This window comes from Meriones unguiculatus, chromosome 9 (assembly GCF_030254825.1).
Source record: "Meriones unguiculatus strain TT.TT164.6M chromosome 9, Bangor_MerUng_6.1, whole genome shotgun sequence".
Classification (NCBI taxonomy): domain Eukaryota; kingdom Metazoa; phylum Chordata; class Mammalia; order Rodentia; family Muridae; genus Meriones; species Meriones unguiculatus.
Genome location: NC_083357.1, coordinates 32,656,558 through 32,800,276, shown reverse-complemented (window position 1 = coordinate 32,800,276; position 143,719 = coordinate 32,656,558). Strand labels below are relative to the sequence as shown.

The window sequence follows — 143,719 nt, the reverse complement described above, 5'->3', positions numbered from 1 at the left end:
CAGAAGGAAGACTTGAAAAGAGGGTGAATATGAGAGGGCCATGTGCCTGCTTTCTAGAATACTCCAGGGAGGGCAGGATAACCTAAGGGAGTTTGTAAAATTCCCAGTCTGGAGCAAGCTTGCCCTGCTTCCCCTGAACCCCACATGGAAGGCACCTAAGACCCTATTCAGTGCTTCAGTGCCCCACACCCCCAGGCACAGACTGTGACACAGCGACCTGGGACAATCCAAATATAGTGACAGCTAATGGCCAGTGACCCAGTGACCCAGTGACCCACCTATACTTGGCTACAATACTGCCCCAGGCAAAGAGAAAACGGTTTAGATGTAGGTCCCAGCGTTCTAGAATAAAAGCTTCAACTAGATATTAGTAGTTTGAAGATGATGCTATGTGTCTTTAATATCAGAGTTGTCCTCACCATCTCCCATACACACACACAATAATTAATTAAAAAAAGTTTAGTGACAACAAGTTGGATACAAGGGAAGGGAAGAAGTCTTTAATTACCTGTGTTTGCATGTTGGTCCCTGTTTACTCTATAGTAGTAACAAGTGTCATGTGCAAACTCCTACTCCCTAGTAAAATGCCAGAGTCAAAAAGGGGCAAATTGTCTCTGTTACAAAACTAAGGACCTGAATCTCAAAATAAGTAAGCCTCACTGAAATCCAGTACTGGGGAGATATATTCTGCTAGACTGAGTTTTCAATTGAGATGAAAGAGTGACTCAAATAACAGTGTGTTAAGGAAGACTTTTTGTTTGTTTTTTTGTGACTGAGTCTCATTATGCCACCCAGTCTCGCCTTAAAGTCACAGATCTCAGCCTGCCTGTGCCTTGGGAGTGCTGGGATTAAAGGCCTGAGCCACCAAACCTGGCGTCAAGAGTAAGATTTGCCTGGGTCGTGCTGCATTGGCTTTGGAGACCCTGGTTTCCCTCACTGCTTGTGACATCCCAAGCATTAAACGATTAAAGCTGAGACATGAAGAAAAGTGGCAGGCTGGTCATGTGTGCCTGTAATGCCATCACTCAAAAGGCTGGAGCAGGAGTCATGAGTTCAGGATCTGCCCAGGCTACACATCAAGATCCTGTATCCAAAAAATGTAAAATATGTAAACATGTGTACAGACAACTGACCCTGTTAGTTTCTGATTTCTCCCTGGTCTGGAAAGCTGAGGGGAAAATACAACGATTCAACCAGAGTTTCACTTTTCACATTCTACCATCTGAGGAAGATGCTAACAAGCCCTGTATCTGAAGGAAAGAGAAAAAGGGGTGGGAAACTAGGAGTCTGGACAAGAGCACTGCACTGTAACTAACTCAAAGCTGTCTGAACTTTTAGCCAGATCTGGTTTGTGTTTGTCTTCTCGGACTGTGCTGGTTAGTCTTGTCTAGTCGACACAAGCTAGGATCATCTGGGAGGAGAAAGCCTCAACTGAGAAAATGCCTCCATTCCTTTGTTCTGTAGCTGTATCTGTGGGGCCTGTTCTTGAGTAATGGCTGATATAGAAAGGCCCAACTGAGGTGGTTGGGATAGGTGTTCCTGAGGAGTGTAAGAAAGCGGGTGGGCCTGGCCTGGTGTGCATACCTTAACTTAATCACAGCACTCCAACATTACGAGGCAGAGGCAAGTGCATCTCTAGGAGTTTAAATCCAGCCTGGTCTATACATTGAGTTCCAGGCCAGCCAAGGCCACATAGTAAAACCCTATGTTGTAGGTAATTAATACTTATTATTGATTTAACTTTTAGTTAAGCAGCAGTTATTCCTAAACCAGATGTATACCCAAATCACCACAGAGACTAGGAACTATTTAATTAACCTAGAGCACAATGCTGGTCAATTGTTACTCCATTCTAAACCTCCAAGCCTGTAAAGCTTCCTACCATTCAGATTTTACCCATTATACTTGCTTTTAGTCATATCTTAGGTCTGGTTCATCTTTCCTTCCGGTTCCAAGTCCTGCCCTGCCAATCTCCTCTCTCCCACTCCTTCCACTCACTTCCTTCTCTGCCCCTCCAGAGCATGATGTCCCACCCTATTCTCTCCATTGCACAGCACTGGCTGGTCATCTAATTGAAAATACAGAGAACAAACAAATAGTGGCATGTTTACACAAACTTGAGACAGGCGATGCTTAGAATAAACACAATGCAATGTCTGGATTGAAACCAAATCAGCATTTGAATAAACAAGGGTAAATTGTATACATTCCAAAAGAACATTATATCAACAGCCTAGCTCAGAGAAAGAGAAGACTAAGCAAGCCATAGGGAGCAAGCCAGTAAGCAGTGCTCCTCCATGGCTTCTTCATTAGTTGCTGTCTCTAGGCTCCTGCCTTGAGTTCCTGTCCTGACTTTTCTAGATTGTGGCCCAAAAGTTACAAAATGAAATAAACCCTTTCCTCCCCAGCTGCTTTTGGTTATGGTGTTTTATCACAGCAATAAAAAGCAAACGAGGACACCAGGTTTCACTGACCGTTTAAAATGCAAATTAGGGGCCAGGAACATGGTTTGGTGCACAACGGTTGCCTGTCACCTCTCCTAATGCCTTGAGCCCTAATCTCCCTAGGACCCATGTGACTGAAATGAGAGGATGGACTCCCACAAGTTGTCCTCTGACCAACACACCTAAACACACAAACACAAAAAGAAAAATGCAATTAAGTTAGATTCCTCTAGAAAGTTGTTTCTACTTCCTCCCTCCTTTTTTCCCTCCCTTCTTCTTCCCTTTCTCCTGTCCTTCTTTCCCAGCAACAAAGGTGCATATTATCACATTTATCACAGAGTCAGTTGGAACACATGGGGCCTGAAAATTACAGCAACATGGCAGAGCCATGTTCCCTATCCAAACTTTAAGATTAAAATACTGTTCAATTTGTGTGTTAGATTTGTCACTTATTTGTTTCTGTCTTTGTCTTCTAGAATGTCTTCATTGTATTGTTTTGTTTGAAGGGCAGACCTCTCTTTTTAATACACTCACTGAGTAATGAAAAAGAGGAACTGTCTTCTGGTGTTTTCTTAGAAAGCAGATCAAGAAGCAACAAAAGCAATTCTCCCAAGCCTGAGCAAGGCAGTCCATAACTGCATGACCCCTTCTTTGGATTTACATATGGGATAAATTGCAGATGTGTCTGCCTATAGAAAATCCCACATTTTACCTTTCCACGTGTCTATCTTGATGTCCACACCAGCATTTTATTATCAGCTATGACTCTGAAGTTAGACGTTGTTTTGCTTAAATTGAATGGTGTTAATTTACTAATCAGTATAAACAAGAAAAAAGCCATTTCTTCCAAGACCTCGTCTCTTGGAACCCTGACAGTATTTCAGGATCTCCTATGTGATAATTGTCTTCTGAAAGAAAACACAGGGAAGGTTTGCCTAGCTACTTCAGTTTCACCCAAGGACACCAGCTCTCCCTCCTAGACCTTGAGCTAACGTTACATTTGTTGGTTAGAGAATCTAATGCTGAGATGAGAAGTGCTCAGGGGTGGAGCACTTCATCACGACTGAGGCCTGGGTTCAATCACCCTTAACAAAGAGGCAGGTTGGGTTACATGGGACCCTGTAACAAAAACAACAATAACAGCACACACACACACACAACAGAAGAATGGATAAGTAAAAAATGTGATATGTGTGTAATATAATTTATTATATATTACATATACATATATATAGTTATTTTGTTTTAAAAACAAAAAAAAAAAATCCCAGTTGTTTTATTTTACTACTAAAGACTCAGGAGCCATATATTGGGATGAAAACCTACTAGCTCAGAGATGCAGAGAAAACTCCCAGCTGATCTTCCTACCAGCACAAGAAAAAGCCTTTCTATTCAGCTTGTGTCCCAGAAGGGAAAAGCCAAAAGCCCTTTCTTCTACACGACGTATTAAATTCCCTTCAACTCAAAGTCCCTCCTTTCTGTTTAATCCCAGTCAGCTAGTTACTTGCTCCACCTCTTCACCTAGGGTTAACTTTATTTAATACTGTTTACAGAATGCTCTTGGATTAAAAGTGTACGCTAGGGCTGAGCCACACCCCAACCACCTGTTTACAAGAAACAGAAAGGTCTTGGAATAAAAGTGTGTGCTGAGCCATTCCACAACTAGAAACAGGTTTTACAGTTCACAATCTAAGGGTTTGTCATTCCTCATCTGGCAGTAGCCTGGGCTGTCATACTGGGCTATCCCTGTCCTGGGGGTGGGCACAGTCGTCTACTGTATTTCCTGTCACCAGGCTGCAGGAAAGGAAACAGACATGTAAGTTTCTACAGCAAGCCGATCCAGTCGATGTTTGCTTCCGGGTGGGAATAAGGGACTCGCCAGGATCAAAGGTTTCATTTCTCTCAGGATTGATTAGTTCAGGGGAGGTGGAAACGAAGTTTCCCAGTGGCTGTTACAGTCAGCACTTTTAGAACGAGATTGCTGGTACCAGATGGCAGTGGGAACTCGGGCGTTCCAAAAGCCTTCGATGATACCGCAAGTTACAGCCCTTCAGTTAAACCAGGGGTACTGGCAAAAGCCCAGTAGGCTGGAAGGCACGTCTGGTGAGACGCAGTTCCTCGGGAGGAAGGTCAACCGCTGCAGAGGCAGTTCCACTGGTGAACAGCAGAAGCTGGAGTCAGCTAGCAGCGCAAAGCTGACTGACCAGCAGTCAGGCCCTAGGTGATCCCGAAGCTTGCAGCTGCCTTCAGCATGTGGATGACTTCCAAGCTCTGGAGTTCACTGGTAAATTTCCAGGGAGCAGGGGAGCTCATCCTTCCCCAAAATAAATGACAGTTCTCAGTCATGATGAAGGAATGGAGTGAGAGAGTTTATTTCACCAATCAGGGACTTAAAACCCTTGGGCAGTTGAAGGAATTTTGAGGGTGAATGTGTTTGAGTTGCTGGGGTTAGGGATGCCAGGGATACTGATTTACATGTCAAAAACCAAAACCAGCCCCATCATAAAAGGGGAAAAGCAGTACTTAATTATTCTACTGGGTGGGGAAGAACTCCAGGTACAGTTAAAGGTCATTAGTTGAAAGCCGAGACACCAAAGACATCTTGCTAGCATAGGGTGTGTCTCCAGAATCCCCAGGTGCTTGCTGAATGAGTTTCTTATCATGAAAGGGTTGGGTTTGTTATCTCCCTGAGGGCTATGTGAAGCCCCTTAGGAAATCTGGGCTCCCTAGATCAGGTGGAGAGGGAACCTCACTGATAGAGGGAGTCCATGCCTTACACATAAGGACAGGTCACAACCACCTAACTCCAGCTCCAGAGCATCAGACACCCTTTTCTGGCTCAGCAGCATGCCATACACTTCACATACAGATAAGTTTTTAAAATATCTAAAAGTAACATGTATGTATATATGACATGAAAGTAGAAAAGAAAGTGTCTAGGAGAACATCAGAGACTAACAGGATGAGAAAGGGGTGTGCTCAATGTGTAATATGTATGAATCTTTGTGTTTTTTTGTTTTTGAGACAGGCTTTTGCTGTGTAACCCTGGATGTCCTAAAACTCACTTTTGTAGAATATGCTGGCTTCAAACTCAAAGATCTGCCTGCCTCTGCCTCCTGAGTGCTGGGATTAAACTCCTGAATGAATTTTTTAGTGATGAAAGAGGGAGGAAGGAGGGGCTGGAGAGCTAGCTCAGAGTTCTGAAGAACTCTGGCTTCTCTTCCGGATGACTGGGTTTGACTTCTAGCATCCACTGTCAGCTGCCTATATTTCCAGATCTAGGGAAGTCAACACCTTCTTTCAGCCTCAGAGACAACAAGCACATATTTGGTGCACAGACATACATACAGGCAAAACACTCAGAAAATTTAAAATAAAGAAAAAGAAAGGAAAGGAAGGATAGGGAATAAGGGAGACACAGAGTAATTGAAGAAGGTCTAATTCTGACAGAATACAGGCGCAGCATTAGACAGACCCAAAGGTCTGACCCTGTAGCCTTCATTTTAGTTCATTCCAGATGGCTCTCCACCTTCCCATCCAAACATCCCTTACATATCAGACAATATTGAAGATAACATTTTAAAGATAAACTATCTGTGGGCTGGATAAGTATAAAGATTTAATTAAGGGCAGGCCTGCTGGCTTATGCCTGTAAGCCCAGCCACTTGGGAGGCAAAAACAAGAGGATCAAAAGTTGAAGGCCAACCTCAGCTACATGTTGAATTCAAAGTCAGTCTGGGAGATATAATTACACATTTTATAACATGAAAACAACTAAAAAGAGTTGGTGGGCAACAGAAAAGGATAAGTAAGGAAGGTGTACTAGACAGGGTTCTCTAGAGTCACAGAACTTACAGAATGAACACATACACACAGAGAAACAGAGAGAATTTATTAGAATGACTTACAGGCTACAGTTCAACTAATCCAACAATAGCCAGTTGTGAATAGAAAGTCTAAGAATCCAGTGGTTGCTCAGTTCTATGAAGCTGTGTGTCTCAGCAGGTCTTCTGTATGTGCTGGAATCCCAAAGAAGTAAGCTCCAATGCCAGGCAGAAAATCTCTCACAGGTGTGCCCTCCATTTTTGGATTGCAGTTCATTCCAGATATAGCCAAGTTAACAACCAAGAATAACCATCACAGTAGAGAAAAGAAAGTGGGGGGAGGGAGGAGGGGAGAGGAGGAAAGCACAACTTATGGCAGGACAGAGTGCTGTCAGCTTGAGAGCCTGGATCCTATCAGACTGAATACAACCACTTCCTGCAATAAACATTACCCCATGGGCTTGTTGCAGAATTTAAATGAGATGGTGCAGCTAGCACCTGTGGGTTCTCAGTGCTTGGGTGTTCTCAGAAAATGGCCTTCTGGTTAGCCTTCACCCATCAGCCAGGACAGCTCTCCGTGCTGTCATTTTTCACGGGTAATATTTTGCTTTCACATTTTCATAGCAGTCCCTGATGCTTTCATTCAAAAAAGGAAGGCCTCAGGAGTTTTCCATCTGTGGCAGATCAACTGGGCAAAAGGTCGGCGTACTCAGGCCCTCCTAGGAATTTATCTAATTATGCCTCCAAGATATTTGCTTTGGGAATATAAAATAAAAACCACCCTGAAGTCGGGAGGTGGTGCACACCTTTAACCTCAGCACTTGGGAAGCAGGAGCAGGACAGCCTGCTTTAGAGTGAGTTCCAGGACAGCCAAGGCTACACAGAGAAACCCTGACTTGAAAAATGAAACAAAAACACCAAGACTCTAGTACTTTCTTTGTGAGCAAAGAGCCCCTGACTCAACTGTTCCTGTCCACACAGCATCATGATGGATGGTGGCTTGGGACACTCAGAGGAATTCCAGGGATGGAGTCCCTCAGAGATGGAACACACCTCTCTGCTAACATTCTCAGTGGGGTCAGGGGTATGATAACTACCGTGTATCACTGTCTACATGGGACAGTGTCGTGTATCTCTGTTGCCCTAAGTAATTATTAACAGCACTTTTTTTCTTTTAATTGTCAAGTTTAGCTAATAAATTACTCCTCTTAATCATAATGAAATGTAATGAACACACAAAAAATTACCAGAAGTGAAGGGACAAAGCAGCCTGACTCATGGACTCTCTCCTGACCTGTCACTCTCCTTTCCTGCACCTTCCTGAAAGGAGCAAAACCCCCTACATTGATTTGATCCCTTCCCCACCCTGCTGCCTCACTTCCTGCCAAGGCCTTGGTCACAGTGCTTGTGACCGTCTCTTTCTTTCTCCCTGCCCACACCCTGTCTCCTCTAGCTCACACCTGGACAGGTAATCTCCACAGCCTCGACTGGTCTTCCCACATCCACTCTTCTTTTCCTTCCTGACCCACCTTCACCCTAGCCCAGATGACTCAAAGCTGCTACCTCAGTGGCACCCCACCCCTGATATCTGAGGCCTTGGCTGGCTTTCTGCTCTGTAAAGACAGAATCCAAAGGTGCCTTGGAAGCTCAGGTTCTGTCTTCTCAGTTAGGTCCATCTCCCTGTCTGCATGGCACCGGTGATGCTCCTAGCAGCCAGCATCCCCTCCGTGGGGCCGTGCTGATAGAGGCTGGAGTCTGGCAGCCTGAGCTCCAGGCCTGTCTGAATACCTCAGTGTAATTACTGCGTGCAGCTTTTTATGTCTGACCCCCCAGCTAATAGCTGTCCAAACTACCAAGGCTGCACTGTACTGCAGCAACCACACAGGAGGAGAGGGCAGGCTCTCCCTGGCTCCTCCATAAAGAATGAAAGAACATTTCCCCCGTCTTTCCTCCTCCCTCTCCAGGGAGAAGAGAGAAGGTAGCCGGGCTTTCAACGCCCAAAAGCTGGTTTACAATTAAAATGGGAGAGTCAGCAGCCTGCCTGCATTTCTTCCTTGAAGAAGCCAATCCATATGCTGGACTCTTTTGTTTTGGGAGATTGAAAACTGATAGCTCAGAACAGCTTTTATTTGGCCTACGAAATATTTTACATGCACATTAGTCGCAATTTTCAAAATACAGATCTCCTATGGAAATCTAAATTTTGACATTGTGATGAATAATCCTGGTCATTTCCTTGATTGGTTAACATCCAAGCTTGTGGGTGCTCCCGGTGGTCTTAATCAGATCCTTCGAATAAGGAAAGCCCACCCTAAACCTCAGCCACACCTTCTGGCGGCAGCCCGCAGAGAAGAACAAAGAGGAAGGAAGCTTTGCTCACTGGCGCATCCATCTGTCTTGCTGCTGAAGTGTTTCTGTGCCTGTGTGTTCAGGAATCCAATGTACACTGAAAAGCAGCGGCTCTCAGGAATCCTCCAGGATTCTGGCACCAGAGTGAGACAGCCAACCTCTGGACTGAACACTGACCAGTTCTCACCTCTCCACAGGAGACAGCCATTGCAGAGCAACTCGGACCACAGCCTGTGGTGACCTAATAAATCCTGATACATATACTTTTTCATTCTATCAGTTTTGTTTCTTTAGAGAACCGTGACTGATATGGACATGCCCCAGAAAACCTCAATTAAACTCTAGACCCACACTTTCGCATGGCTACAAGTGGCAGGATCAAAGAGGAGGTGGTCAAGTACTTTCCATTTTCCACAGCCCCACCACTCCCTAAAGAGACCCACCTTCTGCACAGTTACAAACCTGCCTGTCCTAAGCCCCTAAATTACAAACATCACACTGGAATCAGAGACAGGAGGTCACCCTGCCTCAGTAGAAGCATGCATCACTGACCCCGTTCTGGGGGGAGATGGAGAGATAGGCAGGTCGTAGGGGGTTGTTATCCAGACAGTCCATCCCAGGATGACACTCCAGGTTCAGGGAAAGACCCTGTTTCAAAAAAAAAAAAAAAAAAAAAAAAAAGTGAGGAGGGGCTGGGGAGACGGCGAAGTGGAAAAAAGCCCTGGGTATGCTCCCAAAGACACAGGTTCTATCCGCAGCACCCAGATGGTGCTTCACAAGTGTCTCTAACTTCTGTTCCAGGGGATCTGATGCCCTCTTCTAGCCCCTGTGAACAACAGGCATGCAGGTGGCACACAGGTATACATGAAGACAAAACAAAAATAAATAAAGTATTAAGGAAGCAATTAAGAAAGACATCTAATGCGAACCTTCGCCTCCACAGAAGCTTGCCTGGCCAAGCACATCAACACGGACACTCATTAAACAAACCAGCAAATGTAAACACATTCGTAAAAGAACTAAAGTGAGGGCCCGGTAAGATGGCTCAGTGCGTAGACCTGTTTGCCACACAAGCCTGGTGACCTCGGCTCAATGCCCAGAACGCATGGTAGAAAGAGAAAACTGACTCTTGCAGCTTGTCCTCCAATCCCAACAAGGGTGTCTTGGCAATCAAATGCCCACATTCACATGCAAATACACACACACAGTGTATAAAATAATAGAAACAAATTTTAGAATGTTTTAAAACCAAATATGTTGAGTTTCTATTTCACCTTAGTCAGAATGGCTGTCATTGGGGTGTGGGGGTGAGGGGGGAAGGGTAGGGGACAAAAGCCAGCCTGGTGGTACCTTTCTGCAATCCTGACATTGGGGAGACCTAGGCAGGGGGACTGCTGCTAGGACAGCCAGTATGAGACCTTGTCTTTAAAAATAGATAGATGAACGCATAAATAAATCTAAAGAAAGAGAAAGGGGCAGGGAGGAAGGGGAGGGGAAGTGAGGAAAAGGATGGAGTGGGGGTAGGGATGCTGGCAAGCATGTAGGGTAAAGAAACACTCATGTACTGCTGATGGGAATGTAAGCTGGTGTTGCCAGTGTGGACAACAGTATATGGTTCCTTAAAAACTACAAAGGAGGTCCTGGAGAGATGGCAGCATAGATGGGTGTGTGCCCTCTTCTGGTATGCAGGGGTACATGGAGTCAGAGCACTCATAAATCTTTTTTAACATTTTTAAAAACCTACAAAGGAAACATACAACCCAGCTACAAGTCTTGTACACATATTCCAAAAAAAAATCAAAGGCGAATACTCCAGGGACTGTACACCACGTTTTTATCGTACTGTTTGTCATACGTGCTACATCCACCGTGGAGCTTCATCCGTCTGGAAAGAAGAACGAAATTATGTCATCTGCGGGAAAAGCGATGGAGCTCGTTTCCACCCTGTTAAGCAAAATAAGCTAGACTTAAAAAGGCAAATGCATTTCTCTCCTGCGTGGAATCTATACTTTATATACTCAAATATGTGCAATATGTAGACGGGGGCGTGGTGGCTCAAACGAGGTGTACGCCATAGTCTCAGGCATTTGAATACATGCTCTGAAACTGGTGCTGCTGTCTGGAGGGGCTTAGGGCTGTTGGCCTAGTTGGAGGAGGTGTGTCAGTGGAAGCTGGCTTTGAGAGTCTAAAGGCTGATGGCATTCCCAGTTTACTCTCTCTGCCTCCTGCTTGCAGTTCCAGATGTGAGCCCTCAGCTTCCTGCTCTTTCTGCCATGCTGTCGCCCCTCTGGAACAATAAGCCTAAATGAACTCTTTTTTTTTTTTTTTTTTTTTTTTTCCTGTAAGGTGCAGGGAGGAACCGAGAGAATAATGGGAGCAGAAACAAAGAAAAGTATGTATGTTCTCATGCAAAACCTAGATGTAATGATATATGTGGCCTATGAAAACAGTGGGCTGTCTGCAGGGGGAAGGGACCAGTGGAGGGGTACAAATGGGAGAACTAAGTACAATTCATGTATGCAATGTCATGAGCAAGCCCAGCATGTGGGCCAGTCTGGGCTACAGATGAATTCAGGGCTAACCTGGACAAATTAGAGAGACTTTCTCAAACAGAAATGAGAGTTGCCCTGCCATCAAGCCTAGGACCCCCAGATAGAAGGAGAAAACTGACTCCTGCAATTTTGCTCTGACCCCCACATGCTGTGGAGCATACATGTCCATTCCCTCAACCCCACAACACACAAAATAAGAATTTTAAGTGTAAAGAGAACTGGGATACCATTCAGCAGTGGAGCACTTGCCTAGCATGCATGAGGATCCATGTCCAATTCCCAGTACAACAGAAAGAGAGCCTGTTACACACAGACACACACATGTGGGACCTGACTTGCTCTCATGAGCTCTTGGCATCACCATGAGAACACATTCAGGCTTGCCCCTCTGTTTAGACATGGATGGCAAACAAGTGCATCGAACTGAGTCTTTCTGCCTAAGCCCAGCCTTATCAAGCCAACCCGGTCAGCCTAGAGGTCCAGGAGAATAAAGCACCACGAGCTCCAATGCAAGCTTGTCACACAGTGGGTAGTGTGTGTGTGTGTGTGTGTGTGTGTGTGTGTGTGTGTAATTGATCAATACAGAAGAAGCTATCTTCTGTAGTAGAAAAACTTTCTTCAGTAATGAAGCATATATAAATTTTCTGTTTCAATAAAGGTACCCATGTGATCAATGCTAACTTCATAAACTCCATTCTTCAATAGGAAGAGTAGAAAGTCATATTTTTTTAAAGCAAGTTAGAACAGATGATATTGGGTTTTTGTTTGTTTGTTTGTTTGTTTTTGTCTTCTGAGAGCTCTCACTGTGTAAACCAGACTGGCTTCAAACTCACAGATTAAAAGCATGTGCCTCCAGGCCCAGCTAGTACGTATGATATGGTATTGACAGCTTCAGAAAGTACAATTATCTTAGCTATTTTCTATTGCTGAGGAGACACCATAACCGAAGCAACGTATAAAGTGAAACGTTTAATTGGGAGCTTGCTTACAGTTCTTGAGGGCTAGTCTGCTATCATCATCACAAGGAACATGGAGGCAGGCCTGGTGCTGGAGAAGGAACGAGAGCTTTATGATGTGCCCAACGAGTACACATTAAGTGTCTAGTATCAGGGGAGCAAGCATCAGCAGCTCTTTATGTGAGACCAAAGGGAAGCTGCCAGCTGTATCCTTTCCCAGGAACCCCAGGACTTGGGCCAGCAAGATAGCGTAGTGAGTAAAGTGCTCTCTGAGCAAGCCATATGGCACAAGTTCAATCCCCAGAGGCCACATAAAGATAGCTGAAAAGTATTGATTTCACAGTTGTCCTCAGACTGCACACATGTGCATTTCACAGGAGCATGCGTGTGCATGCACGCGCACATACACACACACACACACACACACACACACACACACAGAACCCTGCAGTAGCCAACCAGATGAGTGAGTAAACCCACCCAGGAAGCTAGAAAATAATTCAGTGGTTTTGCTCTGATTATTTGTACCTTCCTTGAGTGCAGGGTGAGAGGCCAGTACCCTCACCAGGCTTGGTCTCAGTTCCATTTCATTCAAGGAGTCACTACAGCATCAACGTAAAACAGTCAATACACAGCCTGTTTCAAAGAACCAAAGAACTGGCCAGGCTTTCTAGAATCTTACAACTCCAAGTGTAGTCCTGGTCATGCACTATGGGTCAAATGGCATCCATCTCCCTGCAGAGTTCAACAAAACAGAATCTCAGGCAGACATTCAACTCCAGACCCAGAATCTACACTGCTTACTGTGGAGCTAGGGAGCCAGGCTCCTGGGACAAAGGCCACCAGATGTGATGACCTGAGTGTCATCTCCAGAGTGAACAGAGAAAGGTGGCCTCCACATGTTGCTCTCTGACCTCCACACACACCTACCACGGCACATGTGCAAGCACCTATTCGTACTCACACAATAATCACAGTAAAAGTTTTGTTTGTTGTAGTAAAATAATGAAACCCTCAACCTTAGCCATTTGGGAGTGTCTTAGAGTAAGATTTGGTGTTTTCACGTTGAGTTGTGGTCCTCACCACCATCCAACCACAGAACTCACAATAAACTCCACACACAATAAACACATCACGCCCTCCCCCCATTCTTCCTTCCTCATTATTTCTGTTTTGTCTCATGTGTGTTCTGGGGACCCAACCCAGAGCCCTATTCAGGATAGGGGAAGGCTACCACTGAGCTATACTACCAGGCCTTTATAAATTTTTCTAACAGTGTCCCAAGACAGTCGTAGTGACCCTAACGTCATATTCCTGGTCCCTCCTGAGTTTCTGGGGCTGTGGGCATGTGCCTCCACGCCCTACTCCAAGCTCCCTCTGTCTGTATAGGTTTGACTTTTCCCAGTATGCTGTATAAGCAGAATCACAATGTTTGTGCTTGTATGACTGCTTCATTTCAGTTACCAATGTCCTCAAAGGTTATTAATGCTGCAACAAAATCTGGGGTTTTTTTTTTCCTTTTTCTTTTCTTTTTTTTTTTTTGTGTGTGTGTGTGTGTTTGTTTGTTTATCCTTACAGAAAATTAAACCCAGAATTCCCTGTATGTTGGAAAAGTGCCTCACCACTTCATTGTACCCCAGGCCTCTGAAGTCTTGCTTTGCGACAGGATCTTCTGAAGTTGCCTAGGATAGCCATAAACTTAGATGCAGCCCAGCCAGCCAGCCTTAAACTTTCACTCTACCTACCCCAGCTTCCGGCTCCACCTTCCCCAACCTCCCCAAAGCTGAGATTACAATCGTGAACAAGCATGTCCAGCCCAGACTACACAGTGGAGGGTCTTCCTTGTACGCTGCAAATGAGAGCACAGCTTTGGTAGTTCTGTGGGTGCTGATGGGGGAGGAAGGAAGCCTAAGAGTCAGTCCCAGCAGGGAGGCAGGCTTTGCTCATGCCTCTGAAGTCCTCTGCTTGGGGCTCATGTCTTGGGGCTAGTCCTTGCACACGGATGGCTAAGCTGGCCTAAGCATGAGCAAAGCCTGCAGGAAAGACGCTTGAAAAGCATAACCTGTGAGTCACTCAGCAGCACTGACCAGCAGAGTCAATGGCTGGACTGTGTGTCTGCGAGCTCACTCAGAGTCACACCGATTCAGTAACCCATGTACTCACTGCACACTAGCCGCCTGTCCAATTGTTATCAAGTAGTAACTCTTTACCCTTGTGAAGCCACTAGGAATGGGAAACTGATGTCTCTGAGGTATACGGGAGGGTTTTATGACCAGAGAATGATAGAGGGAAAACTTGAACCCAAAGAAGGCAATGCCAAGCTCTTCAATACTATACTTTCTAACAGCTGCTTGACCAAAGTTTCTGCTAAAATTTAACTAAAGGGTATCATGTGTGTTGGTATGGGGAAGGACCTACTTTTGATCTTGGTTTCATGTGTGTGTGTGATAGCAGAACATAAGAAACTTTGTAGGAAGCCCCTCTGTCTGGTGGACAGAAGGAAACAGGCTTTGTATGTGATATTCAGAGTTTAGATGAACTGGTTTCCCTGGGGAACCTCTCCTCCCTTTGCAGGCTCCTCCCACCCCTACCCCAGCCTTCTCCAAAGACCCTTCCCTCTTTCGTGAGTTTCAATTGTTCTCTGGCCTCAAGGCATGAGTTCCAGTTCACATTGTATCCTGGTGAAAATGTCATCCCTTGATATCAAATTCCATCTGGAAAGATGAGTCACAGTGGTTGAAATCCCAGAGCCCAGCTCAGAGTTCAAGGTCACTGTCAGAGCGCTCCGCAATTCAACACACCCCGGCAGCAGCACTGTCTGCCCACAGCAGTCAAGCACCGTGCCAATTCTCATTCCTAATTCCACACCATCTTTTCTGAGGTTTGAAGCCACCCCTCACTCCTCCATTCCAACAGGAATCTCAGATCTCTGTCTTGTACTTTTCTGGCTGTCCTTGTCTGAGCCCAAGCCCATCTCCCCAGTCTCCAGCCCCCCAACCCCATTTCTATAAACACTGGCAAGCAGCCTCTCTGAACCACACAGGCTTACTTTGGGTTCTGCTCTTCCACTCCATCCATATGTCTCAGATGGATTTGTATAGGTACAGTAGAAATACCTTTCTTCCTTCAGGAATCTCACACTTACAGGAAAGGTGCAGGGAGCACCCACAGAGTGCTTTGCTCCTGAACCACCTGAGAGCTGCAGACCCACCAATGCCTGGAAATTCTAGACCACATTTCCTTCAAATGAGGACAAACTTTTGTTTCTTTGTTTCTCCTTTTCAACGATTTATTTATTATTTATGCAGCATCTGCCTGCATGTGTGCCTGCACACCAGAAGAGGGCACCAGACCTTACTATAACTACCATGTGGTTGCTGGGAATTGAACTCAGGACCTTTGGAAGAACAGCCAGTGCTCTTAACCTCTGAGACATCTCTCCAGCCCCATTTTTAGTTTTCTTCAAGACAAGGTTTCTCTCTGTGTAGCCTTGGCTATTCTGGACTCACTTTATGGACCAGGCTGGCCTCAAACTCACAGAGATCTACCTGCCTCTGTCTCCCAAAGTGCCGGAATTACAGGCATGCACCACTGCCCTTGGCTCAATGACAACCTTCTTTGTGCACAATATGGCCATTTAAACTGTCAGCATGGATACATATATCACCACAATCCACAGGGTCCACTCGGTGCTGCCAGCCTCCCCATAGCTTCATATCCGCAAAAACAGAACTGCTCTGCAAGAAGGCTCACGCTTGCTTATCTTCTCTTCCTGCTCCTTTAGCCGGGAACAGCTCCTCATTCTTTTGCCTAGATTTTTGTGTTCTTGATGCTTTTGAAGACTACAGAGGAGAATGCCATGCCACGATGTGTGATTCAGTTTCCCTTGATGAGATTCGCCTCCAGTGAATCTTGATGAGATGCCTCCAGTAGCAATATTGGAGCTATGGTGCTGGGTTCTGCTCATTACAGCTTCCTGTGTGGCACACAATGTGGCACTGCTCCCTGGCCTCAGGGTCAGAAGGCCTCTGCTCTCTACAGTGACTCTTTCCTTTCCATAAGCATTTAGAAAAAACAAACAAAACAAAACCCTGAGCCTGTGTAAATGCCTCATTTCTCATCACTTTCAGTCATAACCATGAGTCTCTCATCTGTGATGGTTAATCTTGGCTGTCAATTTGGATGAATCTAGAGTCAGCTAAAAGGTGAGTTGCTGGGCACACTTATGACAATTTTCTTGACCAGGTCTATTGAAATGGCTGTACCTTGCAGTTGTGGTCCAGAGATAGATAGATAGATAGATAGATAGATAGATAGATAGATAGACAGACAGACAGACAGACAGGTAGGCAGATAGAGAGGAGAGAGAGAGATTTCAAGGGATGACTTTGCTTTTTTTGCCTGTTTGCCCAATCCCCTTGTTGGTGAGTTCATCTACATGTTGGTGAGTACATTTGTGCTATTGCTGTCAGCACTGTAGCTGCTACATTCCCTCATTGACATTAGAACCTAGTGTCTCTGAGCTTCCAATGTGAACTAAAGACCGGTGGCTCTCTAGGAATCCTTCAGGCCTTCAGCACCAGGATGGGAAAGCTGAGGTACTCAGCAAACAACAGTTCTCAGCCTCTCCAATATTAACAAAGATGTTTGAATACCCAGACTATCTATGATGTAAGCCGACTTACTAAATCTTCGTGTGTGTGTGTGTGTGTATACATATATGTGTGTGTATATATTTTTTAAGACTTATTTATTTTATTGTGTAGACAATGTTCTGCCTGCAGGTACACCTAAACGCCAGAAGAGGGCACCAGATCACATTATAGCTGGTTGTGAGCCACCATGTGGTTGCTGGGAATTGAACTCGGGACCTCTGGAGCCATCTCTCCAGCCCCCAGATATATATATGTATGTATTCTTTTATGTCTGTTTCTCTAGAGAACCATGACTAATACATCATCTTCTTTAACATGTTGTGAATAATCTGTTACAATCAATACTTTCCTGTTCTCATTGGCATCTCCACTAGTCCACTAAATTGCTGCTTTAGTGAGGTTTCAAGCAGAACATGATGGTACATACCTCCAATCCTAGCACTTAGGATGGTGAGGCAGGAGGATTGCTGTAAGTTTGGGGCTTATCTTGAGCTACGCAGCAAACCACATTTCTAGCCACAGAAATTTATGTTTCTCCAAACCTTGGGCTTCTTATTCAGGAGACCGTAGTTATCTGTGCCAATAGGTGACTTGATCATGAAGCAGTGGCTTTCATAACATGAAAGCATTTTTCATAGCTGGGTAGTGGCGACATACACCTTTCATCCCAGAACTTGGGAGGCAGAGGCAGGCAGATCTCAGTGTCTGAAGCCAGACTGGTCTACAGGGTGAGTTCCAGAGACAGCCAGGGTTAGGTTTCATAGAAACCCTGTCTAAAAAAAAAAAAGAAAGAAAGAAAGAAAGAAAGAAAAGAAAAGACACAGAAAGGAAAGAAAGAAAAGAAAAGAGACCATAGCAGAAGACCATAGCACAGTCTTATACCATCTCTGACAGCTGCAGGCCAGCAGGCATCTCCACCCAGTGTGCTGATACTTCTGTGGTTCCTAGTTACATCACATATTAAAGTATAGACTCACTGCAAACTAATCACAAGGTGACCTTCACATCTTGGAAACGGGCATGACAAAGGCCAGAAAAGCAATATCTACCTTGCAGTAAGACAATACAGAGAGGCCACCTGCAGAAAAACAAAACTAACAGAAAACAGACCATGTGAAAAGGCAGGAACAAGAAACAGCACTTAAAATTTGATAAGACTCTCAAGTATTTTATGGGGGAGGAACGACTTTTTTAATACATGAAATAAAAGTCAAACATGAAGAAAAAAATGTCAAAGGTGAAATGAAGGCTCCCATACTGCTGCTTGTGTGTTATGAGATTGGGTCTCACTGTATGTCCCAGGATGGCTTTGAACTTCCGATCCTTCTACAACAACCTAAGTGGATGGGATCTGCAGGCATATACCATTGTGCCTGACAGATACTATACAAGTTAACAGGAAACAGAACAGAATTCTTAACATTCTTGCTTCTTAGAATTAGCCCATGGCTAAAATTAGAATGCATTTTGGTTTTGTTTTGTTTTTTGTTCTTTTGAAACAAGATCTCACTGTGATCTTGTTGTCCTGGAACTCTATGTAAACCAGGCTGGCCTTGAACTCACAAAAATCCACCTGCTTCTGCCTTCTGAGTGCTGGGATTTAAGGCATGCACTACCACACCCAGTTTATAGTCTCAGTCTTGTTAGAAGGTAAAATTATGTTCAATTTTTTGGTGACCTTTTATTCTAGGATAAAATGGTCAACTTGAGTCCCTGCCTAAAGCATCAGTGCTTCATGCCTAGAACCCCAGGACTTGAGCTACTGAGGCACGAAGAGTACTGAGTTCAAGGCTAGCCTGAGCTACATACTGAGATCCAGGCCAATCTACGATGAAGAGCTTTCCTCAAAAACCCCAAAATAACAGTAACACAGTCCCAGTTTCCAAAGTGGGCCCTCTTTAAAAGTTTTGCTTGTGCTAACTGTAGGTCATGACCTCTCTAGTACGTAAATCGGGAAGCCTGTAACCACTGACCAAGCAAGACTGAGCCCCTGACCAGCCATGACTGTGGACACCTTTCTTCCCAGCTCTTGAGAGCCTCTGTTCCCTTGGTGCCCTTATTTGTATGCCATCTTTCATCCTTTGAGTATCTCTTTCTCTACCCCTTGTCTCCCCCACCCTCAAGCTTGTGTTTACTCTCTCTCTCTCTCTCTCTCTCTCTCAGTGTGTGTGTCTGTGTGTCTGTATATATGTGTGTTTTGTTGGAAATGAATCCAGGACCTCCTCACGTATGCTGGGCGAGTGCACCACCCCTAAGCAACAGCGCTAACGCTTTTCCAAGGCTAAAGATTTAACCCAAGGCTTCATACATTCTGTTACTGAGAAACACGACCAACTCGACCCTGTGCACGGTCTGATCTCACTTCCCCACTTGCTGGCTTCAGAGTGCTCTCAAGAGTCAAGGAAGTCCATGCATGAGAACAATAGCTAAGCTGCGCGGACGATGTGTCAAGAGTTTGCCACTGACTCTCCCAGACTTGTAAAGATGGGGGCGAGTATTATTTTGTACTGTCCAGAGGAGCAAACAGACTCCAGGAGGGGTCATTTCTGCCATTTCTTCTCTTTGGAGAGGTCCAGATCTGATTCCAATAGTCCAAGCACTTATCCACTAACATCCCTGAATTTAAAATTGAGTACGGAATGGTGTGCTATAATCCACGCATCATTAGTGTTATGCTTTCCTAGCTCGCTCCATCTCAGAAAGCCATGAAATAGTAGATGTTATTTAAAGAGAAATGTCACAGGGCTGGGGCCGTAGCTCAGTTGGTAGAGTCTCACCTAGCATGCCCAGCATCCTGGGTTTGATTCCCCAAACTATATAAACTTGGTGTGGTAGCACACAGCTTTAATCCCAGCAAGCAGGAGAATTAAGAGTTCAAAGTTATCCTTGGTTGCAGAGGGATCTTGAGGCCAGCCTGAAGTAGGCTCTATGACTCTGTCTCAAAAAAGAAAAGGGTGAAAAAGAACTGAGGTTCTCCCCCCTCCCCTTGTGTATGTGTGTGTGTGTGTGTGTGTGTGTGTGTGTCTGTGTCTGTGTGTTTGCTTAGAGTCCAAAATATGTTGACCCCAATATGCTCCACTACTGGCACCCAGTGGCACTTACAGGCATTGCTTAATCCCACTCAGATCCCACTCCTGTGGAAGAGAGAAAAAGGAGCAGCTGTGGTGGCCATGCCTGTGACACAGCACTGTTGAGACTGCACATGGAGAGTGGCGCTTGAGGCTGGCCTCGGCTGGAGAATGAGACCTGTCTCAGAAAACAAAGAACAACAAAAAGTAAACTCACACAGCTCAGCCCCTTATCTCTGCTAATATCCCTTGGCCCTTACTGTCCGAGGACCGGGTTAGGTGGCACTAATAAAGCCCTTGAAGTTTGCTTTCCGACAAGTAATGGAAATTGGGGTATCAGTGAGGTTTTAGAATTTAATGCTTAAAAATGCAAAACAGGTTGCTAAATGGCTCCATAGAAGAGGATGAGGCATTCATCCAGTTCTCAGAAGAAAGAAGATATATTAGTCAGGGTTCTCTAGAGCAGTGGTTCTCAACCTGTGGGTCAAAACGATCAAAATTATAGTTATGAAGTAGCAAAAAAAAAAAAATAGTTTTCTGGTTGGGGGTCACCACAATGTAAGAAACTTCATTAAAGGGTCACAGCATTAGGATGGTTGAGAATCACTGATAGAGATGAACAGAACCAAGAGGATGAAAACACACACACACACACACACACACACACACACGTGCTTTCTAAAATGTCCCAACCAGAAGCTGGTGACAGAGCTCAATTGTTAGGTGCTCATCACCAACAATTCCTGCACTACATAAAGGGCTGATCACTTGTAATCCCAGAACTCAGGAGGTAAGGATAGGGGGATTAGAAATTCTAGATCATCTCCAGCTACATCTCCCATTTGAGGCCAGCCTACATGAGTCCTAGGCTAAAATTCCAACCAAGCACTGTGAGACAGGGGTACAGTCACTTCTAGTTCCTCTAGAGGGTTTGTCAGGGGTCCTCCCACACCAGGACCTCCACTACAGTCCCCACCCTCCAAACCTGCGAGTAATGAGGGGCTGCTCATAGGTAAGTTAACCATTGCAAGGATTACAGCACACAGCTGTCCCCCGCCCTTTCTCTTTGGCTCCAAAAAAACTGGAGCATCGCTCCCTCAGGTTGCTAAAATAAAGTGTAGCAAACACCTGCTTCTTAAATCCAATCTCAGCTCTTTCTAAAAAGCTGCTGCATCCAGTGAGATAGTCGTGGAAAATACATGATTTTCATTATTGTGACGTGCGAACAGATATGTCTAACTGCCTCTGTCCACTGGCGTATAAAGATGTGGACCAGATGTGCTTTTAAAAGTCTTGTTAACATATAATATAGGCTAAACATACTAAAATCTATACTCCTAAAGAAGCTAACCAACAAGGAAGACTGTAGGGAAGATGTTCAATCTTCATTCAGAAGGGCAAATAGGATAGACATCGGAAGCAGAATACAGGGAACAGGACAGGAGCCTACCACAGAGGGCCTATGAAAGGCTCTACTGATCAAAGTATTGAAGTAGAGACTGAGACTCATAGCCAAACTTTGGGTAGAGTGCAGGGAATCTTACGAAAGAAGGGGGAGACAGAAAGACTTGCGGGGACAGGAGTTCCAAAAGGAGACCAACAGTGTCAAAAAAAAAAACAAAACTGGGCCCTGGGGGTCCTGCAGAGACTGATACTCTAACCAAGGACCATGCATGGAGGTAACCTAGAACCCCTACACAGATAGAGCCCATAGACTCTGTCTCTAAGTGGGTTCCCTAGTAAGGGGAGCAGGGTCTGTCTTTGGCATGAACTCAGTGGCTGGCTCTCTGATCACCTCCCCCTGGGGAGGTGCAGCCTTGCCAGGCCACAGGGAAAGACAATACAGCCACTCCTGATCAGACCTGATAGCCTACAGTCAGATGGAAGGGGAGGAGGACCTGCCCTATCAGTAGACTAGGGGAGGGGCATAGGGGGAGAAGACGTAAGGAGGGTGGGATTGGGAGGAGACCAGGGAGGAGGGCACAGCCGGGATACAAAGCGAATAAATTGTAATAAATAATAAATTAAAATTTTAAGAAAAAACAGTTCTGTTATCTTAAATAAGAAAAAGCAAATGAAGTATGTATGTGGACAATATTGCAGTGCTGCTTATATCTTGTGTACTGGGAGCCATTATGGTAATGTGCTGTCTTCTTTGTTGATCCTGGAAGGTAACAAAGCAGGCAGCTCCCTTCCTTGGAGGAAGCCATACAGAGAGAATGAAAAGCAAAGTCTTCTGGGCTACTGGAACAGCAGTGCTTCTCAAAGCTAAGCCATTCACTTGCTGAGCTAATACATCATGAGAAAGACACAGACTTGGCCTGTAGAGCTGCATGTTTTAGACTTCCTTCCATTATCTCATGAAATATCCTTTGTTTCAGCTGCATTCCCTGTGTTAGCTCTATTACCTACTTTGAGTTAAACATTCTGTTCCTCAAAAAAAAAAAAAAAAAAAGTCTTGGTAAGCCCTTGCTTCAAACAAAGCAGTCTGCTTCCTCTCCCCATTCCCTAACCCACTATGCTCTCTCTCATGATTTTTCAGTCTCGTTGAGTTCATTTCTCACAGAAGATGAAACTTGTAAATTGTCCTTGAAAGCCTTCTTTTGGCTCCTCCTCTATTCAAAGGGACAGTTAGGAACCACGCATCAGGCCCAGTGCTCTGCACTCCCAGGACAGCTGCTGTTCTGCAGAAGGATGTGGGACGAGCGAGTCCTCATCAGGTTAGACTCTCATCCTTCAGCTGGCTGGGCACACAGTTCTCCCATGTAAACCAAAATGAGCAGATTAGATACTGCACATCTTTAAACAGAACCAACCAGGACCCAGCTTCTGCTCCATTTTCCACAAGAACCCCTAAATCTGCTTCCACATTTTTTTTCAACCTCTCCAGTTATTTTTAGCATACTAGCCCATGGAGCCCAGCAGGCCCACAATGTCCTAATGATGTCCCTCAGTCCTTACCAGAGGTATAACAGAAGTATGCAAAGGAAAGGAAAACTCAACACACACGCACGCACACACACACACACCACCACCACCACCACCACCGCCACCACCACTGCCACCACGGCTGCCACCACTGCCATGGCCAACAACAGCAAAAGCAGACATAGTTTGAGTAGCCCTGATGTCACCTTGTCAACCTAGGTTCTGTCCACTGGAAATACAAGTCATGTAAAGATTACCTGGCTATTTTCAGAATGAGTTTGTTTTCCTGCAAATGAAAAGCTGCAGTGGAGTTGAAAGCGGTGCTTCCCAGAGCATGGGTGCATGAAGGGTCTCATGGGATTTGACCCCCGGCAGCTAAGGAAAGCACATCCCTTCAGGCAGCCTCCCAGGTATTCCTCCCACAGGGGCACACATGGGGACTGCCACTTGCAGTACTCTGCTCTCTAGAGCCCTGGGTTGTCTCTCCCTCCTGGGTCAGAACCGCAGAGTAGCATCTCAGAGCTACACGTGGGTTCTTCCCACTCTCCACACAGAGATACTGCCTGCATGGAGATGTGTTGTTTGCTTTTCTGTTGCTGGGATAAACACCATGATCAAAAGCTTCTTAGGGAAAAAAAAAGACTTGACTTTCCCATACAGTTTTAGAGGAGAAGATTCCGTAACAGCAGGAGAGCAAGGTGTGGCAGCAGAAACTGGAAGCTGGGCGATCAAGTTTTATCCATAAGAGATAAGAGAGCAAGCAAGAGGTAGTGTGAATCTAGAATCCTTCAAAGCACAGTCTGGTGGTGTAAGTCCTCCAGCAAGACTGCATCTCCTAAAGGTTCCATAACCCACCCAAGCAGTGTCCTAAGTGGGGACTGAGTATTCAAACACATGGACCTACTAGGGGGCATCTCTCCTTTACATCACCACAGAGGATAGCAAACAACTTTAATTTTCCTCAATTATTTTATAGGCAACAATCCCTCAATAATACCAGAAGAGAGAAAGAATGATTGTATAAAAGTACATGCAATCTTTAAAACTTTGGCAGGTGTTCTCTTCTCCCTCTTCTCATCTATTTCACACATCCATCTTTCCTTGAATACACTTTTTATTCTAACTGAAAAGTCCCTCAAACATAATAAAGTGCCTTCATATCATGTCCTAGTCACTGTTCTGTTACTGTAAAGAGATACCATGACCATGGCAACTCTTACAATGAAAACATTTAATTGCAGCTGGTTTACTGTAAATGTTTTTATTTCCTCAGATGAGGGGTTGAGATGAGAGCTGTACCCAAGCTTCACAAATACATGGCTTGGACTGAGCCCAGAGCATTTCTGTCTAACTATCCCTAGGCCTAGGCCTGGAAAGCTTCTAGCCTCTGCAATCTAATCTTCTGCAAGTCCAGATCCTGAAGGCTTCAGCTTCCAGCCTCTGTCTGACAACCTAGGCCCAGAATGTTTTCAGCCTCTGAGACTTACTGCTGAATAATCTTCCTAGTTCTTTTTGAACTCTGGCTGACTGGTTCATTTCAACAGTTATGGCTCAAAACTCCTCTCCAAGATGGCTGATTCAAACTGGCTTCTCTCTGAGTTTTAGTGACTTGTTCTTGTAAAAACCACCTCTGAACTCCATGGACTCATCTGCTCGAACTCAACTGCATTCAACTGAACTTCAGCTGACTGCATGGAACTGTACTAAACTTCAAACTCTACTGCACTGTCTCCATGAACTTCTCTTCTCTCTCTCTCTCTCTCTCTCTCTCTCTCTCTCTCTCTCTGTGTGTGTGTGTGTGGTGTGTGTGTGTGTGTGTTTGTGTGTTTGTGTATGTGCTGCTCTCTTTGAGTAGCTTTTCTTTCTTGTCTGTTCTCATGCAAGTTGGGCATATCCTATCTCTGACCCATCAAATCTTCCTCTGATTAGTCATTTTTGTCTGCTCCTCAAATAGATGTCATTGTTTGGGATTAAAGGTATATCTAGAGGCATGTCTGTATTCCAGCCAGGTCACACAGACCTAGGTCAGAGCAGCCATGTTGCTGGATTAAAATTCCTCTAGACTTACAGTTTCAGGGGTTTAGTTAAGTATCATCATGGTGGGGGCATGGCAGCACAGAGGCAGGTTTGGTGTTGAAGAAGTAGCTGAAAGTCTGCATCAAATCCAAAGGCAGCAGGAAGAGAGATACTGAGCCTGGTTTGGACCACTGAAACCTCAAGGCCCACTCTCAGTGACACACCTACCAATCTCTACCCTGTAGTGCCACTCCCTGATGACCAAGCATTCAAACATACGGACCTCTGGGAGCCCTTCCTGTTCACACCACCACAGTGTCCTAGTTTTCTCTATGTTGCTATGGTAAACACCATGATTGAAAGCAGCCTGGGGAGGAACCGGGTTCAGGCTTACTTTTTATGTTACAATCCGTCATTGAGAGAAGCCAGGGCAGGAACTGGAGGCAGGAGTCTGGAGGCAGGAACCAAAACAGAGCCATAGAAGAATGGTGCTTACTGGTTTGCTCTTTTTGGCTTGCTCAGGACCATCTGCCTGGGGGTAGCACAGTCCACCATGGCTAGGCTCTCCCACATCAGTCATTAATCAAGAAAAGGTTCCACAGTCTTGCAATCTGATGAAGGCATCTTTGGGAATCAATTAAGATTCCTAAGTGACTAGACTCTGTGTCTGGTACACAAAACTACCCAGCACAATTACTGTGCAATAATTCCACCAGGATTTCTAGCCCTCTTTTTTTTTTTGACAGAGGGTCTCATGATATTATCATCCAGGCTGGACTAAAACGCAGCATTCTCCTGACTCAGTGTCCCTGACTCAGTGTCCCAAGTGACGGTGTGTGCGCCACCATACCACAACACGGTTCCTCAGGACCGGCGCAAGTGCTGTGTGCTTAGGAGCCAGGGAACCTCCAGAAGTCACTAAGCTTCTCCTCCTGCCTCGGACTGCAGAGTGCCCACAACAGCTGACAACGCTGACTTGAATCTTTGCAGGTCCAATACACATCAGTCAGGAAGATCACTGGAATCTGTTTCCCTGTCTGTGCTCACTCCTGCATGCAGGTAAGTGGACCCTGTGGCCAAAAACGTTCTAGCGATATCACAAAGGAGGAAGGAAGACCTCTTTCCCTTCCAGGGGCTGACTCCCAGTCAGAGAATGCTCTAGAGGTACTTTCCACCTGCTCTGGAATCTCCCAGCAAGCAGCTATGCTCCACCTCAGGCTTTTCTGTGCCCACAGGCATCTGCCCTGTAGATAACCAAGCCCCTGTCATCTGAACCCACTCCTCCAAGGTGAGGCTTCCTCTCCCTTCTGCCCAGATGCACAGACTACTTTTAAAACTGTTTGGGTTTTATTGTTCTTGTTTTATTTCCTTTTGTTCTTTATTCACTTTACATCCTTGTTGCATAGCAAATAGTCAGAGGTAGAAACTACTCATGCCTGTCAACAAACACAAAAATGAAATCGGTCTCTCTCTCTTTTTTTTTTAACTGTCCTAAATTGTTTATTGGGTACATGAAATAGGTCTTCTATGCAGTAGAACATTATTCAGTCATTTTAAAAGATAAGTACTGACATACGCTACAATGAGGATGAATTTTAAAACATTGTTAGGCTAACAAGATGGCTCCTCAGGGAAAGGGTCTTGCCACATGTCTGGAACCCATATAATAAAAGGAACAAACTCCCATAGATGTCAGCGGCTTGTACATACCCCCCAAACACACACTAATTAAACAATGTAATAATTTAAAAATTATACTAAAAAAGCCAAGCATGGCCTAGTTGCATATGCCTGTTATTACAGCACTCAGGTTGAGTCAGGGAGATTGCTGTTAGTTCCAGGCCAGCCAGGGCTAAACTGACCCAGCCTCGAGATTGAAGGAGAAGGAAAGGAGGGGAGGAGAGGGGAAGGGAAGGGAGAGGTCCAGATACAAAGTAGTTAAATCTATACAGATGAAATGTGTTAGTGATTGCTAGGGGCTGGTCAGAAGAAGCAATGGGAAGTAGTTGTTCAAAGGATCTGAGTTTAATTTGTTTGTTTTTCTGAGGTGGTAAAATTCTTTGGAATAAATAGAGGTGGTGGTCATATAAATTGAGAACAGGTCAAATGCCACAGAACTTTACACTATTTTTATAAAGACTTACTTAATTTTGTGCATATAAAAGTCTTGCCACATGTGTATGTGTGTGTACATGGAAGGCAGAAAAGGGATTCCATGAAATTGGAGTTATAGACAGTTGTGAGTCACCAAGTGGGTGACTTCCTAGTTCCTCACCAAGAGCAGGCAATCCTCTTAATTGTTGAGAAATCTCCCCAATCTAGGAACTGTACACTTTTATGGTACCTGATTGTTATCTCCAATTTTTAAAATGGTGTTGGGGTGATCTTTCTGTGCACTGTGTAAAGATTGTCTTTGTATAACCAAATGGTGATTTCTGTACCAGCAGAGAGCTGAGTACAGACCAGACTTCAGTATTGCTAAGAATCACCTGTCTCAATGTTTTGTAAACATTCACTCCCCTCACCTTCTGCTTGGTTCAATAAAATGCTGAAAATCCAATAGTTGTGGCAGGAAAAGATAGGCAGGACATCCAGCAGAGATAGGAACTCTGGGAAGGAATAGAGGCAGAATGAGTCACCAGCTGGGCATGAGGAAGAAACAGGTGCTGAGAATGAAGAAGAAGTAACAAACCATGTCGTAAAATGCAGAATAACGTAAAGGGAACAAAGATAAGAGCTAGTTGGAAGCAAGCTAAAGTTACAGTCAAGCTTTAAGAACAATAAAAAGCCTCCATGTCATTTCTTGGGAGCTGGCTATCCAAAAAAAGTCCCATTTTAAAACGACACTAAGACCTATGAGTTTCTACATATGCCTGTGTGCGTGCATTCGTGCATACATGCATGCCTGCGTTTCCAGTTTTGTTGTTGTTTGAGACAGGGTCTCACTGTGCAGTACTGCCTGGCCTGGAACTCACTATGTTGACCAGGCTGGTCTTTAAACTCAGAGATTCTCCTGCCTTCTGAGTGATGGAATAAAAGGCATGTGTCACACCAAATAGTTCTGTGTGTATATTCCCCCAAACAAAGGCATGTTCTCGTACAACTCATACAAATCTCAGATTCAGGAAAGTCAACCCTGCGATGATCCTGTTTAAATTACAGCCAAGGTCAGACTTCAACCTCTGCCAGTGGTGCTCTTTACAGTAATTATCTTGTGGATTGGGAATTCAAGACCACAGATCTCTTCACAGATCTCACCACTCCTTTAATCTGGACCCACCCACAGCCTTTCCAATGCTTTTTGTTTTGGCCTTCCCCTAGCACTGGCATTTTGAAGAGCATAGGCTGAGAGTCCCACTGCAGGTTCCTGAGAGCGGGAGGCTGCTGTGTGCTTCCCAGGCCTCATCATACACGATGCCCACCGTAGCCACCAGGATTAAGTATTGTCATCAAGGTTCCACTGGGAAGCTCCATTTGTTCCTTATATTGAATAATATACTATACTATTCTTAAGGTCTAACAAAATTAATTCATAAAATCATTTTGGTGCTGTTGTCATTTTTATTACTTAATTCATTCAATCTGTGCTTTGCTCAGAGTCCTGGACTCACTTTGTAGACCAGGCTGGCCTCTAACTCACAGACATCCACCTGCCTCTGCCTCCCGGAGTGCTGGGATTACAGGCATGCACCACAGTGCCTGGCTCTGGTTTACTTTAATATTTTGATTGGGCTGATTTTTTAAGTGTTTAAAGGATCATTGGAAAGGCAATGACAAGAGGGTTCACACACCTCAAATTCGGCTAACCTGCCTGTCATGTGATTGCCAATGTTTCCATACATCATTCTAGAAATTTTCACACAATAGTCTAGCAAGAAGTGGCAAGGATGCCATAAGCCCTCACCTCTAACTAAAGTCTCTGGGGATGGAGAGTCACTTTCCTGTAAGGGTGTCTCTTTCATAGTAGTTCAACTATAGTCTAGTTTGTGGCCCACACGTATGTATAGTGAGTACATTAGCAGCACAAATTGGAGTTCGTACATTCTTTCTTTTCTCTTTTTTTTTTGTTTTTTTTTGTTTTTTTGTTTTTTTGTTTTTTGAGACAGGATTTTTCTGTGTAGACCAGGCTGACCTTGACCTCACTACGATTTCCCTGCCTCTGCCTCCCTGAGTGCAGGAATTAAAGGCTTGTGCCACCACACCCAGCTACATAAGTGAAAGAAAGAAAGAAAGAAAGAAAGAAAGAAAGAAAGAAAGAAAGAGAAAAAGAAAGAAAGAGAAAAAGAAAGAAAGAAAGAAAGAAAGAAAGAAAGAAAGAAAGAAAGAGAAAAAGAAAGATTACTTACAACTGGGGTGGAGGCGTTGGGGTGTATATGGGAGGAATTAGGGAAGGACCTGAATATGATCAAAATATATGCAACTCTCAAAGAATTAAATATATCCATTTAATTAATATATTTATATGATATATTTATATTATTTAGACACACAAACTAGAACTTAACTCAGTCGGTGAAGTGCTTCTTAGCATCATTGACACAGCCTAAACCAGGCGTAAGGCTGCACACCTGCAATCCCAGTACTCAGGAAGTGTGGGTGGGAGGCTGTGGAGGGCAAGGCCATCCTCAACTACGTCGAAAATTCAAGGCTAGGCTGGGACACAGGAGATTGTGGAGGAAGACGGAAAGGAGGGGAGAGGTTAAGGAAGAGAGAACACACAGGCGCGCGCGCGTGCACGCGCACACGCGCGCACACACACACACACACACACACACCAAGAATGCTCATTTTGGCCATGATAGACAAGCAGCTAAATGTTAATGTCTTACAAACAAAAGAACCAATGCTTCTAGAATTCTCAGCTGAACTTTTTAAAAAGAGCTGAGATGAGGCTGGTATGCAGACTTTTGATGAAAATCCTGTTTAAATATTCAGTTGTTTACACTTTATTTTATGTGCATGGTTGTTTTGCCTGCACGTGTGTCTGTGGGCCATGTGTGTTGGAAACCTCTGGTCCTCAAGAAGTGCTCTTAACCTCTAAGCCACCTCGCTAGCCTCATATCACATGACTGCCAATGTCTACACACACTCATTTTATCTTATGTTATTAATCTTTATTGTCACCAAAAAGGAGAAGCATATTGATAAAATATACTTCATATGCAGCCTCCAAATATGTATCACATATTGTGTTACCAATTTGAGTGGTAGAACAGTAAACCAACACAGAATTTAAGGATAACATATATGTAACTCAGATGCTTGGAAAGAGTTCCAATCCTGTGTGTCTGCTTTATTTAAAATAATTTTAAAAATTATTTTGCTATTAACATTATCTGCTTTAGCCAGTCCTGGTGGCAATGGCCTATTACTCCAATTACTCAAGAAAATGACAAAGGCAGAAAAATAGAAAATTGAAAGCCTTCCAGGGTGAGTTCAAGTTCAGCTTGGGATACATAATATGCGCTATGTAAAAATAAAAATTAAGAATTGTATTGGTCAAAGCCAACTAACCTGGGCCCAGAGGGACTTGGGAGACTAAAACACCAACTAAGACCATGCATAGACTGGACCTAGACCCCCTACACTTGTGTACCAATGGACAGCTAGGTCTTCATGGGCTTCCTAATAAGGGGAGGAGGGGTTATCTCTAACAAAGACTCTGTTGCATGCTTTTAGATCACTTCCCCCTGGCAGGGCTGCCTTGCCAGGCCACTGAAGAAGAGAATGTGCTAGTCCTGATGTGATTTGATGTGCTGGGGTGGTTTGGAGACAGCTCCCCTTTTCTGAGGAGAATGGGAGGGGGGATAGAGGAGAAAGAGAGGAAGAATTGGACCAGGAAAAAAGGAGGGAGGAGGCTACCATTGGGATGTAAAATGAATAAATAAATTAATTAATTTTAAAAAATTTAGAAAAAAAAGAATTCAGTTGGTGATAAGGGGTGATTTAATCTCTTCTGTAACTGCTTTTTAGCTGAAATTAGAATGTTGTTGTCCGGGCCCAGGAAGGCTAAAACACCATCAAAGGCCTGGATGGAGGAAGATTCAGGTATGTGTTGGGGGGTAGGGAAAGCTGCCATCTGTTTCACTGTGGTTCTGTGGGACCACCTGTGGCTAGTGAAGTGCAGAGCACATTAGTGCAGGCTGGGATGCCGGTCCAAAGCTCAGGCCAGTTGGAAAGTCCATGAGAAGAATCTGGTTTTCATGGACTTTCAGCACATGCACGCCTCCTTAGTTCCAGCTTGGAGCAGTTCGCCATGCCCAGTTGACTGGAAATCTCCTGGGACAGACACAGACTAGGGACAGAAGCTAAAGGAAAATCGTGTACACTTGAAACTTTCAGGCCTGTGGTCTTGGTAGTTGGAGAAGTTGGGAGTTCCAAGACCCAAGGAGACCCCACCCTCAGGTTACCTAGCTTAAGCTGTTGGTCAAAGCACTCATGTGGAGTCCATTTAACCTGTGACAAGTGGGGAGTCCCCAGAGCTTACATGAATTTGTTTTAAGTTTACAAAAAGAAATACAAGTTTTAGATATATTAGCACAACACTGTAATCTGTTCTGAAACCCACATTGTAGAAGAAGCAGCTAAGTGTCTGTAAACAGCTGGAGCAGACTCACTCTTGAGTCATAGCAAAAGCTATGGTTTGGAATTAAAGCATGAACACTCTGGAGAGATGGATTGGACAAAGCTGTTTTCAGCTCAGTGAGAAGCACCTTTAAGTCTATACTTAGAAAAGAACCAAAGAAAATTCAACTGTTCAAGCCATGACTATGATGACAGCAGTCAGTGCTTTACCAGGTCTAGATTAATAGTTGGTCAGGACTCCACTGAATATTATAAAAATACCAAATACCATTTGAAGTCAATATAGCAGCAGCATAGAAAGGGAAAGAAGGCTGAGACATTTCTCATTTTCACAGGCCTTAAATCACTTCCTTAGACCTTTGTGACTTGCATTATGTGCCACAAGTCACTTTCTTAGACCCTCACAATTTGCTTACGCTTTTACATGGTCAGACCTTTACAACTTGTGGTTACAAACCTTAAGCTACTTTCTTAGACCTCCGTAACTTCCATAAACTGTAAACTTTTTCCATCCAGTCATTTACCGAGAGATGCAGGTGGTTGATCACTGAGAGCAGTCCTCGCAAAGCAAGTTTTTTTAAATAAAAGAATAGTAAAAGGTAAATTTTTAGTAATAGTACATGATAGCTTGAGTTTGTTTTGTTACATTGAAACCTATTTTGTGATTTTATCTCTTTCAAGTGTGAAGTCTACCTTTCTATAAAGAAGACCTGGCAGCACTACAGAAAAATGAAGGCCTGGGGCTGGAGAGATGGCTCAGAGGTTAAAAGCACTGGCTGTTCTTCCAAAGGTCCTGAGTTCAATTCCCAGCAACCACATGATGGCTCACAACCATCTATAATGAGATCTGATGCCCTCTTCTGCTGGCAGACATACTGCTGGCAGACATACAGGCCTAATATTGTATAAATAATACATAAATAAATCTTTAAAAAAAGAAAATGAAGACCTGATCTTTACAAGTAAAATGGACAAACAAGGCAGCTGTAGCCTTAGGGAAGGACTTGGTTGCTTGCTGTTGTTGAATTACTAAAGCTATCCTGGCAGTGATGGAGCACACCTTTAATCCCAGCATTTGGGAGGCAGAGGCCCATGGATCTCTGAGTTCGAGGCCAGCCTGGGCTACAGAGTGAGTTCCAGGACAGTCAAGGCTACACAGAGAAACCTTGTCTCTAAAAACAAACCCAAACAAACAAGCAAATATAAAGCTACAGCTAGGCATCAGTACCCCCAGAGGTCTGAGCAGGAGACCTGAGCTGGAAGTATAATCAAAATGGCTTCTGTGTTAATTAAGTTGACAGAGACCCACTACCTGGGTGATTGCCCTAGGCTCCTCCATGATGGTCTCAATGGCTTTCTTGGAGACAGAGGACAGCATAAAGTTTTCCACTGCTACATAGAGCAGTATTGGCCTTCAGCTGCCAGACCCAGAAGCTCTGAGAGATTTTACTGTGGAGGAGGAACTTGGGCAGAGTAGGGCAGTCAATTCAAAAGTGTCCACAGTTTGGGCAGGGCCTGGTGGCAGATGAGGCATAAGGCAGTTCTTTTCTCAGTGGCTAGGGTTACCACAATCCAGGTGGAGCTGTCTGTGCTGGCCTCTTCTCTGGAGACCTTAGGGTTGCCACTAGGAGCTGCAATCTTTTGTCCATCATGGGAAACTTTTTCCTTAAACAGACTAACTGCCATATTCTGCAGATCTCTAAGGAGTTTGAGAGCCATCATCTAGTAAGTATGGATGATTTTAAACTAACCATTTGTTTTTAGCTCCTTGCTTCAGGCTTTATCTTCACAACATTTACAGAAAGCTAAACGTTGCTGCTATAAATGAATTACATTTTCACTTATGACTACAAATAGTTTTGAGCAGCACATAAGAAAATTTAATCATTTATAAAGTAACTAATCATTAATTTGTATGTCCTAACTAGCTTTAAGAGTTTACAAATTATTATCCTTTGTAAGATTAAGATTTTATAGTTTATTTCTGTTAAGTTTGAGCCTTAAATTTTTGAATTGAAATAAAGGGGTGATAGAAAGACCTGGAGGGGACAAGAGCACCACAGGGAGAGCAACAGAACCAAGAAATCTGGGCCCAGGGGTCTTTTTGAGACTGATATTCCAACCAAGGACCATGCATGAAGAGAAGCTAGAACCCCTGCACAGATGTAGTCCATGGCAGCTCAGTGTCCAAGTGGGTTCCCTAGTTAGGGGAACAGGGACTATCTCTGACATGATCTCAGTGGCTGGCTCGTTGATCACCTACCCCAGATGGGGGAGAGAAGCCTTACCAGGCCACGGAGGAAGACATTGTGACAGTCCTGATGAGACCTGATAGGCTAGGGTCAGAAGGAAGGGGAGGAGGACCTCTCCTATCAGTGGACTGGGCATGGGAGAAGATGAGGGAGGGAGGATGGGATTGAAAGGGGATGAGGGAGAGGGCTATAGCTGGGATACAAGGTAAATAAACAGTCATTAATTAATTAATTAATTATAAATAAATAAATAAAAATTTGAATTGAAGATCCTTTAGTCTCAAAATAAAACTTTAAACCATAAATACAGTTCATTGAAAGATTGGGAACTTTACTTTCCAGATCATTTTACTGTGCACCACTATAGAATATCAGAGGTTTTGTGTGATTTAGTTTATCCAAATAACTAAATCTTAACAGTGATTTAGCAAAGACAAAGAGGCTACACACATACCAAGTCAGTTTCTGGCAGCTTAAATAGACCTTAAGAATTTATAAACCTTATTAACCAAATACACCTTATTCACCAAACAAATTTGTTCCTTATCTATATTCTTTTAGAAGTCTAGTATTGAACACAGTTAGCAAAGACACAAATGGTTAGACATATGTATCTATGCCAAGTTTTGTTAATTTGAGTAGACCTTTATAACATTATAAACTTATAAGCCCTATTTATCAAACATACTTTACTAAAATTTTTACACTCAGGACACAAACCATCATACAAACCCCCATCCGAATCCAAAATATCTTGGAGCCCCGCTGTTGTCTCCTTAGTCTAAAAGGTGATACAATGATAAGAGAGGGTCCAGCAGAACTAAGAAGTGTTCTGAATGTTGTCTTGGTTGGTTTATACCACGTGGTGGTCATCTTAACCAAGATGGTGGTGAAGTTACAAGGCATGCACTCTCTTTTAATCTTAATAAAGATAGCTTCCAGCTACATGGTTGCTTCCATCCTGATGAGGTCATTACCCAAGATGAAGGCAAGCCATATGCTGCTATTTAAAAACATTTTCCTAAACAAGAGTTGAATCCAACTACATATAAGCATGTTGTAGGAAATTAGGATTAACTGTAGACAGATTTTTTAATGCTTTTTTAAAATTGTATGTACATTTACCCACACATATGTCTGTATGAGGGTGTCAGATCCCGTGGAACTGGAATTGCAGACAGGTGTGAGCTGCCATGTGGGTGATGGGTCCTCAGAAAGAGCAGCAGTGCTCTTAATACCCGTATAGATGTTTTTTAAATGGTCAGACCTTTGTTACAATTTTTAATTTAACTTTTGTTATAGATTTTTAGAGATTATAAACCAAACCCAATCCATTTACAACTTTAGAGATAAAGAATTTACACAATAGTCTTTTTGTTTCGGTTTTGGTTTTGGTTTTCCAGATAGGGTTTCTCTGTATAGCCTTGGCTGTCCTGGACTCGCATTGTAGACCAGGTTAGCCTCGAACTCAGAGATTCCCCTGCCTCTACCTTCCTGAGTGCTGGGATCAAAGATGTGTATAGTTTTAAAGATGTGTTTGTTTGTTGAGAGCGGAGAGCCAAGAAAACATAGAGATAAAAGATTTTCAAATGGAAATTTCAAAAAGCTTAGAGATAGGAGACTTTTGGGATTATTTGCTTGTGCAATAGCAGAAATTGTTACAATCTGTGAGAATCTGAAAATCTCAAAGTGTGCCATTTTGGTCCTTGAGCTGTACTGAGGCCAAGGATTTGCAGTGAGACAGCAAGGCTCTGATAAAATCTGAGTCCAAGGCGGTGAAAAAAACAAAAACAGAAACAAAACCAGCTTAGAGAAGGAAGGGAAGGCTCTCAAAGCAGGAGCTCATCCAGAAGGAGGATTCCAATATCCTAGAGCCCAGGAGGGACTTACACAACAAACCAAGGAGAGAGACAGGCAGGCGTGGCCTAGGCAGAGGTGAGGAAGCACCTGGGAGCAGCTGAGAACACGTTGGGAAGGGAGGAAAGGGCAAGAGAGAAGGCTAAGTGTCTAGGTGACAAGAATTTCAATCTGAGCCAGATGCAGTGGCCCGTACCCCAGCACTTGGGGAGGCAGAGGCAGGCAGATCTCAATGAGTTTGAGGTAAACCTGGTCTACAGAGGGAGTCCAGGATAGGCAAGATCACATAGAAAAAAAAAAAAAAAACTGGAAAAAAAAAGGGTGGGGGAGTCAATCTAGGGCATCCCCCCCCCAAGCAGACTGAGAGACTTGTCAGAGAAAAACATCCCAAATCACTGAGGAAAGGTATCCTTTTCCAAGGAATGGGGGTTAAAGATGTTTGCCCACACATTGGTGTGACTGTTGTAGTAATAAGTTCCAGCAAACCAACAGAGACAAAGCAGGCAGCTCCCAATAGATGAGGAGGGAACAGGAGGAGGAAGACATCGCCCAGGAGGAGGAAGACATCGCCCAGGAGGAGGAAGACAGCGCCCAGGAGGAGGAAGACATCCCCAGGAGGAGGAAGACATCGCCCAGGAGGGCACGGCAGCCTCCAAGAGCCAGAGAGACCAAGAACTGCCCAGCATCACAGAGGAGAAGCACAGCAGGTGGAGCGAAGTGTCTGAAGAGGCAGACTCTAGAATGAGGAGGCAAGTATGTTGGGTGGCAGAGTCCAGAGGAAACAACTGATCCATACACATCCTCAGGAGAGAGGATCAGCGGCTTCACTTGGCTAAAAGGTCCTGCACCCCTTGGAAGGAGTCCATTTATGCGCCACCAGGAGGTTTCAGCACCAGATGTATAAACTGAGGGCATGACGGCTCCAAGGTATGGTTGAGGGGAAGGTTTTTATTACAGATTCAAGGGAGAGTACAGCCAGAGTCTTCTACAGGAGTACAAGTCAGGGAGATAATGCAGTAGATGAAACATAGCAGGGCCAGGCCATGGGATGAGTTGGGGGGAGGAGGGAAGCAAAAGAGGAAGACAAAAGGAACACAGCCAAGAAAGCACACATCCAAAATAGTAGGATTATTAGGAAACAAGAAGTTAGGGGAGGGAAGCTCCTGAGTTGCAGAAGTGTAGGGTAGAGAGTGTAACTGACTTTTATTCGCTTGAGGCAATTGTCATCTGCTAACCTACGCCTAGTCCTAGAAGCTTCTAGCCTCCACAATCTAACCTACGTCTAGAATGCTTTCAGCCTCTGAGACTTCCTGCTGAATAAGCTCACCTTTTCTAGCTCTTCCTGAACTCTAGCTGGCTGGTTCAACTCAGCTGTTGTGGTTCAGACTCCTCTCCAAACTGACCCATCTAATCTGGCTTCTCTCTGTTTGTCACTGAATTGCTCTGCTTGGCCTCAAACTAACTAGCAATCTGTTCTAATCTGGCTCATTCTCATTCCCTAGCTCTTCTGTCTTCACCTATGTCTAGCTTGTTCTCTCTTCAACCTGTCTCTGTAAAACTCTCCCAGTAAAAACTGCCTCTGAATTCCGTGAGCTGAACTGCCTCTAAACTCACTGACTCAGCAGAGCTGCCTGAACAGCACTGACTAGAACTCAGAGATCTGCATGTCTCTGTCTCCTGGCTGTTGGGATTCAAGGTGTGTACCCTCATGTCTGGGCCTGAGTTTTTCTTTACCTGAAACTTGCTCTACACCAGGCTGGCCTTGAACTCAGAGATCTGCTTACCTCTGTCTCCTGGGATTAAAGGCATGTCTGTATTCCAGCCAGATTATACAGACCTAGAAGGTCTTTGGATGTGATCTCTTGCCAGAGCAGCCAAGTTCTGAATTAAAATTCCTCTACAGGGTAGGGTTGAGAAGAGCTGAGAGCCTGAAAGCTCGCATGTGATTTGGCTTTAATGGGTTCCACAGACAGTGATGAGCAAACGGCTCTTTTGATATAAGGGAACAGGCACCAAAATCTGGGGAGTGGCACTTCCTTTGCACCTAAGGTTGGTGCACGCCTTTAATCCCACCAATCTGAGTTTGAGGCTAGCCTGTTCTACATAGTTGTAGGCCAGCCACGGCCATACAGTGGGACATTGCCCCTACCCCTATATGAATTAATAATACTTATTTTAAAACTGTGAATATACCTCAGTAGTGCAAAATTTGCTTCACATAAATAATGTCCTATGTTTGCTCTTCAGGAAATAAAATTAGAAAAAGAGAGGGTGGAACTGGGAGGAGAGGAGGGAGGGGCTACTATCGGGATTTAAAGTGATTTAATTAATTAATTAAAATAAATAAATAAAATTGGAAAGAAAAAAAGAGCTACTTTAGTGAAACTTTTTAAAATATCTATTTTGTTTTACATATAAGGGTGTTTTGCCTCCATGTATGTAAATGTACCACACTGGAGCCTGGTGCCATCAGAGGCCAGAAAAGGGTATCAGAAAATCTCCTAACACTGGAGTTGCAGGTGGCTGTGAGCTGCCATGTGGATGCTGGGAACTGAACCTGGGTTCTCTGCAAGAGCAGTCAGCTCTCTTAACTGCTGAGCCATCACTCCAGCCCCAATAGGCTGGATTTCTAACAATCTCATAGCAGCCCAGAATAAAGGCACTTATTAGTGGTATCTTCAGCTGGGAAGAACATGGGTTTGAGGCTAACCTGAGTTACAAATCTGAGACCCTGGCCCTGGCAAACCAATAGAAACCAGAAACCGCTCAGATAGTACAAGGAGTTGAAGCTGTGGCCATGGCTCCCATTGCCCTGCCCAGTCCCCCTTACCATTTGGGTTTGCCCAGCCTGGTTCCAGGTGGCCAGCCCTGCATCTGCTCTGGGTCCACTTGCCCATGAACACAAATTAGGTGGCCTTGTGTGCGACCTGACCCTGGAAGCCCTTCATGTGTGCCTGACAGGTGTGCGCTTGCATGCCCTTTACCGGGCTAGCCAGGGGTCCTGGGCTCCCTGCAGGCTCAAGCTGCTTCACTCCCCACTCCTGTCCCTTCGCTTCCCAAGCACTGACTACCACTGCCATCTCATCTGTCATGGACTCGAGCTACTGATCAGGCAGTTTGCAGCTCGGTCATACAGGAAGAAAATACAGAGCTAAGCTTGCAAGTGAGGAGTCTCCCTCACAGGCAAGCTCCTAGACTAGGATGAGCTACCTCGATGGTTTGGGAGCTCCAACGAGGATCCTGAACGGTGTGCTGGCAGAGTCTCCAAGTGGTATGGGGAAGGAGGGGCCGTGTCAGGTGCCAGGACACAGGCACTGCTGCTCAGCACAGAAGGTCACAGCCTCCCTCCTGACTACCCAGCAAAGGAAAGCACACTACCCCTTTGTCTATCACAGCGGGCTGACTGTGCCGGCCTTTCTCTGCTCACTGTCCTGTCCACAAATGGCCAGGGTGGGGCGCGAGCAGGCCTGAGCCCTTACCCAGCAGCTGCAGAGGCTTGGGACAGCAGCAGTGGCCAGCTCAATTCCTGAATTATCTTCTCAGCTGGAGACCTGGCTGAAGCATTGAGGCAGATGGGTAGGAGATTTGTGCTTCTGGAGGCTCCAAGCCTGGAGGGACACACAAATGTCTTTGTGGTGGATGTCAGAGCTGAATCGTATCACCAAGCGTCTTGTGATGTCCTTTAAAAAGATGAGGCAGCTTTTCCTTCAGAAGAAAACCTGTGCTCGGGAGCACAGAGAGCAAGCAGCCAGACAACATGGGATCGCTATCCTTTATCCCTCTGGGACTGAGCATGAGGCTGCAAATTTCTCAGGACAAGCCTGTGACCCCTTTCTATGTGGAGTGATTCATGCAGAAGGCCACTCCATTCCCTAGTGTGAGGAATTACAATCTGCATTTTGAGTGTACAAACACAGCACAAGCCTCTATTATCACAAGACAGAGAGAATCGTTTCTGTAAAATGTTACCAAAGGGAAAGATAACAGCTTTTGAAGCGTCCAAATCCCAAATAGTAGGAATGTCTTCATGTTGCTTGACCTATGTCAAGGTGGAGCTTAAGAGTCATTTATCCAGCTAGGTGTGGTGAGACATGCCTATAATCCCAGCACTCTGGGAGGCAGAGGCAGGTGGATCTCTGTGAATGCAAGGCCAGCCTGGTCTACAAAGTCCAGGACAGCCAAGGCTACACAGAGAAACACTATCTCAAAAACCATAAAAAAAATAAAAAAATTTAAAAAAGTCATTTATCCACTCTAAGGACACCACAGAGGTAGCAGCTTCTTTTCTATTTCTTCCCCCAACAGGGGCCACTGAAAAGTCAGTTCCTGAAGGTTTTTTGTGAATGTTGGAAGCAAGGGCTTGAGCAAAACAGCTGTTTAGGGAATGTGCCAGAAAGTACTCCTACTGTTGGCCTTCCTCCTGATCCAGAAAAGACGCAGCTCTAAGGCCTGGAAAGGTAACCCAGCTCTGAGGTGGAGCAGTGTCCCAACGAAAGGGTATCCTCAAACCCGGGAGCCCAGAACCCACAGCTCTGAGAGGAGGCCTCCACAACAGAGACACTGCAGCTCCCAGGGGAGTAACTCCAACTCCTGTTGAGCTGAGGAGCTGAGCTCCACTCCTTCTTCACTTCTCTTCTGGGCATCTTGGTTTCTTCAGATGACAGTCACATCAGGCAGTAAAGATTTTAAGAGATTTATTGGAGGGATGAATCCAGGAGAGGATGGGTGAATTCACGAGGAAATCTAAGAGAGGAGGGGCAAATCCAGGAGAGGAGGGGTGAACCCAGGAGTGGAGGGACAAACCCAGGAGTGGCTCCTTTTGCTCCCAGATGAAGACAGCAGAGATCTGGGCAAACACAGCCTTTATATAGAAATTTTTTTTTTAGGGGTGGAGCTTTCTTGGGCAGACATTTCCAGAGCGAAGATTGGTGGGATTTCAAGTCCTGAGCTTGTAGGAAACTTGAGGATTGGTAGGGTTTTGTTCAGCCTTTTCTCCTAAAATTAGCATAAATCTGGGAGGGGTCCCACTGAGAGGCTGGAGATGGCAGTGTGACAGAGGCCGGCACTGCCAATTTGAAGTTAGATAGGGGGAGGGGTCTATTAACTTATGCCCTAAGGGGTTTACACAGAATTGAACTCTAAACAAAATAACTTTCCTTAACTAAACTATGAACCTGTACTAAGGGATCAGATTTCTAGTTCTGGTCCCAGGCTGGCAGGGTCAGACCATATAAAGTTCCCTGCCAGGAAGGAATGGCTAGTTTATACATTGTTGCCAAAAGGATGGCCCCAGAGCTCACAGACTAGCTCCAGTTAAACATGACTCCTTCCCCGAGTTCCCTGTCAGTAGCAGCCATAACTGAGGCCTCAGGTGCTGCTGCTTTCTCTGTGGCTTCAGCTTCTCGGTTTCTCCAGGCGTCTGATCTCAGGTGTCAGGTCCAGAGCCTCAGCCATTCTGGAGTCCTGGGATGTTGCTGTCCAGAGGTGTAGAGAGAGCAGCAACACAGCCTGAAGATCCAAGCACCCCTTTCAGGAATCACAGATGGTGGCACCCAAGGGAGCTGAAGATCTGAAGAGGATGTACCCAGGAAAAGGTAGAGGAGGAGGCCAGAGGCAAAACCTGAAGCAGCCCAGCGTGGCTGCTGAAGCTCCTCAGCAAGAACTGAGGCTCCTTCCTGCAGAGAATACAAAGTTTACAAAGCATGCAAAGTTAACAAAGGTAGTCTGGCAGGGAAGGTTTCCCTGCTGGGAATAGCCAACACCTACTAAACAATTCTATTTTATTCCTGAAGCTGGACTTTTATTTTTAACTTAAAGTCTTCACTGGGGTCATGCTTCCCCTAACTGTGCTTCTGAACACCCCCTGTTCTCCTTTAGCTTGAAATGTTTAATTCTTAAATTCCGTCACTCTGGGGCTTTCAGCTGACTAAACATGTAATCCGTCTCCCTTTCCCTCAAATACCTCTGAAGTTTCAGAAGGAACGTGACAGCCACAGGAGCTGGCCGTAGCACTGGGAGCTAGGTGGGCACTGCAGAAAATGAGATCAGTAAGAAACTGGGAGTGAGCTAGGCAGCAACGTTCCGTGCAGCAGAGGCTCAGCACCCTACCATCGGTTGCAGCACCCTGCAGCAGCCGAGCAGCGGAGCAGCGGTTCTCAACCTGTGGGCCCCAACCCCTTTGGAAGTCCTTTTGCAAGAGTTGCAGATCAGATATTTACATTACAGCTCATAACAGCAGCAAAATTACAGTTATGAATCAGCAATGAAGATAATTTTATAGCTGGGGGGGTGTCCACCACAACATGAAAAACTGTGTGAAGGGTCACAGCGCTAGTAAGTCTGAGAACCACTGGTCTAGAGAGCAGAACTGATAGAATGAGCACATATATGGGAGTTATTAGAACGACTTAATGCGGTAGTCCAGCTAATCCAGCAATGGATGTTTACCATCGCAAAGTCCAAGATCTCCGGAGTTGCACATACCACAAACCTGGATGCCTCACCTGGTCTTCGGTAGACCTTGGAATCCCGAAGAAGTAGGTTCTAATGCCTGTGAAGGAATCGACTGACCAGAGAAAACAGAGCTTCTCTCTTCCATGTCCTTTTTATAATACAGGCCACCAGCAGAAGGTGTGGCCCAGGTTAAAGGTGGATCTTCCCACCTCAGAAGATCTAATTAAAAGTGAGTCTTCCCACTTCAAATTATTTAGTTAAGAAAAATATCCCTTAGGGGTGTCCTAGCCACTGGGGTTTACTTAATTCCAGATGTGGTCAAGTTGAAAACCAACAATAGCCATCACTCCACCCAACAATACGTTTACCCTAAACCAGGCTCTGCTAGCCAGTAATGCCAGTGTTCAGAGGCTGTGCAAGAGACTGCAAATTCTAGCTGCCAGGATTACATAGGGAGACCCTGCTAGAGAGCAAGAAACAAAGATACCAGGAAAGAAAAAAAAAAAAAAGAAAAGAAAAGGGACAGAGGGGGAAGCATCTGGGAAAGAGAGAAAAGAGAAAGAAAAGGGAAAGGGAGAAAGCAGGGGAAAAGAAGGAGAAAGAGGAGAGAGATGGGTGAGAGAGAAAGTGGGGAAGAGAGAAAGAGAGAAAGGAAGGGAGAGGAGGAGAAGGGAGAGGGTGTTTAATCCCAGCACTTTGGAGGCAGAGGCAACTGGATGTGAATTAAGGCTAGCCAGGATTACACAAATCTTGTCTTAAAAACAAACAAACAAACACAACTCACAGTGGAAGCATGGAAAACCCTCAAGGAAAGAGGCACCTAGGGAAGGTAAGCCTTTCTTTAGGCCACCACAAGGAAACTGTTTATGGAGGCAGAATGGGGCCCTGCTGCATACAGGCTGACTCTGGAATTTGCTCCTTGGGAAGAATTTTTAAAACCTAGTAATAAAACTGAAATTCTCCTCCAAAAACACCTTGGGGAAATATTGGTCATGGTGCTCCTGTGTAATGCCCCTGATGCTTTTGCCCTTAAGAACCAGGCAGCTTAACACCCAGTGATACCTGGCTCCGTGGGCACAGCTTTTCTCCCATTCCTGATGCTGTGGCCAAGGCTGGTCCTGATAGAGAAAGACAACCACACATGACCTGATCCTCGAGGAAACTCATCTAAATCAACACAAGAAGCACAAGAAAGGCTTAAATTGCTTATTTTAAGTTACATCAAGTATTCAGAAAACAGTGTCGAGCAGGAGTAAATATTTTCAGATTATAAAAAACATAACCACTAAGCTGTGTAGCCTGAATTACAGCCTGAGACAACACATGAAAAAAATGGGAGAACTTTCCACAAAATGTCCTCAACCTCCTACACAAGCTGTGGCTCAAATGTGTGCACCTGCGTGCATGCGCATATACACACACAAACACGCACACACACAGAGGAGAGAGAGAATAAATATAACTAGATTTTAAAATAGAAAAATTTCCAAGTGGGATGGTATAGAGCTAATTCCAGCATAAAAGAGGCAGAGGCAGGCAGATCTCTGAGTCCATGTCCATCTAGTCTACACAGAAAGTTCCAGGCAAGATGATGCTACATAATGAAATTTGTCTCTAGATAAACAAACTAAATGGAGAGAAACTTGAGTCAATCCCACTGAAATCAGTAACAAGGAAAGACTGCCCGCTCTCTCCATATCTCTTCAACATAGTACTTGAAGTCCTGACTAGAGCAATAAGACAACTAAAGGAGATCAAGGGGATACAAGTCAGAAAGGAAGAAGTCAAAGTATCACTATTTGCAGATGATAAGATAGTATACATGAGTGACCCCAAAAATTCAACCAGAGAACTCCTTCAGCTGATAAACACCTTCAGCAAAGTGGCCGGATACAAAACCAGTAGCCCTCCTATATACGAAAGATAAAAGGGCTGAGAAAGAAATTAGGGAAAAAACACCCTTCACAATAGCCACAAATAACATAAAATACTTTGGTGTGACTCTAACCAAGCAAGTGAAAGACCTGTTTGAAAAAACTTCAAGTTGCTGAAGAAAGAAATTGAAGAAGATATCAGAAGATGGAAAGATCTCCCATGTTCATGCATAAGTAGGATTAACATAGTGAAAATGGCCATCCTGCCAAAAGCAATCCACAGATTCAATGCAATTACTGTCAAATTACCAACACAATTCTGTACAGACTTTGAAAGAACAATTTTCAATTTCATGTAGAAAAACAAAAAACCCAGAATAGCTAAAACAATGCTGTACAATAAAAGATCTTCTGGAGGTATCTCCATCACTGATCTCAGGCTGTACTATAGAGCAACAGTAATAAAAACTGCATGGTACCGGCATAGAAACAGAATGGTGGATCAATGGAATTGAATGGAAGACCCAGAAATAAACCCACACACCTACAGATACTTGATTTTTGACAAAGAAGCCACTACCATACAATGGAAAAAAGAAAGCATCTTCAACAAATGGTGCTGGTCGAACTGGAATTCTACATGTAGAAAAAATGCAAATAGAGCCATATTTATCACCCTGAACAAAACTAAAGTCCAAGTGGATCAAAGACCTTAACATAAATAAACCAGACATACTAAACCTGTTAGAAGAAAAAGTGGGGAAGAACCTTGAACTCATTGACACAGGAGACAACTTCCTCAACAGAACACCAACAGCACAGGCTCTAAGTGCAACAATCAATAAATGGGACCTCATGAAACTGAAGAGCTTCTGTAAAGCAAAGAACACTGTCATCAGAACAAAAGGACTGCCTACAGATTGGGAAAGGATCTCCACCAACCCTATATCTGACAGGTGGATAATATCCAGAATATATAAAGAACTCAAGAAGTTAAAATCAATAAACCAAGTAACCCAATTAAAAATGGGGTACAGAGCTAAACAAAGAATTCTCAATAGAGAAATATCGAATGGCAGAGAAACACTTAAAGAAATGCTTAACATCCTTAGTCATCTGGGAGATGCAAATCAAAATGACCCTGAGATTCCACCTTATGCCCATCAAAATAAAAAACTTTTTGATCAAAAAAGTTTAAGATCAAAAACTCAAGGGATGACATATGCTGGAGAGGATGTGGAGAAAGGGTTTATTTCTGGGTCTTCTATTCAATTTGATTGATCCACCATTCTGTTTCTATGCCAGTACCATGCCATTTTTATTACTGTTGCTCTATAGTACACCCTGAGATCAGTGATGGAGATACCTCCAGAAGATCTTTTATTGTACAGGATTGTTTTAGCTATTCTGGGTTTTTTGTTTTTCCATATAAAATTGAGAATTGTTCTTTGGAGTTGGAGAACTTAGAGAAGAGGCCAGGAACCACAAAGGTAACCATCACAAACAGAAAAAATACTTTAAGGGCTGGAGGTATAGCTCTGTAGTAGAGCACTTGCCTAGAATGCTTCTGATACTTGATTATTGGTTCCTACCCAAAACAAATCAAAGGAAGGAGAAAGAGGAACAGGATAAAGAGGAAGAAGAGGAGAAAAAAAATTTGAAACTAATTTGCCATCTACTCTACTTTGCAGGGAGATTTCTTTTCTGGACTTGAGGAGAACTTTTCAGAAGAAAGAATTGTCTTAATGACAATGTCTCCAAGGACCCCCATCAAGTGGTGTGCTCCCCTAATGCCAGCACTCGGGGGAAGAAGGGTCTGTGTGTTCTAGAGCAGTCAAGGCTTATTACATATTAGGACCGTGTCCAAAAGAAAGAAAAGCAAGGAAAATCACAAAGATACCTCCCAAATCTCTGAGTCCTCTGATCTTATTTATGTTTAACTCACGATGCACTGTTGGAAGTCCACGTTTAAACGTAAAGCAACCAGGCAATATTCTCTCTCTCTCTCTCACATACACACACAAACACACACATACACACACACACACACACACACACACACACGACATTTTTCCCTCCTTAAAATAATCCAAGAAACCCAAGTGCATGAAGCAGAAAAAGAGCCTGCCAGTTGTTTAGCCCCGTTTGTGAAGCAAATTAAAAAGCATCCACATGTTTCATTTTACTGCAGAATCTAGTCACAATCGACCAGTCATTCAAGCTTTAGATTCACCTTTGAAATGAAAAAAAAAAAAAAAAAAAAAAAACAACCAAAACCCTGTAATAAAAAAATGATAACAATATGGGAGGGATTACTATTGAGACTTGCAATGGAACTGTAAAAGAAAATCAAAATAAGTTATACTTTTATTCTTTAGGGTTTACTCAATATTCACTGGAAATAAACTTTGGGCAACATCTTAGGTGTTTGGTAGCAGCAAAAGACAAGGTAGAAAAGCATGCCTGTTCTCATGGCATTTTTAGTGGAGAAGGAGATGGACGCAGACTATCAGTGTGGTGGGAGGTGCCGTGAAGAAAGATGGAGCAGAATTAGTACTATGGGTGCAAAGTAAGAGCAAGAATTTTTGTAGAGGATATTGTACTATTCTAGATGGGCCTTTGGGGGGCTAAGGGAACATGAAAGGTTAGAGGTGGAAATAAGAGAGGGGAGCCTGCAAATGGGGGCCAGAGGAACTGCTCCAAAGCAGAGGGACCAGCAAATACAAGCAAACGTCCTGTGGAGGTGGATGGGGCTGATGAGGGCCTTCTGGGAGGCTGGTGTGACGTGATGGGGTGAGCAAGGACAGCAAAAAACAGATGGCAGCCGGTGGGATGGTACTTCCTTATCAGATGCCTATGTGTGCCAGCTATACTAGCTGGCCAATGGAAACAAAATAAAGACACTACACTGGGTTGGAGAGATGGTTCAAAGGTTAAGATCTTGGGTCCTGAGTTCAATTCCTAGCAACCGCATGGTGGCTCTTAATCATCTATAATGAGATCAGGTGCCTTCTGGTGTGTAGGCACACATGAAGGCAGAGCTCTGTATAAATAAATTAATTAGACACGAGACCATTCCTACTGTGGGGTGTGTGTATGTGTGTACACAAGCACACATGTGGGCAGAAAATATGGAAATAAAACTATTTCTGAGTTTGTCCTATAATGGCAGATTTTGGCGGGATTTTTATGTTTTCATTACTTGAAATCCTGTGTCTACTTATTGTTATCATTTGTGCTCACACAAATCATAGGTCAAAGTTAGGTCAAAGTTCCAGTGACCTAACATATTTCAGGTTCCTGAACTCTAAGTCTCCTGTTATTTTTTGAGTTTTGCTCTGCAGCCCTAAAATCATCATCCCCCTACCTCCATCTCCTCAGCTAGTATTACAAGCAAGTGTCTAAACTCTCAATAGTCCTGGGCCCATTGTCATTTTGTAGATGAATGACTGAGCCTTAAAAAGGTAAAAACAGACTCTGAAGAGGTGAGAGCGTGGACAGGTGCATAGGCAGCAGTGTGCAAAGAGGGAAAGAGCTTCAGCAGAAGAGCCACACTGCTCAAATGCAGACTGCTGCAGAAAGTGACAAGTCTGGGAAGTCTCTAGCAAGCTCCCAGATGCCACTGTCCTTGGGCTGCACAAGAGCAGTGGGATATGGAGTCTGAAGGGGAGAGTCCTGACTTGAAAAGGACAGGCTTAGCTCCCTTGTCTGTGCCCATGTTTCCTTAGTCAACTGTAATGCAGATACTATTTCTTCTGCCTGGGTAGTAAAGGCAAGGGGAGGGAAAGGAAGGAAGGAAGGAGGGAAGGAAGGAAGGAAGGAAGAAAGGAAGGAAGGAAGGAAGGAAGGAAGGAAGGAAGGAAGGAAGGAAGAAGGAAGGAAGGAAGAAAATCATGGCCCAGCACCTGGTTCAAGTGCTGGCCCTTTACATAAGCCTGGTGTCCACTCTGAGCTATGCCACCCTCCTCCTCCACTCCTGGGGCCTTACTGGAAGCCATCAATGCCTCTCTCATTCCAGCTTCTCCAAGAACAGCCTGGACTCAACCACATGAGGTGTAAATATTGCCCAAGGGGCCTCTGTTTGCCAAAAGGCCTGGGAAAATACTAGATCTTTCTTTGCTAGAGAAATTGTGCACTCTTTCAAAAAAGTAAGAATCCTTCATTTAAAAAAAAAAACTGAGATTAAAATTATATTCTTAAACCATCAAAACAATTTTCTGGGAATACTTAAGTTTTGCAAATTAGTACAAAGATAGGCAAGCACAAATGTGCATACACCATGTATGTGCACATAAACTAATGTACACACACATTAGTGAAAAACAAACAAACAAACAAAAATGGAGGCACAAACCAAAGCACTTTCATGAGCTCCGTGGGTACTGAAAGGATGAGGGTGGTGACAGAGAATGATAAGGACAAAGGACAGAAGTGTAAAGGAAAGGCTGTGTCCCAGAAGCTTTCTGGCTTCTGTGTCTTTTCTGAGCTAGTTTGTTGGAAGGACTTGGGCTCCACACAAATATTAATAAGCTAACCTGCACTCAACATGGGGGAAGTATGTGGGCTGAAATTAATTCTCCTGAAAAAAAAAATTATTCTGCATTCTGTGCTCTCATATGTTGCCAGGAGTGTGGAGAAGGAAGGCAGGACACTTCCTGACAGTGGTGCCAGGAACAGTGGCTTAAGAGCCCTTGCATAGTTTAACTACACACTCAGACTAATGGCTGTTGGTCTGAACAGAACTTAACAGAAAGATGATAACAGCCTAGAGAGGGAAAAGAAACTGCTAGCTGAGGTTTAGCTCAGTTGGTAGCTTGACTAGCATGCATGAAGCCCTGTACAAACCATGCATAATCCTAGCATGTGGGAGGTAGAGGCTGGAGGATCAGAAGTTCAAGGTCTTCCTTGGCTACAAAGCAATGTTTACTTTGAAAGGTGTAGGAAAGTCTGGGATGAGATTTTTGTCTCCAGTAGAAGGGTGGGGATGCGGGGCTGGGGAGATTCCTCTGCCAGTAAGGTGCTTGCCTTCAAGTATGGAGACCTGAATTCAATCTTCAGAACCTGCATAAGAAGCTGGAAAATCTGGCACACTCTCCTAATCCCAGGAGGTTCCCTGGGGATTGACGACTAGCCAGTCTAGCCTGTTTGTAAGACCCAGAAAGACACCTTGTCTTTTTTCTTTTTTTCCTCAAAAAAAGTGTCAACACTTACTGTAGCAGCATTCCTTTTTCTTTGTTCCCTTTCTCCCCTTCTATTGAAAATAGATTCTTTTCTCATGCAATATATCCTAATTACTGTTTCCCCTCCCACTACTTTTTCCATCTTCACCTCCTCCCCTTTCATTCAGATCTACTCCCTTTCTGTCTCTTAAGAAAAAAAGAATAGACAGAATTCTAGGAGATAACAACCAAACCTAACAAAATAAAATATAAAGCAAAATAAGAACCATCACACTGAAGTTGGACAAGGCAAACAAACAGAAGGAAAAGAGCCCCAAGAGCAAGCACAAGAATCAGAGACCCACTTGTCACCCACTCAGAACTTCCATAAAGATACTAAGCTGAAAGCTATAATAAATATTCAGAGGACCTGGTGTGGACCTGTGATGGTCCTGTGCTTGCTGCTTCATCTCTCTGAGTTCATATGAGCTTTGCTCAGTCAGTTTAGAAGGCCTTGTTCTGTTGGTGTCCTCCATCCTCTTCTATTCTTACACTTTTTCTGCCTTCTTTCATGTGAGGTACCCTGAGACTTGAAGGGAGGAATTTGATGGAGACATTCTGTTTAGAGCTGTGTGTTCTAAGGACTCTTTCTCTGGAAAATGTCTGACTGTGGGTCTCTGTATCTGTTCCCATCTGCTGCAGGAGGAAGCTTCTCTGATGATGGCTGAATAAGGCACTGATCTAAAAGTATAGCAGAATGTCCTTAGGAATCATTTTATTAGGACAGTAGTATTTGGTTTCACCCTAGGTCCTGAGCTCTCTAATCTATAGTTCTTTGTTACCCAAGCTGTGTGGGGTATGGTTCCATCTCATGGACTGGGTCTTAAGTCAAATCAGAGATTGTTTGGTTACTCCCACAAGCTTTGTGCCCTAGCACATTTTGCAGGCAAGACAGCATTGTAGATCAAAGGTTTTGTTCCTGGATTGGTGTTTATGTTTCTCTTCTGTTAGCCCATAGGGTACCTTCCCCTGCCAAAAACACTAGACCATAAGGTAGAAGGCTTTATGTAGGCACCAGCTTCCCCTCTCCATGTTCAATGAGTTATGTAGATGTTGTCTTCAGCAATGGGGCCTTGCTATCAATTTGTGGAGAGCAACCTGTTGTCCTGGTAACAGCCTGGATTGTTCAGGGATTTCCATGGGAGCCCTTTAGCCAACAACTCATTTGGATGCAAGCCAGTCTCCAGTCCTGGAAGTTTCATTATTGACAGAGATGGTCAGTTGGGACTCTGCATTCCCCATTATTTGGAGACTTCATTAGGATCACCTTCATATATTTTAGGAAACTTGCACTGAGCTCCTCAAATGGCCCTCATTTTTAGGTATCTCTCCCTGAATTCCCTCTCTCAAGCCCATCTCCCCTTCCCTTTCTCACTTGATCCTCCTGTTCCTGTATCCTCCTTGTCCCAATCTACCTATAAAATCTCCTATTTCCCTCCCAGGGAAATCCATGTGTCCTCTAGTCCCTTCCTCTATACCTAATCTCTCTGGATTGTAGCTTGGATATCATTTACTTAAAGACTAATATCCACATATAAGCAAATCTATATGTATATATATTTATATAAATATATGCACATATATACATATTTGCTTATATATGGATGGATAGACAGACAGACAGACAGACAGACAGATAGATAGATAAATAGATAGAATATTTATCTTTCTGGGTCTGGATTACCTCAGGTTCCATCCATTAGCCTAAAAGTTCATGATGTTATATTTTTAACAGTTGAGTAGTACTACATTGTATACATGTTCCACAGTTTCTTTAACCATTCTTCTGTTGAGAACATCTAGGTTGTTTCCAACTTCTGACCCCTTCCCTGGCCGGAATGCAGGGAATGCATTCTGGTGGTGGAGGCTGGGTTAACAGTTGGCATAAGGAAGGAGAAGAGGATGGGGTCAGAGGGAAAGGAAGACCATAGCAGGTGTTATGCTACAGAGCTGGGGATCAGACTGGGGGATCTGGAGAAACAGAAGGAGAGGGGAAGCCTGCCTGCTTCCCTGGCAGGAGTGACCTGCGGGTTTGCAGGGAGTGCCAGCTGGAGTTGGGGGCTGGGATAAAGTAAGAAATGGAGAGGGCAGGATGAAAAGATCTGTGGGATGCACAGAAGCTGAAGGCAATGGGGGATGGAAAGCTGCAGCATGTGTTCTGTTGCAGAGCTGAGAATGAACTGGGGGATTGGGTCTGGAGGAACAGAGGGAGAGGTGAGGGTGTGAGTTTACCTGCTTCTCTGGCAGAAGTCCAGACCCTGTCTTAAAAATAATAAGAGCCAGGTGCGGTGGCGATCGTCTATAATCCTAGCACTCCAGAGGCAGAGGCAGGCAGATCTCTGTGGGTTCAAGGCCAGCAAGTCCAGGACAGCCAAAGCTACACACAGAGAAACCCTGTCTCAAAAAAGTAACAACAACAATAATAAAATAATAATAACAGCAACAAAACAACAAGTAGAGTTCCAGGCCAGCCAGAGCTATGCAGTGAAGCCCTGTTTTTAAAAAGGTGAACAATATAGCCGGCACAGTGGTGCAGGCCTTTAATCCCAGCACTGGGGAGGCAGAGACAGGCGGGGGTGTTCTCAGCAGCCTAGATTCACTGAAGCCCTTCCCTGACTGGAGTTTGTTTTATTCCAGAAAGAGCACCAGATATTTCTGAATCCTCTCTCACCACTACTCTTCATGAGAAAGTACATAGGTCTCTTCAGCTAGGCACAAAGGCCACAAATCACAGGAGACAAGTCAGTGCACTCGGTAGCAGCATCTGAAGGCTGCATCAGGCTTACACTGCACATCCCTTGGGACCTTCTGTGATCCAGATGATAACCTGCAAGATAGGACCTCCCAGCATTTAACAGCCCTTGAAGAGATGTGTAAGGAAACCAAGCAGGAAGTGGGAGGCAGGTTATGGAATGGCTCACACAGACTGTCCATTCTCCAGCGTAATTTAAAGTCTGTGGAATTGTTCTGTTCCTACTGAGGCTATTTCAGGTGGATTGCTAAAGTTCAGCGAGAGATGTTTTACCTGGAGAGAAAATATGAACAACATACAATGATCTGAAGACGTTCCACTGGGTTCTCAATTCATCTGTGCCTTGAGTTTGAAGTCTAGTCACCAGGCATTACAATCACCTAGGGCAGCCAGAGAAGCTGGGCTCCTGCCACCTAACTGCTGTGTGACTTTGATTTGGCAAAACTTCACTAAGCCTCAATTTGTCCATTTACGAGTTAGGTCTGATACACTCCAGCTGCCACAAAAAATATATTTAAAATATACTAAGCAAGCCATGCACAGCAGAAAATACTCTGTTTTCTTTATTCTTAATTTATTTTTTATTTTTATTTTTTTTCATACTTTATCCATTATAAATCCCGATTAAAACCCCTTCCCTCAATTCCCCCTTTTCCCACCCTTTACTGAAAGGGGGTGTTCTCCACCATTGTTATCTGCCTATGGTTTATCAAGTCTCATCAGGACTGCCTGGATCCTCTTCCTCCATGGCCTGGCAAGGCCGCATCATCAGGGGCAAGTGATCAAAGAGCAGTCAACTGAGTTCATGATAGAGGCAGCCCCCTGCTTCCCTCACTCGGAGATCCACATGGAGACTGAGCTGCTAATCGGCTACATCTGAGCAGGGGGTCTAAGTCCTTTCCATGCATGGTCCTTGGTTGGTGCATCAATCTCTGCAGGACCCCCTGGGCCTGTTTTGTTGGTCTCCTTGTGGGGTTCCTGTCCCCTCCATGTCCCTCTATCCCCACTCCCCTCTTCTCCCTGTGCTCTGCCCAAAGTTTGGCCATGAGTCTCAGCATCTGCCTCAATCCTACCCTCTATAGTAGGCTCCCATCTTGTTTCTTCTCTTCTGCCAATTCTCATGTCTATCCTATTAGCCATTCTGAATGAGATTTAAGCATCCTCCCCAGGTTCTTCTTAGCTTCTTTAGGTCTGTTGATGATTATCCTATACTTTATGGCTAATATCTGCTTATAAGTGAGTGTATACCATACCTGTTTCTGGGTTACCTCACTCAGGATAATCTTTACCCATTTGCATTTTTCTACATGTAGACTTACAGTTAGACCAGCACCATTTCTTGAAGATGTGATCTTTTTTTCACTGTATGGTTTTGGCATCTTTGTCAAAAATCAGGTGTCCATAGGTGTGTGGGTTTATTTCTGAGTCTTCTATTCAATTCCATTGATCCACCATTCTGTTTCTATGCTAGTACCATGCGGTTTTTATTACTGTTGCTCTATAGTACAGCTTGAGATCAGGGATGGAGATACCTCCAGATGATCTTTTATTGTACAGAGTTGTTTTAGCTATTCTGGGTTTTTTGTTATTCCATATGAAGTTGAGGATTTTTTCTTTCAGGGTCTGTAAAGAATTGTGTTGGCAATTTAATGGGAATTGCATTGCTTCTTTCTTAATTTCAAAAGTGACCGTGAAGGCTAGGTTATCCTTAAACTTGAGGCTTTCTGCTTTGATTGATTGATTGATTCTATTATATTGTATGCATGTGAGTGCCCTGCCTGCATGTATGTATGCATGTGCACCACCTGCCTGACTGGAGTTCAGAAGAGGGTGTCAGATCATCTGGAACTGGTTGTGAACCACATATGGCACGCTGTCCTCCGAGGCAAGCCCTTGCTCCAACCCATCCTCCTGCTTTTATTTGTAACTGCTGAAGGCATGTGCTACCTTACCCATTTACATCATGAAGATTTAAGGCTCCATTAAAAAAAAAAAGATACTTTTTTAGGACCTTTGAAGTGGACATTTGTTATAGTAACTTTTATTTGCCTGATGTAATTGTTGTCTCTGAGGTTTACTGCCCCTGTCTCTTAACCTAGGCCTCCTACTGGAACTTCTAGCCTCTGTACAATCTAACCTAGGCTTAGAATGTTTTTAGCTTCTGAGACTTACTGCTGAATAAGCTCACCCTTTCTATTTCTTTTTGAGCTTGGGCTGGCTGGCTCACCTCAGATATCCTAGCTCAAACTCCTCTCCAAACTGACTGATTCAAACTGGCTTCTCTCACTTCTGACTGAGTTGCTCAGCTTGGCCTCAAACTAAGTCTAACAATCTATTTTAACCTTTTTGCTCCTTATTCTCTGGCTTGTTCTGTCTTCATCTGTATCTAGCTTGTTTTCTCTTCAACCTGGCCATGAAACTTTCCTGGTAAAGCTGCCTCCTCTGCCCCTCATTCTCTGTGATGCTCTCTTACATAGCTTCCCTTTCCCCTCTCATGAGAGTTATGGGTATCCATATTCTGTCAAGCCCTTCTTTGACTAGGCACTTTTTCTGCCTAGTCAGAAAAAAAGGTGACCTCAGTTAAACATCACTTTCAAATATGGGTTCTTCTTCTTTCTACAAACCAACTTTACCTTCATTGTTTGGGATTAAAGGTGTGCACAGCTGGGACCTAAGCTTTTCTTTACCTGAAACTTGCTCTATACCAGGCTGGCCTTGAACTCAGATCTGCTTGTTTCTGTCTCCTGGGATTAAAGGTGCGTTTGTATTCCACCCAGATCACACAGAAGGTCTTTGGATGAGATTTCTTGCCAGAACAGTCATGTTCTAAATTATAATTCCTCTACAGACAATTTTATGAAACCATTTGCTTTATATTACTGTTACATAAGACAGCCTAGGTGTTGGTGGTGCTCACCTTCAATCCGCGCATTTGGGGAGGCAGAGGCAAGTGGGTCTCTGTGGGTTTGAGGTTAGCTTGGTCTTCACAGTGAGTTCTAGGACAGGCAGGGCTATATAAAGAGACCTTGTTAAAAATAATATATTTTTTTTAAAGCAAGACAGCATTTAGAATTTTTTAATGTGGTCACCTCATCCTAGTTTGTTGATATTTTACTGACTATTTTCCTATTGTGGGTTGATTTATATATTTTTAAATCTATTTCCAGGATCTTTCTGACCTCATATAATGCTATAATAAGAATTGAGTATGGTGGTGCATGTCTGTAATTACAGTAGTCAGAAGACTGAGTCAGGCAGATCAAGATTACATAACAAGAACTTATGTCTAAAAAGAAAAGAGAAGAAAAATAGGGGAAAGAACCTGGGCATGGTGACCCACAGCTGTAATTCCAACTTTAGGATGATGGAAGCAGGAGGATGGGAGATTCAATCATCCTAACCTACACAGTGGCTTCAAGACCAGACTGGGATACATAGCTCTGTCTAAAGTGCTCTGTAAGTAGGGGCTGGAGAAGTGCTTCAGAGGTTAAAAGCACAGGCTGGCTCTTACAGAGAACCCAGATTCAGTTCCAAGCACCCGTGTGGCAGCTCACAATGATCTGTTAACTCCAGGAGATCCGGGACTTCTGACCTGAGGGCATCAGGTATGCACATGGTGCACAGACATGCAAGCCAAACTCCCCTACACAAAAATAAAAAATAAATTAATATCTAACACAAATAAATCTCTGTGTATGTAATTTATATTTCCAGGGTTAAAACTGTCTGCAAATCAATCACTATGAATTTCTGATATTTGAAGCAGAGTCAAAGGCAAAAGGAAAATGCCTTTATGTACCCCAGCCTGGCCTTGAACTCACGGTCTGCTTTCTTTTACCCCCTGGATGCTGGAACTACAAGTATGTTCCACTACACATGGACTTGGCTGGGAAAAGTGTTTGTTGAGACCAGGTAACCCAGGCTGGCTACAAACTTACTACGTAGCATGGGAACGACCTCTTATCTTCTTACCTCCAACTTCCAAATGCTGGGATTACCAGTGAAGGCCACCACACTGGTTTTTATGGGACCCTGAGGATGTAAGCAGGGCTCTAGACAAGCACTCTCCCAACATCCCCCATTAGCAAAGGTCCTTTAAAGAAGCCTCCTGTGTGTGTAGTCCAAGGCTTTCAAGGACCAGATGCTGTTTGTCAAGTGTGTTTTCACACTGATATAGGCAGGTGCTCCTCTCAGAGTTTGCACATTGAGTAGCAGTGATGATCCTGCTTCTTTAGATGCCTTAACCACAACCTTTCAAAGAGCACTGCTGAGGAGGTGTTTAGATGGGATTAGCCAACTGCCTTCCTAATTTAAAACCCTGAAAAAGAAGACAATTACACATGTGCATTCTCATTACTGTCCCTCCTGTATTTGGGGAGGGGTGTTGGAGTTTGTTATCTTTGTTAAGATAGACACTTCTAGGACCAAGTAAAGCTACTTAGAAACTAATATGTAAAAATGTTTATGAAGTGAGCCACATGCCGAATAAAACAGGACAGGAGTGGCGCCATGAAGAAGGATGTCAGCACTGGAGTCTGTCTCCCCTCAGCAGAGTTCCGTACTCTCACTGAAGGTTTCCTTTTTCAGTTGTCAGTCCTGCCTCGGTAACAACTCATTCTAATCGCTATTTTATACTCATATTCTACACCACACTGCAGAAATACCTGTTCATTTCACAGTCATTAAATTAGTAAGGGATGGCACCAGTGAGAATCTGAAAAATGGAGAAAAACCCAGCCCAGCACAGCACCTGCATTTGGTGTCTGTCCTTGTCACTGTTCTGTTGCGGAGAAGAGACACCCTGAGCATGGCAACTTTTACAACAAAAAGCATGTAATCACTTAATTGGAGCTGGCTTACAGTTTCCCTTAGTCCATATCATCATGGCAGGGAGCATGCAGTGTGCAGGCAGACATGGTGCTGGAGCAGCAACTGAGAGTTCTACATCTGAATCCACAGGCAGCAGGAAGAGAGACACTGGGTCTCGCTTGAGCTCTTAAAACCTCAAAGCCCACCACAGTAACACACATAGTCCAACAAGGCTCCGCCTTCTAATTCTTCTCAAATAGTATCACTCCTGATGACTAAATAGTCAAATACTCACAAATTTGAATGTACCTATGAGGGCCATTCTTATCCAGACCACCACACTGTCAATGGTCACTTTTAAAATCATATATGTGTCCTTGTGTGTGTGTATGTATGTTTGTGTGTGTGTGTGTGTGTGTGGATCTGTGTGTATGCGTATATCTGTGTGTATGTGTCTATATGTATATGTGTATGCATGTATGTATGTACATGTGTGACTATGTGTATCTGTGTGTCTGTGTATGTCTGTATGTCTGTGTGTCTATGTGTATCTGTGTGTCTGTGTATGTCTGTATGTATGCATCTATCTGTGTGTGTGTATATGTGTGTGCATGCATGTGTGTCTGTGTGTGTCTTTGTGTGTGTCCAGCATGGCATATGTTTGGAAGTCAGAGGATGACTTTTGAGAGTCAGTTCTTTCCTACTATGGGTTCCAGGGATAGGCTCAGGTAGAGAGATGAGCCATCCTGTAGTAGGCTCAGGTAGAGAGACTGAGCCATCCTGTAGTAGGCTCAGGTAGAGAGATGAGCCATCCTGTAGTAGGCTCAGGTAGAGAGACTGAGCCATCCTGTAGTAGGCTCAGGTAGAGAGACTGAGCCATCCTGTAGTAGGCTCAGGTAGAGAGATGAGCCATCCTGTAGTAGGCTCAGGTAGAGAGATGAGCCATCCTGTAGTAGGCTCAGGTAGAGAGATGAGCCATCCTGTAGTAGGCTCAGGTAGAGAGACTGAGCCATCCTGTAGTAGGCTCAGGTAGAGAGACTGAGCCATCCTGTAGTAGGCTCAGGTAGAGAGACTGAGCCATCCTGTAGTAGGCTCAGGTAGAGAGATGAGCCATCCTGTAGTAGGCTCAGGTAGAGAGACTGAGCCATCCTGTAGTAGGCTCAGGTAGAGAGATGAGCCATCCTGTAGTAGGCTCAGGTAGAGAGACTGAGCCATCCTGTAGTAGGCTCAGGTAGAGAGATGAGCCATCCTGTAGTAGGCTCAGGTAGAGAGACTGAGCCATCCTGTAGTAGGCTCAGGTAGAGAGATGAGCCATCCTGTAGTAGGCTCAGGTAGAGAGACTGAGCCATCCTGTAGTAGGCTCAGGTAGAGAGACTGAGCCATCCTGTAGTAGGCTCAGGTAGAGAGACTGAGCCATCCTGTAGTAGGCTCAGGTAGAGAGATGAGCCATCCTGTAGTAGGCTCAGGTAGAGAGATGAGCCATCCTGTAGTAGGCTCAGGTAGAGAGATGAGCCATCCTGTAGTAGGCTCAGGTAGAGAGACTGAGCCATCCTGTAGTAGGCTCAGGTAGAGAGACTGAGCCATCCTGTAGTAGGCTCAGGTAGAGAGACTGAGCCATCCTGTAGTAGGCTCAGGTAGAGAGATGAGCCATCCTGTAGTAGGCTCAGGTAGAGAGACTGAGCCATCCTGTAGTAGGCTCAGGTAGAGAGATGAGCCATCCTGTAGTAGGCTCAGGTAGAGAGATGAGCCATCCTGTAGTAGGCTCAGGTAGAGAGATGAGCCATCCTGTAGTAGGCTCAGGTAGAGAGATGAGCCATCCTGTAGTAGGCTCAGGTAGAGAGACTGAGCCATCCTGTAGTAGGCTCAGGTAGAGAGACTGAGCCATCCTGTAGTAGGCTCAGGTAGAGAGACTGAGCCATCCTGTAGTAGGCTCAGGTAGAGAGATGAGCCATCCTGTAGTAGGCTCAGGTAGAGAGACTGAGCCATCCTGTAGTAGGCTCAGGTAGAGAGATGAGCCATCCTGTAGTAGGCTCAGGTAGAGAGATGAGCCATCCTGTAGTAGGCTCAGGTAGAGAGATGAGCCATCCTGTAGGCCCAGTACTTATTTCACTTTTCTCTGCTACTTACAGCAACTTTCTATGAGGGGCTCTAGTCTGACCGCTCAGATGTGCCTATTATGTGCACCCCTGACAAGCTGTTTCTCGTATTGCTTAGTTTCTCTGCCCCAGACTCCTCTCTCTGTGTGCTGCAATAGCAGCGTATAGTAGTGAGTTTGTGGGCGTTAGCTGGATGGTGAATGGGGAGCTTTGTAGGGCTGGGCAGAGCGAATGCTCGGTAGAGGACAGTCATTGGTGCTGTTCCCCTAAGCAGCCCTTAGGACTGCAGCCTGTACTGAGGTTGGCGTTCCTTTGTCTCTAACAAGGAAACAGTGTAAGGGACTACCGCTCACGGTTCTGGCTTTGGTTCCCAAGGTTTGTTTGCTTCACAGTACAGGGGTTCAAAATCCATTCACCTATGCTAGGAGAGTGCTTTACCACTAAACTCTATCCTTGAACACAGAGGTTTTTTACCTTCCTTCCTTTTTTCCTTCTTTCCTTTTTTTCTTCCTTCCTTCCTTCCTTTCTTCCTTGACAAGTGTGAAGAGATGGCTATTTCTGTTTCTCATGAATTTGGAGGGTCAGGCACTCATTGTTCCCCAATGTGAGGCAAAAGGAGGTACCTCCTGTCACCTTTGGCTGGATTGTCTTGCCACAAAACAAGACTGCAGTTGAATCATGATTTTTCTATGAAACCTTAAGTTTATAGGGCACAGAAGGGACAGAGGGCTCATTTCAAGCAGAACAATCCAGCAAGCCCAGCGCCCTTTGCAATATGAACTGGTCACATCTTTTCAACAGGTCAACGCTGCAATCAAAGAGATGGGAGGAGAACGGGAGAAGCAGAAGAGCTTGAAAATTGTTCTAGGTTAAAAGACACACATCAAACAGAAGTGATGTGCTGGGCTGTAGCAGGATGCTGATCTGTACCTCAAAGAGCATCACACAATTGACTATGGGCAGAATGTTAAGAAAGACAAAAGAAATATCGGTAGTTTTGTCCGACATAAGGATAGTATATGGTTATTTTTTGAGGAATCACATTGATAAATTTAAGGATAAGCTGCCTTGATGTGTGTAATTTTTTAACATGTTTTTAAATTTTTAAAATTGTGTGTATACTTGTATGTGCATGAGGGTGCAGGTGCCTTTTCTGTCCAGAAGAGGACAGTGTCAATGCCCTGGGGTTAGAGCCAGTTATAAACTACCTAATATGAGTTCTACAAACCAAACTCTGGTCCTCTGCAGGAGCTGTACATGCTCTGATCTGTAAGCCACCTCAGCAGCTGCCATGACATTTGTTTTTTTTTTTTTTTTTTAATTGGTTTGGTTTGGTTTTGGGGCTTGGGGTGTTTTGTTTGGTTTGGCTTGGTTTTCTGAGACAGGATTTCTTTGTATAACCCTGGCTATGCTGGAACTCACCCTGTAGACCAGGCTGGCCTCCAACTCACAGAGATCCACCTGCCTCTACCTCCCCCAAGTGCTGGGATCAAAGGCATGTGCCACCACCAGCTGGCTATGAATTTACTTTTAAATGACAGTGACATTTGAAAAATAAAGCAAATACAGCAAAATAGCATCAGCTCTTAAATATAGGTGCTGAGGCCAGCCTCTGCTACCTTTGTACAATACTTCGTAACTCCTTAATGTAGACTTGGAAATTTTTCTTATAAAAAGTAAACAGGTACTTTTCAGAGCCCAGTAGCTGTGAGTGAGGTTTTGGGTATGGGCTAGCACACTCTGTTCTCAGTGGCACTCTGCCTGTGCAAATGTCCGCTATAAACCAGTCATGCCTTCTTCACCTTGTAAGAGTTGTTTTATGCCAGGCAGTAGTGGTGTATGCCTGTTATCCCAGCACTCGGGGAGGCAGATCTCTATGATTTTAAGGCCAGCCTGATAGGGTGAATTCTGAACAGCCTGGGCTACACAGAGAACCACTGTCTCAAGGGGGGAAAAGGAATTGTTTTGTGTGTCATGCAGTTTTGTTTTTTATGATAGAGTCTTGCTGCATAGCCTTGGCACTTCCTGTGTAGTACATCAATCCTCTTGTCTCAGCCTCTCAAATTCTGGGATTCCAGGTCTGTGCCAGCACACCTGGCCCTCCTCTCTCTCTCCCTCCCTCCCTCCTTCTCTTCTTTCCTTCCTTTTCTTCTCTCTCCTCTCTTCCTCTTCCCTTCCCTCCTATGTAGACAAGGCTTTCCTATGTATCCTGAAACACCTCTGAAACACCCTTTGTAGATAAGGCTAACCTTATCAGTGATGTTTCTGCCTTTGCTTCACAAAAGCTGGGATTATAGTCATGAGCCACCATACCTGACTGTTTGGTTTTTTGTTTGTTTGTTTGTTTAAAAATAGTTGATGATTTGGGTTAAGACTGATCCACAAGCAGGAATACAGCCCAGTGCAGAGGGGTGGGGCGAGGCTGTAAAATCTGAACTTGTAACCTGCAAGCCAGAACGTCTGAGAAGAGTAAGCACATTCACCTCCAGCTTCATAAAGTCTTTATTTTACTTCCAAGCCAAGTTCACAGCAAATAACAAGTTTTCATTTCATTCTCTAACAGTTTCCAAAAATAACATCTCAAATATATGCCTCTATCGGCCAACCCACCACCGTAAAGGTTTATTTTAAGCTAGGATGTGACTAGAGCTAAGTAAACTCTCAGTGTTACAACATAAATCTCAGTGCAGAAAGGGCCCTTCTGATATGCCCCCTAGCATGGCCAAGACCCACCCCAGAGCTAAAGGAGACTGGAGAGTTGATGAATAGAAATTTTACTTCTCATAAGGGAAAATCTGTTTTCAAAGCAAAGCAGTGCCTCTAAGCCCCTCAATTCAGTAAAAATGTAGACTCCAAGAAAGACAATTCTGAACAAATTATCCAGTTCTAAATGTCTTTTCTAGATTAGAGTAAGCGCTTTCCTATAGCAAGATGGCTCAGTGAGTAAAGGTACTTGCTGCCGAAACCTGGCAACACGAGTTTGAGTCCCAGATTCCTCACAAAGATATAAAGAGATAATCAATTGCACTGTGACCTCCACATGTATGACATGTGTGACAGAAATGCCCCCCCACCCCACATAACACATTTATGATGGCTACAGTTGGTTGTCAACTTAATTCTGTATGGAATCAAATAACATCCAAGCTGCTGGGCACTCTGAGGGCTTTTCTTAGATCATTTGAAGCACAAAGACCCATACTAAATCTGGGCTACCCCTTCTAGTAGCAGCTCACACCAGGAACACGAGAGAAGGAAGCCCGGCTTTCTGCATGCTCGATCTCTAACTGGCCAGCCCGTCTATCCTGCCACTGAGGTGGCCCTTCACCAACAGCAGGACCAGCTTCTTTGGGAGTCCTACACAGATCGAAGAGCAGCACTCCAGAGATCCTCCAGGCCTCCAGCACCAGACTGGGACTGCTGAGTCAGCCAGACTCACGGACTGAGCAACTGCTAGATTCTTGGTCTTTCCATTGTGAGACAGCCATGCTAGACTACCCAGAACATATCCTACGTGCTAGTCTAATGAATACTGTTTTGATGCCTATGTATTTTCAATCAGTTCATTTTCTTTTGAGAACCCTGACTAAGACACATATCCTGAACACACACGCTTGAACGTGCATCCACTGGCACAGACACACACACAGATTAAAACTTGAAATTTTTTTAAAAAAAGAAAATACTGCTATTATAAAAGAGTAGGAACTTGAACATTAAAGCAGGAGCTGTCACTCAGTGGCAGACTGTTTCCCTGGCATGACCAGGGCTCTGAGTAAGAAAACAATTACACAGGCAGTAAAATAGATAGATCCAAAATATCCTTGAGTTGTGTGTGCATGCATGCCCAGCACTTGAGAGGCTGAGGCAGGAGGATGGCCACAATTTTGAGGCCAGTCTGGGCCAGACAATGAGTTGCAGGCCATCCTGGGAATGAGAATGAGAACCTATCTCAAAAAAACAAAACTACAGAGCTCGAACAATGGCCCTGTGGTTAAGATCTCTTGTTGCTCTTCTGGGGGACTTGAACTCAGTGCCCAGCATCGACATGGTGCCTCACAACCACCTGTAGCTCTAGAGATATGGCAACTTCTTCTGACTTCCTTAGGCATGCACATACAAAAATGTAGGCAAAACATTCATATAGATAAACTAAATTAAAAAACCAACAGCACACACACACAAATGGAGATGCTAATAAGATGGCTCATCTGGTAAAGATGCTTCCTACAACTTGAATTCAAGCCCTGTATCTCCCATGGTAGAAAGAGACCCAGCAAATTGTCCTATGACTGCCCCCCTCCACAAAGACACTAAATTAATAAGTAGGGAAAAGTGAACTTGAACGTCTCATAAATGCTGCAGGAAACAGACCTTTCAAACAAACGCTGATTGCAGTAGGTCTGCTATTTCCCAGAATCCAATACACAGATCTCCGGTGGAGAATCAACATGGCCAAGAACGTGAACTACTTCACCGTATCCCCCTTGCTTGCTTATGTTGTACTTAACTTTCTTCACAGAGACATTCCCTATATTTTAATTTTTTGAAAATCCCTTCTTTTCCACAACCAACTTTTCCAAGCTATTTTGATGTAGTATTTCTAAGATTCTGGGCTACCTTTGACTCTCAAGGAAAGGAAAATTAATTCCAGGTAGTAGATGCAGATACTCTGCAAAGATCATTTTCCAACAATTTCCCAAAGGCTTTCACAGAAGCTGTGCCGACCAGGTGTCCCTCCTCACGCCTGCCCAGCAGGGGCACTTCTTGCAAGCGCAGGTGTCTTCTGAGCACCTGTTTGTTGGCTTCTGCTCTTTGAGAATCCTGCGGCTGCTGTCAATCAGCAGGTGGCTCCTGGACTTCTGCTGTGAACTGAGCATGGAACTCAGCTGCAGTTGGCTAGAGATCTTTTCTGTCGCTCCTTACCATATTTCCGCTGATAGTGAATGGAGTGAAATCCTGTCTAGGTGAGATTTGGCTGCACACAAGCTTCTAATTTAACTCTGGAACAGCCAAAGGAAGTCCAAAGTCAGTTTTAAAAAGTGTCATGGTGCAGTATGTGATAGACTCTGTGAAGATAGCAACTATTTATCAGATTCTTGGTCTATGTCAGGTGATCAACTAAGCATTTCACAGATGTTTCTCATTTACCCTCCAAAACACCTTCAGAAATTAGTTGTTGGGCGGCAACAAAAGAAAGTCCAGTGGATTGAAGAGCTGACCTGAGCACATACAGCCAGGGAGAGCCAGGGAGCTGTGGAAACTCAGGCCCTGTGCCCTCTCAGCCTCACTGAGCTGCCCACCCCTGTAAGATGGCAGATTAGGGACAGGGAGCAGAGAGGGAGAGCGACACTCTCAGCACCTAACCCGTGGCAAGCCAGCTGCAGAGCCAAGTCTTCCTTCCCACTGTTTCTGTTCCACAGAGAAGAGAAAGACTGAAGTCAAGGATGAAAAGGAGGGTTTCAGGGTCTGTCCTCTCAGCCATGCCAGGCAACCGCTGTCTGCGCTTCATTGGGAGGGCTTGGATAGTTTCTAATTATGTTTGTGTCTCTTCACCTGCGTCTGTGTATGCAGGTATATGCACGTCTCCATGTGTGGCATATGAGGGCTTGTATGTATACACATTCTTGCACACGCAGATGACTAAGTGCATATGCATCTGTTTGCACACTCATGTGTGTGATGGCCCTCTGCCCTGCCTCATGCTCAGGCTAGGGAATGTCAGGTCTGGGAAACAGCTCAGCTCCCCGGGTAGCTGGAGCAGCACAGAAGTCATTTGCTGCTTCTGCAGTCTCTGACCAAGGCTTCACATTCAAGGTATAGAGTTCTAGATTGGCCAGATTTCTGTAGTCCATTTTGGTTATCCTAAGAGAAGATGTGTTTTCTTTTGTGTTCTAGCCTGCTGTCTGCCTGCAGAATGGGGTACCTAAGGGGTGCCTAGGTGCTCCCAATTCAGAACTCAGAATTTGACATCAACGCTGAGACTCTTATAATGTTGGGGATCCCTGGAGTCGCCCCTGCCCTCTTCCCCGAAACACTCCAAGAACTCCTTGCCAACTGCCTGACAGTGAGAGCATTTCCATATGATCAGAGATGGGGAAAAGGAGAGACTGTGCTACTGACACAAGGCTTTCATTCTCTATCTTCACTCATTGATGGATTGGTTATTTTTTTAGATAGGGTCACTCCCAAGCCAAGCCAAGTTTGAGACTATGTAGTCCAGGCTGATCTTGAACTCCTGATGATCCTTTAGCTTCCCTAGAGTTAAGATCATAGGTGCCCATCATTATGTGTGGCCATCATTCAATTTTTTTAAAAAAAGATTTCTTTATTTTTATTTTACATGCATTGGTGTTTTGCCTGTATGTATGTCTGTGTGAGGGTGTTGAATCCCCTGGAACTGGAGTTATAGACAGTTGTCACCTACCATGTGGATGCTGAGAATTGAACCCAGGTCCTCTAGAACAGCCAGTTCTTTTAACCACTGAGTCATTTCTCCAGTCCCACCTCATTTAGTTTTTATTACATATCTACTGAGTTCCAAACCATTGCCAAAGCAGATAAATTCTCTGTTATCTTGGATCGTGATTTCCAGAACTTCTGAATCAAATAGTGATCAATTAAAATAATATAGAGCTTTTGGAATCCTGAGCTCCTCTCCTGACTCACACTTCCTCAATGGCTTCCTCCTTGGTCCCTCTTCTCTGGATTTTTCTATCAATAGTTTTCTTTCTTTTCCTTTTTAAATTAAAATTATCTTATTGACATATTTATATATGTGCACAATAAGTTTTAGTCCTTCTCATCCCTGTTATCCTTTGTGATCCCCGCTCCTTCTTCCATTGAAACCCTACTTTTTCTTCACAGTTCCCCTTCCTACTTTCAGGGTTTTGTGTGTATATGACCCACTGAGTTTAAATAGGCCTGCATGACCCAGAGCTTACTTGCTAGAGCATGGGCACTTAGCCATGGTCACTCCGCTCAAGAACATGATACCCTTTCCCTCAGCCACCATAAACTGTGAAAACTCCCTGGGATACGGTCCGGCCTCATGAGTTTTTGTAACAAAATGCTGACCGGCTATCTTGAAGGTCCTCTGCAGGTGAAGTGAGTTCATAGGTGCACTTGCCATGTCATATACAGAAGCCACTGTTTCATAGCAATTAACTCCAACTTCTGATTCTTACCAGAGATTCTTATCTATGATTCTTATCTTTCTGCTTTCCCTTCCATAGTATTCCCTGAGCTGTGGGAATGTAGAAATGCTCTTTAGATCTTAGCCCTCCAGACTGGTCTTTTTTTTTTTTTTTTTGTCTTTTTTTTCCAGAGCTGAGGACCGAACCCAGGGCCTTGCGTTATGCTAGGCAAGTGCTCTACCACTGAGCTAAATCCCCAACCCCCTAGACTCTTATTCTGAACTTAACCAGTTGTGAGTCTCTGAATTAGCTACTGTCTCTGCAAAAAGATACATCTCCTATTAAGTCTTTGAAGGCACACTGTCTACGGGCATGGGGCAAGTATACCCATAGAGAAGGACATTTGATGCTATGTCCATTTAACAAAATAATAGTAGTAGATTTTATTAAGGCCTATGATCTTGCCAGATGTGGACACAGGTCAGGTTTACAGTAGCATTCATAAGTCTCCTCCCATGGAGCTGGCCTTAAATCTAATCACAGAGCAACTGGCTCCCCACTACTTCACATTGAACATGTGTCCCCAGGCTGGGTAATACCACTTCTGCCTGCCACCCTGCCAACAACCCTCCGGCACTTTGAAAACTGGCCATTAGGGAGGAAGCTTGATTTACTCACATCCTGTGAGTGACCGAAGTTTTGGTGTGTTCAGCAGGAAGGACTTACCTTCAGGTTCTTGTGGGCAAGCAATAGCAATAGAAACAGGGCGTTGTTTGGGAGTACTCTGGACACTCCCCCGACTGACAGCTCAAATTACCTGCTTTGCCACTTTTGTAACCCACTATGACTTTGAAAGAAGCACTATCCTCTGTGGAGGGCATCACCATTGAAACTTTTTAAATTATACTTTTCAGTAAGCTTATAAAAGAGTAGGTTTTTGAACACTCTTATTGAGTCTTTCCTGCAAGCCCTCCTGTGCTCTACCCTCCTGTTCCCCTCCCCACTCAAGCCTCCTCCCCATGGTTCCCCTTCATACCATTTATGTACTACTTAACATCCTCCCTCCCTTAGGAGATTTCTTTCCCAGGCCAGTGCCCCTTTCTAGCACCTTGTCCTCCACAGGTACTCCAAATTCAGCGCATAAACCTAAAGACTCAAAACAAGTACCTACATATGAGACAACCTAGAGTGTTTGTCTTCTAGGTCAGTGTTGCTTCACCCAATATAACGTCTAACAATTCCATAAACTTATCTCAAATTTTATAATTTAATATTTTACAGATGTATATGTATCACATTTTTATAACCTATTCCTTAGTTGATAGGCATCTAGGCTGATTCCATCCCTTAGCCGCTGTGAATGCAGCCACAATGAGCATGGATGAACAGATGTCCCTATAGTAGGATATATACCTTTACATAAATAACCAGGAGAGGTAAGGCTGGGTCATAAAGTACTGCACTTTTAGCTTCTGAGGAAACTTCATACTGACTTCCACAGCAGCTGCACCAGTTTTTCCTATTATCAATGCTGAATAAGGGTTCCCTCTACCCTTTCACCAGCATTTGTTGTCATTTGTAGGCTTAGACTTTTTAACAAACCTGGTTTACTTAGGGTTCTTAGATGCTTCTACCTCCCTTCCATCCCACCCAACACTGGGTAAGAAAGAAGAAGGTTAGTGGGGACGGTGGTCAGAGTTCTCTTTGATATTTCCTGCTGGATAGGGTCATAGTGATCAGGAATTCCAGAAGTCCAGGTAACCAGCAAATCAGCAAACAACAAATGTAGCAGCACCTGCCTTCTTCTCTGGGCTGTCATATTTATACCCCTCAAAGTCCTCCGAATTCAGTTAATTCCAGCTGGCAAAGACCACACTCTGCATGAGACACTTAACAAATGAGGACAAACTAAAAGCCGCAACTTGGAATTATAACAAAAACATGTTTACATATCATAAACCAACAGTCATTTGTGGCCTTAACTAACATAGCTAACCATTTTGGCTGGGGTAAGATGAAATCTCAATGTAGTTTTAACTTGCATTGCTCTGATGAGTGAGGATATTGAACATTCTTTAAAATATCTCTCAGCGAGGACCTAAAACCCCAGCTCAGATGTAGCCCATAGACTCAGTCTCCAAGTGGGTTCCCTAGTAAGGGGAGCAGGGGCTGTCTCTGACATGAACTCAGTGGCAGGGTTCTCTGATCACCTCCCCTTGGGGGATGCAGCCTTGCCAGGCCACAGAGGAAGAAAATGCAGCCACTCCTGATCAGACCTGATAGACTAGGATCAGATAGAAGGGAAGAAGGTCCTCCCCTATTAATGGACTAGGGGAGGGGCATGAGAGGAGAAGAGGGAGGAAGAGTGGGATTGGGAGGGGATGAGGGAGGAGGCCGCAGCCGGCATACAAAGTGAATACATTGTAATAAATAATAATAATTTTTAAAAAATGGAAGAAAAAATCTCTCAGCATTTTGCATTTCTTCAAGAACTCTTTGTTCAAGTCCATAGCCCATTTTTCAGCTGGGCTGGTTTTTTTTTTTTTCCTTCATTCTTTTTATATTCTAGACACCAAACCTCTATCAGATATGTAACTGACAAAGTCTTCCTCCCATTCTGAAGGCCACCCCTTCACTCAATTAAGTTTTCTTTGGGAATCTTGCAGGATACCACTACACCAGTGGTTAGTGACTTAAATGAAAATGGTTCCAGGTGTTGGAAATGAGAAATGTGAAAACACAAAACTCAAAATATTTTATATGCCTCAATTTCTATATTGTCTATTTTTCAAATATACTACAATAAATTAAGATAATAGGTAAGTGTTTCTGATTTTTTTTTTAAGTTTTCTTTGCAATGGAGAAAGCCCTACTTTTAAAATTTTATTTAATTTTGTGTGCTTTAGTGTGAAGGTGTCAGATCCCTGGCAATTGGCATTACAGACAGTTGTGAGCTGCCAGGTGGGTGCTGGGAATTGAACCCAGATCTTTTTGGAATAGCAGTGCTCTTAACTTCTGAGCCATCTCTCCAGCCCAAAGGCCCCACTTTTTGATTTTGGTCTTATATCTGCGTGACCAAGCTCCTATTCACAGCACCCTTGCCTGAGCCTGTATCCTTGAGGATACCCCCACTGTTCCCTCTGTGAGGGTTGGGTCTTCCTTCTGTGGAGGTTCTTGATCCATTTGGCATTCTTTTTAATTCCGACAGATATGTCTAGATACCCAGTTTCCCTTGCACCCTTTGTTAACAATGCTGTCTTTTTTCAATGGGGATTTTTGACATCTTTGTAAAAAAGAATCAAGTGGCTCTGGATGTGTGGTTTATATCCAGGCCGTCAGTCTTATTTCATTAATCCGTGTTTCTGGTGTTGCTGTGTTGCCAATAGCATGCTCTCTTTATTGCCACTCAGGAGTAAAACTTAAGAGCAGGTGATAGATACCTCCAACAACCTTTTTTTTTTCTTTTTTTTTTTTTTTTAAATCCAGGCTTGTCTTAGATGGCTGGAGCCTTTCATGTTTCTATATGAATTTTAAGATTCTAGCCGGGCACAGTGGCACATGCCTGTAATCCCAGCACTCCAGGAGGCAGAGGAAGATGGATCTCTGTGAGTCTGAGGCCAGCCTGGTGTACAAAGTGAATCCATGACAGCTAAGGCTACACAAAAGAACTCAATCTCAAAAAACCAAGGGGGCGGGGGAGAAAGAGAAATAATTTTAAGATTCTTTTCAATTTCTATGAAAAATTGCTTTGGAATTTTGGTGGGAAAATTCCTTTGAACCTATAGATTATCTTTGGTATAATAGCCATTTTCACAACATGAACACCACCAATTCATGCACATGGGTGTTCTCTCCATCTTCTGCCATCCTCCTTGGTTTCCTCCTCTAGGATTTAAAATTTTTTATTGTTAATTAATTAATTATTGGCCAGCCGCAGTGGATGCCTGTAATTCCAGCAGTTTGGCAGCAGAGGGGTGGGATGTAGCAGCTTGAACATGTCTGTCTCTCTCAATCTTCCAATCATCTCCCCGATTCCCCTCTATCTGTCCCTTTCTATGAGAAAACCCATCCAACTTGAAGACAGGCTTTATTTTGTATCTATTCCTTGCCTATCTTCTTGTTTAAATAAGGGGGTGCAAAGGGCCAGCAGCAGTTCAGCAGGTAACTAAAAGGTTCTGGCCCTGCAAGTCTGATGACCTGAGTTCAGTCCCTGGGAACTCCAAGGTGTGAGGAGAGGCGCACACACACGTACGTGGATTCACAAAGTAAAGAACAAATATTTTTGAAAACAAAAGGTGAGAACAAACAAAAGCTACCTAGACTGTTCATCCATCTATCCATTCAACCATTCATCCATATGTATCTGTCTGTCTGTCTGTCTCTCCATCCATCTATCCATCCAGTTTCTTGCAATTATTGTTTTTGGTTCTGCTTTTAAGACAGGGTCTCATGCTACAGCCCAAACTGAACTGAAACTCACTATGTAGCACAGGATGGCTTTGAACTTACAGGGAGAGCTTTGAGAGTGTTGGATTCAGACTTGAGCCACCATCCTCAGCTATATTAACAAAAGTCAATTTCCTTGCTTGTTTTTTTGAACTCTCTCTCTCTCTCTCTCTCTCTCTCTCTCTCTCTCTGTATGTTCATGTTTCCAGACAAGGTCTCCGTTTGTTGCTCAATTTTGAACTTGAACTTGGTAAAATGTGAAGCCAGGCTCACTATGCCTTTGAGATGTCAGCTCCCAATTATTTAACTTTCTTTGTTTTTAATGTAAATTGAACAGTCCAATCTTAGCAAGTAAGGGGTTTGAGGCATTTGCTTGTACTCCCAGAGCCCACAACAGAAAGCAGCTACCTTTGGGGAAATTGGGAATGGGGAAGTAGGTATTTATTGGTTATTGGATATTCTTTTTGAAAAAAAAAATATATTCATAAATGTAGAATAAATAGTGATGGTTATCCTCAGGATAGAGAACTTGAATAGAGGACATTAGTTTATTCCAATAAGTAAATGTTATAGATTCTGTGACTTTCTGCTATGCTCTCATCTCCCTACTTTTTTAGATCACTTGATTGGTATTGCTAATGAATTTTCTTTTTTTTTCTTTCCTTCCTTCCTTCCTTCCCTTCCTTCCTTCCTTCCTTCCTTCCTTCCTTCCTTCCTTCCTTCCTTCCTTCCTTCCTTCCTCCCTTTCTCTCTCTCTCTCTCTCTCTTTCTCTCTTTCTCTTTCTCTCTTTTTCTCTTTCTCTTTCTCTCTTTCTCTCTCTCTCTATTTCTTTCTTTCTTTCTTCAGGGTTTCCTGGACTTGAACTCCTCCTGATCCTCCCACTCTTTTGTTTTGTTTTGTTTGTTTTTCAAGACAGGGTTTCTCTGTGTAGCCTTGGCTGTCTTGGACTTGATTTGTAGTCCAGGTTGGCCTTGAACTCACAGAGATCCACCTGCCTTTGCCTCCCTGAGTGCTGGGATTACAGGTGTGCACCACCATGCCCAGTTGACCCTCCCCCTCTTGAACCCTTCATCCTCTTGCTTCCATCTCCCAAATGCTGGGATTCCATGAAAATGCCATCACACCCACTGTCAGCTCATTTTATTTTTTCCTTTTATTATTATTGTTAGCTTATTTTAAAAATATTATCACAGCTTTTTTATTCAACATGTTTTTATATAATTTACTTAATTTTACTTATGAGCACTGGTGTGTGAGAATGTAAGATCGCTTGGAACTGGAGTTACAGACAGTTATGAGTTGCCATGTGGGTACTGGGAATTGAACCCCCGTCCCCTGAAAGAGCAGACAGTGCTCTTAACCACTGAGCCATCTCTCTAGCCCCCCCATATGTATATTTAAATATAGCTGAGGGCCTCTTCCACACTCAGCATTGCCGGAACCGACAAGGCCCTGTGTCAATGATAAGGCTTCCGGGCTGTACTGCGTGACCTTGACTAAGATCCGTGGCTGTCTCCACCTTTGCTTCTTCAACTGAAACATGAATGAATGTAAGCTAGAGAGTCCCTCCAGGAACGGAATTCCTCACTCCTCAATTCCGCTTTCCTCCTGAAAGTTTCTTTGAACTTTATTTGTTTGTGACAGGCCTGAGCTCTGGTAACTTAGGCTAGTCTCAAATTCACTACATAGCTGAGAATGGTTTTGAACTTCTGACAATGATTTTTCTGATAAAGTACTCAAGCATCAATTCTAGGTCTTCAAGATCCACGTCCTAAATAATTTCCCTAGAAGCAGGCCCAGGCTGGATTATTCATTTACTTTACAGAATAGTTAACTGACCATGTTTGTTATAGATAGGCATTTGATCCCACCAGTCAATACAGTGTGAGTATCTCTGCCCTTTATACATGAGGAAGCTGACACTAGGAAGGTCGGTTTAGGTACTCAGGTCATGTAGCTAGGTACCTACTCAGTCTAAGTAGGGGCGGAGAGAGCTTATCCAACCTGTTTTAAGGCTCTGGGTTCAATTCCCAAAATTGCCAAAAAAAAAAAAAAAAAAAAACGAAAGCTAGAAGCTGGTGTGCTGTCACATGTCTTTAATCTCAGCACTCAGGAGGAAGAGGAGGGAAAGATCTCTGTGAATTCAATGCTAACCTGGGGTGCATACATATAAAATTTTTAACTAAAATTTTAAAAAGTTGAAAAATAAATGCTAGTCTTTACATCAGAATATTCTGAATACATAGCAATCTTCATTTACTCATTTTTAGTTTTCTACTATTTTTTGGAGACAGGATCTCAATATGTTTCTCTGGATGGCCTGGAACTCACAACATAGACTAGGCTAGTCTCAAACTCAGAGAGGTCTGCTTGCCTCTGCCTCCCAAGTGCTGGAATTAAACACTTGCACCACCGTGACCTGCCAATGTCATCATCATTTATGAGCTCTACCAGAACATATAAAACCAAACACTTGTGAGGAGTTCTTCAAAATTCAAGTGCTTGCTGGGTGGTGGTAGGTCACGCCTTTAATCCCTGCACTCAGGAGGCAGAGGCAGACAGATTTCCGTGAGTTCAAGGCCAACTTGATCTAGAATTCCAAGACAGCAAAGACTACACATAGAAACCCTGTCCCAAGGGTGGGGGTAGGTCCTATGTTTTAGGTAGTAGAGAAATAACTCTTTTTTTTCTTGCCACAATTTGAAGACAAGTCATGCTTGATACAGGTTTCCTTAAAGACTGAGTTAATAAAGTGCACAATTACTTTATGACTCTTAATACCGCTGGAGTTTTGGATTAAAGACTAGAAAGGGTTTAGCTGGATAGTGAGAGAGCCTGCTTTTCTGGATACTGGATATGCTGTGAGCTTTCTTTATATCACGTGCTGTGGTGACTGAAGACACTGTCGCCATGGGAAGCAATGACGATTAAAGTGGTCCACGGAAATCTGAGTGCGGCTGAGTGCTCTGTACACAAGCTCTTGTGTGTGTGGCACCTTGTAATGGATGGCAGGAGTCTGTTCCCTTCAGGGCAAACGCCAAACAGGTGAGAAACTAAGGCCTAATAACGGTGCAAGGCTTTTAAAAATAAATTTTGGTACAGTGCCACTCAAGGAACAATTTGGTGACATTACTGTGATTATTCTAAAAATATTATTTGAATAGCATCGTATTGGAGCAAAAAGAAAGTAGGGCGCTTTCTAGAACTTTCCTTCAATTTCTAAAACTCAGACTTTATATCTATTTAAGAATTCCAAACTCTGTCAAAATCATCGGTTTAAGGTGATCTTAAACCCAGTAATCTTCCAATTCACAAGCCGGGTTCCAGATCGCATTTACCTGTCAGGAACTCCAATCGCATACATTAAAAAACAAAAGCAGAAAACCCACATTCTTTTCTATAACAAGCGAAGACGGGATACCTACTGCTGTAAAATTGCACATGCCTGGTGTCCTGAACCTAGCCTGGGATTTTTCTCACAGGCGTGACCTCTGCTCCTAGCTCGTAATAGCCAGAGGGAGAAACAAGTGTCAGCCCAAAGGAAAACCCTGTTAGGGTTTTTTTTTTTTTTTTTTTTTTTTTTTTTTTTCCCCCCTTTCTTTCTCTTTAAACTGGTCACTTTTGAGGAGGAGTCAAAGTCCTCGCCTGGAGAGTACCATCTTTTCCCCACCCCGGCCACCTCACCCCCTCGCCCTTCCCGAAGCCCTCCAGGGAAGAACTTCCCCCGGGCACCGGGGTTCCACCCGGCTGTAGCCGTCCCCCGACCCCGCCCGGCCCCCTCGGCCCCGCGGGCGCCGGGTCCCCAGGCCAGGCCGGGGTCGCTCGGGGCTCCCGGGCCGCTGCCCCCAGGTGCGGCGGGGGAGGGGCGCGGGGCGGGGCGGAGAGGAGGAGTGGCGCGGAGCGTGTGCGGCCGGGGAAGCCATTGCCTGGTTAATAGTTGCTGTTGCTGCACTTCCGCTTCGCTCCCAGCGAGAGCGAGACACGAGTGGCCAGGCCCAGCCGCAGCCGCAGCAGCAGCCGCGGCGGCGGCACGGAGCAGCCAGACACAAAGAGAGGTGCGGGGCCCCCGGGGCGGGCGGCCGGGCGGGCCGCGGGGCCTGGGGCCGGGGGCGGGCGGCACGGCCGGGCCGCGGGCGGCAGGGCCGCGCCGGGGACGCCGAGGGCCGGCGGCCGGGATGAGGCGGCGGGGCCGGGGCGGCGGGGGCCCGCGCGAACTGTCAGCGGGGACCCGCCCGCCCGGGGCGCATTATGCGCGCCGGCCTGCGAGCGCAGCCCCGCGTGGCCGGGCCTGGCCGGGCGCCGTGTCCCCGCGGCCCACGCGGCCCACTCGCCCTGCCCGGCTCGTCCCAACCTCGCCGAACTCGAGCGGACGCCGGGAGGCCTCGGGGACGGCGGCGGCGGCTCCGGCCCTGCCCGGGCGGCCTCCGCGCGATCGCGGCCCCCGCGTCTCTTCGGCCGGTGTGGCGGTGGGCCCCGGTCCTCTGCAGGGCGGCGGGGGCGGCCCGGCCCGCGCCCTGCTGACAGCGGAGTTCCCTCTTTGCAGCGCCTGCATGGTCTGTGTTTCTGTTTTGTTTCCTCCCCCTGCAGGGGCTGTTCGCGGGGTGGGGTGGGGGGTTCGCTATGTCGGATGACGATTCGAGGGCCAGCACCAGCTCCTCCTCATCTTCGTCCTCCAACCAGCAGACCGAGAAAGAAGCCAGCACCCCCAAGAAGAAGGAGAGTAAAGTCAGCATGAGCAAAAACTCGAAGCTCCTCTCCACCAGCGCCAAGAGGTACCCTACTCTTTTCTCCAGTTGCCTCGTGCTGCATGTCAGGGAGGGTGGCTTCAACGACGTTCTCGGGCAGGAAAATGGGGCATGGGAGCCCACCTGTTTTCTCTACTGCTCGCCGTTTCTGGTTTTGTTAACACCCCTGTCCATATGCAGTACTTGTGCTTGGCCTCGACCGTTTCTTGTTGAAGTTTCAAGACTCCTCATTACTTTTATGAGTGACTCTGAATATGATTTCAGAGTCTTCATCCAAGTAATCATGGATCTGTGACTTCCTGGGCAACTCTGTCAAAATGAATCCTGACCATCTTTTCTCCTCTTCACCTGTTGCAGGGTATTTTCTGAATAGTTTTCTCCATTGATTGCTAAAGGAATAACTAACTTTTCTTAGCAGTTAAGAAATTTAGGTGATGTTTTCTGGCGGAATTTAAAGAGCCTTTTACCGTTTGGAGAGTTGAGGGAGATGAATGAATCAGTGAATGGCTGTAAAATGATTATTTCAGTTACTTTTGGAGAGTTTTTGTTTTTGTTTCCTGTTGAAGAACTTCAGTTTGATAGGTTTCAGGGAGGCTTGTTTTATTAGATAGGTTCTCATTGTATAGCCCAGGCTGGCCTTGAACTCCTGTCTCATCCTCTTGATTGCTGGTGTTAACGGAAGTGAGCCACTCATAAACCCAGAGTTAGTCTCTTGTATAGAAAGACAGGTGGATACTTTGCCTCTGTCAACCTTAAGTAACATCTCTGATCCTGTGATCCTTAAAATAATCTCTAGCGGACACCTGGGAACCTTGTGACATCCTTTCATAAATCCTTCTCTTTTTGTTGATGTAATTGGCCACAATAAGGAACGGAAACTGTGGGCTCCTGGGGGAGAGCATTCTTTAAAGAATTTAAAATGAAATAGAACATCTGAATGGCTTTGGATGGCTTTGTTGGGTAGTAAGCCTGTAATTCAGAGATTGACAGTTTGTTCCCGTCATTTTCCCTGACCCGAAATTAAGAAACTTTGTATGGCACCTTAGTGACCTAACTGGACTGATGTAGTTACTTCATTCACTTTAAATGGTTAGTGTTCAAGTCTTGAGAAGATGTCCATGCCTTAGTAAGGTTGCTCTCGTTTTCAGTGGTTTGACTCTATGGAAGCTTATGCAGGGTCTTGGATTAATCTCTGAATCTCCCTGAGCCTGGCCTTCTTTCTCAGGATGGCTATTCTCACTCCCAGTCTTCTTAAGCTCTCCACCCTTGTTCTGCTTTTGACCTGCCTTGCTGCAGTGCAGGACATTAGCTGTAGGTCAGTAAGACTTTTTCTTTTTATCATGGTAGAAATCTGGTATACTTGTGACTATGTTGGGAGGAAAATGGACAGATATAAAAAGTAATTTGCTTTTTGTCAGTATTCAACAAATAGCTGGATATTCCTGTGAATACAGTTGGTCTATGTATGCTAAAAAAATTTAGCAACTTAGTTCTGGGCATGGTGGTGCAGGCCTTTTATTGGCTCAGCCCTTGGAAACGGAAGCAGGCAGATATATCTCCTCTGAGTTCAAAGTCAGCCTGTTCTACGGAGACAGTTCCAGGAGGTATGGGTACAGATAATGAGATTGATTCTGTCTCTGAAACAAAATGTCAAACAAAAAATGCAAAAACAAAAACCAAAACTCTGGTAGCTCAGATGGGAGAGTACTGGCCTCCCATCTGTGAAGCCCACGGTCTACTCCCCAGTCCCATCAGGCATGGCAGCACAGGCCTGCACTCCCAGGGCTGTGCCAGGCAAGAAGATCAATTTACCATCATCCTTGGCTACATACTTGAGTTCCAGACAGGGTCTCCTGTAGTCCAGACTCAGCAATCTAAAAGGATGTTTCCCTTTCTAAAGGTGTTTGGAGGGAAGGAAGAGACCAGCTCTAATGCACTGAGCACTGCCACCTTTATCTAGCGATTCTTCCCATTAAAAGGGAAAAAAAACTGAGTGGTGAATGGAGAAGTTCCTGCCCTCAGAAAAGCTCTGGAAATGGAAGAACACGCACTGTTGCTCATATTGCCAGCCTGGACTACATAAGACCTTATTTGGAAACAGCTAGTAATGAAATGTTAGAAGTGGAAGCCGGGAAACAGTTAATAATCCTTTTACCTGTAAACTGACATGTTTTATGTGTCTTTTAATTCAGCAAGTTTAGATTCCTAGATAACTTGTTAAAAACATTAGCTATTTGTATTAAACCAAAACAAAGGTTAACATCAAAAGGCAAAAAGTGGTAAGGGTTTCTAGGAAAGAATGAAAAGGAGAAATTGGGAATGAGGGTTGAAATATATTGTGTTGGAAGGTAGGTGCTACCTATATATAGAATTGGAAGGGTCATGTGTACCAGGAGATGGTGTAAAAACGAAGCGTAAATCAGTGACTAAGGGGCATCATTCACTGTGGAAAGTGGTTTCTAAGCTAAGGGTAGAAGGAAGCAATGGAGAATGCTCGGAGCTAGACTCACTCTTGGAACAGGTCCTTAAATCACCAGCAGTTCTTTGATGGGGCAGGTAGATGGTGGTGTTTGAGATTCAGTGGGCAAAACTGCCTGTATTGAACTTTTCAAAAATTATGATTTTATTTTGTGTGAATCATGTGGTATGTGTGGGTTCAGGTATGTCAGGGGCCAAATTGCTGGAGTCAGTTCTCTCCCTCCACATGTAGGTCACAGGGATTGAATTGGGATCATCAGGTAGGGTAACAGGCACCTTTAGCTGTGAGCCATCTTGCCAGCCTTGGTATTTCACCTTCAAGTACTATACAGTAGCAGCTGTCTTTTTACAACTAGGGAGGACATGTTTGCTTTCTGAAAATGGTAAATTCCAGTAGGTGCAAGAATCCAGAGATTGGTGCTCCAAATTTTAGTTTAAGACTTGTAAATGCAACAGCAGAGGCAGATGTATAGGGCTGAAATGCTTACTGGAAGCGGTAGAATTTAGCAGGACATTAAGAGATGACTGAGACTGGGTGTTCTAAACTGGACCACATTTGTAGGGAGAGGAAGTACCCTTCAGTAGGAAAGTTTGAAGAACTTCCCCAGTCACCACTCAATTTGTTTTTCCTTTTAACGTGGAAGAAGTGCCAGTTAAAAAAAAGTGAGCATTACAGCCGCCGCTTCCTACCCTCCGAAAACCTCTGGAAAGGCAAAAACATCCATTGTCATTCAGATTGTTGAGTGTGAGTGTTGTCGTTATTTTTATTAACTGCCTTGGTGGATTTTTAAGTTGTAACAGCCCGTTAGGAGAAGTTATAAAATAGTCTCCTTTTAGGAGAAGCAGCTTAAGGCCCCGAAGTTTGTTGTTTTAATTGGTGCCCTAAGCGCCTAGGTAAGCAGAAGACAAAGGCCAGGCCGGGTGTGAACTGTCAGTGGCTTCGGCCTAGGGCTGGGGGATGGGCTCTTTGTGAGGTGAGGTGCGGAGGGGCCTGGGCTGCCCGAGAGAGCTGGCGCCTCGGCGGAGCGGCCGGGAGCTTAGGGGCTGGGCGCCGGCGGCGGCGCAGGTGGCCGTGCACCTGTGCCCCGGGCTCGCGGGCCCGCTGCCCTCCGCTCCACCCCGCGCTTCCTGGGCCGCTGGACTCTTGAGGTGCGGTCACTGGGGCCCGAGCGGCCATATTGGCTTTGCCGACCCTGCTGGGTCCGGGTCTGAGGAATGCTGACCTGCTGAGGGCGCTGGTGTGCGGGTCCCGTGTGCTGGTCGCTGAGGCCAGGGCCGGTGGGGGCACTGGTGAGCGAGGTCCCGGCCCGCGGGGAGCTCTGGTGTGCAGTGGCCTGACAGGGGGGTGGGGTGGGTTCAGGGTCACAACCTGAGGGGTCGTGGTCTGCTAGAGACTCAAAACTCTGGGCCTGGCCGAGGGGTGGGGCTGGCACGTGGACTCACTGTGTTTCGGGGTCCTGGAGTGACTGGGGGATGGGAATGAGGTGGGACATGGCCTATGAGGTCCCGCGGCTCATAGGCCTATGAGGTTCCCAGGTGAGATGCTGGGAAGGTTGGGGAGAACAGCAAGGAAGGAAATTTTAAATTGTTTCAGTGGAAAACGTCCAGGACACTGCCCTTGTGTGCCTGGCAGCATTGGAAACCCGGTTCTGTCGAGGGTGTGAGAGAGCTCAAGCTGCTCCCTTGCACCAGGAAGTCTGCGCAGTGTGGGACACGAGAGTGTCCTCTCCTTCCTCAGTGGAGTAAGGTGGGCTTCCAGACTGGTTCTGGGTGGTCCTGCAACTAACTTTGTGTTTCCTAATTCTCCAGGATCCAGAAGGAGCTGGCGGACATCACTTTAGATCCTCCACCAAACTGCAGGTGAGCTGCCTGTGTATTTACTGTCTCCCTAAAATTCTCTCAACTTGTATCCTGGGTTTGCTTTCTCTTATAGAATTTTGCTTTCTATGGTCAGTGCTTGTTTTGATGCTAAGATCAAATAGCTGATGAAATGTGTTGGTTGTGAGTGTGGCAAGCAACGGGCTCAGAACTATTGAGAAGTAATGGGTTTACATGGAATGGGCACTGTGTATAGGAAACAAAGCTGTGAAGGTCGTAAAGGAGGCTCCCTTTGGGCACTAGCTATGGGTGATGTCAGCCTTTACACATGGAACTTTAGACATTTTGGCTTAGGATTGCTTTGCTGAAATAACCTCGTTCCAGCTGCCCTAAGATGCAGGAGCATGGAGTGAAAAGAAGCTGGCTACTCCATCATATGTAATTTTGTGTTGACTTTGGCAAAACAATTTAGGAAATAACTTGTGGCCTTAGAACAATTTTGCTTTAAATTTTAAACCCTCAAAAGATGGTGTTTTTTGTTGTTGATAAAGCTTAATCCAGACTGAGTGTGTGTATGTGTGTGTGTTTCAGTGTGAAAACAGTTTGAAGCCAGCTTTCAAGTGTTGGCCACTTGGCTTTGTTGAAAATCACTGGTTTTGCATTTTTGAGTTAAGGTGGTAAGAAGTCATCATGATGGTTTGTCTAAATTGATATTTGAGTCATGAAGGTCTAAAAAAACAGGATCAGCCTTGTATGAAAGGTGAGATTTCAGCGGTGCTTTAAATTTACAGGTAAGAGTTATTGGCAGATACTTAGTGGCTATCCATAGTGAGTGTGTGCAAACATTCAGGATAAATGAAGGATTTCACTCTTAACACTTATGTTTTCAGACAGTGATTGGTGGATTAAGAGCACACTTTGCTGTTGCTTTTTGTTGACTGTTCTGTGTGATTGCATGTTGGGTGGGTGTGGAAGTTAAAGGACAGCTTTGTGGGGTTAGTGGCTCCCACCTTACGTAGGTTCTGGGGATCCAACTCGGGTTGCCTGGCTTGAGCTGTAAGCATGGTCCCCACTGAGCTATCCACCCCAACATATTGTTTCTATTTGTATGATTTGTTCGTAATGTTGAGCAGATTTGTGGTACTTTTTGAAATTTTGTCCTGATTTGTAAGAAAGTCATTTTGAGTATTAGGTATTTTTTTTTTTTCCTGAGATGCTTATCAGGCTGGCCTCAAACTTGGATGTGTAGCTGAGAGTTCTCCTGACTTTATACATTCCCCTCTTGCTGCCATTACAGGTGTGAGTTACCATGCTGGCTTTATGCCAGGCTAAACTCAGGACCTCCTGCCTGTGCTCTACCAACTGACCAACTGAGTTACACTCCCCAGTGAGACGCTGTTAAACTAGTGCTTTAACTGAGCCCCTAATTATTCTCAAGGACTTCTTTTGTGGCTGATCATTTTTTCAATGGTTGAGAAAGTGGAGCTATACTAAGAGCTGTCTAGATAAAAGCCCAAAGCTTCCCTTGGTTGTTTGTGTGGCATTACAGACATATTCCCTATGGTAGGTCTGTGCCGTAGCTGCAACTACTGGTGGTGTTGGCTCCCCTGTGTGTGTCTCTTGTGAGTTCAGACAGCTCTAGCTTCAAAGTGAATATCGCTTATTCAACCTACAGTGGCTTTCTTGTGAGTAGGTGCTATCAAATTTAAAACTGTAAACAATTTGAAGATTTTCATGAGATTAATATATATATATATTTTAATCAGGATAAGTATGCTTGAGTTCATGTTGTAGCAGGGCCAGTCTCTGAGAGATTTGTGTTTCTGAAGCATGAAGGTCTTTGTAAAATTCTCATACTCACCCTTGAAGCTGGAGCCTCTGGGCAGTACCTGTGGCTGGGGTGCTCCACACTGGACGGTGGGATCTGACTACTCTTAAACGTTTTGAGAAGCCTGTGGTTTCCAAGAGCGTCCTAGCCATCTTTATTTTGCAAAGGAGTATGTAATAAGCTGCCCTTTACAAATAGCAACTTCTTTGGCAGAAACCATTTAAGTCAGTGGTTCTCAACCTTCCTAGTGCTGAGACCCTTTAATACAGTTCCTATTTCCATTGTTACTTCATAGCCATAATTTTGCTACTATTAGGAATTGTAATGTAAATTTCTGATCTGCAACCCTGTGAGGGGGTCACAACCCACAGATTGAGAACCATTGTTTTAAGTGCAAAGAATTTGAGTTCTGATTGCCTTCCTAATGTTTTCACCCTTTGTTATGCTGTAGTTTCTGTCCTGAGCTCGTAACTGAGTTTGGTTTTATATTTTGTGCAGCTACCTGTATAGAATTTAAGAGTAACATTTACTCATAACATTTATTCATTTTGTATGTGTGAGGATGCCTATGCACCACTGCATGTATATGGGTATCAGAGGACAACTTGCAGGAATCCTACCATGTGGGCTTATGGATGGAACTCGGGTCAGGCTTGGGGGCACCTGTCTATCTGTTGAGCCATTTCATCTGACCCTCTATAAATAGAGTTAATTATTTAACCTCTTGATGACCATTACTGTTGGAGACAGAATAGATAACTTAGCTTGGATGCTTTTTGAAGTCAGCTTTCAATTAAGATGTGTGGATTAAATTATTAAATTTATGCATTGAAATTTTTTTCTGGTGTTAAGCTAAGTAATTGGTTTTCACTTAATGAATTTTAGATATAGTTTACCCTTTTTTCCATCAGTTGTGTAGTTTTAAATTTAGACACAATTACTTTCTTAAAACACAGCAGTAGCACACAGCACCCTCCCAGTGGACAGCTGCTTATTAACCATCAGAGCTCCTTTCCAGGGGAGCTGAGCTGCCTGCACTCACTACTGTCAGTACTTGACAAAACAGATTAGATTTGAAATTACTGATCTTGAAAACTTGTGTGAATTTCAGTTGCTGAATATACTACTGCATGAGAAAGGTCATAATTTTATTGGATTAAGTAGATTAATTTTTTTATAAACTATGTATATACATGTGTCTCAAGTATGGTTTATGCATGTGCATGTGGTAAGTGCCCTTGGAGGTCAAGAGGAGGCATTGATCCCCTGGTGTTATAGGTGATTCTCAGCTGCCCATCATGGAATTCGGGTCCCCTTACATATCAGCAAGACTCTTAATAACTGAGCCATCTCCAGTCCCTGGAGACTTTTAAAAATATAAATTGCTTTATATTGTCATGTAAATTAAATTTGTACTTTCAAACATCAAGCTATTTAGTAGTATGTGTGTGAGTCTCTCTCCCTATGGTGTGTGTGTGTTTTTGTGTGTGTGTACATAGTGAAGGAAATATTGCTGTAATTTACTATGTATTTGGTTATGCTTCTTTTCTGTCATTGGCTCTATTCTTTTAATGGGGAAATATTGTTGTGGCTCCTATAACAATTCCATAAAGCTTGCTCTGTTTAGGAAAGAAAAATTACGTCTTTTAGATAGCCCATGAACTCTGGGCCCCTAGGATCAGTTTTGTAGCTGTAGCCCACAGCTCATACTTTGCTAAATGGACTAGCTATAGCTGGATGACTAAACATGAATGTCTTTGTCAGTAAGTTTACTCATCATAACTGCCATAGTTTGCTCAAGTCCTTTCTACTTTAGTTTTATTTTATGGGAATGTCTGTATTATAAGTAAGCTTCTAGTGTAAATGGAAACTTAAAATTCAGAATTTTAGTTGATGTTATTTTAGATAAAGTATTTTTGAGAAGTCATCAAGCATTTTAAGCACAGGGAGAGGGCAGTAAAGTGAATTTTTCTTTATATAATTTTATTATATTTGACAAAATGTTTTATTTTATTTTATTTGAATATGCAAAATTAAGTCAGTACCTTCTCCACCAACAGTTATATTACATAATCAGAAAAGTGTTTGTTTGTTTGTTTTTTCCTTTTAAAGATGCTTTGAGGTGAAACAACATCATTTAAAAAGAAACATAACAGTTTGAGCTCAGCCTGATCTGCAGAGTGAGTTCCAGGACAGCTACACAGAGAGATCCTGTCTCAAAAAACAGAAAAACAAGTAGTCTCTTTCACTTAGCGTTCTCAGCCTTTTTCCTCCTCTCAACTGAAAGGGCCCGGTGCTCAGCTTGCCTATCTTATAGTATTGGGAAGGCCAGTCTTTTATTTTGAGACAGTCTCATATAGCTCAGGCTGACCGTGAACTTGATGTTTAGTGGAGGATGACTTTGAACTCTTAATCTTCCTGCTTCCAGATGGTTAGATTAGTGGTTCATGCTAGGACACCCTTGCTTTTGAGACAGGTTCTTGCTGTGTAACCTAGGCTAGCTTTGAATTTGTGATTTTCTTGCCTTGCCTCTTGGTAAGCAGTTATTAATCATCAAAGCTTCTGTATTGAATGGTGAATGTATTGGAGCTGGATGGTGTCAGTAGTTGTACAATGCTGTAAATGTAATGTCACAGAATTGTATACTTATAGTGTTAAATACTAAATCATATGTAGTGGGTTTGTATGTAGAACTGCAGTAGGCTGGAGAGATGACTCAGGGTTGAGAATGCTTGCTGCTCTTTAGGGGACTGGACTGTGTTGCTAACACCTGTGTGAGCATTCTAGTTCTAAGGCCTCCAGCGCTTTCTTCTGGCCTTCAGGGATACCCGCACTCACTTACATAGAAACATACACATAAATTAAAAAATACATTTTTTTCTTCTGAGACAGGCTTTCTCTGTGGAGCCTTGGCTGTCCTGGACTTGCTTTGTAGACCAGGCTGGCCTCCCATTCTCAGATATCCACCTGCCTGGGCCTCCCTGAGTGCTGGGATTATAGGCATGCCTCGTCATGCCCAGCTAAATAAATCTTTAAAAAAATATTTTAAAACACAGTAAAAATGATATTGTTGTTAAAATTTTTTTTTAATCCTTATAGTTTAAAAGGTGATGCTGGTTTTAGGGATTTTTGTAAAGGTGCGGATATTCTCTGTTACAAATCCTGTGTGCTGGTTGTATATGAAAAGAAACTACTTTCAGGTGGGTCATATTCCATTAAAGATGCTAAGAAATGTGGAAATGTGAAATACTCAGGTAGCTACTACCAGTGGTGTGCTGTGGAGGTGCAGAACAATACGAGATGGCTTTGCCCTGGGTGTGAGCACCATGGCTGGCACACTTAGTCATCTGGGAGGTTTCAAGAGGAGATTGGAATTGGGGTGAAGAATGAGGTGTAGACTCAGTGGAGGAAACTGCCAGTAGAAATGGTGGAGGACAGGTAGAGAGGGTTGTCATGTGGTAGGTAAGCCTTTGGCTGCAGAGCACAAAAAAAGTGGGAGTATGTAAAAACAGGTAAAATCTGAGTTTCCCTGTCAAGCCAAGGCCTTTGAATTTTATTTTGTAGACATTAACTTAAACTTTTGCTTGGGAAAGGAAATTTCTATGGAACAGTTTGGACAGAGACAAGGATGGTGTGAAGTTCGGTAGGAATCAGTAGGCTTAGGGTTGGCTGCTGTAGTGTGGTTAGAGGCCCTAAGGGCCGCAGCATCTGCCTCCTGCCTATTCTTTCTTGGAGGATTTTAAGCTCCTTGTGAACAGGGACTGTTCTTAGTATCCCTACGATGCCCATAAAATGGTTGATCATTAGTGAGTATTCAATTCAGTGATGACTGGTGCAGACCTGATGGTGGGCTACCACAATATTTTTCTATATATCTTTTTCTTCTTTCTCTTGCTCTTTCTTTCTCTCTTTCTCTCTCTCTTTCTTTCTTTCTTTCTTTCTTCTTTCTTTCTTTCTTTCTTTCTCTCTCTTTCTTTCTTTCTCCCTTTCTTTCTCTCTCTTTTCTTTCTTTCTTTCTTTTTTTTTTTTTCGTTTTTCAAGACAGTTTTTCTATATAGTCCTGGCTGTCCCAGACTCACTTTATAGACCAGGCTGGCCTCAAACTCAGAGATCCAACTTCTTTTGCCTCCCCAGCATGCTGGGATCAAAGGTGCTTGCCACTATCCAGCTTCTCATTACATTCTTTAGGAAACAATGGGAAGAGTTGGGGAAGTTACTGTCACAAATTGTTTCGCAGTTGTCAATGGCCCCAAGCATTGTGGGTCCTTCCAGAGTCATAGAGGGACTGGACAAAAGTCAGGGTGATAAGAAGCTGTCATCTGTTTTTCAGGCTAGACTGGTGGTGTAGTTAAGAAAAGAACATATGGGGTACGCTTTCATTTTTTTTTTTAAAGTTGCCTGCTCTATGCCTGCAAGTGAGCACTGTTGAAGGAATGCTAAGTAAGTTGGGCTTCTTATACCTTATAGCTGTTCCACACAGTTATTAGAGGTGCTGGAGCCAGTGCTCCTGGGACAGCTGATGCACTCCTTGCCACCAATAAAATGAAACAAGGTTTTCACAGGAAGCCTATTCTTACTCATGCTCTTATTTAGCCATGTACTCAGTAACCACTGCAGCTTGTCCTTCTCACTGTCCCCTGGCAGCTTCCTTCTCTTAGAGGCTAGAAGCTCTAATACAAGAAACTGCTGTATTAAAATCACTCTTTCCTTTAACATATGCACGTGACTGTGAATAGCTTTTCAGAATCCATATCACTCTTAGCGGAAGGGAAACCTTTGGGAGAGGCCAAGGTGATTTCTCGTCCCTGCTAGGACAGTGCCAGAGACCGTCTCAGAATATAACTGAAAGTCTCCTCAGCGTGCTGCCTACAGGCAGTGTCTGGCTCAGAGTTGTTAAAACCCAATGCTGTCTGCTTGTCAGAGAATGTGCTGTCTTGAATGTAACCAGTTGGTAAAATGGCAGATGAGAAGAAAGGGGCTGATGTCATCTAGCTGTTGTGTAGTGTTCAGAAGCAGCTTGACTATGAGTATCACATCAGCCTTCTGCAGACTGACCTATGTCAGTGCTGTTTCAAACAATAATTAATGCTGTGGTGTGGGTAGGGCTCTTAGCATTGATATGACGGCCACTAATATGTCAGGACCTTAGGAATTTGTGTTTTAACTGACAGAAAATTGATGGGGAGGGGTGTACTCCTGCTAAATCTTACAGAAAGAGACATTGAGCTTACTGTGGTATATTAGTGCCTCTAATCTCAGCACTTGGGAGTCTGAGGCAGGAGGGTTGCCTTGATTTTGGGCATAGCCTGGGCTACAGAGTGAGACTGCCTCAAAAACAAAAAACCCTAGAAAAAGTAGTTTTGGATAATCTTATTAGGAGAAAAATGTAGATGTGTTTCATATCTGATAAATGTACAGAGTGGCAGCAGTCTGAGCAAATCAGGTCCTGGTTAGCTTAAGCAGTAAACTGTTGAGTACTGACATTGCACTGTAGGGGCTAACCCAGAGCTCTTGTCTGCTGTGAAACTGGATTTTAGTAGGTGTCTTTTGTATGGTGTTTATTGCTGTGATAAAGACCATGCAACTTGGGGTCATACTCCATTAATGAGGAAAGTCAGGGCAGGAGCTGAAACAGAAGCTGTAGAAGACACTGTTGTCCAGCTGGTCTGCTTCTCATGGCTTGCTCAGGTTACTTCCTTACACAACTCAGGGGTGCACTGACCATAGTAGCTGGGTCCTCACAATCATTAATCAAGAAAATGCTCTGCAGGCTTGCCCACAGGTCAGTCTGGCAGGGGCAGTTTCTTAATTGGGGTTCCCTCTTCCCAATGACTTTTGTATCAAGTTGACATAAATCTAGCCAGCATAGTAGGCAATACAGACAGCAAGTAAAGGGATTCCTACACCTTGTGATAGCTGACAGGAAAGAAATTCATGGACTACAGTGATAGAGGATCACTGGGTATGTGTGTTGGGGGGTGTTAACATGCAGAAGACTTCTAAATACACTTAAGCAAAGACCTCAGAGATGAGAAGAAAGGAAGAAGCTAGAGGAAAGGTCTGTAAAAACTCTTCCAGCAGAGGTTCAATGAGGGAAACAGGAAATTCAGGTTCAGTAAGGAGTTGGAGAAGCCCTTCTTAGTTTTGAACTGGAAGTGACACCTCAGCAGTAGGTTAAAGGGCTTTTCTTATCCTCCCAGTATGTGGAGCATAGTGGGGAAAGCATGAGTGAGAAAGGTGGTGCTGCATTTAAGGTGAGTGGAGATGGGATTGTACTTGGGAGTTGTGAGAAAGGAGCACAAAGGGGCTTCAAGATTGTGAGTTTGCTGTTGGTTAGAAGGTGGTGACCACTGATAGTGAGAGAACTGGCATAGAATCAGGCTGTGTGTGCTGAGGTCAGGCTGGAAACGGCTGCCCAGACAAAGTCCGTGGGAGACTGATTCTCCCAGGCCTCAGATGGAAGTCAGATTTAGGGGAGTGGAGCTCAGGAGTATTTTGGAGGTGTTTGGGAGACTCACTGTATTGAGTTTCGTGAATGGGAAATGCCTGTGGCTCACCTAGGAAGAAAGTGATGTAAGAAGAGCTCTTCGCATGGAGCTTGAGCATCATGCAAGAAACCAAGAAGAGATGGGGAATCAGAAAGTGGTTACCAGGAAGTTTTCCGAGTAGCATGATGATCAAGTCTGAAATGATGACATAGAAAGGTCAGCCAGTAATCACTGAACAGCACAACTTCAGGTTTGTGGTGGGCACGCTATACAGATCCACTGCAGAAACACAGTAAAAGGTATGTGTGTGCAGGGGTCAGTTTAAAAAGATGGGTGAGAGGGAATAATAAGAATGAATTACATATATGCCACATGTATGTTAAGTACTCACCCAAAATGTTCAGAAGGGAGTGTTGGCCCCCTGAAGCTGAGGCTGTAGAGGTAGTTCTGAGCTCCCAGGTGAAGGTGCAGGGAACCACGGGGAATCATGCCTGGTCCTCTAGAATTGCAGCACACACCTTAACCACCGAACCACCACTCCAGCCAAGATTGGTCTCTATACATTTATTGTATTTTATTTTATTTTTGAGACAGGGTCTCCAGGCTGGCCTGGAGCTTCCTATGTAGACTAGGCTAGCCTGGAACTTAAGATCTCCACCTGTTTCCCAGAATCCTAAAACACTTGGTAAACATACTCTTTCTCTTTTGCCAGCCAACCTTAGATTATGCAGCTTCTCTGGTCTTACTTCCTTTCAGTAATTTGAGGTAGCACTTAGAAATGCTTGCAGATGGGAGCTGGGATCAAGGAAGCCTTCCATGGCGCCTGAAGAAAGCAGATGGAAAGGTAGATCACACGTGTCTGCCCCGCAGAGGGATTTCACTACAAAGTAATTTAAATTTCTTTCATCGACACGACCCCTCACCTTCTCTGTGGGAATGCATCTCACTTTTTAAACATAATTTACTGGAATTGGTGTTATAAAGTTTTATTTCTTGGCAGCCTTTACTAGAACACATTTATCCTCATAGAAGAAAATCATTCAATTGATTTACATAAAAGACCCTCAAAGAAAACATTTGTTTTATTACAAGCACCCAAGAGGATTTCTAAAACATGAGTGATAACTTTCCTCTAGCCTAAGCAAATATCTCAAAACAAATATAGCTCGGGGCTTATAGTAGCATGGGCACAGAGCCTGGCAGTGGGCTGCAGCCTCCCTTCTACATTGTCTTGGTCTTGTCTACAGAGCCCACTTGCAGAGCATCCTTGCCATATGGCTTCATTCTTCAGGGAGACTGGTGTAGTACCCTGGGGTGTTCTTACTTGGCCGGGTAAGTGCTGTGAAATAATGGGTCCCCTCTACATAAGTCTCACTAGGGTTACTGTTCTTGTTCTGACTGGAACCTGGGGTTGGTGTCCATCTTCTCTGTGGAGTCTGCTCCCTCATAAAACTGTTTCTCCTTTATTTTCCTGTTAATCTGTTTATATATGTGGAAGCACATTCTATATTATGGTGCTTGCAAGTTAAGACATGTTTGTGGGAAAAGTAAAGATATTCTGACCATTAGCCAAGTGCTTTCAGGGGAAAGGACTTGACTCTCCCCTCCCTTCTTTGTCTCTCACCTTCTGTGTTAGCTGAGGTATGGAACATCGTTCTTTACTGTAGAGGTTAACATAGAAAAGTAGTGCTGATTTTACCCATCTGTCTCCCAGTGATGGCTGCTGTCTTGTTTTTATTTTCCCAGCGCCACTAAATCCTCTCTATGCTTAGTGGCTTGTTGCAGTTCAATGGTCATTGCTTTCCAAAGGTTTATGTTTCTGGCCTCATATCCCCTCTTCACTTCTGAAGCTTTCCATGCCCTTCAGGCCTCTGAGAGAACACTAGGTCTGAGCGTGGTATATTTGTTTATTGCCATTTGACCCAAAGAGCATTAAAAATGGAAAAAAAAAATAGTACCTTGTTGTGTGATGAGCTGAGTCTACTCTCTTCATTTCTAGTAACATTTTCTTTTGTGCTTGGAATCTTTGTCAGCTCATGCTTAATTTTTTTTACTCTCATCCTGGTCTGCTCCCTTCCTTTCTACTCCTTTAAGAAAACTGGCCAGCCAGCTGGATTTTCTCAGAAATTTCTTATGAACATGTTCGCTTAACTAGGAAATTGTTGCATTTGATTTTTTATGAAACAGACACAACTTGATGTGTCCACCTGTGATTATAGCTGTGTGGTAGAGTGCTTGCCCAGATTGTATGAGGCCCTAAGTTCAGTTCCCAGCACCGCCAAAAACAAACAAAAAACTGCATAGAGCCAGATTCAGTGGCTAGAGTGCTTGCCTAGCATGCACAAAGCCCTAGGTTTGATCCCAACACAAAATAAAATTGACAAAGTGGTATATGCCTGTAATCCTACCACCCTAGAGGTGGAGGCAGGAGGATCCAAATCAGTGTCATCCTTGGCTAAATAACAGTTCAAGACTAGCCTGTGATATGAAACACAACAAAAACCATGTGTATTTATTCTCAGGAGCCTAACCATTCAGGGCATTGTTCAGTCCTCAGCAGGAATGGACCGCGCTAAGCAGGGTTAATAATTTCTGAATGAGTTTTTAAAATGCATAACATACCAAATACTTACCATCACATTGTGAGAGTTGTCTAAAACAGCAGCTTGCTGGTCGGTCCAGTTAAATTGTTACTGCTTTTAAAATTGCTTTGAGGCCGCACATAGTTGTCAGTGACTCAGCTGGAGTGGGCAGCAGTCTCCTGCCTGTCTCACCTGTAATTCCTGCCTGTTTCTCTATGACCCAGTGTGAGCAGTATAATTTGTTGTAGTCCTGTTGCTCTTTTGGTACTTGCTGCCCCGGCATACTTCTTCACATGGCCCTTTAGTTTTAGGAAGTTACAGCTGAGGGCGCTGACTCCTTCAAGTATGTTCCCACTCATTCCAACATTTACTGGGTGAGTACCCTTATGGCAGGTATTCTCAGGATAGTCCTAGAAAAGATGTTGTTCCCATTCTCAGGGACTATCTATTCATACAGAGGAAGAGCAGTAAAGGAACCCTATGTCTGGGGCTGGAGAGATGGCTCAGTAGTTAAGAGCGCTATCTGCTCTTGCAAAGGACCCAGATTCAATTCCCAGCACCCACAAGGGTGTCTGTAATGCTGATTCCAAGGGATCTGACACCTTCACACTAATGCACATAAAATAAAAATTAAAAAAAGAAACCTGTGTTTCTGATAAAACAGTTTCTCCTTTATTTTACTGTTATGTGGAAGCACATTCTGTTTCGTACAAAGGAACTGCAGTTTAACTGCACCAGGAGCCACCCAGTTATGGCATTGGCTAGTGCCACTGTGGGGGAAGGGCATTTTAGGCCAAATGGCAACAACTAGAAAAGTGGTAAGTATGGGGAAGGCCAGACTGATTACATGGTAAGTGAGGAGAAGATGGTGAGGAGATGAGACAGGCAGAGGCAGGTCATTCTCCTAGTTCATTTGGAAGTCCATGGGTTAGAGCCCTACGTAGAGGAGTGTCCGATAGTCCTCACTACCATTGGCTACATTTGAAGAAAGCCACATACAAGTTCTTAATTGTTTAGTAGAGATTATTTATTTTGGCATCTCTTTATTATTATATTTTGTGTTTTGTTCTCTGGTTTTGTTTGCTGTTGTTTATTTTGAGATAGTCTCAGACCATCAGGGTAGCTAGATATATTACTCAGGGTTTTATTGCTATGAAGAGACATCATGACCATGGCAGCTATTAAAAGGAAAGTTTTTTTGTTGGGGCTAGCTTACAGTTTTAGAACTTTGGTTCATTGTGGCAGCATGCAGACAGACATAGTGCTGGAGATGGAGCTTAGAGTTCTACATCTTGATCAGAAAACAGAGACTGTGTGCCTCACTGGGCATAGACTGAGCATAAGAGACCTCAAGGCTAGGCCAAGGATTCAAACAACATGCGTCTGGGGGACATACTATTAACACCACTGCACCATACTTGCTATGCAGACCAGGCCGTCCTTGAACTCACAGAGGTGTATTTGCCTCTGCCTCCTCAGTGCTGGTATTAAAGGTGTGTGCCACCATGCCTGGCTTTTATTTGGGAGGGTAGGTGTATGCAGTGGGGGGAGGAAAGAGAGATTGTAGATGTTGGTTCTTCATCTCTATCATGATTGTTTGTTCTTGAACTCGGGTCAAACTCCGAATCCTAATTTATAAGGACAGATTATGAGTTATGCATGGTGCCACACTTGGGAGGTTGAGGCAGGAGGATTACCATAAGTTCCAGACCTGGCATAGCTATATAATTAGACCTGTCACAAAACAAAACAAAAAAGGGTGGCTCAGAGATGCTCTTGCAGTGAATGGGAGTGTGGTTGCCAAGTACCCAAACTGGGTGGCTCACAACCACCTGTGCCTGTAGCTTCAAGGGATCTGATACCCTCATCTGGCCTTTAGGGGTGCCCACCAACATATCTACATACCATACACACATAAAACTAAAAATTCTAAAAGCAAAAACACCCCCCAACTAACAGAATGCAGATAGTCTATAAATTTTTAAATATTTATTCATATATTTATTTTGTGTGTATGTTTGTCCTATCCGTACATCAGAAAAGGATATCCTGTGGGACTGCAGTTACAGATGGTTGTGAACTGCCATGTTGGTGCTAGGATTTGAACTTAGAGCCAGTACTCTCCAGCACACACACTCCCACTCCCCTTTGTGTTTGTTTTTGTTGTTGTTTTGTTTTGTTTAGCTTTTGTTTTTGAGGCAGGCCCTCACTTTGTAGCTCTGGCTGACCTGGAATTCACTACATAGACCAAGGCTGGCTTCAAACTCACAGAGATCTTCCCAGGAATTGGGATTAAAGGTGTGTACCACCAAGCTTCGTGTTTTATAAATACTTTTACTGACATTTCTTCATGTTACAGATCTGACTTTGTGCCTGTACTATCTAAAAACTTCAACAATAATTGAATACATGCTACCAAAACTTTGTGTCCCCACCTGTGGCAAGAAATACAGTACTCCCAGTGTCCTTAGCACAAGGGCTGAATGGAAGCAACTACTTTGTAAGGCATGTATGGCACTGAGTAACAGAACTAGTTCCAGGTCATCCCTGGTTCTGCTTGCCTGAGGTCCTGGCTGTCCCTGTTCCTAAGACAGCTGGAGTCCCGCAGTGGTAAAGAATCCAGCGGTTGTCCTTTTGCCTCTTCAGGGTAGAAACAGATGAGACTGGAGGAATGGACATGACCCATTTGGACCAGGGACTTTAGAGAACAGAAGACAGCTTGCCAGGATGCCCACCAATCCTACTACCATGGTTCCTTATGACTGGGGAGGATTTAACTGCACAGTGGGAAGCCTCAGTTCTAGAGTGGATGTGCAGGTGTGCATATGTGTACAGTCTGAACAGCACTCTGGGGTTTGAGTAGGACAGCTAGTTTATGTAGTGCTGGGGGACAAGCACAGCCTCATGTATATGCTAGGCAAGCACAAAACCAATTCTATCCTCAGTTGCAAAGCCTCAGACCTACAGGAGGTTGAAACTCATGTAAGAAGACAGTAGTGAAGTAGTTATCCTTCCGTTATCCTCATGTGTATTTGAAAATTCAGGTACTAACTGTTCAGTTATGGGCTATAGAAAATGACAGCATGAAATGTGATTGCAGTGCATCTTAGTAATGTTGCATTGATAGAAAATGACATTACTTGAAACTCTTCCAGAGGACCAGAGTTTAATTCCCACCACTCACATTGGTGGCTCACAGTACTCTAGCTCTTAAGTGATCTGGTGCCACTTCTAGCTTCTGCTGGTACCTCCACATATGTGGCATTCACACACACACACAAATACAAATAATAATAAAAAGAAATTGTTCTTTTTTTGTTGAATGTGGTGCTTTCCTTTGGAACAGGGTCACATGTAGCTGAGCTAGCCTTGAATTGCTGTGTACCAACAACAGCCTTTAACTAATTCTCCTGTCTCCTGCTGGGATTACAGATGTGTCACACTTTCCCAAGCAGGACTATTTTTTCCCTATTTTTCCCCCCCTCTCCTCTCTGATCTATTAAACAACTAAGGAAAGGACCATGTGAGAATTTTTTCAAATACACAGTATAGAAAGGTTGTATGTCAGTTCAGATTTCTAAGGGGGGGAAAGGCAAATGTAAACATAAGTGTTTATGATGGGCAATGGTGGAGTCTTTAATCCCAGTACTTGGGAAGCAGAGGCAGATGGGTTGCCTTGAGTTTGAGGCCAGCCTGGTCTACACAGTATGTTCCAGGACAGTCAGGGTTACTTAGGAAGCCCTGTCTCAGAAAACAAACAAACAAACATGAATATTTACTCTGAAACAACTGCAGTAATAACACAAAGAAAGCACACAGAATTGTGAAGGTTATAGCAAGTGATTTGAGTGTACATATTCCTAGGAGTTGCTTTATACAGAATGCAGAAGGCCTGATTTGTGATATTCTAGACAACCCAGGCACTTAAAAGTTACTTTAGCTTCATATTCTGTGTTGTGGGTGGGATTTAAAAATAGAAAAAAATAGTAAAATATTAAAAATAGAAAAAAATAGTAGCTGGATGTGATGGTACACACCTGTATCACAGTACTCTGGGAGGCAAAGCAGGCAGATCTCTGAGTTCAAGGACAGCCAGGGTTGTATAGAGACCCTATTTCAGAATAGACAAGCAAACAAACAAAAGAATAAACCTTAGTTGATGATAACATCAAACCTTAAGTTGTCATTCGCATTTTATAGAAGAGATGCTTTCAACAGTTCAGGGCTAACTCAGGTCCCTGGGCTCCTAAGTGGGAATGCTTGCAAATTTTGTCTTCACCCTTCAGACACTCAAGCCTTACCATTGTGCTCTATGTTGTGCTCTCAGTTTGTGGTTCTGAATTGTAAAACTCACTTGGAGTTGCTTTGTTTACTTTTACTCATACACAGAACTATAAATTTTAAGAGCCACTGAAGGGTGTTCATCAGTGGCCATACCCCTCCGGTATTCTCAAGTGTAGGGTTAGTTGTCACAGTGGTTTTCTATTTTCAAACAGGGTTCACCATGTAGCCCTGGCTGGCTTGGAGCACACTACGTAAACCAGACTGTCTTTGAACTCACAGTTCTGTCTGACTCTATATCCTTAGTGCTAGGGTTGAAGATAGCTACCACCATGGCCAGCGTCAGTCTTTTATTTAAAAGCCTAGCGTTTGGGACTGGTGCAATGCCTCAGTGGGCAACCTGAATAAAATCCCTGGAACCTCCATGGTAGAAGGAGAGACTCTGTTGGTGTTTGTTATCTAACTACCACATGTGTACCCCTCTCTACCCCATAAATAAGTAAATGTATAAAATTTAAGACATAGGAACTATCTCTTTAAAATTAAGTCTTCAAGGGCTGGGACCATAGCTAAGACTGTATATTATGAACAAGACCCTAGGTTAGATCACCCAGTACTCAGCAGGTACAGGCAGGAGGGTCAGGAAGCTCAAGGTCATCTTTGGTAACAGCAAGTTAGAGATCATTGTGGGTACATGAGACCCTGTCTTGGAAATAAAACTACATACTCAGAATTCCATATATAATATCCAAATACCCTTATTATTCCTAACCCATTTCACCTGCATGTACTCAGTCTACTCTCTATAATGGTCCCTCTGCCAACTTGTATCATTATCCTTTAGAGATAACATAAAAATAGTCCTTCACTAGGCCTGTGGTGTAGTAGACCCTGGGTTCAATACCAAAAAAGCATCAAGGTGATCTCACTCTATTGACACAGCCTGTCTGTGTTCTGTGACATGTTATGTGTACACACATATACAGTTTACACACATACATTTGTGCATGTGTGTATCTTGTATCACAGGTAGTTATGATTATTTATATTTGCCATTCTAAGAGGCTTTTTAAGGATGGGGTGTTGTGAGACAGGGTTTCACTATGTAGGCCTGCCTTGCCTGGATGGAACTTGCTATGTAGAGAGAACATCAGAGAACTGCCTACCTCTGCCTCCCAAGTGCTGGGATTAAAGATTTACACCCAAGTAGACCTAAGTTTTGTGGGTTGTTTTGCTTGTTTTTGTGGTTTTATTTTGTTTACATTTTTAATTAAAAAAATTAAACTATACTTACTTATTGTAGGAGGCTATGTAACGTGGTGGCAAGTGCCTTTAGGCATTAAGTCATCTTTCATGCCTCAAATCTGATTAGTTTTATTTCTTTAAAACAAAAACATTTTGGAACCGGGGTGAGGACGGGCTGGCCTGAAATCTGGACTATGGACCAGATTAGCCTTGAACTCACAAAGTTCTGCCTGCCCCACCCTCCTTAGTGCTTAGATGAAAAATATGTACCACTATGGTTTGGTTTGGTTTTTAAGTTTTTATTGTACCTAACATCTGGATATATCAAAGAAATTTGGAATGATTATGCAAACAAATTGGAGTAGTTATCATTTATTTAAATGTTCAAGTTGAAAATGATCAAAGCTTGGATCTAAAGTGATCAAAGCTTGGATCTTCAAATGTAGTCTTTTGTTGTTTAGAAGCTCTTTTAAAGATTTATTTACTATTTTAGTTTTATTTTAGTATGAGTGTTTTGCCTACTACATGTGTGTCTGCCTAGTTCCCGAGGAACCAGAAGAGGTATTGGATCCCCTGGAACAAGAGTTACAGATGATTATGAGCTGCTATTTTGGTGCTAAAAAGTGAATCTCAGTCTCACTATGCATGTAACTCTAGCTGTCCTGGAACTCAGTTTGTAAACCAGACTGGCCTTGAACTACCAGAGCTCTACCTGCCTCTGCCTCCCAAGTGCTGGGATTAAAGGCGTGTGCCACCACACAACATCTTGGACATTTTAAATACAGTTTTTGTTTGTTTAGTTTGTTTTGAGACAGTTTCACTCTTATAGCCTAGGCTATCCTTGAACTTGGGATCCTTCTGTTTCTACCCAAGTGCTAGGATTATAGACATATATTGCCATATTTGGCTTATAGTCCTGGTTTTTAAGAAAATAGTAATATTTTTAGGAAAATATTATCTAATTTGTAATCCTAAATTCTCCCAGTATTGAAGAGAACAGGAGACAGCGTCTGTTGTTTTCTTTCTGTCAGAAGTCCTGGTTTAGGTCACACAGAAACTGGAGGCGAGAAGGGGCAAGAGGCTAAGGAGGGAGGCTATAGACCTTGTGAGGACAGACAAGACTTTGGGACAGTGAAATAATGAGTCATGCTCTAGGCAAACAACCCATGCAACACTGTGCCCTCTGCACGAGATGAATCTATTCAGGGTTCCAACCCACAGGAGGGAGGCTTGGGCTCATACTCGAAGACCCTAAACAAACACAACAAAACTGAAGAGTGATTCTATGATAATGAGCCACAGGTGGCTCTCATCTAAAGACATTCCAAACAATATTTTGAATAGTGAAGCAAGTGTCAGCTTTATAAGTCCTCTATGAAACGCTCAAGTTTTCTGATGTAAAAATTTTGGCATCTTAAATCAACCTCAATTATTTCTAAACACAAAACAAAATATGTATAAAATGTAAGAAATTACTCTCCCTCTAGCTTTCCCAATACACCCCATTTCCAAAAACCTTTCTTTCCCATCTGCATAAGATTTACAGTGTCTACAGACTGCTGAGGAGGGCTTCTAGACACTCTGGGACTTTCTCAAATGCCATTCTAACTTGGTTGGACTAATTTTCTAAAAATGGGAGAACACAATTTACCTAAAATTAAAAAAAAAAAATCAGATTAAATTTACCACTGTAGTTACCTATCAAACACTTTGATTCAGCTAAGGTTCACAGTGCACACCTCATTTAGGTTGGAAAAAAGTAACATAAAACAACTTTCACAAAATATAAAATACCTCCATTGTACCCACTGCTAGAGAGATAAAGAAGTTGATGAAAATAAAAGTTAAGAAAAAATACATTGGATAATGGATACAAAGAAATGCATATGTATGTGAGTGTATGTGTGTGAGCGTGTGTAAAGTTAGTATGAAGACAACTCAACCACTTGTACACAGACATGCTGACTGATACAAGCGTTGCACACGTTATCACCAGTGATGTAACAGAGATGAGGCAAGAGATGGAAGTTACTGATATTATAATATGCAAAGGCTGAGATCCTCTGTCACCCTGTGGTCTCATTGGGGAACAGTTAAAGACTTCATGAACACCACTCTAAAGGGCTGCTTCCTTAGAAGCAGGTATATAACTCAAAGGAGTCCACATTTATCAATTCAGAGAAGTCCACTGGAGAATTAAAGGACCAGAAGCAATTTTGTTTTGTTTCTAAAAAGTCAATAACAAGGTCAATAACTTTGAACGTATTCTGTTGGTCAGAAATGTTTTCACAGGGTCTCTCTACAGTAGTAAGCCCATTTATGCCCAGAGATGCACACAGCAGCAGCTTTCTTTTCCTCCCTCTTTTCCTCCCACATTCTAGATCTCTCTGCTTTCTCAGTTCTCTTGCCCCTTCTCTCCTCCAGTTTCTGTGTGACCTAAACCAGGACTTCTGGCAGAAAGAAAACAACAGAAGCTGTCTCCTGTTCTCTTCAATACTAGGAGAATTTAGGATTACAAATTAGATAATATTTTCTTAGTATTTTCTTTTTGTGTTTCAGTGGAGTATTTTTATAAAGTGAAATTGGGAAAATTTCCTTTAACTGTATCAGCTATAATGTCCATAGCTTTCTAGGTGCCAGACAGTGTGTCTTTGCTAATGTGTAAACCCAGCCACAAGCTAGTCCAGCAGTTCTCAACCTATGGGATGTGACCCCTTGGGGGGGGTCGTCTCAGATATCCTGCATATCAGATATTTATAGTATGGTTCATAACAGTAGCAAAACTACAGTTATGATGTAGCAATGAAATGATTTCATGGAACTGCGCTGGAGTAAGCAGTTGTCAGACTTCCATTTCCTGGAAGCTCTAGAAATGAGATACACTTTCTCTTTTTGAAGTTATGGGGCTTATTTAACACTGGATTTGTTTTAGGGTTTGGTGATATTCCATGGATGGGGAAAAATACATAATTCACTTCTTCCTTTATAATTGAGGAAAAAATATAGGGAGTAAATAGTGAGTTGAATTTTTTTTTTTGTTTGTTTTTGTTTTTTTTTTTTTTTTTTTTTTTAGGTTTTACACAGCAAGCAAACTTTCTACCTTACCTGAAAGCATGTCTGACATTACAGTTCATGTCAGTGCAGTGGCCTCAGCCTGGGCTGCTGCTATTACACAGGATGCATTAATCAGAACAGGTCAAGGATCCTACCCCACTAGAATTGTATCTAGGGGAAGTTCACCATCTGCACTGAAACAAAACTCAGAAGCCAGGGTTAAGAGGCAAGGCACAGGCCAGAGAAGATGGCTCAGTGGGAAGTGAGCTTCCACCAAACCCTGTCTCCTGAGTCAGTTTGTTGAACCAACCCAAATGTTGAAATGAAAGAGCCAATTCTGCAAGTTGTTATCTAACTTCAGCTCAGGTGCACTCATACAAAGTAAATAAATAAAAATGTTCTTAGAGTAGTGGCACCTGCCCTTGAAATATCCTAAGTTGTTTGAAAGACATTCAATTTTAGAAACTTTTCCCTTGCTATGTATTTATTTGTTTGTTTATTAGTTTTTTGGGACAGAGTTTCTCTGTGTAGCCTTGGCTGTCCTGGACTCTGTAGACCAGGCTGGCCTTGAACTCAGAGGATCTGAGTCCTGCCTGTCTCTGCCTCCCAAGGACTGGGATTAGACGTGTGCCATCACAGCCTGGCCTGAAAAACTGGTGACTTGATGACATTAAATTTGGGGCTGTTGTTGTACAGTTAATGTACATAGATAAACATTGCAATAGAAACATTGTTTTCAAAACTGTAGCCCAATGTGTAAAGGCTTTATGGAAAGAGGGCTAACTTCATGGAGGTCTCAGCGATTTCTAATAACCTTTCAATTAGTGGTTTTGCTGCATACTTGTAGGGCATGTCAAGTTATGGTTTTAGGAAAAGAATTTAGCTTTTAAGAACCATATTATATCTTTTCCTTTCTGATTTTCCTTTCCTTTACCTTTTTCTGTCCTATTCCATCCTATGAACGAACTCTTCCCTTCCCTTCCCTTCCCTTCTTCCTACACAAGTGGGTATTTTTTTTTTTTTTAAGTAGGATCAAGACTCTTTGGATATAGGTTGAAAAGGCAAGAAATTGTAATATCATTAAGAGGCTCGTGAATAAATCTTTACATTTTGACTTTGTAACTGAAGTAGGGCAATCTAAAATTAGTAACCAGTGAATAAAATTAACTGTGTATCTGTGGAGTTTAGGAAATAAGCAGTCAGAGTGCTATATACATCTGTTCTTGTTTCCCCGTACTTTTCCGTACTATTTGTAAGCTTTCACCCTGATGCAGCCACCTTGAACACCAAAGCCTGGGAATTCACAGCAGGAAAGGCTGGGGTCTGCCTGTGTTGGAGTCTCAGTCTAGGGAAGGTATAGAGATTCTATTTAAAAAAATAAAAACAAAACCTCTGACTGTTCCATATAAACCTACATACTGTTTTGATGAAAAACAAACTTTAGTCCTTTTTCCAAAAGATGCCAGCTTTTCTTGGAAGTTCTAAAAATGAAAAGGGGCCTAGATTTAGTTGTATTCATCATTTTACAAATGAGAACACTGGAATCTAGAGAAGTGTGAGAGCTTCCGCTGTTGGCTCACAGCAGATGGTGTGGTTGGAATAGAACATGCTGCTGCTGGCTCTTCCCTCTGTTCCCAGGCAGGTGACAGGACCATAACACAAGCTGTCTCTGACAAGTTCTTTCACTGATCTGTAAATGACAGGTTATTAGTATTGGAGTCCAGTGCAGAAGACCCTGTAGTCACTTGTTTAGCACACTGATGAAGATGTCAAGTGCCTGCGGGAGAGATGGCTTAGCAATCAGGAGTGCTTGCTGCTTTTATAGAGGACCCTGAGTTCAGTTCCCAGCATCCATCTCAGGCAGCTCACAAGCCCCTGTAACATTCGCATGTGTGTGCACACATATATCTCAGTGTGGATACAGACTTGAAATAATTGGTCTGAGAAACTTAAGTTGAAAAACAGGTCTCATAACCAGGCAAGGTGGCACATGTCTGTGATCCAGCACTTAGGGAGGCAGAGGCAGAGGCAGAGGCAGGTGGATCTCTGAGTTTTGAGGATAGCCTGGTCTACAAAGTGAGTCCAAGACAGCCAAGTTACACAGAGAAACCCTGTCTCAGAAAGAAGAAGAAGAAGAAGAAGAAGAAGAAGAAGAAGAAGAAGAAACCAGTTCTCACTTTTATTTCAAAAATAATTCCTGAAATATCAGAAATTATACTTGAAAATCTTGTCAGACATGATCTGCTTTTATAAACACATGACTTCACTTAAATCCCTTTGTAATGCACGGGGTATCCCATGCCTTCCTCTGGCTTCCATGGCACTGGGCATGCAGGTCGTATCCAGGTGGATGGATGGATGGACAGATGGACAGATATACAGATAGATGAATGAACAAATAAATTCACATTGTAACTACAGGCACTCGGCATGCAGGTGGTATACAGACAAAACACCAGTGCACAACAAATACATACATACATACATACATACATATATAAATTCCTATTGTATCAGTTAAAATTTGTGAAAAAGTAGACTCATTCACCTTTTTGTCGTTGGGTGTTTCGCTTTGATTTTGGGTATGGTCTGTGCAGCCAGGGCTGGCGTCAGACACGCCGTGTGACAGGACACCTGGTGGTCCTCTTGCCTCTTCCTTTTCTTATTTATTTTTATACACTTATATTTTAGGGGTAGTGTCTCCCTTGGTAGCCCAGACTGGCCTGTGACTCAGAGCAATGTGCCTGCCTCTGCTTCTAGAGTGCTGGCATTCTAGGCCCCTCACTATTATGACCTGAATAGCAGCAGGCACTGAAGCTCATTTGGGGAGACTTGTCCTTCCTTCTCTCTACTTCTCAACAAAAGTGAGCCTTTCTAGTGCTCACAGCCACAACTACTCCACTTCCCTGTGACCCATCCTCTAAAGCAGGACTCTTCATTTTTTTTTTTTTCATTTACACAGCTCCTTTAGCAAAGATTTTTTTTTTTTTAAACAGAACCATGGGGTGTGTATATGTGTGTGTGTGTTATAAAATAAATATAAAAATCAAATATTTACTGAAAATAAATGATAAATTTATTTTAAAGCAATTTGATGACATTATATATAAAATTTTATCACGTCCTAAACACAAAGCAGACCTATATACTAACGAGCTGGATTTGCTGGTTCATTTTTAGATGAAGAATTCTATCTTCTCTGAGTGTTAGATTCTGTAGGACATAGAACACAGGCTGGTACTTCAATTTTATAGTCATAGTTGAAGAAGACTCAAGTATGTAATACAAAGTAGCAGAAAATATTTAAGACCATTTCAGAAATTGTCAGAAATTTTTTCCTGATCCCAAGTTAACAGTCATTAAACAGTTTTTATTTTTATTTTTTATGAAAGTCAGGTTAACAACTCAACAGCAGTTTTAAAAATCAAACACTGTGAAAAGAGAACACAGACAGCTGGGGCGTGGGGAAGTAAAAGCGGATCTTGAAGGATGGGGTGCATATGATCAAAACACAGTATGAAATTCTTGAAGAATTAAATAAATATTTTAAGAACTCAGACACTGTAGCACAAAGCAGAGATGTACTAATTTAATACTTACATGCTAAGGAATAATGGGAAAATATCAAAAGTCTTCCCCCCCCCCATTAACGTATTGTTTCTATTATAGCACAGGCTTTTTATGTACAATAGAAACTGCCACTCAGGACATACAATAGTCTTGGTCCCAGGCAAGGTGTATGAGGCAGTTTTAATTGGCGTTGTATGCCTGTCTGCATGCACAGTGCAAACTGCACACAGGATGTGCTCCAAGCAAAGGCTTCAGTGAGGGATGCCAATGCCTGAAATACCTTAGATTCATTATGTGTTTGAGTTTGAGTTAGTTTCTAGTCATTGTGTGTTTGGAAACCCTTTACTTTGACCTCGAGTGCAGTTAAGCAATCCCAAGTGTGTTGTGATGCATAACCTCGCATTTCCACCCTTGGTTACTGCTGTCTGTGAGCAGGCTCTAGCGTCCCTTTCCACTTTTTGAGTATTTGAATTGTGCTAGGTGTAGAATGGAAATGAGACTGATTTAGTCTACTCTTACTCACCTCCAAACACTCCTGGTTAACATTTCTTGTGTCAGGTTGAACCTAACCTTCTCTCTGCCCAGGGGAAGCCCGGTTGGTCCAGAAGGGAAATGTTTACTCCTTGGCCTACTTTTCATCTTTTTCTCAGACGATAATGTGCTTGTAGATGTCCTTTCATTCTCATTTAAATTCTTGCTTGTTTACCTCAAGAAGGGCTAAGAGAGGCATGAACCCCACCCCATCCTTCATCTGAGTATGTGCCTCTTGATCCACTGGATTACCTGGCCCAGCTTCCTGGCTTCAATGTCAAGTATTCATAACTTCCTGGGATTACAGGTTCCTCACTGCAGACGCTACCCCAGGTGAAGCTTCTACCTCTGGCAATAGGAGTTCGTGTATGGAGGTTTGGGATATAAAGGGTTGGATCTAGCCCTCACCAGTTAATACCTGAGTGGCTGTAGGTAGGGTAAGATTACTTGCCTGAAGGCCACTAGCCTCTGATTCTTTGATGCAAAATGGGAGAAAAATTTCTCCAGAGTGGTATTTTAAAGAATCTGGTGTGGCTTTGTTTTATCTAAAATCTTCCTGGCTCTTTAAAGGCCCTTCATGATTTACCTTCACGGTCAGACTGCTTTTGTGCCTAGCACAGAACTGACCAGATCCTAAGGTCTAAGTGGGTAATTTGTAAATAACGAGCGTGTTGCACTATTGTAAACACGTGAGGATATACTTTATAGTTGCTGCTCTGGGCCTTGCAGTCTTGTGTGGAAAGACCACCGAACTTCCCTGCAGAACCATGTCTGTGGATGCCATTTGCCTTAGATGTAGGCTTGTTGTAGCTGGTATCAATGTTGTGGAGTGGCCAGAGGACAGAGGCTTGTGCTCATAGCTAGCTGCTCTGGCTGGCTGGAGATGAACATTCTGTTCCCTGTTCGGGTTTCTGCGGACTGGGTCCTAGTGCTGCAGCTGCTCCTCCAGTGCTGGCAGCCACACCCCATGGCAGATGTCTTGCCAAGAAAGTCTTCAGTGCTCTAATTTTATCACTTTAGCAATGTCTTGCCTGGTAGCCCTCCCATGTCCTCTAGTGGTCATTGTCAGCGTAAATACCCACTAACAAAACATCGACGTGGCAAATGCCTTCAGTTACCTGTGTTGGGAGAGAAACTGCAGGTTAGTGACCATCCTCACAGTGTCTGTGTAGCACTGTAATGCTATAGGTCTGTTTGTGAGTCTTAGACGTGTGAGCTCTAGCTCTTTAAAGAACAACCCAACCAAGGTGCTAAAAAAAATTCACTTGAAGTATTCTTTTTGTTTCCTCAAGATTTACTTGCTCCTTATAAGCATAAACTTAAATGGAGTTGTATGTGATGTAAAGTTCAGGTGTCATCCACAGTCACTTAGTGTTTGAGAAAGGAACTGACCCTGATTCTTGCCATTTTAACTTAATTGGCCAGCATGCCCCTGGAGATTCACTTGTCTCTGCCCTACATTGCTGGGGTGTTTTGTGTACATCACCATGTCTGGCTTCCTGAATGCTGGCCATTCAAACTCAAGTCTGCATACATGGTAAACACTTTATTCACTGAGTCAATTCCCCAGCATGTTGTTTGATTTGTGGAATGTTTTGTTTTATTTGAGGTCACCTTCTCTCGCACTTTGTAACTCAGGCTGGCTTTCAACTTGGCAGTGCTTTTCCTGAGATTACAAGAATGCAGCACCACATCAAACTGAAGGGGTTTTCTTATCACAGTAACTGTCATGCCTCTGTTTATCCTTTATGGAACATTCTTCCAGTTTTTTCTTGCACCTTCTTTTGGAGCGTTTGCTTTTTTAAAGGATCTCAGCAACTTTTCCTGGAGCTTTGAAACTTAATTTACTTAATTTTCAAAGAGGTGGGGAGGGGGTGCTTTTTTGTCTTGAAGTTTCCTTTTCTCTACCATTTTCATTAGCTGTTGTTGGGCACCTTCTAGTTTGGTCATCAAATTATATTGTAGAGAGGCACTGTACTCCTTGGTTGTCTAATGCAGAAGTAATGCCTATAATGAGAGCTTCATCTAGTTTGCTCATACTTTCCAAAAGAGACTCTGGAGAGAGAGTTGAGTCAAGGAAGGAACCTGGGGGTCGTATTGTCCAGCATGCTTAAGCTCCTGCTCAGCACAGCACATCTGCCTCATCCATATTAATGACCCTGGTGTAGAGTGTGTGTGCGCGCCATGCGTTCCCAGATGACTCTCCACAGAATCTCTTTCTCTTGAACCCAGGGCTCTCTGATCCAGCTTGTATAGCTTACTAGCTTACTTCAGGATTCCTGTCTCTACCTCCTAAATGCTGACCTTACAGGGCCTGGCATTTACATGGATACCAGGGATCTGAACTTAAGTTTTCATGCTTGCAAGATAAGTGCTTTTACCCATTGAGCCATCTCTCCAGCCTGCATTAGTTTTATTTAAGAAATTTTAATAACAGATCACAAAATAATCCTTTGGTTAATCTTGATGTGAAATTGCTTAAGCAAGCTGGGGAAAGCTGACATGTTATTAACAATGTTAGGGGTAAGCCCCAAAGCCAGGTCACCATTGCAATCTTGCTGTGTGAGGTCACTGTAGGCAGAAAGCTAGGCTTGCTGAGCCTGAAATGACTGCCTGACTTTACAAAAACATAGCTTATTTTTAACTGGGTGATAGAATTAAGGGTAATTAATGTAATATTTTTTCAGGGGCCAATAAGATGCCTTAGTATTCATCTCTTATACACACACACACAGGCGTGCATAATTTTTTTCTGTATAATTGTACAAGTTCTCAATTTTTAAATATATTTTGCTTTCACTTGAAAACAGAAGCACCCGTGATTTACACTGCCATCCATGCCTTTCCCTTTCCCATGCCAGCAGCTACTTTCACCCTTGTCTTCTGCCCTAGTAACACAAGTGGTCCGGCAACCCTGTACCCCTTCCTGCACATCCCTTAATATGGGGAACTCCAACTTGTATCACTAGTCCCAGCCATCCCCTCTGAGAGTCCTTGCTTGATCCCATCCCTAACAAGGGACCTGGACTCCTCAACTCTATTCCAACCACTCCAAACAGCTCTATCAATCACAGTCCTGATCCATACGTCTTGCAGCAATATGCTCCCTGGTGAGTGTACCATCCTCTCCTACACCCCCCCCCCCCCATCAGTCTCTAGATGTAACCCAGATCTGTAGATTAGCCCTGTTCACACTATCACTAACCTCCAGGCTTGGACCAGGATGCCTATCGAATGCAGCAGCCAAGCCTGCTGTGTCCACCTGACTTCATCCCACCCATACCCTGTCAACCTTCAGACCCAACTTGTCTTGCATATCTTGAGTGCTTTGTCATTCTGCTGTGTCCATTTCCAACAAAGAACTAACAAAAGGAGTATGCATGTCCAGGTTTAACTATAAATACAAACAATGAACTTAGAATAAATGCCTGAGCAGTGCCCAGGAAAACCAAAACAAGGCTAGGGAAAATGATTAAGACAATCTAGGATTTGAAAACCAAATTCAATAAAAACATAGAAGGCCCTTTGTGTGCAACATACAACCTTTCCACTCAGCAGGGTCCTGCCCATCTTGTGCTGGGGTCTCACAGTCAACTAGCAATTTGCCCAAATAATTCTCAAACTCCAGACCCCATGAGCCCTGCTTAGTTGATTCTGTGGGCCATGTTCTCCTGGAGTCCAGTCCTCTGGTTCGTATAATCCTCCTTCCTTTCCCTCTTCCCCAGCTCCACCTAGTGTTTGGCTGTGGGTCTCTGCATCTGGCCCATCAGCTGCTGAGCTGCTGGGTGAAGCCTCTCTGATGATGATGATTGGGCTGAGCTCCTGTCTGGAGTTCTGATGGCAGGCATGGCCTCTGGTAGAGGAAGGATACCTGCTGTGGTCCAGAAACATAAAAACTTTTTAAAAAAATTTAATGTGCATTGGTATTTTGCCTGCATGTATATCTGTGTAAGGGTTTCACAGAGCTTGGAGTTAGACGATTGTGATCTGCCATGTAGGTGCTGGGAATTGAACCAGATCCTCTGGAAGAGCAGATCCTCTTAACCATGGAGCCATCTCTCAGCCCCTCAGAAACATAACTTTTAACCCCATAAGTGGATGTCCTTGTTTTTAAAATGGCTGTATTGTTACTTTTGCTGGTGTGTAGAGTTTGGTAGACGTCAAAAGAATTCAATGTTAAGAAAATAAACTCTTGAAAATTATTTTTCCAAAAATATTAGGGCACTGTTTTTCCTTTGCTTTATTTTGGTTTTGAAATGGTATTTTAAACACAAATATTAGACCACAACAAACTAGTAAATTCTAGAGGACTGAATTCAAACTTAATTTATTTTTATTTGGAGATGTAGTTTTTGTGTTCAGTTTTGTCTAGTGGTTTTATCTATTTAATTGAGCATCGATTGACAATTGGTGTTGTTGCATTTGAGCAAAACAGAGCAACTCCCCCCCTCTCGTAAGCTTGCCTTTGATTTACCTTGTTGTAGCATTTGAGCTGGAGCTCAGCTCCCTGGCAGCATAATAGAAGGAAACAAATATCACACGAGCTGAGGGGGAGAACTCTTGATGTAAATGTCGGGAGGGACTTTCACTTTTCATAGGTCCCAAGTCTTCCCTTTACTGTGACCACTGAGCCACAGAAGACTTTAGCTGTGGACAGGTTTAGGAGCCATAGGATAGACATGCTTGCTGATGCTGCACCTAGTGACTAGAGTTCAATCCCTAGGATCCACAGCATGGAGGGAGAAAGCCAGCATCTACAAAGAGAGAGGTAAATTGAGAATGATAGGAGCTATACACATCCTATGATATAATAGGATATTATCCTATGATAATTTATAGTCTTACCCATGATGACATGCAGACTGATTTATTTCTAATCTGAAAATGTAAAATACTCCAAAATTTTGAGTGTAGACAGGATACTTGAAGTAGAATTTCCACACTGACCTCAAGTGACATCAAAACACAAACACACTAAAAAAGAATCATAATCAGTATGTAAGATCTATATGAAACCTAAACAAATCTCATGTTTAAGTTTGGATCCCTTCCCAGTATGTTTCATTTTACACACACATGCACACACACACACAAAGATTGATTGGTTGGTTGGTTGGTTGATTTGTAAATCTCCCCAGTTCTGAAATCTACGTCTGGGTCTAGGCATTTCAGATAAGTCAGTGGGTCGCCACTGAAAACATATTGGACCTAAGAAACAGGAGTGAATGGGACTTAGATCTGAGCTGCCTGTCTTCTGGGAAAAGATAGAGCATTTGAAGTGGTGATGAGTAGCCCCTGACCTCCTGAGCCCTAACACTGGCTCTTCAACCAGCGCACACTCATCTTGAGGAACATCAAATCTTTTTTTTTTTTTTTTTTTTTTTTTAGATTTATTTATTTATTATTTATACAGTATTCTGCCTGTATGTGTGCCTGCAGGCCAGAAGAGGGCACCAGATTTCATTATAGATGGTTATGAGCCACCATGTGGTTGCTGGGAATTGAACTTCGGGCGTTTAGGATGAACAGCGGGTGCTCTTAACTTCAGGCATTTTCCAGCCTCCAATACTAGCTTTCTTTCACCTCTTTATTAGTGGACAATTTGATCCTGTCATTTCACTTCTTGTTTAAATTTTTAGTGTGCAAACATTCTAGAAGAAATGTGTGGTCATTGCTGTCTAATCATTTGTGCCTGGGTAAACGTCCTTCATCTTATCTTCCAGGTATAGCCACTACTGAGTTTGGCTGCACTGTGTGTCTTATAAGGATGAGATTGCTTGTGTACTTCTTTGAAACGGTTGTTTTTATTTTGCTTTGTTTTTTAAAGTAATACATTGTGTACTCTTCTTGTTTACTCTGCTTATCTCATTCCATTATAAGCCACATTTTACACATACATACTACTATATGGTTGTCTCCTGTCCATAGTTTAACTTAGGGAGAGGGTCAGTGAAGTGCTTGTCTTTACTGGTCTATGGGGGGGGGGAAGCCATTCTACTATAGAAAAGATTACTGTGTTATTAATTTACATTTCTATGGGACTAGTTAAGATTGAGAATTTATTAGTTACAGGGGCTTCCTGTTTTTGTGAAATGCCTGAGCACTTTTTTTTTCATTGTTACTAAATTTTAATAGTTAAGTCATCAATGTTGTATATTGCAAATTTATTTTTTTGTCCTTCTTAGTTTGGTTTCTATTGCTATGATAAAACCCATGGCTGAAAGCAGCTTGGGAAGAAAATATTTATTTCAGTTTATAGTTACAGTCCATCCTTGAGGAAGCCAAGGCAGGGGCTTGTAGCAGAAACCATGGAGGACCACTGCCTACTGGCTTTCTAGCTCCCCTTTTCATACAGCTCAGGCCAACCTGCCCATGGGTGTACCTCCCACAGTTGGCTGGGCTCTCCTACATCAAAGCAATCAAAAAAATACCCATAGACTGCCTGTAGTTGAGGTAATTTCTCAGCTGAGATCCCAGTTCCCTGGTGTGTTAGGGGACAGCTGTTGCCAACTATGATATTTCCCCTCCACCACTTCTTCCTACAGTTTCTGTTCAGTGTCCTGGGTAACTTTAACATCAGTGCTAGATTCATTTTGGTCGAAAGAGCTATCAGCTATTTACTGTTACATAACAGAACCCCTGAACAGCACTGGTTATTACTGTAACCTTCATCAGAGCTGGAGTCTGACTAGGACATGGTTCACTTGGGCTCTGATAATAGTTAGGGGCTGGCTAAGCTCTCTTCCCCACACCCATAGCTAGGCTGGGAAGAAAACAGCTCCAGCAGGCATGTCTATATACTTGCTATGTGATTCCCATTCTCTGGGTGACCTCTCCAATGAGTAAGCCTGAGGGTGGCCAGCCTTTTGGAGGAGGTAGTAAGTTTTCAAGACACATAAAAAGAGGCATTGCACATGCAGCAGAGAAATAATCTCTCCTAATATATTCATTATTTGTATTTATATGTGTGTGCGTGGACCGTGTTTGAAGGCATGGCGTTACAGGCAGTTGTCTCAGTGTAGATGAAGGGAAGGGAGCTTGCATCCTTTGTAAGAGCAGCAAGTGCTCTTAGGCACTGAGCTGTCTCTCCAGCCTGCATTTTTTTTTGTTTGTTTGTTTTAAAGAAAGAAACAAAAGGACACAGTTGGCTGGGAAATCGTACTTTATAGACATATATAAATCTCACCAGCTATGTGAAAAAGAAGTTGAAGAGTTTTCAAAGCATGCAGTTGTTACGTGGGACCTTTGGGACAAGCAGTCTGGACTCAGCTCTAGGACAAGTGAAGGCTGTTGCCTCCGTAGGCAAGATGAGAGGGGCTTCTCTCACACCACAAACTGTAAAACTGCCCAGTTACATTTCTTCTAGGTCCTAGAATCTGCTTGTTGTTGCGTTTTTGTTTGTTTGTTTTGTTTTGTTTTGTTTTGTTTTGAGGTCCATGTTCCACTATGTAGCACCAGCTGGCCTGGAATTTGCTGTGTAGAACAGGCTCAAGCTCACAGAAATCCGATTTCCTCTGCCTCCCAGATGCTGGGATTAAATCTGTGTGCCACCATTCTGGGGATTGTGAATGTGAGGCCCTTGAAAATGTGAGGTAGGGTGCTGTACCTCTGAGCTATATCCCAAGTCCTTGGGTTTTGAACAGGACTCACTGTATTGCTCAGACTGGCCTAAATTTGAGATAAAGCATCATTCATGCCTGACTTCTGAGTGCAGGAATTACAGTTGTTACCACCATGTTTGATGCCCAGTTATTTTAGCTAATTTCACTAATGTTTAAAATAATTTACTTAGTGGCTTCTCGAATGTTTTGGTTTCAGGAGCCCAGTAGAGGCTGACAAACGCTAGATATGGTGGCTCATGACTACACTGGAATTCCAGGCCAGTCTGGGTCATACAGCAATATTTTGTCTTTGGCAAAAGAAGTCTGGAGCATCATGGTAGAGTGACCAAGTCCCAGGGTTCGACCTGTAGTACCACCAAAATAAATATCCTATCACACTGTTAGACCATCCCATTAGACCCAGTAACATGATTGTATGGCTAGTAATTATGGAGTTTTTGCTAGATTCCAAATTAAAACAAACATTAAAAATCTAATTTTAAACTAACAATTAATATAAACAGCATTTTGAACGAAAATAGCAATTTTCCAAAATTAAAAAACCTTAGAGGAGTGGCACTGTTTTCCATATTTGTGAGTTGCTTTAATGTCTAGCATAATAGAAGACAGCTGGGATTTCATCTGCTCAGCCCTCTCCAGCACAGCTGCAGCCTCTGGAAATCCCTTGAAGTACCAAGTGAAAACGGCAGATAGTATTTTGTATTTGTGAAAAGTCTTGACCTTATGGGTTTCCTGAATGGGCTCATAGGAGCTCTGCTTGGCCTTTCTTTCCCTGGCCATATAAATACCAGCTGTTTCTGAAAGCAAGTCTGTCCTCCAAAGAAATTGGAATGAGTTCTGGATTGAGGAGTGTTAACATGCATCTTTATGGCCTCTGAGGAGGATGGTGTGCTGGTTGGAGGGAAGGCCGTTTGTCAGTTTTTGCAACCTCAAGCTCCCTAGGGAATGCCGATTCTTTGCTTTTATGGAGTAGCAATCAGATCACGAAGTCCAGAAATTGCTTGGTGTCTGTTCTGAAACATCTTAGCTCACTTGGACTCCTGTGCCCTTTTCTCCACTCTTACTTCCTGCTAATGTCTATCTGCCTGCTTCTAGTACAGCTCTCGCTGTTCTCTCTTCCCAATCCCATGACCTCATTTGTTGTTGCTGCTGTCGTTCTGTAAGCAAGAGAGAAGAGATAACCAAGTCTCTAGAATTATACCTAAAATAACCGGGTACAGTGACCGCACCTGTAGTCTCAGCGCTCAGAGGTGAAAGGGGAAAGTAAATTGGGACCAGCCTGGGCTGAATGAAACCCTGCGTCAAAGATAAAACCTGAAGAATTATGCCAAAAATAGGGCTTTGTGTGTCTGAAGCAAAGGTGCTCTTTTTTAATAAAATTTTAAAGTTGATAACTTTATTTATTTATATGGTCTTTTATTAGTATTATTATTTACAGTTTTTCACTTTGCATCCCAGTTGTAGCCCCCTCCCTCATCTCCTCCCGGTCCCTCCTTCCCTCCCTGTTCCTCCCTTATCTCTCTTCCCTACTGCACTGATAGGGGAGGTCCTCTTCCCCTACTGTCTGACCGTAGCCTATCAGGTCCCACCAGGACTGCCTGGATCTTCTTCCTTCCTATGTGCGCTGGCTAAGTCAACCCACTAGGGAGAAGCAATCAAGGAAAAGGCAACTGAGTTCATGTCAGAGACTGTTTCCTCTTACTAGGGAACCCACATGCAGACTGAGCTGTCTTTTGGGCTACATCAGAGCCGGGGGCTCTATGGCCTCTCTATGTATGGTCTTTGGTTGAGGCATGAAATACAGTTTTTAAAAATGGGTGTAACCTTCACTCTGCTTCAGGGGTTCTCATTTGAAAACCAGGGTGTAACTGGCCTGACTGTTGGCTTAGAAGAGCTCCAGAGTAGCTGGAGGAAAGAAGGAAGGAGGACTCACAAAAATGATTTTAAAACAAAAGCTTAAATTTTTGTGGAAAAATTATTTTATATTTGAAAATTCCAGAGAACACATCAGATTCTACTAGGACTACTCTAAAAATGGGGTTTTGTTGTTGTTTTCAACAGTTTATTTTTAGGCTTGTGATTTAATGACTTGAATGCATCTGGGCTGTTTAAATTTTCTTAAGCCACATGTGTTGGGCAGAAGTTACTGCCAGTGGCAGTTTCGGGAACTGTAGTCAGCAGTGTATCATTAATGAGGTGAGCATGGGGCATGTAGTTGGGGCCACAAGAAAAGCTGCCAGTGGGCAGAGTTCCATTATGACTGAGTGAAGATGGCTGGTTGGCAATCAACAGACTTTGCTTCATTGGCAGAATTGTTTGAGTATTATTAGCCGGCCGTGGTGGTGTATGCCCGTGATCCCAAAACTCTGAGAGGTAGAGGCAAGTGGATCGCTGTGAGTTCGAAGCCAGCATGGTCTACAAAGTTAGTCCAGAACAGCCAAGTCTACACAGAGAAATCCTGTCTCAAAGGAATAAAAAAAGTTTTATTATTATACTTTCATTTTGAACTATATGTTGGTTGCAAGGAAACTCTAAATGTCTGTTTAAGAAAATCTGAAAGTGGAGCTGGAGGAGTGGCTCCTTAAGAGCACTTGCTGCTCTTCCAGAAGAGTTCAGTTTGTACTACTCAGGTGCTTTACAACCACCCTATGACTGCAGCTCCAGAAGATCACACACCCCTTTAGCTTCCACTGGCACCAGCACACATGTACACATAAATAAATGCTAAATCTTTTTTTAGTGAAAATGTTGGAAGGCATATTCCTGGGGCCAGGGAACTGGCTCAGTTTATAAAGTGCTAGCTAGCCTCACAGCATGAGGAACTGACTTTGATCCCCAGAACCCATGGAAAAGTGCTGAGCATGATGATGAGGTGGAAACAGGTGGCTTTGTGGGCCTTGTTAGTTCCAGCATAGAAAGCTGGTAGAGCAGCACACGTGTGTACCCAGCACTTGAGGGCGGTACAAGCTCTCAAGGTTCAGTAAGAGACCCTATCTCAAAAACAGACAACTGAGGAAGACCCACAACACTGACCTCCACACGCACCCCACCTTATCTGTTAAACTTGAGGTGACCTAATTAAAGTAAGTGCGCTTTCAAAGGCACACAGGGTAGACTCAAGTACTGTGCTCCATTTCTCAGGTCAGAACCTCACATACTGTAACCATTCATAGTGAGAGTTGAGTTTCTTACCATGGAAACCAGAGCATTTCCTGCTAATGCAAGAGACAGTGCCAGGGTATGACACTTCACTCTCAACTCATGGGGAGATGACCCAGGAGAATCTTGAGGTCAGAGTCAGCCTGTATTTTGCAATGACTTGGAGCTACCTAGGGTCTCCACAGGAGCAGAGGCCAAAGGCTAGTAGATGGATACTTACCTTACTTGCGTATGAACCTGCTCAGCCGTTGGAGCAGATGCATGGGTAGCTGGGTGTGATGATGCATACCTGTCATGCCAGCACTTGGAGACGTTGGCAGGAGAATCACCAGGGAGTGTGAGGTCAGCCTAGACAACACTGTTTCACAAGGAGACAGGGCTGGAGGGAGGCTGTGAATAGACCTTTTCCTTGAGCAACTTCAGATATATGGCCTACCTTTATTCTTTGTTTTTTGAAGTATAGCAGAATTGTTAACACAGCCTTTTCTTTGTAACCTGTTTCTATTGAGTCCCTGGATTTGTAACTCTCTCTACACCTTTTTCTAAACTTATAAAAATCCCAGTCTTGATTGGGATTTCTAATTGTGTCACGAGTGGTAAGCTATGGGTCCAGGCTCAGCTTCCAGTGACTTGCACTTGTTGTCCATGTACAAAGCACCTATTGGAGAGGAAGCGGAGGCATCTCCTTGTGTACTCTAGGGTGTCCTTTACATACACTGAACTCCACATTGTCTGCCAAGGACGCTAAGGAACCTTTAGCTCCATGCTTTGTTTAGATACTGAGTGAAGTTAAGAATTGTCACTTGCTGAATACAGTCTGCATATTGCTAAACCTTTGTTTTCAAGAAGCCATGTTACTTTCAGGGTACTGGCCCTCTTTTTTGTTTCTGGGTTCGCTTCTTAGCACTGTCAAGTTAGATATTTTAAAACAAATAGCTCCATGGTTACTTTCTGGGGTTTTGCTTGTTTTTAAGTTACAGTGTTGAGTATGATGGTCCATGACTTTAATTCTAGCACTGTGGACGCAGAGATAAATGGATCTTGAATTCAAGGACAGCCTGGTCCACATGTGTGTGGAAAGTTTGTTCTGTCCACCAAGAGGGTTCTGTGGATTGAACATAGGTCAGGCTTGGCAGCAAGCACCTTTACCGGCTAAACCATCTTGCCAGCCTGACAATGAATATTTTTAGATGGCAATTTGGAATAATGTTGATAGAACTTTAGAAGCCTTACCTTTCCTCTGTCAGTCTCGGACACGAGAAATATGAGACCTAAGTGTTAGCAGTTTAGTGTGGTGAGGAACCATTTCCTAGTTTCCATATAGCTGGCTTGTTGCACTGACCTTGTGTGGGAGGTAAAGAGCTAGTGTTGTGGTGAAGTCTAGTTTAGAAAGACACTAAGCTCATGAGAAATGATGTCCACCTTCTAGACCTAACCGTCCCCATGGGCCCAGCCTCCCAGTTGCCATCCCACAGGCGGTCAAGTAGGGGACACAAAACATCTTGTTACCAGAGGGGTCACAGCATGTTCCTAGGAGAGGACTGGTTAAGATTTTTGTTGGAAATTGGGCATGGTGGGGCACACCTGTAATCCCAGCACTCAGAGAGGCAGGTGGATCTTTATGAGTTCAAGGCCAGGCTGGTCTACAAAGTGAGTCCAGGACAGCCAAGGCTATACAGAGAAACCCTGTCTTGGGGAAAAAAAAATATCTTCGATGGAGGCTGGAGAGATAGATAGCTCAGCAGTTAAGAGCACTTGATTCTCTTCCAGAGGATCCCAGTCAGTTTCTAGCACCTATGTCAAGCAGCTCATAGCCATCTGTAATTCTAGCTCCAGAGGAGCCCATGTCCTCTTCTAACCTCTACAGGCAGGTAGGAGATAGGCCTGCCGTACCACAAGTGTGTACACACTCAGAGACATGCAGACATAAATAGAAATAAATCACTTTTTAAGTCTTTCCCTGCAGCCCACCTTGTGAAAATTGTGTCGGTTCTGTGTACAAATACGAATCCACTTCTTTAACAAAAGAATGACTTTATGCTCTATCTAATCGAAAACAAGTCTCCAGCCCAGGCTAGCCTCCTCTCAGCCTAAATAGGGTTACAGTCCACCACCCCTGGCTACGAGTCCTTGGGGACGCCCATCACTAAAAGGTTTTAAAGGCTGTATTGTCTGAGCCAGCTATCACTGATGGTGGCCATCACCTCAGGTGAGCCTGTGAGCCAGTCTCGGTTTCCCTAGCTTCTCCTAATTCCTGGGTGCTGCTGAGTCTGACAACAGTTCGAACTATCTTAGCAGCTTGCTTGGGGGTCACACGGTATTTAGGTCTGTGTCAGAGCTCTTGAGAGCTCTTGCTGCACATGGCCATCCCAGTTTGGTGAAGCCCAGCTTGTTCTCTTTTCTAGGTACACTCTCTTCCTGTTTTATCTTCTTCCTTCTCTCACCCTAACTTTCAATCTGAAAGAGAGGAAAATATGTGGTTAGGTTTAAGAAAATAAAGTCACGGTGGCCTTTTATTTCCTCTTCTTCCCACTTCATCTTTGTTCTCTCATCTGGAAGAATCAAACCTGCTTTGAATCAGTTAATGTAAAGGTTTTTGAAAACAGTTTTTCTTGTTCAGCTCCCAAACAATGGCCATTTAGCACAGTTCGTGAGCATTCAGTGTTTGAGCAAATTTCATGTATTATTAAAAAGAGCAGCGTAGCAGTTTTGCGCCAGGTGGTGGTGGTGGTGACACATGCCTTTGATTCCAGCTCAGGAGGCAGAGGCAGGTGGATCTCTGAGTTCAAGGCCTGCCTAGTCTACAGAGTTCCAGGACAGCCAGGGCTACACAGAGAAACCTTGTCTTTGACAGGGAAGGGCGGGAATACTTTTGTCCGTTCGATTGATATTTGCCTGCATGCAAAGCAGACCATTTCCCAACTCTTGTCTTTGCCACAGTATTTTCCTTACTGATAGGAGCATGCAGGTCTTAGGCAGGTCTTCATAGGTCTTAGAATTGGTAAGACTAAAAATGGTAAGCTTTTACCACTTTTGTTAAGGTACTTGAATACAGAACACTCTGGAAGCCAATGCCATGTTTTAGAAGATGCTGTAGCCAAATGAGGGTATAACCAAGTATATTTAACAAGAATAGGGTTTGGTTTAACATTGAAGTGAAAACTGATTACATACTTGACATTCCCTCTCTCACTCATTAACTTATAAGGTAAAAAATATAGTCACCAAGTTGGAATTACAGATGAACCAGCATTTGTGGGAACTGAGTCAGGAGAATTATGACTTCCACACTCTGTCTCAGAGGACGAGTGAAGCAACATAGAAGTCTATTAGCTAAAGTCTTAGAGAGGACGAGTGAAGCAACATAGAAATCTATTAGCTAGGGGCATGGTGGAGATGAGGGAGGGAGGGAGGGACTGGGAGGGAATGAGGGATCGGGAAAAAGAAAAAGAAAAAAAAGAAATCTATTAGCTAACGTCTTAGTGTATGTGTGTGTGCACGGATTTGCATGTGTGCACACATTTGCATGTGTACACGTTGTATGTCTTTATCTCAGTCTGGAGTTCACCAGCCCTGCCAGAGTCCAAACTCTGCCAAGCACTTTAGCTAGGACCAAGATTATGGAGATAGAGCACAAGGGTGAGTCAGTCTGTGGGTCAGAAAATTAGACTCATGCTACTTAAAATGGTTACAAGAGATGATATAACTGAGAAAACTTGTCACTGAGTGAAAAATGAGGACATGATCATTCCTAGGTATGGTTGAGGAGGTTTTATTGTAAGTAAAAGCAGGAGACATCTGGATGAGTCCAGACTGAACAGGGCCATTGGGGGTGGGGATAAAGAGACGAGAGAGGGGAGCAAGCAGACGAAGAGAGGAGCCTTGGACCAAGAGAGAAACCAGGAACCAAGAGTGTGTGTGGGCCAAGAGAGCCACAGCCAAAATAACTGAGCTGTATAATGAAGAGAAGCCAAGACCCTGGGAGAGGGGTTTAGTGGAAGGAGAGGGATGAGAAGTGCTGGGAAGAGCCACAAGTGTTAAGTCCAGCTTAGCTTCCAAGACACGTTTGTTTTAACCTTATGTGCAGAGTTGAGGAAAGTTTGGTTGTAGTCAGTAGGCTTAGAATGGATCTGATGGCTCACTTGACTGATAGATTATGAGTTTATACCACATTCTTTATGAAGAGATCCCGGGCATTAAATCAAAAGGATGAGAGGGAGGATTTTTTCTTTCCTGAGACAATGTCACCATCTTTATCTTCTGGGGTACTGTTTTACAGTGCTGGTCCCAAAGGTGATAATATCTATGAGTGGAGATCAACCATTCTCGGGCCTCCAGGATCTGTGTATGAAGGTGGTGTATTCTTTCTTGATATCACTTTTACACCAGAATATCCCTTCAAGCCTCCAAAGGTAAGAAATCACCTATGCACTTTCAGATTTAACTGTTTCTTGAAAGAGACACTGAGGTTTTAAACATGTAATCACAAAAGCTAGATTTCTTCCATGCTTATACTGGTGTCCTTCCAATGCCTCCTTACCCATTTATTCCAATTTAGTAAAATCTATGATTTAGTAGACTGTCTAGATCTGATCTATGGGTCAGAAAAGGTCTCACCTTCTTGGGTATAGTTTGCTAGTCTTTAAGTGAATATGATGACTATTGGCTGGATTGCCTCCTCAGTTGGCAATAGGCATTTCAAGGGTAAGCGCTTAAAACTGTGCTATTTATAGTCAAGCTTATTAGATTTGATGCTTACTCAGCAGTGTATTGCTACCAGCTAACACAAGAGGTCAGCAAATGATCAACTATTCAAACACTAACATTAAGCCAGATGTAGTAGCATACATATGTCATCTTACAATCTGGAAACCGAAACAGGCTAGAGGATCAGTTGGCAGCTACTCTGGGATACATAGGATCAAGCTAGCCCAGTCAAGAAAAGAACTGTGAAAGAGAGAGTGTTGGCCTTTCTTCTCCTTAAAATGAAAGGAGTGAGCACTGTGACCTTGCAGTCATGGTGTCTACCAGGTGATGGATTAGTCCCTGAAATGTTGTAAAAAGTCTCCTACTTGAATACTTGACAATTACCTTATTTTTAGGTTACATTTCGTACCAGAATTTATCACTGTAATATTAATAGCCAAGGAGTTATTTGCTTGGACATATTGAAAGACAACTGGAGCCCAGCACTAACCATCTCGAAAGTCCTCCTCTCTATCTGCTCACTCCTTACAGACTGCAATCCTGGTAAGGTCAATAATCATCTGCACTTTTACTTATTTATTTATTTGGTTTTTAAAGACAGGGTTTCCCTATGTAACCCTGGCTATCCTGAAAATAATGCCAGGTCACTCCTCCCAACCTCCCTTGTTTTATTTTATATGAAGATTAGAAGAGGGTCTTCGCTATTAAGAGCAATTGTTCTTACAGAGTTCTGGGATTCAATTCCCAGCACCCACATGGCAACCCACATCCATAACCTGCAGGCAGATTGTACACATAAATAAACCTTTTTAAAATTGTTTTTAATGATTAGAAGAAAATACCGTTTTTATTACTGGTGCTATTTTCTTATTCTACTTCTCTCCCAATTAGTGACACTCTATGTTATTTGTGTCTATGACCAAACTCATGAGTCTAAGATATTCAAGAGTCCAGGACCAGCTCCAATTAGTCCAGGACCAATTAGAGTTGTGCATACTGGGAAGTCTGTGTGGCTGGTGCAGTTGGCACTATCTATTGTTACAAAAGGTCAAAACCCAGACCTCCAACTAAACGTGTTTTTCTAAAGAGGGAATGCCTAATTAAAATGAGTGTTTCTGACATGGGCATGGTCATAACTATATGCTGTCTGTTTCTATCCAAAGTGTCTGATATTCTTTCTCCAAAATAATGTACATGTTTTCTCTTCCAGCTGACCCTTTGGTGGGAAGTATTGCCACTCAGTACATGACCAACAGAGCAGAGCACGACAGAATGGCCAGACAGTGGACCAAGAGATATGCCACATAAACTGGGTTTTCACAGTTCTTACATTATTTGTCTGTCACAGAAGAGAGCTGCTTATGATTTTGAAAGGGCGGGGGTGGGAGTTGGTAAAGAGTAGGGTATTTCTATAACAGATATTATTCAGTCTTACTTCAGGATTTTGTTGTAACTTAAGGTATCTTGCTACAGTAGACAAACTGGTAATAGCCACTTCTAGAACTGTCAGTTTGCAAGCTTAGCTGACTTTTAGTACAACAGGAAAGAATGTATGTGCAGACACTTGGGTTCCATTGATTACAGTCTACTGTAATTTCCAAATCAGCTTAAATTTGTATAGGTCAGACACACGGCCATTTATGTAAAGTCCTAGTTTCTTGTTTGAAAAAATTGGAATTTGTTTTTCCTTCTTAGAAGGAAACGATGGTATTTAATAGTCTGCAAAGATTGTTACCTCGTATATATAAAATGAACACCTGGCTACAAGACACAAAGTAGGAAATGAGTAGTTATTGTATTTTATTTTATATGCAAATTACCTTAAGGGTTGATTTGTGGAAACCTGTAGTGAAATACCTTAAGCTGTTAACTGTAAGTGTGGAATAGGAACTGCGCAGTGAATTGGTTGTTCTAGACTTCTTAGGTCTGCATTTGTTACTGTGCTAATAAACAATATCAAGAACGACTCTGGCCCTGCTGCGTTCATCTCCTCTGCAGAGGCTCTGCTTCTGAAGGCGGTTAGGGCCACTACTTACATATGCCAGGACTGGTGCTTACACAGCAGATTTGGAGACGTCTTAAAACAATAAACAGTCATGCTAAGCTTCAAAGATAACTCCAATGCTTCTTTCCCGACTTGCAGATGTAGTGGCAGCAGGCTCATATATGAGCAGTCCTCATGAGCTGGTGCTTGCAGGGCCATTTCCAAAACCTCAGCCACAGTGCTGCTGCACACTTCCCCAGCCTCACGCAGGTAAAGCTGAGCACGGCAGCACACACACCTTCATCCAGGGTGGGTGGAGGCCAGAGGAGGAGAGTTCAGGCCATCCTCAGCTACATGCTGAGCTTGAGACTAGGTTAGACTACATAAAATCCTGTCTCAAAAAAGGTGGGGGGGGGAACTGACCCAGGACGTGATAACCAAAAAAAAAGGTATGTCCAGTTATGTATTTATTTTTAAAGAATTGGCCAAGACTAGCCTTAGTGGTATATACCTTTAATACCAGCTGAAGAAGGTTTTGAGGTCCACATAGTTCCAACTAGTGTGAGGGCTGTCTAGTAAAACCCTATCTTTAAAGGGGGACAAAGGGTAAACCCGGTGACTGTAATCCCAGCATCCAGGGTGTCTCGGGCACAAAGATTCCTTGTTCAAAGCCTGAGTGTGCATGAAGCCTTGGGCTTAGTCTGCAGCCCCACCAACAGGAAGCAAAGAGCCCCAATGCTGATGTGTAGCACTATGTTATATATACATAGTGCGCCTTGGCTTGAACTCACTGGACTGGGGCCTCAGTTAACAGACTCCATACTTTACTTGCCTTAATCATTCTTCACTATAGCTTATTTCATGCTTTTGCTTTTCAGAGTGGAAACCAGCAAGCAGCTTATTCCCTATTCTAGTACAGTGCTGTCAAACTTTTATAATGACCCATACAGTTCAGATCTTGGCAAGATCTTACATAAACTACCTTACAAACTGAGTTAAATGTTTAGGACAAATGGTAGCTCAGGATTTCTGACATATTTTCTTGTATATGACAAGGTTGCTAGAAGGGATGCTTTTCCTAGCCGTTTGTGAAAGAAAGAAGACCCGCTAGTATTTGGTTTTATTGTCAGCACAGCCCTAGCTTACAGAATAAAATGGCTCTGAATGCAAGCCCACTCATCCAAACCTTAAGCTCTATTACATTTACTAAAGCAAAGCCCTCATGAAATAAGTTAACTCACATAGATCCAAATTGTTGCTACTGGTACAATTTAGGTACACAAAACAACTGCCAAGTTTTATAATCTTAGATATTAGATGATTAACCTTTAAAAACAGATATTTTATGCAGATGGGTGGTTTTCCATGCATATATATATATACATACATACATACATACATACAGGCACTGTCTACATGCAGTGCCTAAAGGAGCCAAAAGAAAAGGTTTTGAATCCCTTAGGTGGGATATAAACCACCAATTAGGTGGTTGTGAACCACCAAGTAGGTGCTAGGAATTGAATCTGGGTCTTCTGCAAGAGCATGAATCTTAACTACTGACTAATCAACCTTTTGTTGTTGTTTTCGAGACAGGGTTTCTTTGTGTAGCTCTGGCTGTCCTGGACTCAGTTTGTAGACCAGGCTGGCCTCAAACTCACAGGAGATCCACCTTCCTCTGCCTCCCAGAGCGCTGGGATTACAGGTGTGCCTTCATCAATCTTAAAACAAAGCTGTGGGCCTGTCATGCGATGACTCAGTGGGGAAGGTGCTTGCCAGGCAACCTGAGTTCAAACCCTGGAACTTACGCATGGATGGAAGGAGAGAGCAGACTCCATAAGCACAGTAATAAGTTATGTTCACACTAAGGCATTTGCACAAAGCTACAATGAACATAACAGTTCTTAACAGGCTGGAAGGGTTCCCATGGTACACTGCATACACTTTTAAATTTATTTTACTATTATTGACAAGTGCACCATAATTAACAAAGGTGTTGATTTCAAGAACAGGTTTCAAATAAAGACAAAGTATGTCCAACAATAATAAACTAGCCTAATAACTGTAACATAAAGTGCACTAAATTACCACTTAGGGGCCATGTTAGATCATAACCTTGTGCCATGCTACAGACATTTCAAGGCAAGGCTTGACTCAGTTTTCAGAATTGGAGTTCCCTTTGTTTTTCCTCCCGGGCAAAGGGAAGCTGGATTTGCTCTGGGGCTGGGAGAGCTTGCTGGCTAATAAAGTGAAGGGCTCAATCAGTGTCCTCCGATCTGTCACTGTCACCTCCCAGAGTTTCACTTTCTCACTTTTTGCCCACTGCTGTGCCACTTCAGCATCCACTTGTCTCTGCTCAGAAAGGTCAATTTTGTTTCCTAACACAACGATGGCCACCTGGAAGAAAACGATGAAAAAGACCTCACTATTACTCCATCAATAACAGTTTACATGCAAATGGATAAGAATTGTTCTTCCATTTAGCACACTGCTTTACTTAAATGACATGAGGTGATGAAAGCCAGTAATCTCAACTGCTCTAGAGTTGAGGCAGGAAGACTCCAAGTTCAAGGCCAGCTTAGGCAACTGTCAAAGTTTAAACTGGGGAAGTTGAGAACTAGCAAGTGTGAGGCCCCTAGTACTACTGGTGAGGATATCCTTGGATGTAACAGAAATAAGGTAAGGTGTCACTGCACTTCTTTTTCCTGAGTACATACATACAGACATTCTAATTTTAATTAGCTGCCAGCTAACTGATTTGGAAATTCCCATCTAGTCTAGGACAATGGCTTACCATGGCTACATTGACATAAGGACACTGCAGAGCCGAGTGTTACACCTCCCCTGAGTTTTACCTCCTCAAAAGTTGCTTACTAAACATCCTGAGTTGTAAGCCAAGAGGAACAGTTTACACTAAATACAAGTAAGCCATGCATTTAACTACCCAACAGGCAGGCCTTCGCATGACTAGAACACAGCACAGAACTATACTGCCAAAGCCCAAGAGGAGGACAAAGGACAGCCCAAGGCTTCAGATGGTAAGGAGGCCAGTGGAGAGCAGGAGATCAGTCCTTCCTAGCAGAGACTGGACCACAGCTGTGTCCTGGCCTTTCCAAAAGGCTTGACCCTGGGTACTCCTCCCACTATCGCTGAGTCCTGAGAGCAGACAGTGGAGTTAAGGTATGCAGTTCTTCAGATTCTGTGCTCCAACAGAATCTGTCTTAGGGTTTTTATTGCTGTGATGTGGGGAAAAAGGGTTTATTTCAGCTTACAGGTCACAGTCCATTACTGAGGGAAGTCAAAATCGGAGCTGAAGAGGCAATGAAGGAATACTGCTTATTGGCTTGTTCCCCATGACTTGCTCAGCCTGCTTTGTAAAAGCACCCAATACCACACCCCAGGAATCACACTGCCATTATGAGCTGAGCCCTCCCACATTAATCATCTATCAAAATGCCCCACAGGCCAATCTGCTAGAGGTACTTTCTTGAGGTTCCCTCTTCCCTGCTGATCCTAGCTTGTCAAGTTAGCATAAAATGCACAGCGCAAGGCCCTACCCTAAAATCTTCTACAGAAGGCTAGTGCCCCAAGTCCAATATACCTATCTTCCAATCCCCCACCCACATGCTGCTGCCCATCGCATACTAATTTCACAGTCACCCTGTCACTGCTCTGGTCAGTCTCTAATGATTTCGCTCCTTCCTTACGTACATGCTGCTTCCATAACCTGCTCTCAGTGTTGACTGTTCTGATGATCATAACTTCCCCCTGCACCCTCTCACTGTCACTCCCTAGACCTTTATGAAAGACTTAAATCTCAAGCAGCCCTCACCAATCCTGTCCTCCTATGCCTAACTGCAGCCATTCCTACTATCACCAGGATATCACTAGCTACTGACTATCTCACACCCAAAGGCCCTCATCCAGCCCAGAGTATTTTCATTACCACTGTGTCCTAGCAATACCACCACATTCCTGGCGAACCCTATGTTAAATTTCAATCTTAACCCTGCTTGGGGGTGGGGAGTTCCCACTTCAAAACCACCAATCTTAAGTGGGCAACCTCCAACAAGCTGCTGCATTAAATCTTCTAGCCGGTTGACATCACAGGCCTTAGTCTTTCCAAGTTCTTCCTTTAGCTGATGACCCTGCTACCTTACAGGCAATGGAAGAGAACATCTATCATCTTCCAAGCCCATCTGAATAGCTCTAGAACCATCCATTCTATCTGGACAATAATGAGTGTCACTCCATCGCTCCTTTCTACCCAGTCACTCCTGTCTGTTACGTGTTATCTAAATAAACATCTTAATGCCACACTTTCTCCAGGGCCTGTTCTCCTTTACAGCAAAACTATTCAAAAGCTACTGCTAACTTCTGTGTTTATTTTCCTCATGTCCAATCAGGGTGCTTCTCATGTCCTAACCTCAATGTATTAAAACTCATTAACTCTTAATTCCCACCATTCTGATACACATCCAGACTTGACAGTGGGGTCACTTCCTACTTTAAGTGTTGGCTTCAGTTGCTTTCTGGACACCCTTGCTTTTTCTCTTGCTCATTGGCTTTCCTTCTTGCCTTGTTCCCCAAATATCTATTGTAAACACAGCAGCCAAAATGACTAACAGCCAGGTATGGTGGTGCATGCCTTTAGTACCAGCACTCAGAAAGCAAAGGCAGGTGTATCTCTGTGAGTTCAGGGCCAAACCCGATCTACATAAAAAGTTATAGGCCAGCAAAGGCTACACTGACCCAGTCTAAAAAATAAATTTAAAATGTTCGACTTTGGGACTATAAAGATCACTGAGTGGTAAGAGCACATAGTACTCTTACAGAGGACACAGGTACACAGTGCTCATGACTCTGGCCCAGAAGATCTGACACCCTCTTCTGGCTTAGACAGGCCCCTGCATTCATGTGCACATAGCTCCTTCCACAGTTCCCCCCACATAATTAAAATAAGCCTTTATCATAACTTTTTTAAAGATGCCAATCAGCCAGGTATGTTAGCACACACCTTTAATCCCGGCAGTCAGGAGGCAGAGGCAGGCAGACCTCTGAGTTTGAGGCCAGCCTGGTCTACAAAGCAAATTTCAGGACAGCCAGGGCTGTTACAGAAAAACAAACAAAAAATAAATAAATGTATGTGAGAAAAGACAATCTAGCAGTGCTATTAACAGAGTGCTACATGGCTCTGAGGTTGATGACTGAACTCAGTGAAAGTGTAGGAAAGATCTGGGATTAGACAATTCCAAGCAGAAGAAAAGTGACAAATAGGTAGGGGTTAGTGATTGTTTACTAAGCTTGTGCATCTGTGGTGTTTTAGGCTGAAGATCGCAAGAGTCCTATTTGCCACAGATGATCCCCACATAACTAAGCTATGCAGAACCTGAGGTAGGGAGCTAGAGAACACACCTTATACACAGTAAAACAAGCAAGAGCCAGGAAGCCTGGCTGAAGAGATGGCTCAGTGGTTAACAGCACTATCTGTGCTTCCAGAGGTCCTGAGTTCAATTCCCAGCAGCCACACTGTGGCTCACAACTATCTATACTGGGATCTGATGCCCTCTTCAGGCCTGCAGGTTTACATGCAGCTAGAGTTCTCATATAAATAAAAAATATAAAAAAGAGGCAGGAAGCCAGCACCTTGTGAAACGGGCTCAGCCAGGCCAGCATGGTGTGTACAGGTCCTGCCCTGACAGGTGGATGGCTTTAATGCGTGAGCTACATGGAATGAACAATATGACTCTAACCTCATTATATTTCACATATCTAAAGAGCCACTTACCTCTTTTTTGTCTTTGAACTTATCAATTTCTTTCTTCAGAAGCTCCACTCGTTGAAAGGATTCAAGGTTATTCACACTGTATACCAGAACGAAACCATCAGCAAATGAGAAATAATGCTTTGGCAGCTCCACGCCTTCCTGCAGGCCTCGGGTGTCATACAAGTGGAGCTGTTCTTTCACCCCACGGTCGGTCTCCACGGAAGCCATGTATACATCTTCCATTGTTTCACAGTCTTCCATTCCTGCATTAAAAAGAAACTATGGTCAGCCAAGTATGTTAGCTCGCACCTTTAATCCCAGCACTCTGGGGAAGCAGAGGAGGGTAGGACAGACACAGGCAGATATCTGTAAATTTCAAAGGCCAGCCAAGGCTACAAGTGAAACTTTTATTTTAAAAAAGGAACCAGGGTCAGTTATTCTCTAGTTCCCTGTCCTTCTGAGGCTGGCTTTCTAGGTTTCCCATGCACTATATGTAATAATCACATTTCTTCAAAATGAAAAGTAGCTATCCAACCCAAAGTATCTTGTTTTTCCAAAAATACTTTTTGGACCACCAAGATGGCTCTCAAGCTTGGTGATATGAGTTCAACTCCTGGGACCCACTAAAAAGTAGGGGAGAACTAATGGCCACCCTTTAATCCTTACACACAAGAATTTTTTTAATCTTAAAAAATTATTTCTTAGCCAGGTGGTGGTGGCCTGCACTCCCAGTATTCAAGAGGCAGAGGCAGGTGGGTCTCTTGAGTTCCAGGCCAAGCTGGTCTACAGAGTTTTAAGACAGCCAGGACTACTGTCTTGGAACTGGCTTGAAACACTGTCTCAAAAAACAAAGAAATAAAGAAAAAAGAAACAACGGTTACCAAAATGATGAATAAAAGATAAAATTGTGCTGCCTGCCAGAAAGAAATGCTCTGAAGACCTGTTTTTACTCACTTCTTACATAAACTTCACTCCACTTTAACCTATGTGTCTTCTCTATCAAAATCATGACCTCATTAGAGCCAGAAACACCATCTTCTTCACTGTTGCAGTTCTGCAAAGCACCATCACATGCAGTGTGATACAGAAACTAGGAGCTCATTTACAATAAATGAATGAGATAATCCCAGTTTACAAAATTAGGCCATACTGTAGCAAACATCCATTTCCTTTATTTTTAAGCCTATACAGCAGCATGAGAATGTCATCAGTGTTACTACCTCAGGCACATATGATTCCTAGATCCCCTTTTGATACAGATGCACAGTACCCCATTTTAGTATTACTCGTGTTGACCTGCCACTTATTTTCAGACCTGTTATGTAACATGCAGCAAGCACTGTTGAATTTGAACAAAACCCAATTTCCTTCTCCCTACCTATTTTCCTTTTACACCAGTCAGTATGAGCAACAAGCACCTTCTACCAGTTCCAGAGTCTAGAGAGAAGCTAAGAAAGATGATCTTACCAATAGTGTGATTCCCATAAAGGAGTTGCTCCAGAATTGCAGTTTTCCCAACAGACAACAACCCACAAACGACAACCTTGCAGCCCTTTCCCATCTTCCAGGACAGCACTGTGAAGAGAACAGAGGGACTTTAAAACTGGACACATCAAAAGAAGTCCTTTCCTTTCCCTTAAAGCTGAAGTTGAACCAGTAATACAGGGGGAACTCCAAATATTAAAGGGATGATACAGAATAAGGTCATCTTTCCACACTGTTCCCCAGAGATCATCTGGATAGACTATAAAGACACCTACATGGAGATGTTTGTAATCCCTGCCTTCAGAAAGCACAGGAGGATCAGCCTCAGCTACACTCAGAACTTAAAAGACTAGCTTTGATGTTGGTATCTAAGTCTGGCTGTTCCTGCCTATAATTCCAGCACGCTGAAACAGAAGAGTGCTGAGGCAGGAGGAGTAATATTTTCCCAAAGCTTTTTGTTTTTCCAGAAGATAAGATATCAACACCTAAGGTAAAAAGAAAATGGTTCATTAAAGAAGTCAAACGAGGCTGGGTGCAGTGGTGCAGGCCTTTAGTCCCAGCACTAGGGAGGCAGAGGCAGGTGGATCTCTGTGAGTTCAAGGCCTGGTCTACAAAGGACAGAAAAACCCTTGGAGGTGGGAGTGTGGGGGAGGGGGAGGTCAAATGGTGGGGCTGGAGAGATGGCTCAAGGGTTAGGAGCACTGATTGCTCTTACAGAGGATCTTAGTTCAATTCACAGCTCCCACATCGGAGCCCGTGGGACTGGAGTTACAGCATTGTGGTCTGCTGTAGGTACTGAAATCAGGGTACAGGAAGAGCAGCCAATGCTCTAAACCAGTGAGCCATCTGTCCATCTCCCCACATCTACCTTCATAGAAATGGTCTCCCAAAGATGCCCCAGTCTAACCCTGCAACCCTCAGACTTTAAAAAGATTTTTTTGCAGCAGGGCAGTGGTGAGAGACAGACACAGGCAGATCTTTTTGAGCTCAAGGCCAGTCTGGTCTACAGAGCAAGTTTCAGGACAGCCGAGGCTACAGAGACCCTGTCTCAGGAATAAATAAATAAATAAATTTGCATGTGTGACTGAATTAACCTTGAGAAGAGAGATCAAGATCAAGGTGGTGATCTGATCACAATGTATTTATGAGAAAAGTTTTAGAGGACAGGGAATGGAGAACTAGAAGGTGAAAGAAGCTAGGAGCCAAAGGATGCAGGTGGCCCTGGGCTGATGTTCTTCCTGACACCATGATTTTAACTTAGTGAACTTTCTGATCTACAAACTATAAAATGATAAGTGTTTTATTTGAACCATTAAATGTTTTGCAATGGAGGCCAGGCAGGGCAAGCACAACTTCCTCACTTGAGGAGAAGCAGAGGGTCTGTGCAGGCTGAAGGCTAGTCTCGTCTACATATCAAGTTTCCAGGGCAGTTAAGCTACGTAGCAAAAATGAAAGAAAAGGAAAAACTTATCTCCAAAAAATAAAAAGTGTGATGGCTGTTGAGGACAGTAACATAAACTTTTACAAGTCTATCTGTTCCACAATTGTCTTTACTTTTAGCCTTAAGCCTTTTAAGTTTGAATTTTTAAGATCTACCCTGCATCCTCAGATGGTCCAGTGGTTCCCTAGCTCCTTGGGTTCGATTCCAGAATACTGCTTGCTGGTTTCTCTGTTGGCCCTGGTAAGCTTGCCTTGTCTCTACCATCCCTACCCCAACCCAAAACCTTGAGGTTTAGTTTCTGATTCCCAAGTGCCAAGCTCACGTTCTACCACTGAACTACACTCACAGACTTGTAGTTTATTTTTCAATGTTATTTTCTCAAGAAATCTTATCCTGGGGGCTTGAGAGAGGCTTGGTAGTTAGAGCACCCAGGTTCAGTTCCCTTGCACCTATACTGGTTACAACCATTTGTTCCAGAGCATCCACCTACCTCAGTGAGTACCAGGCACACACATAGTAACATACATCATGCAAGCAAACACACATCAACTAAAAATAAATCTTTTTTTTTTTTTAATAAGGTTGTCCTAAACGAGAAATCTTATCCTGAGCATTGTATCGTATATTGCAAGGTCCACCAGATGTGATTAAAAGGGAAAATTAGTGAGTCAGTTAATTGGGAGATAACCTCCCCCCACACACCCTCCCCCCCCCCACACACACACTGCTCAGCTAAAGCAGGCCTCCCTTGGGAGGCTGAAGCAACTGTCACTCCACCACTCCATACCTTCACTCTCTCAATGTGTGTTCCTTGCACTTGGCACCAAATGCAACACACAGCTTAGTATTAACGTTTGCTCCTCAGGCAGGAACTTGGTGCGTTGTTTGTGGCTTCATCGCTAACAGCTGAGACTGTGATCGGCTCAAACTATGTTGAATTTTTAATCAATACAGGTTGAGAACTCTTTCAATGCTAAAGCTGTTATTTATTCTAAAAGAGTACGGAGCTACAGACTGATGTAAAAGATAAACATTGTTCCCAAACCTTTGCCACAAACTAGCGTAGACTTTATTAAAACCGCACGACTGTATGAAAAAAGAAAATTCTGGAGCTGCAAAAACTCATTGTTTCTCAATAAAGAACGCAATGCAGAATGCCAGCATTCTGGCATTTCTTTCTGGTACAGATCTTGGCAAGAAAACAATTTGGTATTCTAAAAACATCCATAAAGTAAAGCCCCCGCGTTCAGACGTTAGCACCTCCGGGCTCCCATCCACAATAAGAAAAGCAGGCGGGGGACAGGCGCCAGACTTCACCCGCTAGGCCTGGTCCGGGCAGGTACCCAGACCGGCCTCAAGGACACGCGTGGGATGCACGCGTGCAGCCACTTCGCCTCCGCACTAGCCGGGACGAAACATCCCTGAGCGAGGAGCAGGCGGAGACACCAACCTGACGCTGCGGGGCAGTGAGAGAGAGGCACGCCGGTCACCGCAGTCCTCGGACCCCCTCTGGAGCCGGTCCGCGACCAGCTTCCTCCGGATCCGCACCCAGACCTCCGCAGACCTTTGCGGAGACTCAAGACTCAACGCCGCTCACCTCCCGCAGCCTTTGCGCCTCACGGCCAAGGCTGAGGACTCGGCGGTGGAGGGGCGGAAGCAGAGAGCTGTTCCAGCCTGACTCCGCCCACCAGCTTAGATGTTGGAACTACAAGTCCCAAGAGGCCCCGTGCAGCCACCCCGCCCCACCGGAAGAAGGGTGGCCGAGGTGGGGGAGGAGCCACAAAAGGGATTGTGGGAGAAAGGCTTCTTCCTTTCCTCTGGCGGCAGCCATCAGGTAGGCAGGTTGGGTGGTATATGCGTTCCCATCGGTCGCGAATCGCGCTGGTGCTTAGCCATCCGGCCCTGGCGCCCTCGCCGCCTCGGAGCTTCTTCCTCGCGCGAGCGGCCAGTCAAGACGCGGGGTGGACAGGGCGCCGAAACGCCGCCATCCGGGGCGCTTGGGGAGAGCCGCGATGGCGGCCGCGTCCGAGCTGGGCCGGGGCCTGGTGCAGGCCTGGCCACGGCCTCCTCGTCGGGCCGCCTGGGTGGGGCGAAGTTTTCCCGCGTTTCCACGCGGTGGCGGTTGCGGCCCTGCGGCTTCCTCAAACCCGGGCTGAATCCACCCGAGTCGGCAGCTGCTCGCCACCGCTTGTGCAGAGTGGTTCTCGTTTCCTGTGGAAGATGAAGCGCGGGAAGGATCTTGCCAGTTCTAATCCTTGCCCTTCACAGCGATCGCGTTTTCAATGTGCTTCTTCCTCTCCAAGGTGAGCCAGGATGGGTGCATACAAATACATCCAGGAGCTATGGAGGAAGAAGCAGTCGGACGTGATGCGCTTTCTCCTGAGGGTCCGCTGCTGGCAGTACCGCCAGCTGTCTGCGCTGCACAGGGCTCCCCGCCCTACTCGGCCTGATAAGGCGCGAAGGCTGGGATACAAGGCCAAGCAAGGTGCGTGATGTCTTGACGTGGGTGAAGCGGTAACACTGCCCCAGAAAAGCTGGAATTTGTCTACACTTTTGTAACTAAAAGGAAGCATTGGGGAGTCTTTTAAGTGAGTCCAACCTGTTCTTGTTCTTTGTGTAGGTTATGTTATTTACAGGATTCGTGTCCGCCGTGGTGGCCGCAAACGCCCAGTTCCTAAGGGTGCAACTTATGGCAAGCCTGTCCACCATGGTGTTAACCAGCTAAAATTTGCCCGAAGCCTTCAATCTGTTGCTGAGGTAAGTGGTTTGGAGTGCCGGTTGCCCTGACAACCAACCCATTAGGGATGGTGGGCAAGAAGAAAAGAGGCAACATAGTGGAGCCTCACTGGGTAAAGGATGTACCAGAGGTGTGTTACACTTGCAGAAAGCAATGACTATCAGACCTCATTTTGTGACAAATATATACTGAGAAGATTTTTTTTTTTTTTTTTTTAAGCTAGGTTCTACAGAACCTAGGGGCTGCCCCATTCTTGCAGGAGACAGGGTTTTCTCTGTAGCTCCAACTGTCCTGGTCTGCTTTGTAGTCCAGGCTGGCCTCATCAACCAACACCTCCCTGTAAATTTCTGGGCTGTTCTCATATTACATTTACCTATGTTGCTAATATTCAGTGGTCAGTGTTTCTTTTGGGTTGCTAAGCTGTGTTGTGTTTCCTTTCCACAACTACAAGTTTCATTTCTTGTATAAGGCGATAGGCTTGATCCCTATTATTGAAGGGTGCTGGAATACTGTTCAATGCCTGTTTGTGCAGGGAGACTAAAGGATGGTGTGTTTCTGTCTGTATAGAAAGAAAGCAGCTTTCCTTTGGGCTAGTCTTTAGTTCTTAAGGGTAGTCTTTTGCTGTAGTACAAAAAAAAACTGACAGGTTTTTCTCTCTCCCTCACCTCCCATTTTAGGAGAGAGCTGGACGCCACTGTGGGGCTTTGAGAGTCCTGAATTCTTACTGGGTTGGTGAAGATTCCACATACAAATTTTTTGAGGTTATCCTCATTGATCCATTCCATAAAGCTATCAGAAGAAATCCTGACACCCAGTGGATCACCAAACCAGTCCACAAACACAGAGAGATGCGTGGGCTGACATCTGCTGGCCGCAAGAGCCGTGGCCTTGGAAAGGGCCACAAGTTCCACCACACTATTGGTGGCTCTCGCCGTGCAGCCTGGAGAAGGCGCAACACTCTCCAGCTCCACCGTTACCGCTAATACACGTAATGTTTGTAAAATTCATACCCAATAAACAATTTAGGACAGTCATGTCTGCTTAAAGGTGTTATTTGTCTGTTAAAAGTAGTCTGCTGATTGTCATGAGTGCTTTGTGGAAATATCCAGGTTAAAGTGCAATAATTGTTTGAAGGCTACAAGTGATGGTGTATCTTGTTTCTGATAAACTTTCTGTCTTGCATTATTTGCTTAGGGGATTAAGTATATCGTGTTTACGCCCTGTGGTATCCTGTGTGTAAAATGCTGTAGGAGTCCTGAAACTAGTCCTAGATGTGTTTGGTGCATGTGTCTCAGAAGAGGCAGGTAAACTTGTTGGCGTTTCATGTTCTGTTGGGGCTCTGGAGTATGGGCTTGATGCCCAGTGCTCGGTGTTCACACCTGTGGATTTTAAAGCTGGAGGGGTGGGACAGATCATTTTCCTTAGGATTTGTAAGCTAGTTAGGCTGCTGTGTGGGGTTAGTACCAAGCAAACTTACGTTGGGATCGTGTTAGTATGCAACCACTACAAAGCAGCTGTGTAGTGGCACGTGCCTTTGACCCCAGCACTTGGATGCACATCTCAGTTCCAGGGTTACGTAGAGAAACCTTGTCTTGGAGGGGCCACACAGACTTCCAGTCAATTCCTCTAGAGGGTAAGAAAACTGAATTGGCAGTAAGATTTCGTTGTTTACAATCTGCCCTTAGGTAGTACCTGAGGTTCCTGGTCCCTGATAAAATACCTGGACATTCTTGACATTTCACAAAGGACACACTTATCCACCACATTGTTTTACATTTGTTTCTGCCATGCCTTGGACTTTCCCCACAGTGAGTTTGGAAAAAATCAGGTGGTATTGCCCAAATCACACATCCGAGTCTTAACAGCTGGCTTGATGTCAAAATCTAATTGTTTTTCTTAAACTGATTTTTCTCTTGAAATTTCAAAGGATTTTATTGATTTCCAGAAAGTAACTAGACTTGAAATCTTGAGACCTAGAATTCTTTTCTATTCAGCAAAATATATCGTGTATAGAGGTTGTTCAACTAAAGTAATAAATGTCTGTTAAACAAGTGGACTTTGTTATCTTTTATGTTAAAGGAAAAACTTGGAGAAGATACCTAATGCTAGAAGTGACAAACATAATTTGAGAGAAATGTAGTGTCCTAAGCAATAGAAAACTGCTTGGCCCTGACACTGGAAAGACTTCCTGCTAAGGCCTGTCAGCAATCACAAGCCAGCAGGTAGAGGGGCTCTGTTTAAATTGGTCCTGGCCTTGTGCTCAAAGTTTTTAGCAAATGGCTTGTGATTGCTGGTCTCCAGTTCTTCAACTATAATCATTGTTAATCGTTCCCCATCTAATTGGAATCCTATTAGAGGTTGTGTCTAGTGCTGTGGTTTCTGGGTTTTGTTTCAGTTTTGAAAAGCTGATGCTGTCATTTTAATTGTTCTCTTCCCAGGTTCAGGCATCATAGCAGGCATGTATAAACCTTCAAAGGGATTTGTCATAAGAAAGGATCTATGAAGCCCTGGCTGGAAAAGAACTTGTCTTAAACTCAGATCTACCAACACTTGGTTTCTTTGTGAGACAGTCTTAATGTATAACGCAGGTTGGCCTCGAGTACTGAGGTTACAAGCCTTTCATAATGCTTGGTCTCAGAATTTAGAAGGAATAGATGAATACTAGTCTTATTAGTGAAGTATACTGGTGTGCTCAAAACCACACAATGTATAGATCAGGATAGTATACACCTTCACCCTCAGATTTGGGAGGTAGGCAAGAGTATCAGAACAGTCTAAAAAGGTGGTGGGTGGCAGGCATTGCATTGAGTCAACCTTCAGGCCATGATTGCATGACTTCAATCCCAACATACCCAGGAGGCAAGCTGACCTCTGAGTTCAAGGGCTATACAGAAAAACCCTGTCTTAAAAAATGACAGCCCAGTCTACAAAGAAGTATGCCTCCAGATTCTTATCCTGAAGGCAGTTGGATAATCAGTTTTTTTGGTTTTGTTTTAGATTTTGAGATAGTAGACCTTAAATTGACCTTTGAATATGGAAACTACAGGTGTTTGTTTTCACAAGTGCTGCCTTATCCTAGCTTACTGATGCTAGGGATTGAATCCAGTACCTTGTGTGTGCTAAGCAAGCACTACCCACTATAAGAAATACTTCACAGCAAGCCAGTGTGGGAGGATCCCAAGATGGCCTCATTAGCAGCAGTGTGGTATCTACTGTGAGTGGTGAGATTACATAGATGTACCAGCACACCTGGTTGTAAAATGTATTAACATGTTATTTGTTTATTCTTGTCCAAATGATAAGAACTTAGTATACATACTAAGTTCTTTGCTGAATTATCTAGGAGCTTATTAGTCCACAAATAGCTTTGTTCTCCATTTCTGCATGGTGTTCATTATAAAGATTTAACATAATTTGATGTGGCCCTGTATTAGCATTCCCTAGAGCAGTGGTTTTCAACTTGTGGGACTACCCCTTTGGGGAGTCAAATGACCCTTTCACAGGGGTCACCTAAAACCATCAGAAAATACATTTACATTATGACTCAACAAAATTACAGTTACAAAGTAGCAACAAAAGTAATTTAATGGTTGGGGGTCACTGTTCTAGAGGAACATAAGTGGCTGAATATATAGTACAAGGGGTTTTATTCGATTGCCTTACATTATACAGTCTGGGTAGTGCAACAATAGCTGGATGCCTCCACAATTCCACTTCAGCACTGAAGGCTGGGAAGAAATCCTGAGGGGCTGCTTTTGTCAAAAACTGATGACAGCAAAGGGTGGGGGAGGTGGCAGACCAAGAAAGTAGGCACTCTCAAAGGCGGGCACAGCGAAAACACTGCCTTTCCTCGGACTGTGTTACAACTGGGCCACTCCAAGGGAGGAGCTTCCTCAGGTATGCTTCTATGAAATACTCTCACAGAATTCCATGTCTTAGTTGATTGACAACCAAGTTAATTATTACAGATTTTCCACCATGAATTATTTCAGAAAGAAAAAGATATATAGGTAGCCTGTATGATACATTGTAGTAGAATGGTTGAGTTCAAAGTAGATAACTTTGATAGATTGGCAGAAGAGATGACTCAATGGTTAAGAGCACCTAATATTGTAGAAACCTTGAGTTCAGTTCCCAGCATCCTTACCAGACAACTGACAACCACCTGAAACTCCAGCTCCAGGGGATCCATCACCCTCTTTTGGCCTCCAAGAACACCTACATGTATATCCATATACACACCATATGTACACAGAAATACAATAAAAATAAACTTGGACTTGAAGCTCTAAGTCCACTTTCAATAGTCATTGTCCAAGCCGGGCATGGCGGTGCATATCTTTAATCCCAGCACTCAAGAGGCAGAGGCAGGCAGATCTCTGAGTCTGAGGCCAGCCTAGTATATAAAGCAAGTCCAGAATAGCCAAGGCTACACAGAGAAACCCCATGTTTAAAAAAAAAAAAAAAAAAAAAAAAAGCATTGTCCAGTTATTTTCCATAGAGGTTGTACCATCTTAAACCCTCACCAGCAATATATATAAGGGGACTTTTTATATACCCACTAATCATTTTATCAAATTTGGGGATCTCTTTGAGTCTGTTATTGGAAATGGTCTTGTTAGATACTTTTATTGTGAACTTCCTTGTGTGGCAGAGAAAACATATCAAAGCTTTTACCCACTGGAATACACAGCTAAGCTCTTCCCAATCCATCATATATTTATATATATATGAGGTCATAGAGCCATTCTGCCAGTAGGACAGGAGCAGACACAATACATTTATTCCCTGCTTTCCCAAGCTTCATGTGACCATGTAAGCCTTTGTTCCAGAAGGCCTGGCCACATGACTGCTAGACAGTGAGAAGTAAGATCTCACTGTGCTAAGACCATTGATTGCTTTTTTCTCATGGCAGCATAGACCTTAAAATCAGCAATGATTCTTCTATATTTTCAGTAACGTGTTACTATCTTTTAACTTTTTTGTTTCTCTGTGTAGTCCTGGCTGTCATGGAACTCAATCTGCAGCTCAGTCTGGCCTCAAACTCAAACTCAGCCTCTGCCTCTCTGCCTCTCTGCCTCTCTGCCTCTCTGCCTCTGCCGTGCTGGGCTTAAAGATATGTGCCACCACTGCCCAGCTTCATTTGTTTATTTTAATCTGTGTTGGTGTTTTGCCTGCAGTTATGTATGTGAGGAACTGGACTCACAGAAAACTGTGAGTTACCATGTTGGTGCTGGGAACTGAACCCAGCTCCTTTGCAGGAGCATCTAGTGCTCTTAACCACGGAGCCATCTCTTCAACCCAATTTTTTAATAGATCGATTTATGAGCATTTTGCCTGTATGTATATATGTATACTACATGTATGCTTGGTACCTATAGGAGATGTCAGATTCTCATGTTGGTGCTGGGACTCAAACCCGAGTTATCTATAAGAATAACAAATTCTTAACTGCTGAGCATCTTTCCAGAACTCTAAGCTTTTTAATATTTTGTGTGTATATGGTGTTAGGGCTCTAACCAAGACCTTGAGAATACTAAGCAACTTCTCTGTCATTAAGCCACATCTTAGCCCTGGGTTTTATTGGGAGATTTTTTATCGTTCTGTTTTGCTTTAGTGTGTGTGTTCAGGGGATGGAAGACATATGCACACTTGGACACAGATAGCAGTTACGTATGTGGATGTCACTGGAGGACTTCGGTGAATTCTCCCACTTGGTTGATACGGGATCTCCAGGCTAACTGACCCATGAGTGTGCAGACAATTCCGTGTCTGCCTCTAATCTCATTATAGGAATACTGGGATTCGAGGTGCATACCATCACATCTGGCCTTTTCATGGTTTCTGGGGAGTCAAACTCAGGTCATCATGCTTTTACCTGTTGAACCATCTCCCTGGTCTCCAGTTACTAGTTTTTTTGTTTGTTTTCTGAGTTTTTTTGCTTTGTTTTTTGGTTTTTGTCTTTGACACGGTCTTCCTTTGTAGCTCAGGCTGGCCTCAGTTTCACAATTCCCTGCTTGCTGATTGCTGGTACCGTATGTGTGCACTACTTCAGGTGCTTTGTCTATTTTCCCATCAGAAAATCCCTTCTCCCCCCCACTGTATTTCTCTCTCTCTCTCTCTTTTTCACACACACACACACACACACACACACACACACACACACACTCATTTATTTTTATTTTAAGATAGGGCATTATATAGCCCAGGCTGGCTTGGAAGTTACTATGCAGTGGATGGCCTTGAACTTCTGACTCTCCTGCCTCCACCTCCCAAGTGCTGAGATTCCAGGTATACACCATCATGCCCACTGATGCTATTGAGTACTTGCTCTTACTAGATCATCTCTTACCATGTTTCTGCTCAAAAGTTTTTCTTTCTTTCCTTCTTTCTCTTTCTTTTCTCAAAGCAGGCTTTCTCTGTGTGGCCTTGGCTGTCCTGGACTCGCTTTGTAGACCAGGCTGGCCTCAAATTCACAGAGATTTGCCTGCCTCTGCCTCTCCCAGTGCTGGGATCAAAGGCATGCACCACCATGCCTGGCTTTAAAAGTTTCTTAAAGATGAATGAATCAGATACTATAAAATAACTTTGTTCATTTCAGTTCTTCATTCTTCTGATTCTAAGCTCTTATTCCACTGCTAAATTCTGAAATTCCTAAGCCCAGTTAGTACAACTATTGTGTTAGAGTAAGTCGGGTTCTAGTTCCCAAATCTCAAGAGACTGAAAATGCTAAAGACTTAGTTGGGCATGGTGGAGCATGCCTTGGGGAGCAGACAAGCATTAGGAGGTCAAGGTTGGCCTGGACTACATGACTCTCTCCTAAAAATAACTTGAAAAACAAAAGATAAATGTTGGTTTCTTTTGTGTGTGTGTCATGGAGTGTGTATGTACCCATGTGTGTGCATATATATGTGCCTGTGTGTGCATGTGCACACGCCTGAGCAGGCACACAGAAGGACTGAAGGTGTACTGCTCTTCCTCAGAAACTCGAAGCTGACTGACCCTGGTGAAAACACTTTTCACAGAGATAGCCAGCGAGCCTCAGTGATCCTGCCTCTGCCCTCACCCCCTCCCTGGGGGTTAAGCAGGATTTCTGCACACAACTGCAATCAGTTTGCCACTGTATGTGACGGTACTTCTTGCCTGTGAGCCATATGCATATTCACTGAGCAGCACTGCAGACCTGCTTTGCCAGTGTGGTAGTCACTAGCCACCAATGGCTAAATTTGATGGAATCCTTCATTTAGATGCTCTGAGACCACATCTGCTGCCATGCTCGACAGCACAGAAAACCTGCGGACCACCACAAGAGATGACCATGTGGTGTTGACGGGAGCCATTGAAACTCCTTTCTTTTTTCCTGTGTTACTTGCCAGAAGATGAAGAGGAAAATGGTTTGGTTCTATCATAAAAATGTTTTATTAAATTTCACATTAGGGTTGTATTTGTTGCTATATTCTTAACTGGTCTGGCTGATAACTGTTACTTGGATGTTTCTTTTTGGTGTGTACATGCACAGGTATGTGCTCTCAAGCCAGAAGAGGGTATGAAATCCCCTGGAGCTGGAGTTCCTGGCAGTTTTGAGATGCCTGATTTGGACGCTGGGAACCAAACTCTAGTGTCTACAGGAGCAGCAATTGTTCTTAACCAGTGAGTTAGTCTCTCTTGCTTCTATTTTTAGATTTTTGTTTGTTTTGTTTTGTTGTTTTTTTTCAAGACAGGGTTTTTCTGTGGAGCCCTTCCTTTCCTGGAACTCACTCTATAGAACAGGTTGGCTCTGAATTCACAGAGATCTGCCTGCCTCTGCCTCCTGAGTGCTGGAATCAAAGGCATGCACCACCACTGCCTGGCTTTTTTTAGAAGATTTTAAACAAGAGTTTTATCCAGTAGTAAAAACTATGAAAAGAACTGCCACACCTTTTCTAAGAACAAAGGGTTGGTTTAAAACAAACAGGCATTCTTGGCTTTGGTTTGGCCATTCTCTTGCCAAACTATTGGCTGTATGAAATTGGTTTCTCCACTCAGGGAAGAGGCAATTATTTTAAGTTTGTTCTGGAAAGTCAAGCTGGCCTGAAATATCAGGGTAGTGATGTGCAGGTACAAGCTATCCTTTGATCAACAACCACCACATAGAGGATGACCCAAAGTGGAAGTTTTTACCCAGAAATCCTCTCTCCATAACCTGATGGTCAGCCCTATTTCAGGGTTGGGAAGGCTAGCCAGTTTGAAGATTATTTATATACAGTGAACACTGCCAGCAAACAGGCACTTTCTGCAAAGGAGAAATAAGCTGCAAATAGAGGCTGTTAGTAGGAAACACTTTCCTTTAAACATTTCTCTCAAGCTGGTGTGCATCTATAATGCCAGCATTTGGGAGGCTGAAACAAGATTGCTGAGGATTCCAGCCCAGCTTAGACTATATAGCAAGACCCTGGATCATCATACCTCCATTCCCCTCCCCCCCCCCCCCCCCCCCAAATCCCACAGTAGCATATCTACTGCTGAGATATTATACTTGGTCTGTGCTTTCGGCCTTATGAAGCACTCAAAGGCATGCTTTTTGCAGTACCATGCGGGCATGATACTGCACACATTTTTAATCCAGCACTCAAGAGGCAGAAGAAGGTGGATATCTGAGTTTGAGGCCAGCCTGGCCTCCAGAGTGAGTTCTAAGACAGCCAGAGATACATAACCCTGTCTCAAAAAAACCAAACCAAAAGGAAAAGAGAGAGAGAGAGAAGCATGCTTTTGAAGATGTATCTTGCATACATACTTTCAAATAGTGGTAGAGTGCACCTCATCCCTTCAAAATTAATTAAATACCTTCATTAAATTGGCATCCTATAAACACCTCACCTAATTTGCCTGCAACTCTCTTTCTTTTCTTCTTTAGAGAGGTTCACTTTTGGGCAGTGCTGGTTTAGGAACAACTGGTGAGCAATAGAATCATGCATTATCTAAACACTAAAGTTCTGTGAGAGTATAAGCATACTACTTAGGTCCAGAGGTTAATTATTAAAGGAAATTTAAAAAAAATCATCTTTGGAGGTAGATAAATGGCTCATCACTTACAAATAAGTAACTCTAAACATTTAGAAAAGATCATCCACATTTAAGATCTTTATTTCTTGGTCCCCAGTTCAAGTCTTTAGGTTGAATCTGTTGCAATCAATTCATCACTGGTAATATACCTACTATTAATATCATGGTCATGATGAAAACATTTTAATATTCTTCCCATTTTCCACTGTAATAGTTCTCTAACCTGTTAATGCTTAGGGTTTGTGTGGGTGTGTGTGGGTGTGTGTGGGTGTGTGTGGGTGTGTGTGGGTGTGTGTGGGTGTTTAGCTAAGACAGGGTCTTTCTATGTAAACTCTCAGCTACTTCTCCAGAACCATGCCTGCCTGTCTGTCCACCTGCCTGCTTGCAGCCACACTCCCCACCCTGATGGTCATGCACTCATCTTCTGAAACTGTAATCAAGCCCACAATTAAATGATTTCTTTTAAAAGTTGCCTGGCCATAATGTCTCTTTTTGCAACAGACAACTACTAAGAAAATAATGGTCCACATCCAGGACCTGAAACCTGTGAACACGTTGGCTACAAAACCAACAGGATAAAGGTTACTATCAGCTGACTTTGACATGGAGAATTTCCATGGCCTAATGTGATCCCTAGGTTCCTCTAAATGGAGAAGCAAGAGAACTGAGAGCCAGAGAGATGGCATTGTGACGCAGACTCAGCTGGGCAGTGCCAGCTTTGTAGACAGCCAGGGACCGCAGGATCACATATAGAGTCTTTCCCCAGGTTCCCACATGAACAGTCCTGCCCACATCTATGCAACAAGACCTGTCTTGGAAACCCAGCCTACAAGCACTGCAATCCCATAAATCTGTATTTTTTTAAGCCATGATTTGTGGTAATTTATTGAAAAATTGAAAATTGAGTTCCTTATTGTTCTGCTGACTCTGCATCTACCATTTCATCTCTTTCCACATACTCAACCAACCCTTCCCCACTGTAAGTCTGTGTCTCCAGAGTGATGGAGGGATTGCCCCTCAGGCACATTTGGTAATGTTTGGAGACATTTTTGTTTGTCACACTGAATGGGGTGTTTTGCTCCTGAAGCACGTGAGCAGAAGCTGGTAGACACTGCTAAGTACCCTGAAATGAGTCTGGCCCAGTGGCATAAGCCTGTAGCCCTAGCAACTCCGAAGATGGAGGCAGGAAGATTCTAAGTTCCTGGCCAGTCTGGGCTATATAATAAGATCCTGTTTCATAACAACAATAAGAAAAAGTTTCAGGGCTGAAGAGATAGTTCAGAGGTTAAGAGCATTGACTCCTCTTCTAGAGGTCCTGAGTTCAATTCCCACAACCATCTATAAAGAGATCCGGTGCCCTCTTCTGGTGTGCAGACACACATGCTGGCAGAATGCTGTGTACATAATAAATAAATAAATAAATCTTTTTTTTTTTTTTTTTTTTTTAGTTTCAAACATCTTAATACACAGTAGCAACATCCGATGGATAATTGTGCATCCCCAAACTAATAATGCTCTGTGGTATGAGGAACGCTACTCTTTGTGTCTGTGGTTTTGTTTATATATAGGGCTGGGAAGTAAGTTCTCCCATATGAAGAATCCCTGTACCTGCTCCACCTGCTCCATACTTCTTTTTTGTTCTTCACTTTTCCTTCTTTTTCTTGATGGCCTCAGAATCCTCCTGCCTCCACCTCCAAGTGCTGTGATGAACAGCGCTTCTTCCTCCATTCATTATCTGAATGTTTCTGAATGCACTTTATTTTTTCACACAGAAAACTGGACTCTCCCATTTTCTCTCACTCTCAAACATACTCCTCCAATAAGTTGTAGCTGAACATGAGGTAGATTGCATCCTGATCTTCTAGAGTGATGAAGAGCAATGGCAGTTTGGGCGGCTGCTAGATCATGTGTCTCCTGTAATATTGGGTCTTTGGCCAATTAAAATAAATGTTTGGCTATTTGAGTGATATCATCATTTGTAGTTTTTTTGCCTGTTTTGTTTCATTCTGCAAATGTGTTAAAACTGTAAGTTCCAAGCCAGGCATGGTGGCACACACCTTTAATCCCACTACTTGAAAGACAAAGGCAGGCAGATCTCTGTGAGTTTGAGTCCAGCCTGATCTATAAGGTGAGTCTAGGACAGTCAAGGCTACACAGAGAAACCCTGTCTTGAAAACAAAAACAAAACCAAAAAAGTTCCATTTCAAAGTTTTATTTGAGATTTTATTTATGCTGAGGTTAGCCCCCATGGCTCATTATACATTGAGCATCACAAGGGTGGCAATTCTGGGCAGGGAGCCAGCACTCCTGGGTCAGCAGGAACAATTTCAGCTCAATTTATAAAGCAAAACAAAAACGATCTGGTTGACCTACAAGGAACAATTTTGCAAGAATTAATGTTAACTACAATGGTGGTTACAATTCATAGCTTGCCTATCTTCCTGAGAAAATAAAGCCTTCTTCAGATTGGTTTTTCTGAAAGCAAGAATTATTTATCTTTTTAATTTTTTAAAATAACATTTATTGGGGAACAGTGTACCATGGGTTGCAAGTGGAACTCAGAAGACAACTTGAAGAAATCTATTCTTGTGAAAATAACTTATTCTCCTGAAGTCTGCTTACTGCCTTTGTCTGCTAACCTAGGCTTAGGCCTGGAAGCTTCTAGTTTCCACACAATCTAATCTAGGCCTAGAATATTTTCAGCCTCTGAGACTTACTGCTGAATAAGCTCACCCTTTCTAGCTCTTTCTGAACTCTGGCTGGCTGGTTCAACTCAATTGTTCTGGCTCAACCTCCTCTCCAAGCTGACGAATTCAAATTGGGTTTTCTCTGCTTCTGATTAAATTGTTCTGCTTGGCCTCAAAAAACTCAGATATCCACCTTCTT

General features: G+C 43.7%; 3 protein-coding genes across 4 annotated transcripts; 2 read left to right on the top strand and 1 right to left on the bottom strand.

Moving 5' to 3' along the window:
• The first annotated feature begins 74,008 nt into the window (after window positions 1-74,008).
• Ube2e1 (ubiquitin conjugating enzyme E2 E1) lies at window positions 74,009-120,346 on the top strand. Of its 2 annotated transcripts, none has more exons than XM_021643219.2 (6): window positions 74,009-74,327; window positions 74,860-75,044; window positions 79,305-79,355; window positions 117,953-118,085; window positions 118,776-118,923; window positions 119,591-120,346. In XM_021643219.2, exons 2-6 carry the CDS (start codon window positions 74,893-74,895, stop codon window positions 119,686-119,688), a joined length of 582 nt encoding a protein of 193 aa, XP_021498894.1. In that variant the 5' UTR covers window positions 74,009-74,327; window positions 74,860-74,892; the 3' UTR covers window positions 119,689-120,346. The 2 variants fall into 2 exon arrangements, with proteins under 2 accessions (XP_021498894.1, XP_060247002.1); XM_060391019.1 differs by lacking the exon at window positions 74,009-74,327 and adding an exon at window positions 74,336-74,825 and having other exon boundaries at window positions 74,956-75,044.
• Window positions 120,347-121,472: 1,126 nt separating this feature from the next.
• Nkiras1 (NFKB inhibitor interacting Ras like 1) lies at window positions 121,473-130,671 on the bottom strand. Its single transcript, XM_021643216.2, has 4 exons — window positions 130,505-130,671; window positions 127,596-127,703; window positions 126,150-126,391; window positions 121,473-122,758 (listed from the first exon to the last, which is right to left on the bottom strand). Exons 2-4 carry the CDS (start codon window positions 127,687-127,689, stop codon window positions 122,516-122,518), a joined length of 579 nt encoding a protein of 192 aa, XP_021498891.1. The 5' UTR covers window positions 127,690-127,703; window positions 130,505-130,671; the 3' UTR covers window positions 121,473-122,515.
• Window positions 130,672-130,752: 81 nt separating this feature from the next.
• Window positions 130,753-133,842, top strand: Rpl15 (ribosomal protein L15). The gene is made up of 4 exons (XM_060391020.1): window positions 130,753-130,888; window positions 131,358-131,539; window positions 131,675-131,811; window positions 132,469-133,842. Exons 2-4 carry the CDS (start codon window positions 131,368-131,370, stop codon window positions 132,772-132,774), a joined length of 615 nt encoding a protein of 204 aa, XP_060247003.1. The 5' UTR covers window positions 130,753-130,888; window positions 131,358-131,367; the 3' UTR covers window positions 132,775-133,842.
• Window positions 133,843-143,719: the final 9,877 nt, after the last annotated feature.

Coding starts and splice junctions, on each gene's coding strand:
- Nkiras1 (XM_021643216.2), bottom strand. CDS start 127,689: ATGGGAAAGGGCTGCAAGGTTGTCGTTTGTGGGTTGTTGTCTGTTGGG. Junction 126,392..127,595: donor TTATGGGAATCACACTATTG/GTAAGATCATCT, acceptor TTTTTAATGCAG/GAATGGAAGACTGTGAAACA. Junction 122,759..126,149: donor AGTTCAAAGACAAAAAAGAG/GTAAGTGGCTCT, acceptor GTTTTCTTCCAG/GTGGCCATCGTTGTGTTAGG.
- Ube2e1 (XM_060391019.1), top strand. CDS start 74,448: ATGAGGCGGCGGGGCCGGGGCGGCGGGGGCCCGCGCGAACTGTCAGCG. Junction 74,826..74,955: donor CTCTTTGCAGCGCCTGCATG/GTCTGTGTTTCT, acceptor TCCAACCAGCAG/ACCGAGAAAGAAGCCAGCAC. Junction 118,924..119,590: donor CCTTACAGACTGCAATCCTG/GTAAGGTCAATA, acceptor TTTCTCTTCCAG/CTGACCCTTTGGTGGGAAGT.
- Rpl15 (XM_060391020.1), top strand. CDS start 131,368: ATGGGTGCATACAAATACATCCAGGAGCTATGGAGGAAGAAGCAGTCG. Junction 131,540..131,674: donor GGGATACAAGGCCAAGCAAG/GTGCGTGATGTC, acceptor TTCTTTGTGTAG/GTTATGTTATTTACAGGATT. Junction 131,812..132,468: donor GCCTTCAATCTGTTGCTGAG/GTAAGTGGTTTG, acceptor CTCCCATTTTAG/GAGAGAGCTGGACGCCACTG.